The sequence below is a fragment of the Pristiophorus japonicus genome, chromosome 2 (genome assembly GCF_044704955.1).
Source record: "Pristiophorus japonicus isolate sPriJap1 chromosome 2, sPriJap1.hap1, whole genome shotgun sequence".
In the NCBI taxonomy this organism is placed as follows: Eukaryota; Metazoa; Chordata; class Chondrichthyes; family Pristiophoridae; genus Pristiophorus; species Pristiophorus japonicus.
Window position 1 is genome coordinate 340,521,856 of NC_091978.1, and position 144,179 is coordinate 340,666,034.

Consider the following 144,179-nt stretch of genomic DNA (forward strand, 5'->3'; position numbering starts at 1 on the left):
CAATAACTGAACATATGGTTCCTGAGGCACCAGGAGAATTCTATTGGGTTAAAAGAACCTATATGTAATCTATAATTGTTGTGATTGGCTTGTGTCCAGCCGTGATGGGCTGTGTAACTGTAGTAAACTGTTTGTAACTGTTGTGAAACATATAAAAGTGCATGTAACCCTTTGTTCTGTGGAAAGAAGCCTGGATACAGTCCTGAGACTTCCTCCCCGCTAAGCGTTAATAAAGGCCGCATCGGCATTGGAACCGACTCTGAGTGTTGAGTGATTCTTCTGAGAAAACACTAACGCTAACAGTGGCGTAGTCGGCAGGATTTCCCGGAGTCGCTGAACGCCCTTGGAAAAACCCGGGTAAGTATAAAAAACAATTTTTAAGTATAAAGGGTGCGGAAGGTGTAAGCTGGTTGATCGACACGAGGAGACGGTCTAATATCTCAAACACCTAGCCTGAGCCTGAATTAAGAGGACTTTTGTCCCACGTGACGGCCAGGATCCAAGTAGGCATAGGGAACACACTTAGACCGTGGGATCGTGATACCGAGAGACATCTTCCGGACCCAGTAGTGTAATTTGAAATACCCCGGGGTAGAACCAAGCGGTGTACAGCGGCTAATGGAATCCAAACCTGTGAACAGGGTCGGACCAACGGGCAAGAGCGGTGGTAGGTAGTCGTTAAGGTTAACGTAAGCACTGCGGGAATTGCTTAAACACATTTTAAGAATTGTATAAGTCTGTGTAACAGCAGAACTTGTGACCTGATAGTAGCTAGGAGACGATCTATTACAAGTTACGCTAGGTAGAAAGCGGACCTCTGAGAGTAGATTCCTAACGGTACTAGTCCTACCCAGGAATGGCCATGAAAGCAAGTAACCTCGAGTGGGGACCAGAAGGGTCCATTACCCGCCATCTGGCGGAAAAAAACAAAACAAAAGAAGCTAATCGAAAAAAAAAATGATTAGCTCAGTGTGGAATCCTCAGGAACTATCAGCAAAGCAAAGGGAATGGTGGGAGAAGGAACGGAAAGTCAAAAAGAAAAAAAAGGCTGTGGTCTTGATACTGCGAGCCCATGTAAATTAACATAGGAAACTAAGATATAAAAAAAAAACTGACGGTGATTGTCTTCAGTGAAGTATGGAAGAGGAATAGAGCCGGCCAAACAAAACGATTAATAGGAAAGAAGAGACTTTTGTGAACGTCTGTTTTAAATGAGAAGTGCCTGTGTGATTTTGTGACTGTGGAATGCATTTTTATGTTGTCATGTTTCTGAAAGCCTGGTTGGAAGAGGAATGCAAGTGTCTGTTTATTTTAGCTAACGCTTTGTAGTGCTGTCCTGTATGTGGGAAGTTTTAAGACATTTTAAGTTAGAAACGCAGGTGTGGATTTATTCGGATGATTCGGATGATAAGTTACGGAGCTAGGAAATGTACAAAGGATAGGTTTGTTGAGCAAAAGATAAAAAATACATGGTCCCGGTGGTTAAAAAAAAAGAATTTACTTGTCGAAAGAAAACATGCAATGATTGATTGGGTTGAAAGACATAAATTTAGTCTCAGAATAAGTTAAAGAATGCTTTTAATAAAAAAGAGCTTCTAGCAAAAAAAAAAGTTCTAAATAAAGATTGAAATTACAAAGTTCGAATTGGGATACTGAGATATTCAGAGAAGGCACAGAAAATACTGAGGTGGATTCAAAAAAAAAATTATTAAATTTAATCTGATCAGGTCAAACTTCTGGGCGAGTGGCGAGCTATCTGCGAAGGTGTAAAAGGGACTTTTGGAAAATGTTAAAAACAGCAAGCTTTAGTAACGATTTTGAAACTGGAGCATTTTGAGATAATGAAAGGCAGCCCTCAAACTCTCAAAGCTGGACTCCATTCCAATTATGGAGAAAAAGAAAAAGATAAAGACGCCACTTTGAAAGTAAACAAATGATTTTAAATTAACAACTTTATGGAGTTACGAACCCTCCGTGTAAAATACAAAACCTAATTTGAAGAAAGAAAAAAAAAAGATGTAACGGACTAAATGGAAAAAGACATAACTTACTAAATACCAGTTGATGTTTGCTGTGAAAAAGATATTGGTTTAATTAGAAGGAAAAAAAAAATTGGAATAGGTAAAAAACACTCTACATGGATTCGAATTTTAAATTATGAGAAAGTTTCAATGCAGTTTGAAAAGATTTCCAAAATGGACAGTGTTTATCAAGAAAAGTCCCGAACAGTCTAAACAAGCAGGAGGGTTTTGAAGATAACGAGGAGAAAGAGAGAAATTTAAAAAAAAAACAGAATTGAATTTCAGTAAACAAAATTGCTATTGTATGTGTGGTCTCGTTTTAAAACAATTAAAAAAAAAATTATTTGGTAAGTACTTGAATTAGAAGTTAAGAAAACATTGGAGTTTACTCTAATGATTTATGCTGTTCAACGGATTCCTAATTTCGAAGCCAGTTTTGAAGGCACAAAGACTTTTTTTTTCCAGATGATTACGTGAAGTCACGTAATGACATCAGGTCTTCTTACAAACCTGGAAAGGAGTTAACCCTTTCCATTGACAGCCGTTTTATACTGAACATTATTAATTTGGATTTCTTAATAGAAAAAAAAGACTCACCTAACAGAAGAAACAAAAATAAAAACAGAACTAGCTTATGTAATAATACTTGCCTGATACAATAAAGAAATAGATACTCAATAAAAGAAATTGAAGAGTTAAAAGCTAAGATAAACAGGCTGGAAGAGATAACGGGACGAGACGGATAGTGCAGTGCGCAGCCATAGCACCATCACCTATGGCAATAGAGCCAATGTACCCCACGGTGGGTAGGTGTAGTCCACAAACCCAACCTAATGGTAAAGCAGACAACGATGTTCGGAGGAATAGCTTTGACCTTGGTCATAATAGGAGTTTGGGTAATATTTAAGTGGGTAAAGACATGGGCGCACGCCCCACAGATTCAACTCGAAATGGTTCGATTGTAACCTTGTGCTTCTGATTTTGCAGGGTGACCAGGACACTCGTAGAGCAAAAAAACTTAACCCCTGGTGACGACCAGGCCGTCTGTTTAAAATTACAGATAATACTTACCGGAATGGGAATACGAACGGCGCTACTCGTAATATGGATAGCCCTGCAACATGCACGTACCCTGGGCAACACCGACGGACAGCAGAGCACGCTGGAAATAAACAACTCCATGAACTATGGTGTCTTGTTTAATTTAACGGATGGAATGTGCATCCCAGCAGCCAAGGACTGGAGCAAGGACAGGACTTATTTTAACGCATGGGTACAAGTGAATCCTAATAAGAATCCTAATAAGAATAAGAGTATGTGTACAGTGCTCCACGGGTATAAGGAGCAGCTGCATTAAACGGAGGGATGTCAAAGGGCCCGATGAATATACTTTCGGCATAATTTGCGCGCCTCCGGGACAATCCCAGCAATCAGTCATCCGCAAGAAAGGAATGGGGCTGTGTGGGTACTACGAGGAGGCGGGGGCGGCTGCAATATCATCGTATGTATGTTTCTCACTCCCTCCAACACCGCGCCCCATAAGAACCACTACATTGCCCGAGGAACTGCCTTGTCCCATAACTACTAAGGGACCAGAGAATGGGATTGTAATGTACAACGAAGGGGAATTATTGTATGATAATGTTAAACATGAAATTGTGCCTGTTCTGATCAATATTTCAGGCATCCAGATGCCGGAATACTGTACTGAACAGTTAAGGAAAATGTACAATGTATTAAGTAAAGTTGTAATGCAGCAGGCTGCCAAATGCAATGGGTGCCAGTCGGTTCCGGGGACAGGGGTTAGCCCCCAGGATGAAGAGGGAAATAGTTAACGATGTTGCTACCGTTTTCAATACAAGGACCTCCGTAGTGAACTCGATAGACATACAAGGGTTAAATGAGAGGGTGGAACAGCTTAGAGGGGTGATGAAGGGGATATTGGAGAGGGTGGAGCAAAACCAGGAAGACCAAGCCAACCTAGGAAAGGAGGGTGCCGAAATCCAGTTGGATGGCATCTCAGTCCTGGAAGCTCACGCCAAAACCATCAATCACCTCATTGATAGAGAAAAAGAAGATACATGAAAGCAAAGACAGGGGCAACTCTGTCACGCTTATGGTCTGTGGATGGTGGGACAGATCCGCCACAATCTCGACCAGATCCAACGCGGGGAAGTACCCAATTGGATAGACAGTTCACATTTAGCTCAGTTGGCTAACCAGAGGGGGACACTGGATAATTGTACTCTGAAGGGACTGACCCGAGTATACCCAGCAATTCCAGATTGCCAGATGGGTAGGACTACCGGGATAGGGATAGTCCTGATGATCCCTATAGCCACGCCGGACTCAGGGCTGTTCCCCCTATACCAACTAGAGAATATCGGAGTAATACGGGAAAATGTCTCCATACGCTACTACCTGACCACCACCTCTGCCGTTCGTCGAAACAACATACTTACCGGGATTTCCCTAGCAGATTGCAAGCAAAAGGGGGAAATCACAGTATGCCCTCACCTGGTGGGCCGAGGGGAGCTAGACGAGTGCGGGTTTAACCGAACCGACGGGTGTGTACTAGAAATAGTGCCCGCACACATGCACTTCGCGAGGGCAAGCTACGGAGGGAAGGGAAGGTACTGCGTCTCTACCACAGAGCGTTCATACCAGTATAATGACTTGCAGTGCCCTATTCCACAGCCAAAATTTTGCTTTACACCACTACGACCTGTCGCGATCGAGCAAGCGCATATCACACAGGTTAGGCGCCGGAAGTCCGAAGTTATTGAGGTAACCAATCAGCTCCATGAGCATTTACAGGATTATGACGAGCCAGATCAGGTCCCTATCCCACATCTAACCGAAGTATTACGAGAGTTGAGGCTCAGAGTGGGTCAATCCGTAAAGCTCTATCACCAACTGCAAACTAAAATCAAAGTACTGGAAGAAGATATCGATGTAGACTTACAAAGTCAGAGTTGGTGGAGAAAGGTCTGGGACTGGGGAATAAATGTGAACATCCATCCTTGGATTCGAATAATTTCACACATACTGGTCGGGATACAATTGATCTTAGCGATAACATGGGGCATAACGGCCTGCCAGGCATGCAGGCACCACGCACAACCAAGAGGGACAAATCACCGTTCCCCGGATACTAAACAATCCTGTTTGATAAGGGGACAGGAGGATTTAGCCTTTGTCAATTTGATTTAAGCAACCGGGACTCCTGAAATCGCGTGACTGGCCAGCACGTTGAGGCAGGGAGTACCGGGCCGTGCACAAAAATCTAATAAAGGTAGAACGGTCGGTTAAAAGGGGACTAGGACTAGTCCCTTTACCGAAAGGGGGAGTTGTTGTAGGAGGTAGGCACCTTTAGAATATACCAGAACACTAGGCATTAGGCACCTGCTAGATATATCTAACCGCATATAAGTTTAAAGTGGCCACACATAAAATGGCTGCCCAGGCATGATGGGAAATCAGGTAGTCAAGCTGTGAACTGTTGAATGTTCAATGACCGGGCAATAACCCTGTGAGGCCCACTATAGGAATGCCATGGATGCAGGATAAGAATAATGAGGAGAGAACCCATCTCCTGTAAACAAGGTCATAAACCAATTAATTCCCCAGGAAGAAAGAGATAAGAAGGGAACCCATCTCCTGTAAACAAGGTTATAAACCAATTATTTCTCCAAGAAGAAAGAAATAGGGAGAGAACCTATCTCCTGTAGTAAAGTCATCAATCAGCCCGAGCTGACAATAACTGAACATATGGTTCCTGAGGCACCAGGGGAATTCTATTGGGTTAAAAGAACCTATATGTAATCTATAATTGTTGTGATTGGCTTGTGTCCAGCCGTGATGGGCTGTGTAACTGTAGTAAACTGTTTGTAACTATTGTGAAACATATAAAAGTGCATGTAACCCTTTGTTCTGTGGAGAGAAGCCTGGATACAGTCCTGAGATTTCCTCCCCGCTAAGCGTTAATAAAGGCCGCATCGGCATTGGAACCGACTCTGAGTGTTGAGTGATTCTTCTGAGAAAACACTAATGCTAACAGACTGGAAAAGCTATGCCAATGGCTTAGAATGTTTCCAGTGAGTAGCTAAGTCTTGAAGATTCAATCCTTGAACTGTGTTAAATCAAATGATCTCAGTTGCAACAACAATAGGACAGCAATTCACTTTAGTAGTCCGGTTTAGGGAGGAGAAATTAAACCATGGTTTTGCTTTCCTAAACACTACTGAATAGCCTGCTGACACTTATAGTCAAAGTGTACACACAAATGGTAGCTGCTCATGCGAGGGATTAGAAAACAATTGGCACCAGCAGAACCAAAGCACGATCGATTAATGATTGCAAGAGAAGAGAAGAGATTATTGGTGAGGAAAAAAGTAGTCCAGGAACTTTACACAATTAAAATCATCTCCAACTCTTCATTTTGTTTTTATTTGCTTTTATTTGGCTAGAATGAGAGATCAAGTTAGAAACATCATTTATCTAAAAGCAGAATTATCTTTCTATGAGGTATAGATATATTTTAAACTGTTATTCATCACAGGGTAGACTTAAATTCAAAATTAATTTCCCTCAGCCTTTTGAAATGACCTTTAAAGACAAATGAGACATTTATAAGAATTAAGATCATAATTTTCTCCCTTGCATACCTAAACTAACTTCATCCGAATCCTTTGGGTACCTAGAATATTTCATGTTATTGAAGTATGTTTCTTATTTTAAAATAAATCATTCCTTTCCACAAAATGTCAAACTCTCTTTTCCTGAAGGGATAATTCACAATCCTTGCATTCCACCAACCGATGTACTTTTCATATTGACTATCAGAAAAGCCTTGGGTTGTGAAATGTACGGCCAAATGGCTGACTTCTGTGCTGTAAGATTCTGATTCTATAAACAAGAATGGGCATAGGTGATGCTAACTCCTGTCCTCCCAATCTGAAGGTTCGCACCAAAACACAAACTTAAATAGACCGAGGCAAAAAACATTTAAGCACCAACTTATTTTGATGAACTGACGAAGCTGGAGCAAAGAGCATGGGCAATGGGTAGGATAAACATTCTTCTTCCTTTACCGCTATTTTACAACTGTGGTCAAGTTCAAAGAGTTCAGATAGAATGGGTCCTTTTCAGAATGGCAGGCAGTGATTAATGAGGTGCCGCAGGGTTCAGTGCTGGGACCCCAGCTATTTACAATATATATTAATGATTTAGACAAAGGAATTGAATGTAATATCTCCCAGTTTGCAGATGACACTAAGCTGGGTGGCAGTGCAAGCTGTGAGGAGAATGCTAGGAGGCTGCAGGGGGACTTGGACAGGTTAGGTGAATGAACAAATGCATGGCAGATGCAGTATAATGTGGATAAGTGTGGCAAAAAACAGGAAGGCAGATTATTATCTGAATGGTGACAGATTACTAAAAGGGGAGATACATCGAGACCTGGGTGTCATGGTACATCAATCATTGATGATAGGCATGCAGGTACAGCAGGCAGTAAAGAAAGCAAATGGCATGCTGGCCTTCATAGCGAGGGAATTTGAGTATAGGAGCAGGGAGGTCTTACTGCAGTTGTACAGGGCCTTGGTGAGACCACACCTTGAGTATTGTGAGCAGTTTTGGTCTCCTAATCTGAGGAAGGACATTCTTGCTATTGAGGGAGTGCAGCGAAGGTTCACCAGACTGATTCCCAGGATGGCAGGACTGATATATGAAGAAAGATTGGATCGACTAGGTTTATATTTACTGGAATTTAGAAGAATTAGAGGGGATCTCATAGAAGCATATAAAATTCTAACGGGATCGGACAGGTTAGATGCAGGAAGAATGTTCCTGATGTTGGGGAAGTCCAGAACCAGGGGACACAGTCTAAGGGTAAGGGGTAAGCCATTTAGAACCGAGATGAGGAGAAACTTCTTCACTCAGAAAATTGTGAACCTGTGGAATTCTCTACCACAGAAAGTTGTTGAGGCCAGTTTGTTAGATATATTCAAAAGGGAGTTAGATCAAGGGATCAAGGTGTATGGAGAGAAAGCAGGAATGGGGTACTGAAGTTGCATGATCAGCCATGATCATATTGAATGGTGGTGCAAGTTTGAAGGGCCAAATGTTCTACTCCTGCACCTAATTTCTATGTTTCTATGTCTATGATGGCTGTAGAACCCAACAGGAAGAATGGTCACCACAAATAGTAAGATCTAACTTTTCCACAAGGGTGGACATATAAGGCAGCATTAATTGAGCCTTCTGATGACTCAAAAAGAGCTTACACGGTGGATGGCTGAGCTGCACACACCAGAAACAGCTTCATTTTGATGCTCAGTCTAAGCACAGTCTAACATGTCAGTCAGGCTGATGTTTGCAATGCTAAAATGGACTGTGGGACTCCCAGGTTAGGCAGGGGAAAACAGGAGGATTTTCACTTCTAATCACTATCCAATCAACCCTGCTGTAAGTATGCATGTGCGGTCACTAGGGGAGGTAGGATTGGGCTGGGGCATGATATCCTCTGTGATGGAACAGCCTGTTGCTTCTTTAATGAGGGATTGGAGGGTGAAGAGTACACCAACAAGGAATGGTTGCCATAAGGAGAGGAGGGGACAAAATTGGTTAAAAAGAAACAGTGCAAATATTAATATTGCAAAAAGTTTAAGAGTCAGGCGAAAAACTGAGAAATAAATTATACAGTATTAACCTCATAACACACCAGGCTCAAGGCAAGCTCTCTATAGATTAGATTAGGAGACAACATTTATACAATATTAATGAACTGAACGTCCACAGACAACATGGGCACAAATTATACAGAAACACATTAGTTTTAGTAAACAGTTAAATTTTAGCTTCAAGCTGCCCTCATCTGAAAAAAGAATAGAGCAGCTGCATGTACAAATAATTGCCTAAGGGACTGGTATTTCTCTTTGTGTGACCATCATAAATAAAAAAAAAACAGGATGCTCAAGCTTAAAGTATGATCTTCATATTTCCACAGAGAAAAGCGGATGTTCATAAACGTTAAAATAAAATACTGATCTAGCTGGGCTAAAATTAGATAAAACTGCCTATGCTTCTGGCTTAAAATGTAGCCAAAGGGTCCTTTTTGAAATGCCACAAATATATATTGACAATGACTGCCAAACAAATCCAACATGAAGAAAGGAATTCTTAGTTGACCAAAATGGATGGTGTTTCAATTCTGAAACAGTAAGAATGAAGACATGGACAGGAATTTTCCAACGTGGTAGCGGGCGTGATCGGTGGTGGGTCAGGTGGGAAAGTAGTTATTTTTGACAGCGGGTCAGGAAGCCGCTGTCATCCGACTCCCACACACTTTTCCTCCCCCAGGCACATCTGTCATCACAAACCCAACCCAACAAGCAGAGGCAGGCAACCCAATTTAAACAATTATTAGCTTGTTGTCAGATCCTTAAGAGTGTTTTTAACGTTACCTTTTAAATTTAACTGGATGCTCACAAGGACCATGCTGCTCAGGAAGCATATCTGCAGCCTATGGCAGGAGTTGACTGGCCATTGCTCCAGCTGATTGATTGACAGGATGAAATGTAGTATAAAAGCTCCCACCTGACAAGAGGCAGAAGCTGTTTCTCGCTGCATTGTCAGCTCGGATTGAGCTGCCTGCAGGCTGCAAGTCTTTCAAGCAAAGTCTCCATCCAGTGTCACCTCATTGTAAGAATATCTCTCACCATTGGCAGAATGCTTTTGTCATCTGTACTTCACCTGCCATCTGTTCCATCAACATGGGTGCCACTTATACTGTCTTACCTTCATCTTCAGAATCTGACCATGATCAGCCCCAACACCAGCAGCACCAACAGCAACACTAACCTTCTCCATAGCCATCTAATGTTGCACAGGACAGAGGCCATCAGCATCCGAGCACATTACTGTCCGGGAGGTCATGGATGGCTTCATCAAGGTTAGATTTTGTTAACTTGGCGCTGTAAACCCATATGGTTGTCACATAATGCGCCAGGTTTGCCCCACCCCACACCAACATCATATAGGATACCTACAATGACCAAGCCATTCCTTTCACACTCATCACCATTGTGGAGGGTACCGTTATGTCTCACCATTCACTGCAATCACTAAGCCACTTCAAATGGTGCACACAAATCTCTCCATGACCTGAAAGTGTTCAAAATAACAATTTGTGTATTTGACACCACGATAACAGAAACTTTACATAAACATTGGATAAAACATCCAAGTGGCTACCCTTGTATGTTTTGTTTTTAGTTGGTATGATTGCTTTAGGATGAGGGTGAGTGTGAGGGATGGTTAGTGAGATGGGGATGTGAAAATGCAGATAGAGAGAGAAGGATGGGTGCAGATACAAGTTATGGTGGTGTGAGTAGGGATGTGCAGGTGTAGGGTAGGGAAGGCAGAGTGATGAGGATGTGATGAGATGCACAATAGGATGAAGTTGAGACTGGTTTTGTACTATCGTTTCTTGATCTAATTAGATAAAGGTTATGGGGAGCGGGCAGGGAAGTGGAGCTGAGTCCAGGATCAGGTCAACCTTGATCTTATTAAATGGTGGAGCAGGCTCGAGGGGCCAGGTGGCCCACTCCTACTCCTATTTTTTATGTTTCTTATGTTTGTGGCACTGTACCCAAGTCCTCATGAACACATGCCTGCTTGTGACCTCCGGTGCAATCTGCAACCAGGCTGTCTTGGTCTTCTGAGGAGGCCTCTTCCACCCATCGGAAGGGAAAGGACCTCGCTGCATGCTCTGACTCCCTCCATAAGCCTCCAGCTGCCTAGACCATAACTTCAGGAATGCGCTCCCTAAACCTCTTCACCTTTCTACCTCTATCTCCTTTAAGTCTCTCCTTAAAAACATTACATTTTTGACCAAGCTTTTGGTCACCTGTCCTAATATCTCTTTATGTGGCTCAGTGTCAAATTTGGTCTGATAACACTCCTGTGAAGTGCCTTGGGTTGTTTTACTACATTAAAGGCGATTTATAAATATAAGTTGTTGTTGTTGCTCAGAACCTTATAGGTTGAAATCATTAGCTGCAGCCCACTGTACCAGATTTAGATCAGATAACGAAAAACATTGGTGCAAATGTAGCAGTCCTCAGCTTCTTTTGCAAAATTTTCCAATGACTTTGGTTAAAAACCACTGAAAGGGTCTGTTAGAAACAAACTTTTTGACCTTCACAGGTAATAGGTTATTTGTACTTGACAGCCTTCAGGATAATTTCTTTATGACAGCCCTTTAATAGCCAAATATTAAGGCTGCTAGTTCAATTCAGAAGACCAGCCTCTGAGCAACACAGTTGATGGAGAGGTATCATGTTGATCAACAGGTGGGTACCACCAACATATTGGATTTGGAGTTCTGAACACTTGAATAAACTTCCACTACAGCAGATTGCATTTTTTTTAAATTACATTTCTTTTGAAGTCATCATTTTTGCCTGGACTTGGCCTACATTGGGAGTTCCCACAAAGCATTGTGGAACCTCTGCCCGTTTCTAACAAGGCCAGTGACATGGAGCCTGGAGCAAGTGCGCAAAGAATAAAGAGGCAAACTGGTTTCTTCAATGGTGGATGTAGGGGAGCACCTCAGGTCTCCAGACCTGGGTTGTGGCCTGGACCCATGAAGATTTGTTGAAGGTAAAAAAGTTTATTTTGGCCCCCTTACAGTGGAGAATGGAGACGTTTGGTTTCAAGGGCAAGTGGGGTGGAGTGCCAAGATAATTTATGGTACCGCTTGCGCAAGGAATTTCTGGGACATCTATTTTGTAATCGAAGCAAAAGAGGTTTATCAATTCTTCACATCACTCAGCACCCTAGTGACACCCTGTACGACACTACATGATAAAGTGCTAAGGGATGAATTAACATTCACGATAGTTGAAGCACAGATCTCAAATCCATCTTCAAAATTTAGTACAGGTTTATCAATACATTAAAGCTCTGCCAATACTGTACTGCCTCAAGGACACAGCATGTTGGCTAATCCTTTTCATTGAATGGCAGGAGCAAGGGCGCACAGTCAGTGGGGTGAAAATTGTGGTCCGAGGCTTCCTTCCTGTGAACGCTTCTGACCCGGAAAAAATGTACCAAAATACATGGTGGACCTGGAGGAACGTAGGATTCCGGTCAGAGTCCTAGATTCGCTGCGCAGCGCACAGGAGATGTCTTTCACGTACATACGTATATGCTGGAGTCGCGTTGACCTGGTCCACCAATCACTATGCAGTATCCTCATTGATAAAAATGGTAGCTCTGTTTGTACAGACTCCCATTACTATCAACGAGAAAAACCCCTAAAAGACCGAAACACATAATAAATAAATAAACACCTCACATATGTAAAATTAATTTAAATTAAATGTTATAGAAAAAATATATATTTTGGGGATTTTTTAAATGTGTTTTAATAGGGATAAAAAATAAGCTTACCTTAATGGACAGGCTTTTAATATAAAAATGAGTGTTTAAATTTAATTTTTATATGTTTTAAAAGTATTGCACTGGTAAAAGTAAGCTATGCGCCCAGGCATAAAAGTTTGAAGGACATTCGCTGGGCATGAGTTGGGCAAATAGCCCAATCTCTCCCACGTGAATGTCCTTCTCCGGGGATGTGTAGGATCTGTACGGAGATATCTTAACAGATCGGAAAAGCCTATTTTCGGCACATGCACATCGTGCCCCGTAAACCGGCTTTTGTGAGGCCTCGCCGAGTCTGTGCGCACTTCGGACGCACCCGGCAAGGCCACAATTTTTGGTCTGACCAATATTTTTCTTAGCATCCCATGTATTAGCACCAACATACCTCCAACCCTGCCGAAGGCTGTCCAGTCTTCTCCTCTCTCTCTCTCTCTCTTCTTTGCTGAACTGTAGGGAAGGTTTTTCAGGACAGGCCACATATGCTGGCCTACTCAGAACTGGAGTAACTCTCAGCTGGCCAAACTTCCCTAAATGGCCAGAAGTGGCGTAGGTGGCTGGTTACGCCCCCTTTGGCTGAAAAAAAACCTGACTTAAAAAATTCGTAACTCACTGAGTTACACTGGTGCAAATTGATTGGGGAAACAGGGGACTTTTAAGTTGGCCAGAAAAAGCAACCTGCTCAAAAAAAGGCGCAAATACTGGGGAAAATTGAGCCCATTATGTGCTCACTGGTGGTTAATATGCTTGATAGATTTACAATATGAATGAAGCTATGGGTTAAAATTCGAGAGAATTTTTAAAATACTTACCTGGAGGAGGGCTATAGTGAGTTATAAAGGGATCTGGTCCAGGTGGACTGAATCAAAAATTGGTGCACAAAACAGTCATTGAACAATGGGAGGCCTTCAAAGAGGAGAAAGTTCGGGGACAGAGTAGACACATTCCCACAAGGGCATCCAAAGACAGAGCTCCCTGGATAACTAAAGAAAGAGATTAAAATGTGACAGAAAAAGGAGCCTTATAAGAAATGTAACGTTCAAAACACAGTAAAAAACCTAGCTGAATATAGAAAGCACAGAGGAGAGCGAAAAAAGGGAATAAGAGGGGCAAAGTGAGAGTATGAGAATAGTTTTGCAGCTAATATAAAAGGGAACCCAGGCCGGAATCTTTACCCGAGTGTCAGTTGTGTGCGTGCTGACTGGGTAGTGGGTCTCCATCATAAACTTTTGAAAAGCACGTTCTCCACTGTGCGTTTAACTCAACCACATCAATTGAAACAGTCAGCAGGTTTCCTGGCCCAATTAAATGGAGCGGGTATGCTGACATCACCAATGATTTGTTTTCAGCACAGATATTTAAAGCAGCCTTTCATACATCCCAGTTGAAGATTGTTGTAGGAGGGATAAAGGTGTTTGGGAGAGCTGCAAATTGCTGCATATCACTAATATTTGTGTGGGTCATAGAGTCACACAGGCAGAAGGCTGGGCCAAGATTGGCTGAGGCCTCGCTGCGGTTGACCACACAGACTATCCAAGAGGACATGGCTGGAGATCGCTGAGGAGGTCAGCAGTAGGGATGTGGTGAGGAGAACATGGATCCAGTGCCGCAAGAGATTCAATGATCTCAGGAGGTCAGGAAAGGTGAGTACAGTGCCGCATTTGACTACATCCTGATGTGCCTGTCACCCACCCCATCACTCTGCCTTTCCAAGCCTACTCCTGCACATCACTCCTCATACCAACATACCTTCCAGGTCCACCCATCCCTCTCTGTCTATGCACCTACTCACATCCCCATCTGAATAACCGCCCTCACACTCACCCTCATCCTAATGCAATCATAGGAGGTAACACCACAGAAGGAGGCCATTTGGCAATGTCACGCCACTCCCTCATAGTCACCCCACTACAGATGTAGACCACCCATTCCTTACATTCATTTCATTACTCTCACTCAAAGTTCTCTTCTTTCCCTCCTTGCAGGAGAAGAGAGCCTAGGACAACAGGGAGAGGCAGCAAACTGGAGGTGGCCCTCCAATATTCACCAATTTGACCACAGCAGAGGAGGAGGTGTTTGAAATCTCTGGAGTTGCAGAGCTGCTGGCAGTGGGAGACAGAGGGAAAGGGACCTCCCAGCAACCTGGTGACAGAATTACATCTCATACAACCACATGGCATACAACAGTCACTCCTGGTGACTTCCTGTTAGCAGCCAGTGAAATGTCATCATGTGCATTATGATAACATTAGACATTCTTATCAAAACACTTCTAATTAATCTCTTTACTCTCCCACCCCGTCCATCAACTGCCCCCCACCCCCCCCCACCCTGCCACTGTCCAGCTGGAGGAGGAACATGACTCCTCAGAGGAAGCTCCAGCCTCTGAGAGTGCACTGTCAGCAGACCCAAGTCCACCCAGCACCAGCGCAAATACGCACACCTCAGTGGGTCCTGCGCGAGATAGAGTGGTGTTGTCACCTGTTGTCTCACAGATCACAAGTGAGCAAGAGCAGATAGTGGAGACAGAGAGAGCAGTGGAGAGTGCTCGCTGGAGGGTGCTGGACACTCCAAGCTCTGCTGAACCGCATGCAGATGCTGAACTTCAGTGGCCATCAAGAAAGAGGTGATCTCGGAGGAGCAGCAACAAATGCGCGAGATCCTGGTAGCTTTTCCAGCCGCGGTGTGTGTGATTGTAGAGAGAATGGAGGAGTCCATCTCCAGCATGGGCATCACCATCTTGCAGGCGTTGGCGATGATGTGCTGTTCCATGGAAAGGATGGCCATCTGCATGGAGCAGCAAATGCACAAGTCCAACAAGAACAAGCTTGCTGTGAGCAACAGATCGCAGACACTCATTGACCTCATCTTGAGGAGGGATACTAATGTAGACTTTGGCGTTCATCGCACCACTGATGTGCAGCAAAATGCTCTCCAGCTCCTTGCTAGCAGGAAAGTGCGGGTGGCCCACGAGTGAGATGAAGTTGAGAGGGCACATTGAGCAGAGCCCTCACCTCCATGTGCTCCCACTTCTCTCTCATTGCCTCCCCCTCAGTCAGAGCCCCATATGCTGCTTCGGGTCCCGATGGCAGAGTCTGCCCCTGTAGAGTTGCAGGAGGAGCAGACTTTGGCGGAGCCTGAGGCAAAGAGGTTGAGGGTGGCGGTGACTTTGACAACCACTGGTTAGGTGTGTCCACCAGTTCATCTGTGCAACAGGTCTTGTTCCAGCAAGCTACAAACGTCTGCAATGACCTGGCGCGAGGGCCTGAGACTCCTGAAGTACTGCTGTTCAGTCATGTCCAGGAAAATCACCCTCTGTCTGTATACCCTGTGTTGTGGGTATCGTCTCCAGCGAGGTGCACCCCTGTGCTGACCTCCTCTCTCCTTAGAAGCATCAGGTTGTTGAACAGAAGGCTGTTGCCGTGGTTACTGTTGCTGCTGGTGTTGTTGGTGCTGGTGCTCATCTTGGTCTGATTCTGAGGTCCCAGGTGAGACAGCAGAAGCAGCACCCATGCTGATCTGATAGATGCCAGGTAATGTGGAGATCAGAGACACAATCCCCCAATATAGTGAGAGTGACGAACAATGCCACGAGAGTGGCTTCCGAGTTTGCAGAAATCACCTGCAAACTCCTGGAAGCTAAACCTCTGCACAAAATAGTGTCAGCAAGAGGCTTTCCCTCAGACAAGCAAGCGGGTGTAAGGTGTGAGTATGTGCTTTTTCCAGCTCTTACATAATGAACTCACACCATGGCCACTAAGCTTCCACAGGCAAGGATGCAGAGGTGTGAGAATCCCGTGAGAAACAAGTTCAAACCCAAACCTGAGATTAAAAAGGCAGTTAAGAGCCTGCAGACAGACAGTTAAGTATCTCAATGAGATCGCGCGCCTCTCCCGAGCAGGTCCGTGGCACACCTCGAAATGCGCCCAATTTAAATGTGGAAGTCGGCGGGATGATGGTGGGATCCCAACACGCAGTCAGTTTCCGCACTTTTAACTGCCGATCTGCCCCCCAACCCCACCCACTCTGCAGTGGGAAAATTTGGGGGCAAAAGTCTTTTTTATAAAAATATAAATAGTAAAAGATTAGTCAAAGGAAGGGTGAGGCCAATTAGGGGCCAGAAAGATCTTGTGGAGACAGAAAACATGGCTGAGCTATTAAATGAGTACTTTTCATCTGTCTTTACAAGAGAAGAGGATGCTGCCAATGTCGTAGTACATGAGGAGGCAGTAGCGATATGTGACTGGCTTTGAATGGGCTAATCAGTGGTCCTTAAAGAGGCTGCTCCAAAAATGGGCACGGAAACATTTTGATATGTCCTTACGATACAGTATAAATGCACACAAGGCCCATACTTGAGAGAAGGTCACTCTGTGACCAGTTATCTTTATTACCAAGACCCCAAGTGATGAAGATGGGTGGAGCTTCCCCTTTTATACCTGAAAGTCCAGGTTAGGAGTGTCTCCCACAAGTTCACCCCCTTGTGGTCAATGTTTTCAAGGTGTACAACTTTGGTCAGCTTATACATGGGTTACAATGATAGTTGAATACATGACATCACCTCCCCCCCAAAATCTTATTGGGATCACAGGTTAAGTCTCTCTGGTGGTTTACGATTCGCTTGTAGAGCACCTGAGTTGGGGCTCTGGTTGTTGGGCACTGGCCTGAGTGTCTGCTGTTTGCGGTGCCTCAGGCCTGTCCGGACTGCCCACAGTGACTGGGCTCTCCTCCACTTGATTCCGGTGTTCGGTCACCTGTGGTGGAGTAAACTCTACGTCGTGTTCTTCCTCTGCTTCTTCTATGGGGTTGCTGAACCTACTTTTAGTTTGATACGTGTTTGCGGCAGATTTGTCCATTGGTAAGTTGATCTACCAAAACCCTATTCTCCTCTTTGGCAAGCACAGTGCCTGCAAGCCATTTGGGGCCTGCAGCATAATTAAGGACAAAAATAGGGTCATTGACATCAATACATCGCGCCCTCGCATTCCTGTCATGGTAGTCACATTGTGACTGACGCCTGCTCTCAACAATTTCTTTCATAGTCGGGTGTATAAGGGATAACCTGGTTTTGAGTGTCCTTTTCATTAGCAGCTCTGCGGGTGGAACCCCTGTGAGAGAGTGTGGTCAGGATCTATTGGCCAACAGGAGGCGTGGTACCCCCTTGGATACTGAGCATCCCCTGTTTGATTATCTGCACTGCTCGTTCCGCCTGACCGTTTGACGGCGGCTTGAACGGTGCCGTTCTGACATGGTTGATTCCATTGCCTTCCATGAAGCACGGGCCATTGTCGCTGAACAAGATATCCGGTAGACCATGGGCGGCGAACATTGCCCGTAGACTTTCTACCGTGGCAGAGGATGTGCTTGAATTTAAAATGGCACAATCAATCCATTTGGAGTAGGCGTCTACTACAACCAAAAACATTTTTCCCACGAAAGGACCTGCGTAGTCCACATGGATGCGTGACCACGGCTTGGCGGGCCAGGACCAGGGGCTAAGGGGGGGCTTCCCTGGGTGCGTTGCTCAGCTGAGCACACGTGTTGCACCTGCGAACACAAAGTTCCAGGTTTGCAGCTATCCCTGACCACCAAACGTGTGACCTGGCAATTGCCTTCATCATGACAATGTCCGGGTGCTCATTGTGAAGTTCTCTGATGAACACCTCTCTGCCCATCTGGGGCATGACTACTCGGTTTCTCCACAGTAGGGAATCGGCCTGAATTGAGAGTTCATCCTTGCGCCTATGAAACAGCTTAAATTCCTCAGGGCATGCCCCGTACGTAGCTGCCCAGTCCCCATTCAGGACACATTTCTTAACTAAAGACAGTAGCGGGTCTTTATTTGTCCAGACTTTAATCTGATGGGCTGTCACAGGTGAGACTTCACTTTCGAAAGCTTCAACAGCCATGACCATCTCAGCATCATGTTCAGTTGCCCCCTCCGTGGTGGCTAGTGGGAGCCTGCTGAGTACATCGGCGCAGTTTTCAGTGCCCGGTCTGTGCCGAATTGTGTAGTCATAGGCAGCTAACTTAAGTGTCCACCCCTGTATGCGGGCCGCTACATTCGCATTTATGGCCGTGTTGTCAGCCAAAAGGGACATTAGGGGTTTGTGATCTGTCTACAGCTCAATTTTCCTGCCAAACAGGTACTGGTGCATTTTTTTTACTGCATATACACAGGCTAGCGCTTCCTTTTCTACCATCCCGTAGCCAACTTTCTGCCTGCGACAGACTTCTGGAGATGTAAGCTACTGGCTGTACCTGACCATTGGCATTCACATGCTGCAACACACACCCGACCCCATAGGACGATGCATCGCACGTTAACACAAGTTTGTTGGAGCATAACAAATTGCGTGCTCTATCAAAAGCCCTTTCCTGGCTGTCCCCTCAGACCCAATCGCGACCTTTGCGTAGGAGCACATGTAGCGGCTCTAACAGCGTGCTCAATTTGGAAGAAAGTTACCAAAATAGTTCAGGAGCCCCAGGAACGAATGCAGCTCCTTCGTGTTACGGGGTCTGGATGCTCTCTGGATCGCTTCCGTTTTGGACGCAGTAGGGCTGATCCCGTCTGCTGCTGGCCTCCTCCCCAGGAATTCTACCTCTGGAGCTAAGAAGACGCATTTCGCCTTTTTCAGTCGCGGCCCTACCCGGTACAGTCTGCATAGCTCCTCCTCCAGGTTGTGAGGTGTTCTTCAGTATGGCGACCCATGATGAGGGTGTCGTCTTGAAAAACCACTGTCCTTGGAATTGACTTGAGGAGGCTTTCCATATTTCGCTGAAAGATCGTGGCAGCCGAACGAATCCTGAACAGACATCTGTTATACTCAAACAACTCCTTCTGTGTCGTGATGGTGGTCAGCTTCTTCGACTCACTCGCCAGCTCCTGGGTCATGTAAGCTGAGGTCAGATCCAATTTTGAAAAAGGTTTGCCACCGGACAGCGTCGCAAAGAGGTCCTCCGCTCTCTGTAGCGGGTACTGGTCTTGGAGTGACACCCGATTGATGGTAGCCTTGTAATCGCCACATTTCCTGACCGACTCATCCGCCTTGAGCACTGGCATGATCGGGCTCGCCTAGTCACTGAATTCAACTGGTGAGATGATGCCTTCCCTCAGCAGGCAGTTAAATTCGCATTCTATCTTTTCCCGCATCATGTACGGCACCGCTCTGGCCTTGTGGTTTACTGGCCTGGCGTCCGGGTTTATGTGGATCACTACCTTGACCCCATTGAAAGTGCCGAAATAATGAGTCAAATTGGTCCAGGACCTGTGAGCATGATACTTGCTCCACAGAAGAAATTGCATTGCCATCGCCCAAGTTCCAGTTCATGACAGCAAGCCAACTCCTCCCGAGTAGTGCGGGACCGTCCCCCGGGACAATACAGAGTGGCAACCTGTCCTCCGAATCTTTGTGGGTCATGACGACCGTGGCGCTGCCTAGCACCGGAATGATCTCCTTTGTATATGTCGGTAGCTGTGCGTCAATCGGCAATAATTTTGGCCTCCTGGCCTTGGACACCCACAACCTTTCAAACTGTTTGATACTCATCAGGGATTGGCTGGCCCCTGTGTCTAGTTCCATTAATACTGGGATGCCATTGAGGAGCACTTTCATCATTATCGGTGGCGTCCTGGTCTATGAACTGTATATCTGCTCCACATGAACTCGCTGAACTTCAGCTTCCAGCAATTTCCCCCAGTATTCATTTGACCTCGTAGGGCTTACATCGGGCCCATGCTCCTTGTACATCAACCTGGCTGCAGGCTTCCTGCACATACGCGCCAATTGACTGCTGACTTTACAGTTTCTGCAGGTATATTGCTGATACCTGCAAGCTCTGGCTGGGTGTTTGCCTCCACACCTCCAGCATGAGCTGGAGGCCCCATTGTTGGAAACAAAAGGTCCATTACCAGTCGATCGTCTCTGACTGTCTCTGTGACAGTCCTTAAGCGCACCATTAACAGGTGTTGATGGCTCCATTACTGGCCGCATTGTCCATTGCGATCGCATGAATCACCGTTCAGCTAGCCATTGTCTCTGTTAAATTCCCCCTTTGGGTTCGACTACATGCTGGGGCATGTCCGATTGCCCTTGTCCGCCTAGAGAACTGTGTGCCATGTTAACAATGTTGACTCCCTGGTCGTTTGCCGCATTTGAGCCAAGATTTTTGTCATACATCATTCTGGTCTCTTCCTCCCCTGAGATAAATGTCTGGACTATCAGAGCCGCCGCTTCCAAGGTCAAGTCTTTGGTCTCAATCAGTTTCCTGAAAACCCCACATGCCCGATGCCCTCAATTAAAAAGTCTTGCAGCATCTCCGCTCTGCATGCATCTGGGAACTTACATAGGCTCGCCAGTCTGCCACGAAGTCTGGAACGCTTTGCCCTTCTCGGCCGGTGCGTGTAAAACCGGTGTCTCGCCATGTGCATGCTGCTCACCAGTTTAAGGTGTTCCCCGATCAACTTACTGAGCTCTTCGAATGTCTTGTCCGCCGGCTTCTCTGGCGCTAGAAGGTCCTTCATCAGGGAGTATATTCTGGATCCACAAACCGTCAGATGAGCCCTGCGTTTGTCGGCCGAATCCTGTCCCAACCATTCCTTAATGACAAAACTTTGCTGTAGTCTCTCAATAAAGTCGTCCCAATCATCACTAACACAGTACCTCTCTTCTGCGCTGCTAGTGGCCATGCTCGCGTGGTTTAAATCCCAGTTTCTCGTCGCCAATGATATGTCCTTACTATACAGTATAAATGCACACGAGGCCCATACTTGACAGAAGGTCACTCTGTGCTCAGTTACCTTTATTACCAAGACCTCAAGTGATGAAGGTGGGTGGAGCTTCCACTTTTATACCTGAAAGTCCAGGTTAGGAGTGTCTCCCACAAGTTCACCCACCCCCTTGTGGTCAATGTTCTCAAGGTGTACAACTTAGGTCAGCTTATACATGGGTTACGATGATAGTTGAATACATGACCCTTTTAATCTTTATTTTGGTGGTTCCAGGAGGAGCAGGAACATCCCTAGGGGGCTACAGGCTGATTCGATTCCCCCAGGATCATTTCTCTCCACCTGCAGACTCCAACTACCAACCGGCTCAGCTTGGGGGTTGGCCACATTGCCACCTTCCTCGAACAGGTCACTGGAAGTATGTTAATGAGGCCCGCACCTCATAATGGTTGGAGCCTCACGCAGGCACCAATGAGCAGGTGGCACAGCCACTCCACTGACTATGCCTGTTTGAGGCAGAGGTCGAAGATTGCCCCTATTATTTATCAGTAAAAATCAACCAGAAGATCCAGGTCCCAATATTACTTAAATCACGAATCCTAATAGTTAGACCCTCCTGCACTAATCCTACTGGGCATCTCATTAGTATTGGGCTGGTGGATGAAAGCACCAGTACAGCCACATTGCTGATGCCCATCTGTGCCATGCCTACAGAAAGCCACCCATTGGTCCGCCCTTGGGAGGGCTGTCCAGGTCTCTCCTCCCTGAGCTCTGCTATATTTTCTTCAGGTCCCTGAGTAGGATGCCTCAGTGGGTAGCACACTCGCTTCTGAGTCAGAAGGTTGTAGGTTCAAGTCCCACTCCAGGAACTTGAGCACATAATTCTAGGCTGACACTCCAGTGCAGTGCTGAGGGAGTGCTGCACTGTCGGAGGTGCCGTCTTCCAGTTGAGACATTAAACCAAGGCCCCGTCTGCCCTCTCAGGTGGATATAAAAGATCCCTGGCACTATTTCAAAGAAGAGCAGGGGAGTTATCCCCAGTGTTCTGGCCAATATTGATCCCTCAATCAACATAACAGGAACAGATTATCTGCTCATTATTACATTGCTGTTTGTGGGAGTTGCTGTGCCCAAGTTGGCTGCCATGTTTCCCACAGTGACTACATCCAAAAGTACTTAATTGTCTGTAAAGCGCTTTGAGACGTCCGGTGGTCATGAAAGGCACTATATAAATACAAATCTTTGTTTCTTTACATCTTCACTGGTCCACGCTGCTTGTCTGGCCTGGATCCCATTCTTGCAACCCACAAACACTCTTGTGGAGGTGAATGTGTCTCCAATCCTTGGCATACCAGCCAGCATGCAAACGCAAGGGCCCAAATGAGGATATGGAACTCCTGTATTAGGGAGACCCGACCCTACCATCGCCTTCAGCCATCTTTTTTCTTTATGGAGGTGGCACCTCCAGCGACCCTTAAATTGAAGTCAGGAAACTCCGGGAAACCACAGAGAACCAGCAAAGGAATTACAGGGCCACAATAAACAAGTTCCTATGTCGGGAAAGAACTCTGGTCGTAAAATACATGGCTGTTTTCAACACACGTACATCTGACTGTCTTTGGTGCAGTAGTTTTGAAGCAGAAGATATTGAAAAATAGAATGAACATTTGTTATTGCTGTCAAGCCCCTTGCTAAAGGGCTCTGTCACTGCCCAAGAAATTAATGTCTAGGGAGAGGAATGCTTGAATTGACAGGCCTCCATCGGTCTGGGGTGGAGAGAGCAGAAAGAAGATCTCCTATCACGTAGAAATTATTTTTCACAATAACTAGTTTAGAGGAATAACTTATATAAGAAGTACTGTTCCCTGCAGTGATGTTATCCTTTAACTGAATTGAGCTAGATGTCAGCTAAGAAATTTTGCACTGGCAAAAGGTGATGGAAAAGAAACAAACAGTAAGATATATTGATTTTTTTCCTGAATCGTTTATCTCAACTTATTGGTGCATATAAAATAACCAGCTACAGTGGCACTCAGCTAGCATTAATCACACGTTCAGAATCCAAATCTATCTGATCTATTAGAAAGAGAATTACTTGTTTGTTTAGATTGCAGCATAAATTATGATTTTTACCACCGCTACTTAAAGACAACGCAATATACTGTCTGGTGTATTTTATTGGAGGACAATAATAGATGTAAATAAGCTTTGGCATCTCAAAGTCTTTTTTCAAAAGGGATGTTATCCATATATCACCTGAAAGAGTCCTTGAAACTCTGAAAGCTTCTGTTATTTACATCTACTGAGTTAGATGTGCTAAATATATCATGCTATATAATGTGCTTCTCGTCACTTGCTCCTAGTAACATGGAAATTCTCACACTTTGGGCTGGATCTTAAGGAGGAATGTGGGTTGGTGGTGGGGTGTGGGCTCCGAGGTGGTTGGTGATCGGTCTGAAGATCGGGGGCAGGGGCTGGGGGGCGGGGGGGGGCGGAGGATCAGGGCAAAATGATTGGGGTGGGTGAAGAGAGAAGGTCATGGCCGGCCTCACCTTCATCGGTGGACTTGTGTGGGGGGCGGGGGGGAAGGCCTGGGGGGGAAGGGGAGGCCTGGTGGGGTAATCGGAGGCCACATGGGGGGATCTCCGATCATGGGGAGTGGCTTAGATAGGGACCCTGCATTCAAGAGGTAGGTAAAAAGACACTTACCTCCTGGATGCAGAGTCCTTGCCTTGCTGTAACTGCCGGCTTTTACAAAGTGTGTAAAACCCAACCAGATAATTAAAATCAAAATGGAGGTTATAAAAGAGGCTTCCAGCCTCATTATAATATTTAAATTGATGTTCTGCCTCCTGATAGCGGGTTGGCTGTCCGGCCTCATCCTGCTTCCCATCCTGCCTCCATTAAAACTGGAAGTGGGGGTGGTTGGAGGTGGGATCAGGTTGGGAATCCGTATTTTAAAAATATAACTACTCCCACGCTCCAAACCGATCATTTTTTTTAGGATAAAATTCCCCCAATTAATTTCAAAATCAGCTCTCTGGAATTCGAAACATAAAATGCTCTACTCCATGGAATTCCACACCTCTTCTCCTGAGCTTCAAAGTTTTTAAAACATTTGTTCATGGGATGTGGGCATCGCTGGCAAGGCCAGCATTTATTGCCCATCCCTAATTGCCCTTGAGAAGATGGTGGTGAGCCGCCTTCTTGAACCGCTGCAGTCCTTGTGGTGAAGGTACTCCCACAGAGCTGTTAGGGAGGGAGTTGCAGGATTTTGATCCAGCGATGATGAAGGAACGGCGATACACTTCCAAGTCAGGATGGCGTATGACTTGGAGGGGAATGTGGAGGTGATGGTGTTCTCATGTGCCTGCTACCCTTGTCCTTCGAGTTGGGAGAGGTCGCGGGTTTGTGAGGTGCTGCCGAAGGAGCCATACCGAGTTGTTGCAGTGCATTTTATAGATGGTATAAACTGCAGCCATGGTATGGCAGTGATGGAGGGAGTGAATGTTTAAGGTGGTGGATGGGGTGCCAATCAAGTGGGCTGCTTTGTCCTGGAATGTGTTGAACTTCTTGAGTGTTGTTGGAACTGTACTCATCCAGGCAAGTGGAAGCAAGGTGCTGGGGTATAGTTTGACGGGTCCTGATGCCTTGCTTAATCACTAACTTTTCATGTAAGACATGTGAGAATGTCTTTGAGCTTTTCAACATGGAGGGTCTCAGAGCCAAGACAGTCCCTGTTCTTATATACATAGGCCAGACTTGTCTGTACCTGGGCAGGTCGGGTGCAGGCGGTCAACGTGGCGGCTTGCGACCCCACTCTTCATTACATCCTGCTCCTGAGGCCGACTTTCTATTAATGCCGCCTATTAAGGCAGCCCTGTGTGCTACCCGGCCCTATTAAATGGTGCGGGTCTGTTGACACTATCGATGATGCATTTTCAGCTGGGATATTTAAAGGAGCCATGGCCATATTGCAGTTGAAGGTTCACCTAGGATAGTGCAGACACTGCACTGCACCATTGGAGTGTTGCAAGGAGTGGCAAACATGACTGCACAGAGACAGAGGGCTGCACCCAGGTTCTCAGATGACTCCCTCCATATGCTTGTGGAGGGAGTGAGAGTCCTCTTCCTTTCCGATGTGCGGAAGAGACTCACCAACATACCAACGGAGCATAGCTCCAAATAGCAGAGGAGGTAAACATCAGGGATGATTTGAGGAGGAACTGGGTGCAGTGCCGCAAATGTTTCCAAGATCTCATTAGATCAGGAAAGGTGAGTGCAAAACCACTCTCAACTTCATCCTGCTGTGCCTCTCATCACATCCCCAACCCTACTCCTGTACATCATTACTCACACCTACATACCTTGTACTTCAACCCATCCCTCTCGCTCTATCTACATTATCACATCCCTATCTGATTAATCATCCCTCACACTCACCCTCATCCTAATGCAATCATACCAACTAACAAGACACAAGGAGGCCACTTGCATTGGCACCCCATTCCATCATAGTCATCCTCTAAAGATGTAACCCATCCTTTCATTAGACTCATTCCATCACTCTCACTCAATCTTATCTTCTTTCCTTCCTTGCAGGAAAAGAGACCCCACAATAAGAGGGAGAGAGAGAACCGGAGTTGGCCCTTCATCATTGGCCAGCTTAACAGCAGGTTAAGGAGGTTAAGGTTAATAGGAGGTTGCATTGGAAGTGTCTGGAGTCGCAGTGCAGATGGAGGTGGGATAAGGAGCGAGATCGACATCCCAGCAACCTGGTGACAGAATTACATCTCATAAAGCCAAATGGGATACAGCAGTCACTCATATGGGGGCTAATGTCAGCAGCCAGTGAAATGTTCAGCATGTGCATAACGATTTGTGTACCCATTCTTGATATGAAATATCGAACTCATCTCTTTACTCTCCCACAGGTGATCAAGAGCAACCCCACAACCAATGTCCAGGAGGAAGAGCAAGATGACTCCTCAGAGGAGACTCCAGCCTCTGAGGGCGCATTGTCACCACCCATAGGTGCACCCAGCACCAGTGCAGATACACACACCTCGGTGGGTGCAGCACGAGATAGATTAGTTTTATCACTTGATCCATCACAAGTCACAAGTAAGCAGGAGCATATGGTGGAGACAGGGGCAGCAGTGAAGACTCCTCACCAGAGACAGCAGGACGTTCCCAGCTCTGCTCAGCCACAAGCAGACGCTGAGCCTCGCGGGCCATCCAGAAAGAGGCTGATCCTGGAGGTGCAGCAAGAAGTGCAAGGGGCTCTGACAGGTTTTGTGACCACGATGTTTGCAAATGTGCAGAGAATGGAGGAGTCCATCTCCAAAATGAGCAGGTAATGGCAACTGTAGGCTCTTCCATTCAAAGGATAGCCACCTGCATGGGGCAGCTAATGCGCCACTCACAAGAGCACATGCTTCCGGAGAATAGATGGTAGACACTCATAGACCTCCTCTCTGGGAGGGATGTCAATGTCGACGGGGGTCATCATGCCCCACAGCTGGGCAGCAAGATGTTCTCCATCTCCTGGCTAACAGGGAAGTGCGGGTGGCCCATGAGAGGGATGATGGTGAGGGGGGACATGAAATTGGTATTCACACTTATCCCCCATTGCCACCCCTCAGTCAGAGCACCAGGTGGCTCCTCGCTTCGCAATTGCCGTGTCTGCACCATCGCAGGAGCAGCAGACTTTGGCGGGGCGCTCACTGGCCCCAAAACCCAGAGGACATCGGCCAAGAGTGTCTATGCAGTTGCAGCAGGGAAGTGAGCAGCCTGCCTATACCTCTGCTGAAGCCACAGGGGTAGCACCTCGTAGAAGCATGTATCAGAGAAAGATGATGCACAAGTAGATGCACAAGGGTAGCGACTTGAGTGTTTTAATAAATGTCTCTAAAGTTTTTGTTACTGCAACGTCACGCATAAAACTATTTATTTTCACCACTTTCCTATCATGGACAAATTTGTGTACAACTTTGAAAGTGGCTTAGTGAGTTGGAATGAATGGTGAGACATAATGTTACCTCCAGCAATGGTGGTCAGTGTGAAAGGAATGGCTTGGTCATTGTAGGAATGCTTTATGGTGTTGCTGTGCGATGGTGCAAATCTGGCGCTGCATGTGGCAGCCATAAGGGTGTAATGTGTAAAGGAGTTCCGAGTAGAGCTCTACTCGGAACTCCTACATGGCAAGCGAGCCCCAGGTGGGCAGAGGAAACATTTCAAGGGCACCCTCAAAGTATTCTTGATAAAGTGCAACATCCCCACCAGCACCTGGGAATCCCTGGCCCAAGACCACCCTAAGTGCAGGAAGAGCATCCGGGTGGGCGCTGAGCACCTGGAGGCTCATCGCTGAGAGCATGCAGAAATCAGGCACAGACAGCAGAAAGAGCGTGCGGCAAACCAGACTCCCCACCCACCCTTTCTGTTTGTCCCACCTGCGACAGAGACTGTAATTCCCGTATTGGACTGCACAGTCACCTGAGAACTCACTTTTAGAGTGGAAGCAAGTCTTCCTCGATTTCGAGGGACTGCCTATGACGATGAATATGTGAAGTTAAGCAAATCTGGCCAAGATTAACCCATCCCTGGCCTCCCGGGCAGCAATGTGCTCGGGTGCTGGTAGAATCTGGGCCGCAGGTTCCTCCAGCTCCTGCTCCTCCTCGTCTTCCAGCTGATGCTCCTCAACCTCCGAAGAGGCTGTGCACTCATTGCCTGCTCCTCCTGCAGCACTAATTCTCGTTGTTGTACTATTTTTTGCAGAGTGCAGCAGACCACGATGATTCTGGAGACCCTGCCTGGTGCATACTGAAGGTCTCCTCCAGATCGGTCAAGGCATCTGAAGCCTGTTTTGAGCATGTCTATTGTCTGCTCCAAGACACATCTGGTGGAAATGTGGCTTTCATTATATCTCTCCTCGGCCTCAGTACTTGGCCTCCTCAAAGATGTCATGAGCCAAACCTTCAGTGGATAGCCCTTATCTCCAAGTATCCAACTGGAATGTCTATTTGGAGGAGCGAAGAGCTAAGGGGGAGGGTAGACTGGCGAAGGACAAAAAAGTTATGGCAGCTGCCAGGGAATTTGGCACACACATCCATGATGATCTTATTATGGTTAGAGACCAGCTGCACATTGAGGGAATGGAAGCCCTTGCGGTTGACAAAGATTCCTGTGTGATTACAGGGTGCCCTGATGGCCACATGTTTGCAGTTGATGACGCCCTGCACCCGTGGGAAGCCAGCCAGAGTGGCAAAGGCCAGCGCCCGATCAGTATCACTGGCTTCATCAGTGGCAGTGTTGATATAATTGGCTGACTTGTCAAACATGGCATCGGTGACCTGTGTGATGAATCTGTAGGCGGCAGACCACGAGATGCCGCAAATGTCTGCTGCTAATCTCTGGAAGGAGCCTGAGGTGAAGATGTTGTGGGTACTGGTGACTTTGACAGCCACTGGTAAGGCAGGTCCACCTGCTCCTCTGGGCTGCAGGTCTTGCTCCAGCAGTCTGCAAATGTCTGTGACAACCTGGTGCGATAGCCTGAACCGCATTTGGCACTGCTGCTCTGTCATGTTGAGGAGGCTCAACCTCTGCTTGTGTACACTGTGCTGGGGATATTGTCTCTGGCGCGATGCAGTCCTGTGCTGATGCCCTCTGTCCTGTGCAGCAACTGGTGGTTGACGAGAAGGTTGGTGGTGTTGTTGGTGCTGCTGGTGTGCCGTGTGTTGCTGGTGTTGGGGCTGATTGTGTTCGGATTCTGAGGACCAGCGTGAGACATAAATTTGGCACCCATTCTGATGTACTAGAAGGCTGGTCAAGTAAAGATGACAGAAGCAATCTGTCAATAGTGTGATTGGTTCTACCCATGGGGTGACAGTGGGTCCTGACTTTGCTGGAAACACTTGCAATTTCTAGAAAGCTAACTCTGTGCTGACAATGCGCTCAGCAACTGCATCTGCTTTAGCAAAGTGACCAGCTATAAGGTGGCAGTTTTTATTGTACTTTTAATGCTGTGCACTAATAAGCTGGATCAATGACCACTCAACTTCTGCCCCAGGTTCACAGTTGTGATTCCTGAGCTGCGTGACTCACGCGCTCATCCAGGGAAATTTGAAAGGTAGGGTTAAAAAAAGGTTTCAGGGTCTGACAAGTACCTCATAATGATTTCACTTACCTTGGCCACCTCTGCTGTTCGGGTCGTTGCTGCACTGGCAAAGCCGCTCAAGGGAAAGGCGCATGGGGGCGCGATGATGGTGGTTCCTGACCCGCCTCCAATCACGCCCGCATGGACCCCAGAAAATTCCAGCCATACTTTCTAGCTGGAATTATTTGATGGCGAGCAGGAGCTCTCGCTGAATTTATGCCTCTGTCCCCAGCGCAGCGGCACTCCCTGATACTACTTGTAATATCCCACTGCTGATCTGAGATCAATTAATCACTCCACCATTAGAGGCCATGCCTTCAGCTGCTTAGGTCCAAAGCTCGAGGATTTCCTCCCTAAACCTCTCTGCCTCTCTACATTTCCTCCTTTAAGATGCTCCTTAAAACCCATCTCTTTGACGATCTGTCATAATACCTCTTTATGTGGCTCGGGACATTTTACTATGTTAAAGACACTATATAAATGCAAATTGTTGATATTAACTTAACACAAATCAAAAATTGAACTTGGGACCGTTAAATCTGTATAATTTAATACAACATGGGCCATTGTTTTTCACTAATAGACCAGCTTTCACTATTAATATTCTTCATCTTATTCACCTAATCATTTTGGAATAATTTATTTCTCAGTACTAAAGGTTCGATTATCTTCCTAACACAGATGAGGCTGCACACAGGGAGGTTAAAGTAACAGTGACCTCAGTCTTTAATAAGATACTCCAGAGTGAGGAACAGGCCTTAGGGGCCGGCTTATATACAATGCTCCCAAAGGATGCTGGGATCCCTTGGGATTTCAGGGGATGAGCTCCCTTGTGGCGGAACATGGGAGTGAATGCTTTACAGATACACAACATCACTCCCCCCCGCCCAAAGTCAAAGTGAAAACTATTTACAAGGTGAGGTGGTCGGGAGCCTTTCTTTCCCTGGTGGACCGTCCTCGGTACAAACGTCTGTTCTGGTGTGTTGGCTGTGCCCTCGCTGGGCTGGCGTGTTGTTGGCCCTGCTGGGCTGCTAGGTGAGCCTGGCCTTGCTGAGCTGTTGGGCGTGATGGGTTCGATTTCCTGGTCCGGCGTGGTGTCGTTGATCCTTTGGGTGTATATTGTGGACTCGAAAAAGGTTGTGTCTGCTGTGGGTTTTTCAGGGCAGTCTGTGAACCGCAGCCTCGTTTGGTTCAGGTGCTTTCTGCAAATTTGTCCATTGTCTAGTTTGACTACAAACACCCTATTCCCTTCTTTAGCTATCACCATGCCCACGATCCGCTTGGGACCATGTCCATAGTTTAGCACATACACAGGGTCATTCAGATCAATTTCCCGTGACACAGTGGCGCGACCATCATTTACATTTTGTTGCTATCACCTGCTCTCTACCTGATCATGCAGGTTGGGGTGAACCAGCGAGAGTCTGGTTTTAAGTGTCCTTTTCATGAGTAGCACAGCCGGGCGCACCCCTGTGAGCAAGTGGGGTCTCGTGCGGTAGCTGAGCAGTACTCGGGACAGGCGGGTTTGGAGTGAGCCTTCTGTGACTCGTTTCAGGCTCTGTTTGATGGTTTGTACTGCCCACTCTGCTTGCCCATTGGAGACTGGTTTAAATGGGTCTGAGGTGACATGTTTGATCCCATTGCGTGTCATGAATTCTTTAAATTCAGCACTGGTGAAACATTGCCCGTTGTCACTGACCAGTGTGTCAGGCAGGCCGTGGGTGGCAAACATGGCCCTCAGGCTTTCAATGGTGGTAGTGGCGGTGCTTGCCAACATTATTTCACATTCAATCCATTTTGAAAAATCATCCACCACCACCAGGAAAATTTTACCGAGAAACGGGCTCGCATAATCAACATGGATCCTCGAACATGGTCTGGAGGGCCAGGGCCACAAACTTAGTGGTGCCTCTCTGGGCGTGTTGCTTAACTGAGCACATACGCTGCATTGCCGTACACAGGACTCTAAGTCAGAGTCGATACCGGGCCACCAGATGTGCGATCTGGCTATCGCTTTCATCTTTACTATACCCGGGTGTGTGCTGTGGAGATCCGAGATGAACGTCTCCCTGCCCTTTTTTGGTAGCACTACGCGCAGTTACCCCACAACAGGCAGTCTGCCTGAATGGACAGCTCGTCCTTTCGCCCCTGGAATGGCTTGATTGGCTCTTGCATTTCAACGGGGATGCTGGCCCAGCTCCCGTGCAGTACACAGTTTTTTACTAGGGACAGCAGAGGATCTTGACTGGTCCAAGTCCTAATCTGGCGGGCCGTGACAGGTGATTTATCATTTTCAAATGCTTCCATGACCATCAACAAGTCTGCGGGCTGCGCCACCATCAACAAGTTTGCAGGCTGCGCCATTTCCACCCCCGTAGTGGGCATTGGTAGCCGACTGAGAGCATCCGCACAGTTCTCGGTGCCTGGCCTGTGGCAGATGGTATAGTTATATGCTGATAGTGCGAGTGTCCACCTTTGTCTGCGAGCTGAGGCATTAGTATTTATGCCCTTGTTTTCAGCAAACAGGGATGTGAGGGGCTTGTGATCGGTTTCCAGCTCAAATTTGAAGCCAAACAGGTACTGATGCATTTTCTTTACCCTGAATGCACACGCTAATGCCTCTTTCTCAATCATGCTGTAGACCCTTTTGACCTTAGACAAGCTCCTGGAAGCATAGGCGACAGGTTGCAACTTCCCCACAACTTAGCTTGTTGTAATACACACCCGACTCCGTACGACGACGCGTCACATGCTAGCACAAGTCTTTTACACGGGTTATACAATACAAGCTTTTTGGAGCATAAAATGTTTCTGGCTTTCTCAAAAGCAATTACTTGTTTTTTCCCCATACCCAGTTCTCACCTTTGCGTAATAACACATGTAGGAGCTCTAAAAGGGTGGTTAACCCCGGTAGAAGTTACCAAAATAGTTGAGGAGTCCCAGGAACCACAGCAGCTCCATGACGTTCTGTGGCCTGGGCGCATTCCTGGTAGCCTCTGTCTTGACGTCTGTGGGCTGAATGCTCTCCGCCGTGATCTTTCTCCCCAAAAACTCCACTTCTGTTGCCATGAAGACACATTTCGAACACTTCAGCCGCAGCCCTACACGATCCAATCGCTGGAGGACCTCCTCCAGGTTTTGTAGGTGCTCGATGGAGTCCCGACCCGTGACCGACTTGAGTAGGCTATCCATGTTTCTCTGGAAGATCGCTGCAGCCGACTGAATTCCAAACGGGCATCTGATGTAGATGAACAGTCCCTTGTGTGTGTTGATGCAGGTGAGGCCCTTCGAAGACTCCACCAGCTCCTGCGTTACATAGGCCAAAGTCAGGTCGAGCTTGCGGAACGTCTTGCCTTCTGCCAGTGTCGCAAATACGTCGTCTGCCTTAGGTAGCGGGTATTGGTCCTGTAGTGAGAAACGATTAATAGTTACTTTATAATCGCCTCAAATCCTGACCGTGCCATCACTTTTGAGGACTGGAACAATCGGGCTGGCCCACTCACTGAATTCCACAGGGGAGATGATGCCCTCGCGTTGCAGCCTATTCAGCTCAATTTCCACTCTCTCCCTCATCATGTGAGGTACTGCTCGCACCTTGTGGTGAATGGGTCGTGCCTCTGGGACCAAGTGAATCCGCACCTCCACCCCGGAAAAGTTTCTAATGCCTGGCTCAAAAAGGGAAGGAAATTTGTTAAGAACCTGGGTACATGACGCCTCATCGACATGTGATAGCGCTCGGATGTCATCCCAGTTCCAGCGGATTTTGCCCAGCCAGCTCCTTCCAAGCAGTGTGGGGTCATCTCGCGGGACAATCCAGAGTGGCAGTTCGTGCACCGTGCCCTCGTAGGTGATCTTGACCATGGTGCTGCCCAGGACCATGATAAGCTCTTTGGTGTACGTTCTCAGTTTCGTGTGGATGAGGCTCAAGGCTGGTCTGAATGCCTTGTTACACCACAGCCTCTCAAACATCTTTTTACTCATGATGGATTGGCTAGCGCCAGTGTTCAGTTCCATAGCTACGGGTAAGCCATTCAATTTTACGTTTAGCATTATAGGTGGACATTTTGTCGAAAATGTGTGCACCCCGTATACTTCAGCATCTGCCTCCTCTCTCTGAGGCTCGAAATTGCTTTGATCCACCATGAACCGATCTTCCTCTGCCAAGTGGTGGTTAACAGGTTTTGCAGAGCTTGCAGCTCATTTGCAAGCTCGTTGGAGGTGCCCCATTGTTCCACAGCTCTTGCAAACATACCCTTTGAAGCGGGCATGACTAGGCTGAATGGAAGCCTTCACAACGCCAACAAGGTGTGAATTACCTTGCATTCATTCTTTGTTGGGGACTCTGAGTCATCTGGGTCACCTGAGGCCTGCTGGCAGTTGCAGACTCGTGGGTTCTGCCCTGTTCATTTCTGCTCGCAAACACAGTTCCAGTTAATTTATGAACATTGCTAGCACTTGTGTGCTGAGAGATTTGTTTGGTGTTATCACTGGTAGACATAAATGCCTGTGCTATCGCAATGGCCTTACTGAGGGTCGGTGTCTCTGCAGTCAAAAGTTTTCGTAGGATGGCCTCGTGGCCAATGCCCAGTACAAAAAAGTCTCTGAGCATTTGCTCCAAGTAGCCATCAAACTCACATTGTCTTGCAAGTCGCCTTAGCTCGGCGACGTAGCTCGCCACTTCCTGACCTTCAGATCGCTGGCATGTGTAAAACCGATACCTCGCCATCAGCACGCTCTCCCTTGGGTTAAGATGCTCCTGAACCAGTGTACACAGCTCCTCATATGACTTATCTGTGATTTCACTGGAGCCAGAAGATTCTTCATGAGGCTGTAGGTCGGTGCCCCGCAGACTGTGAGGAGGACCGCTTTCCTTTTTGCAGCGCTTCCTTCTCCGTCCAGCTCGTTGGCTACAAAGTACTGGTCTAGCTGTTCGACATAGGCTTCCCATTCCTCACCCTCCAAAAATTTCTCCACGATGCCCACAGTTTGCTGCATCTATGCATTGGTTTCGTATTCTCGTCGCCAGTTATTGTGTTCCTAACACAGATGAGGCTGCACACAGGGAAGTTAACGTAACAGGGACCTCAGTCTTTAATAAGACACTCCAAAGTGAGGAACAGGCCTTAGGGGACAGCTTATATAGAGTGCTCCCAAGGGATGCTGGGATCCCTTGGGACTTCAGGGGATGAGCTCCCTGGTGGCGGAACATGGCAGTGCATGCTTTACAGATACACAACAGGTTCATTGTTGAGGTCTGACTTTTATGGGCAAGATTTCCACTGATACATAGTCAATGGATGAAAAAACTATTCCAGCTTTTAGTTTTACCCAGTAAGTCCCTGCAAAACACTTGTTTGCTGTAATAAATGGTTTAAAAATAAATCACATTAACACCAGGGACTTTATCCCACATTTCACATCAAACCTTTTCACTGAACCTTTGTCCAGAGGCATAAGAGTAGCTGTCAAAATGAAAAGATTGCAGGGGCTTTTGAACATATCCAGCTGTGTTTGTTCTTCAGAGTAAAAATCTCAAAATATGAAATATTTTTGAATGAAAAATGAGTGAGACTTGACGGGTTTGATTTTTTGGTGGGGATTGTGGGGTTTTCTGACTCGTCAATATGGAGTAAGTGTTGGGTGAGGTGGGGGACTCTGAACAGGAGTCTGCAGCCCCACTATGACCCTGTGGGATAACCTCTGTTACTTTAGGCCAGGCATCAGTTACTTCTATTCCCTTATTTTTCCTGAGACCCTTCCTTCGTGGTGAATTTAAGGAAAATTGAGAACATTCAAGTCAAGTTTCTGCAATCAAGAGCAATCACTTTTCTGTCTTCTTTACATTGTTCTTTCATTATTGGAATCGTACAGTCCTTATTTTCCCTGTGAATATGATCTGAACAACAACAGGACGAAGAGATGTTAGAGTTAAACACCATCAGGAGCACGAGGTTAACGGACAGCGAAACTAAAAGTATCATAATCCATATAGATGTTGCAGGATTCAAGACACCCATGGAAATCGACACTGGTGCATCCGTGTGTGTAGTACCAGAGTTGCTATACCTTGACAAATTGCGGGATTTCCCATTGGAGAAAGCCAAGATAGAGCTGCAAGGCTACTCGAGAGAGAACATTCCGGTGGTAGGTCATATCCCGGTACCGGCGAAATACAAGGATCAAGTTCAGAGCTTGCCTCTAATAGTAGTGGCAGGAGATAAGCCTGCCTTACTAGGAAGAAATTGGTTGGGATCACTGAAGCTGGATTGGAGTGAGATTTTTCGTGTTGAAACGAGATTTGCGTCAAAGGATGATGTCATCAAGAATTATCCGAAGTTGTTCTGCGAAACGGGCAGTCCAATCCAAGGCTTCAAGGTGAGTGTCAGGATACAGAAGGATGCTAGATCGGTTTACTGCAAGCCATGTTCCGTACCATATGCACGCAAGGAGAAAGTTGAGAAAGAACTCAAAAGACTAGAGACTGAGAACATTATTTGTAAGATAGGTCAATGTAATTGGGCTACTCCCATTATTGTTGTACCTAAGTCTGATGGTAAGGTAAGATTTGGTGGTGATTATAAAGTAACCATTAACCAGGTTCAAGAGGGTAATGTCCCCAATATATTGCCAAATTTACAAGATTTGTTCACAACACTGTCAGGGGGTCAGATTTTTTCAAAGCTGGATCTTACGATGCCTGAACTAGATGAAGAGTCCAAGTCATGCTTGACTATAAATACCATCTCGACCTATATCAATTTAATAGGCTACCAGTTGGAGTGTCTTCCACCCCTGCCATATTCCAGGGGTAATGAACCAGATTTTGCAAGGTATTGAAGGGATACTATGTTGTTTAGATGACATACTAATTTCAGCATCAAATCGGCAAATGCATAATAACATATTGAATGAAGTCCTTGAACGGCTAGAGAAACACAGAGTATGAATGTCTGCTCATAAATGTGAGTTATTTCAAAACTCAGTGGAGTACTTAGGGTACAGAGTAGACAAAGATGGTTTACATCCAACCAAGGAACAATTGGATGCAATTAGAAATGCACCCACTCCCAAGAATATCACTGAACTTTGATCATTTTTGGGTCTTTTGAAATATTATGTGAATTTCCAACTAAATTTGGCTACAGTATTACATCCACTGAATGACCTATTGAAAAAACAGGTCCACTGGAAGTAGTCAAAATAATGCGATACAACATTCAAGGAGTGTAAAAGCAACTTGGTAGAGAGCACCGTTAGTTCAGTATGACGTATCTCAGGAGATCAAGCTAGCATGTGATGTGTATGGAGTTGGGGCAGTAATCTCTCATGTATTACGTAGTGGAGAGGAGAGACCAATTGCTTTTGCTTCACGCACGCGCAGTGCCAGTGAGCAAAATTATGCGCATATCGAAAGGGAAGCTTTGGCATTAATTTTTGGGGTCAAGAAGTTCCACAATTACTTGTATGGTCGTAAGTTTACTCTCGTTATGGACTGTAAGCCCCTGACAGAAATCCTCCATCCAAAGTCTCCAGTTCCAACATTAGCTGCAGCCCGAATGCAGAGATGGGCTTTGATTTTGTCAGCATATATATATATATATATATGATATTGAATACAGATGATCAGCTGATCACAGTAATGCTGATGCTATGTCTAGATTGCCTTCCCCATCACGTTACACCCGATAGGGAAGAAGTGTTCTATTTTTCATACATTGATGAACTGCCAGTCACAGCTGAAGAGATTGGTAGAGCAACCAAACGTTACCCAGTTATGTCAAAGGCATATGATTATATTGCAAACAGATGGCCAAACCAGGTAACAGACAAAGATTTCATCCATTCTTCATTCATAGGAATGAATTATCAGTCAATAAAGATTGTATCAAGTGGGGTATATCAAATAAATTCAGGTCCAAATTTCTAGGAGACCTCCATGACCACCTGTGAAAGTGCTTTACTGAGAGTTTTGCATGCAATTACTTATGGTGGCAAGGTCTTGATAAAGATATAGAGTACATCATGGGTCAGTGTACGACATGTCAATCGGTAAGCAAGCAACCACCATCAGTACCATTACAGCCATGGAAATGGCTACATATTGATTTTGCTGAGCTAGAAGCAAAACAATTGTTCATTGTGATTGATAGCCATTCGAAGTGTCTCGAGGTGTTTCCAATGTGGAAAATAACAACAAGTAAAACATTAAACATTTTGCGAAGATTATTTTCTTAATTTGGCCTCCCAGAAGAAATTGTTTCGGATAATGGACCACAATTTCATTCAGAAGAATTTGCACAGTTCACGAGCAAAAATGGTGTGAAACATACCAAGGTTCCACCGTACCATCCTGCTTCGAAAGGTGCAGCAGAGCGCAGTGTACAAATTGTAAAAGATGCTTTCATCAAACAAATGTTGGATCCAAATCTAAAGAAATGACAGTTGTCATTGGACCGCAAATTGGCTAATTTCTAATAACGTATATCATAATACTCCTCACACAACTACTGGTAGAACACCAGCAGAGTTGTTTCTCAAATGACAGCCACGAACCAGATTCTCGTTGTTAAAACCAAATTTGGCACAATCCGTAGAAAAGACACAATTAAGACAGAAAGAGAATCATGATAGAGGTAGAGTAAAAGAGAGAAGCGTGAAATTAAATCAGAAGGTGAGAGTAAAGAACCATCCCCATAAATGATTAAAGTGGTTACCAGGAAGAGTGGTGAAGATATGTGGTCCTCGCACATATTTAGTCAAGATATTTGATAATGGACAAGGTTAGGTTTGTTCACATTGATCATATTTTACCCCCTGGAAGTAGTTGAGAGTGGGAATCATTCAATTATTTCTGACTCATCAGACAGTTTTGATATACCAGTAGCATATCCTACATCCAATGTACTGGAAACAAATCCAAGAGAAAGTCAGAATTTAAGTCTGGGTCCGAGTCAGGAAAACAAACAGTCTGAAGTTAGAGAGAGTTTAAATGGAAATCAAGGGCATCCCTTGGAGGAAAATTTCCCTCAGGATCAGCCTCGAATGACCATAATTTCAACACCATGTTCAAACAAGTGGTTAAGCTTGATTTGTAAATATGGCAAAATAAGTCCATATCCTTTGCTTTGTATAACCATGCAAGTTATGTATGATGATTGTTTGTTATAATAACTTCTTCATTAAGGAGGGAGATGTATAATGTCTGTAACTCCACACTGTGGACGCCTGTGTTACTGCAGCTAGTGCTGTTTAATAAAGAGCAGGTCACCTGAACAGCAGGTCTGAAGATTCCGGAATCTGCAGCTATCTTACAGGTTGTGTACTGTGTGCTCTCTGAAGAGATTACGAAGAGCAATCACTTTTCCGTCTTATTACATTGTTCTTTCATTATTGTAATCATACAGTCCTTATTTTCCCTGTGAATATGATCCAACATCACTTTTTTATGTTTTCCATGTCACCATGAAAGGTAAAGATACTAAAAGAGTATCTTTATTCCCCTTGCATCACCACTGGTTGGAGTTAACACTGTGTGGCAATAATATTATTTGACAGTGCACAAACATAGTCTTTGAAATTCCACTTCGTACATTTTCATGAAATTCCCCTCTCCACTAGTTTAGTTTGAGCGTGAACCCATTTACGTAAAATGGGTCAGTGCTTTCACTAAAACTCAGAGAGAAGAATTGCACGCCAAACATATTAAGCATTCAGGCACCACTAAGCCGTCACATCATTTCAAAGCCATAGTTTGGTATTGCATTCCATCATCAGTAGTGATGATTGGTTTGCACACTGCTGTGGAGGGAATGAGGATCTGCACATCATTGCAAACAGCTGAAACAGCAGTTGGCTGTTTCGACAATGCTGTAAGAGCTGTAGCTCAGCGATGTGATAACTCTGCATGGAGATTGTGCACCATTATCATATATTGCCAACTGGAAGAAAAAAAGATGTGTGAGGAAATTTCAAATGTAACAAATTACAGCAATTTATGTAATCATGAGAAATTACCCCTTTAACTGCTGGAACATTTCATACATAAAATTACTGACGTTAGTCAGAATGGTCATAGTGATATTAGAAACTTGCAACAAATATATTACAGAACAGAACTATTAGGGATGTATGAAGTTTTTCTATGCTCACACAGCTATTCTGAGAATGAAACTAAATTCTGGCTGGAATGAAAACAGAAAATGTTAACAATGTACAGCAGACCAAGCAGCATTCAAAAGAGCAAGGTAAATTAACGTAACAATTCACAGCTAAAATATTAACCTATCCCTCTCTTAAAGAAGCTGATTGACCTGCTGTGTACCTCCACCATTTCCTGCTCTTGTTTCAGTATCCAGCTTTCTCACTTTTTCTTTAAAAATTCTGGCTAAATGTTATTTCCGAGTGTTAATTGCTGATTTAATTTTTCTAATATAACCTCTGTCAGTTGCATTCACTTCATTTTACAAAAATGCTGCATAGTTAGGGCATTCTTTTGTTGACAAAGGAAATCATTTAATGTCATCTAATTACAGATTTGAGCCAGTAAAAGTCAATCCTTGAACATCTTTGCAAACCTTGAACATTAAAATAAATTACCTTCACTAACCTCAAGCAAATTTCACTGTTCAGGACAGAAATACAAGTTGCCCATGTATTCACCTAGCAATGCATGGGAAATGATGGTCTTTAACTCAGAGTATTGCACATGATGCAGGATGCAGCATTAGTGGGAACTATGGGGACAAATTTTCGGGGGACAGTGTTGCACATCGCTCATTGGGCCCGTGGCTTGGCAGCACAGCAACAGGTCGATGTTTGTGCTACACCCGAGCCTCCTCCCAGCCTGCTTCACCTCACCCTGTCGGCAGATCCCATTCCTTCCTCCCACCGCCATGCGCCTACCAAGCTTCTCCTCAAATGCATCTCTCTAAGGAGTAACATCTGACAACTTCAGACCGGTGGGAGAGCAAGGCCCAGAAAAGGGCAGCAGTCGGGAGAGCAGGTTCAGGTTCAAAAGGCAAAAAAAGTAGAAAGAAATCGAGTCTGATGTCACAGCCAAGCGGGTAAGTGATTGGCTAGTTGATTGGTGAACAGTATTTCTTTTTTCTTTATCTTTTTCTTTTCTTATCAGTAAGAAATCTTTGGCATTCTTACCAATTAGATTAATTTAAGGGTTAAGTCATGGCAGGAGAGCCCATACCCATGTCATGCTCCTCCTGTGCTATGTGGGAAATCAGGGAAACTTCCAGTGTCATTGACAACTACATGTGCTGGAAGTGTATCCAGCTGCAGCTCTTGTCAGACTGCATAGCGGCACTGGAGCTACACGTGGATTCACTCTGGAGCATCCGCGATGCTGAGGATGTCATGAATAGCACATTTAGTGAATTGGTCACACCGCAGGAAAAGGTTACACAGCCAGATAGGGAATGGGTGACCATCAGGAAGAGCAGTGGAAGGAAGGTAGTGCAGGTTTCCCCTGTGGTCATTTCTCTCCAAAACAGATACACCACTTTGGATGCTGTTGGGGGAGATGACTCCTCAGGGGAAGGCAGCAGCAGTCAAGTCCAATACACCAGGAGTGGCTCTGCTGCATAGGAGGGCAGGAAAAAGAGTGGGAGAGCTATAGTGATAGGGGATTCTATTGTAAGGGGAATAGATAGGTGTTCCTGCAGCAACAAACGAGACTCCAGGATGGTATGTTGCCTCACTGGTGCAAGGGTCAAGGATGTCTCGGAGCGGCTGCAGCGCATTCTGGAGGGGGAGAATGAACAACCAGCTGTTGTGGTACATATAGGTACCAACAATATAGGTAAAAAACAGGATGAGGTCCTAAGAGCTGAATTTAGGGAGCTAGGAGTTAAATTAAAAAGTAGATCCTCAAAGGTAGTAATCTCAGGATTGCTACCACTGCCACGTGCTAGTCAGAGTAGGAATTACAAGAGAGCTCAGATGAATATATGACTTGAGGAATGGTGCAAGGGGGAATGAATCAAATTCCTGGGACATTAGAACCGGTTCTGGGGGAGGTGGGACCAGTACAAACCGGATGGTCTGCACCTGGGCAGGACCGGAATTGATGTCCCAGGCGCAGTGTTTGCTAATGGTGTTAGGGAGGATTTAAACTAAAATGGCAGGGAGATGGGAATCCATGCAGGGAGGCAGAAGGAAGTAAAAAGGGGGCAGAAGCAAAAGGTAGGAAGGAGAAAAACAAGTGTGAACGACATTGAAATCAACGGCAGCAATCAAAAAGGGCCACATTACAACATGATTCTAAAAGGACAAAGAGTGTTAAAAAAACAAGCCTGAAGGCTCTGAGTCTCAATGCAACGAGCCTTCGTAATAAGGTGGATGAATTGACTGCGCAGATAGCTGTTAAAGGATATGATGTAATTGGGATTACGGAGACATGGCTCCAGTGTAACCAAGGCTGGGAACTCAAAATCTAGGGGTATTCAATATTCAGGAAGGACAGACAGGAAGGAAAAGGAGGTGGGGTAGCGTTACTGGTTAAAGAGGAGATTAACGCAATAGTAAGGAAGGACATTAGCGTGGATGATGTGGAATCTATGGCCCCAAGTTTCCACATGATTTGCTCTTGATTTTTAGGAGCAACTGGTGTAGAATGGAGTATCTTAGAAATCGGAATTCTCGTCATTTAGTTTGCTCCAGTTCTAGTCAGTTAGAACAGTTTCACTTTGGAACAGAATTTTCTTTTCAAAAGGGGGCGTGTCCGGCCACTTACACCTGATTTCAAAGTTTCGTGAGTGAAAACTTACTCCAAACTAACTTAGAATGGAGTAAGTGAAGATTTTTGTACGCTCGAAAAAACCTTGTCGACACTTTAGAAAATCAGGCGTAGGTTACAAATCAGGCGCAGGGAATGGGGGGAGGGGGGGTGTTTAAAGGGAAGTTTACAAACATTAAACACTTCAGTTTTACAAATAAAGAGCCATCATCAATAATAAATGATAAATACATCAATAAATCAACCAATAAATCAATCAAAAAAAATTAATAAGAAATAATTTTTTAAAAAATCAATAAATAAAACATTTTCTACTTACCGACTGCAGCACCGGGAGCCCTCCAACAGCGTGCTGGGATGCCCCCCTCAGTGCGTCTCTGTCAGTGTGTCTATCTCTCTGTCTGTCTGTGTGTCTCTCATTCTCTGTCTGTCAGTGTCTGTGTTTCTGACAGCGAGGGGAGGGGGAGGAGTGGGGTAGAGGGAGAGAGGGGGGAGCAGAGGGAGGGAAGGGGGAGAAGGGGGAGGGATGGGGAGAAGGGGGAGGGGGGAGAAGGGGGACGGAAGGGGGAGGGATGGGGGAGAAGGGGGAGGGATGGGGGAGAATGGGGAGGGGGGCAGAAGGGGGGAGGGGGAGAAGGGGGGAGGGGGGAGAAGGGGATAAAGGGGAGAAGGGGATAAAGGGGAGAAGGGGGAGAAAGGAGATGGGGTGGAAAGGAGATGGAGGGGAAAGGAGATGGGGGGGGAAGGAGATGGGGGGAAAGGAGATGGGGGGGGAGAAGGAGATTGGGGGGGAGAAGGAGATTGGGGGGGAAAGGAGATTGGGAGGGAGAAGGAGATTGGGGGGGGGAGAAGGAGATTGGGGGGAAGGAGATTGGGGGGGGAAGGAAGGAGATTGGGGGGGAAGGAAGGAGATTGGGGGGGAAGGAGATTGGGGGGGGGGGAAGGAAGGAGATTGGGGGGGAAGGAAGGAGATTTGGGGGGGGGAGGAGATTGGGGGGGGTGGGGGGGAAGGAGAAGGGGGCGGGAGGCTGAACGGGCCGGGCCCGAGACTTCGGGCAGGGCCCGTCCCCAGCACCAGATTTACAGGTAGGTGGCGTTCAGTCGGGTCGGTGGGGTGGTGGGAGGGAGGTCGGTTCAGTTCGGTTCGGGTCGGGGGGAGGGAGGGAGGGAGGGAGAGGGAGGTCAGGTCGGGGGGAGGGTGGTCAGGTCGGATCCAGTCCGGAGGCAGGGGGGGGAGCGGGTGCCGGGTCCAGTCCGGGGGCGGCGGGAAGGGGAGGGAAGAGTGGGTGTCGGGTCCGGTCCGGGGGCGGGAGCGGGTGTCAGGTCCGGTCCAGGGGCGGGGGCGGGGGCGGGGAGCGGGAAGTGGGAGTCGAGTCGGGTCGGGAGGAAGCAGGAGCTGGCCATGGGAGGAGCCTTATTCATGCAGCCCCAGTGAGGCCATTCGGCCAGGGCCAGGGGCTTCGTGCTTCGGGCCCCACCCACACAGTTTCGGGCGCCTGGAGCTACTGCACTTGCGTGCCCACTGTAGCGCACATGTGCAGAGGTCCCGGCACTGTTTTCAGAGCAGGGACCTGTCTCCGCCCCCTACAGCTCCTGCTGCACTGCACCGAGGGCCAGAGGACCTGCAGGGAGGTGGAGAATACGGAGGGTTTTTTTAAGCGCACTTTGTGGCGCGAAAAACGGGTGTCCAGGTCGGGACTGCGCCGTTCTAGGCGCGGCTCGGAACTTGGGCCCTATATGGGTAGAGCTGTGAAACACCAAAGGGCAGAAAACGTTTGTGGGAGTTGTGCACAGACCACCAAACAGTAGTAGGGAAGTTTGAGATGGCATCAAACAGGAAATTAGGGATGCGTACAATAAGGGTACAGCAATTATCATGGGTGACTTTAATCTACATATAGATTGGCCTCACCAAACTGGTAGCAGTGCTGTGGAGCAGGATTTCCGGGAGTGTATAAGGGATGGTTTTCTAGACCAATATGTCGAGGAACCAACTGCATTTATGGTCTTGTTGTCGGCCAAAAGGGATGTTAGGGGTTTGTGATCTGTCTCCAGCTCAAATTTCCTGCCAAACAGGTACTGGTGCATTTTCTTTACCGCATATACATATGCGAGCGCCTCCTTTTCTACCATCCCGTAACCCCTTTCTGCCTGGGACAGACTCCTGGAGGCATAAGTACCGGCTGTAACTTACCCTTGGCATTGACATGCTGCAACACACACCCGACACCATAGGACGACGCATCGCACGTTAACACAAGTTTCTTACATGGGTCATATAGCGTTAACAGATTGTTGGAACATAACAAATTGCGTGCTCTATTAAAAGCCCTTCCCTGGATGTCCCCCCAGACCCATTCGTGACCTTTGTGTAGGAGCACGTGTAGTGGCTCTAGCAGCATGCTCAATTTGGGAAGAAAGTTCCCAAAATAGTTCAGGAGCCCCAGGAACGAACGCAGCTCCGTCGTGTTACGGGGTCTGGGTGCTCTCTGGATTGTTTCCATCTTGGATGCAATAGGGCTGATCCCGTCTGCTGCTACCCTCATTCCCAGGAATTCTACCTCTGGAGCTAGGAAGACGCACTTCACCTTTTTCAGTCGCAGACCTACCCGGTCCAGTCTGCGTAGCACCTCCTCCAGGTTATGGAGCTGTTCTTCAGTATCGTAACCCGTAATGAGGATGTCGTCCTGAAAAACCACCGTCCCTGGAATCGACTTGAGGAGGCTTTCCATATTTCGTTGGAAGATCGCGGCGGCCGAGCGAATCCCGAACGGACATCTGTTGTACTCAAACAACTCCTTCTATGTCGTGATGGTGGTCAGCTTCTTCGAATCACTCGCCAGCTCCTGGGTCATGTAAGCTGAGGTCAGGTCCAATTTTGAAAAAAGTTTGCCACCGGATAGCGTCGCAAAGAGGTCCTCCGCTCTCGGTAGCGGGTACTGGTCTTGGAGTGACACCCGATTGATGGTGGCCTTGTAATCGCCACATATCCTGACCGACCCATCCGCCTTGAGCACCGGCACAATCGGGCTCGCCCAGTCACTGAATTCGACTGGCGAGATGATGCCTTCCCTCAACAGGCGGTCCAATTTGCCTTCTATCTTTTCCCGCATCACGTACGGCACCGCTCTGGCCTTGTGGTATACTGGTCTGGCATCCGGGTTTATGTGAATCACTACCTTGGCCCCCATGAAAGTGCCAATTCCGGGTTGAAATAATGAGTCAAATTTGTCCAGGACCTGTGAGCATGATACTTGCTCCACAGAGGAAATTGCATTGACATCGCCCCATTTCCAGTTCATGACAGCAAGCCAACTCCTCCCCAGTAGTGCGGGACCGTCCCCTGGGACAATCCAGAGTGGCAACCTGTTCTCTGAATTTTTGTGGGTCATGACTACCGTGGCGCTGCCTAGCACCGGAATGATCTGCTTTGTGTCAGTCCGTAGCTGTGCGTCAATCGGCGATAGTTTTGGCCTCCTGGCCTTGGATGCCCACAACTTTTCGAACTGTTTGATACCCATCAGGGACTGGCTGGCACCCGTGTCTAACTCCATTGATACTGGGATGCCATTGAGGAGCACTTTCATCATTATCGGTGGCGTCTTGGTGTATGAACTGTATACGTGCTCCACATGAACTCGCTGAACTTCAGCTTCCAGCGATTTCCCCAGTATCCATTTCTGCAATTTCTGCAGGTATTTTGCTCATCTCTGCAAACTCCGGCTGAATGTATGCCTCCACGCCTCCAGCATGAGTTGCGGTTTGAAACAAAAGGTCCCTTGCCAGTCGATCGTCCCTGACTGCCCCTGTTATTGTCCTTGAGTGCACCATTAACAGGTGTTGATGGCCCCATTACTGGCCGCATTGTCCCTTGCAATGGTGTGAATCGATGTTCAGCTTGCCATTGTCTCTGTCGAACTCCCCCTCTGGGTTCGACTACATGTTGGGGCATGCCTGACTGCCCTTGTCTGCCTGGAGAACTGTGTGCTGCTTTAACAATGTTGAATCTCTGTCCCAACCATTCCTTAACACAGTACCTCTCGTCTGTTCTGCTAGTGGCCATGCTCGCGTGGTTTAAATCCCAGTTTCTTGTCGCCATTGATACGTCCTTACTACACAGTATAAATGCACACGAGGCTCATGCTTGAGAGAAGGTCAGTCTGTGACCTGTCCTTTATTCCTTAGCACTCAAGTGATGAAGGTGGGTGGAGCTTCCCCTTTTATACCTGAAGGTCCAGGTTAGGAGTGTCTCCCACCTAGTGGTCAGTGTTCTCATGGTGTACAACTTAGGTCAATTTATATATGGGTTACAATGCTGGTTGAATACATGACACCATGCACTTTGACTTTGCACACCAATCTCTTGTGTGGGACCTTGTCAAAAACCTTTTGAAAGTCCAAATACACCACATCCATTGGTTCTCCCTTGACCATCTACTAGTTACATCGTCAAAAACTAGGGCCGATCCTGTCACTGCTTTCCGAATGCGCTGCTATTTCATCTTTAAGAATTGATTCCAACATTTTCCCCACCACCGATGTCAGGCTAACTGGTCTATAATTCCCTGTTTTCTCTCTCCCTCCTTTTTTAAAAAGTGGTGTTACATTAGCTACCATCCAGTCCATAGGAACTGATCCAGAGTCAATAGAATATTGGAAAATGATCACCAATGCATCCACTATTTCTATGGCCACTTCCTTAAGTACTCTGGGATGCAGCTTATCAGGCCCTTGGGATTTATCAGCCTTCAATCCCATCAATTTCCCAACACAATTTCTTGACTAATGAGGATTTCCTTCAGTTCCTCCTTTTCGCTAGATCCGCGAACCCCTAGTATTTCCGGAAAGTTATTTGTGTCTTCCTTAGTGAAGACAGATCCAAAGTATTTGTTCAATTGGTCTGTCATTTCTTTGTTCTCCATTATAAATTTGCCTGATTCTGGCTGCAAAGGACCGACGTTGGTCTTCACTAATCTTTTTCTCTTCACATATCTATTGAAGACTTTGCAGTCAGTTTTTAATGTTCCCTGCAAGCTTCTTCTCATATTCTATTTTCCCCCTCCTAATTAGACCCTTTGTCCTCCACTGCTGAATTCTAAATTTCTCCCATTCCTCAGGTTTGCTGCTTTTTCTGGCCAATTTATAAGCTTCTTCCTTGAATTAAACACTATCCCTAATTTCCCTTGTTAGCCATGGTTGAGCTACCTTCCCCGTTTATTTTTACTCCAGGCAGGGGTGTGCAATACTTTGCTTTTGTCTTCACTGAGGAAGACATGAATAAACTCCCGAAAATATGAGGAGAGCGAGGGTCTAGCGAGAAGGGGGAACTGAGGGAAATCCTTATTAGTCAGGAAATGGTGTCAGGGAAATTGAAGGGACTGAAGGCCGATAAATCGCCAGGGCCTGATAGTTTGCATCCCAAAGTACTTACGGAAGTGGCCCTAGAAATAGCAGATGCATTGGTGCATTTTCCAACATTCCATGGACTCTGGTTCACTTCCTATGGATTGTAGGGTAGCTAATGTAACCCCACTTTTTAAAAAAGGAGGGAGAGAGAAAACAAGGAATTGTAGACCGGTTAGACTGACATTGATGGTGGGGAAAATGCTGGAATCAATTCTTAAAGATGTAATAGCAGCGCATTTGGAAAGCAGTGACAGGATCGGTCCAAGTCAGCATGGATTTATGAAAGGAAAACCAAAGGGAAGATTGACAAATCTTCTAGAGTTTTTTGAGGATAGAAACATCGAAACATAGAAAATAGGTGCAGGAGCAGGCCATTCAGCCCTTCTAGCCTGCACCGCCATTCAATCAGTTCATGGCTGAACATGAAACTTCAGTACCCCCTTCCTGCTTTCACGCCATACCCCTTGATCCCCCGAGTAGTAAGGACTTCATCTAACTCCCTTTTGAATATATTTAGTGAATTGGCCTCAACTACTTTCTGTGGTAGAGAATTCCACAGGTTCACCACTCTCTGGGTGAAGAAGTTTCTCCTTATCTCGGTCCTAAATGGCTTACCCCTTATCCTTAGACTGTGACCCCTGGTTCTGGACTTCCCCAACATTGGGAACATTCTTCCTGCATCCAACCTGTCCAAACCCGTCAGAATTTTAAACATAACTAGTTGAGTAGATAAGGGAGAACCAGTGGATGTGGTGTATTTGGACTTTCAAAATGCTTTTGACAAGGTCCCACACAAGAGATTAGTGTGCAAAATTATTGTTACATGGTATTGGGGGTAATGTATTGACATGGATAGAGAACTGGTTGGCACACAGGAAGCAAAGAGTGGGAATAAACGGGTTCTTTTCAGAATGGCAGGCAGTGACTAGTGGGGTGCCAAGGGTTCAGTGCTGGGACCCCAGCTATTTACAATGTACATTAATTTAGACGAAGGAATTGAATGTAATATCTCTTTGTTTGCAGATGACACTAAGCTAGGCTGCAAGGAGGATGCTAAGAGGCTGCAGGGTGACTTGGACGTGTTAGGTGAATGGGCAAATGCATGGCAGATGCAGTGTAATGTGGATAAATGTGAGGTTATCCACTTTGGGGGCAAAAACACGAAGGCAGATTATTATCTGAATGGTGACTGATTAGTAAAACGGGAGGTGCAACGCGACCTGGGTGTCATGGTACATCAGTCATTGATGGTAGGCATGCAGATACAGCAGGCAGTAAAGAAAGCAAATGGCATGCTGGCCTTCATAGCAAGCGATTTGACTATAGGAGAAGGGAGCTCTTACTGCAGTGGCCTTGGTGAGACCACACCTTGAGTATTGTGTGCAGTTTTGGTCTCCTAATCTGAGGAAGGATGTGCTTGCTTTTGAGGGAGTGCAGCAAAGGTTCACCAGACTGATTCCTGGGATGGCAGGCCTGACATATGAGGAAAGACTGGATCAGCTAGGCTTATACTCATTGGAATTTAGAAGAATGAGAGGGGATCTCATAGAAGCATATAAACTTCTGATGGGACTGGACAGGTTTGATGCAGGAAGAATGTTCCCGATGTTGGGGAAGTCCAGAACCAGGGTTCACAGTGTAAAGATAAGGGGTGAGCCATATAGGACCGAGATGAGGAGACATTTTTTCACCCAGAGAGTTGTGAACCTGTGGAATTCTCTGCCACAGAAAGTTGTTGAGTCCAGTTCGTTGGACATAATCAAAAGGGAGTTAGATGTGGCCCTTACGGCTGAAGGGGGTATGGAGAGAAGGCTGGGGTCGGGTACTGAGTTTGCACGATCAGCCATGACCATATTAAGTGGCGATGCTTGCTCGAAGAGCCAAATGGCCTGCTCCTGCGCCTATTTTCTATGTTTCTCTGTTTCTAACCTCAACAAATTTCACTGTTCAGGAGAGAAATACAAGTTCCCCATGTATTTATCTAGCAATGCATGAGAGCTAATGGCCTTTAACTCAGAGTATTGCACATGATGCAGGATGCAGCATTAGTGGGAACTATGGGGACAGTTTTCGGGGGTCAGTGGGCGTGATCGGTGGCGGGTTGGGTGGGAATTTGTTTTTCTGATAGCGAGTTGGAACCCAGTTAACAACCCGTCGCCACTTGCCTTTCCCATGTGTTGGGTCTGTCAGCGGTGAGCAGACGTGACACACAGCGGCAGGGGAGGCAATTGTAGTCATTATGACCTTGTTAATGGCCCATTAAGAAGTATTTTGAGCTCACCTTCACAGTTTACCAGTTTGATCACAGGATCTACGCTGCTCGGGGATCATATCAGGTAAGGAGTTCAGGAGTTGTGCAACCATAAAATCATTTCTTTACTTGACAGATGCAAATGAGCTATAAAAGGTCCCATCTCACAGCTGTTCACTTTCCAAGCTCAGAAGCTGTTGCTAACTGTATTTGTAAGACAAATTGAACTTTATGCAGCTAGCAAATGTTTGGAGTAAACTCTCTATCCACCACTGACAGATCACTTCTGTCCTCTAAAATTCACCTGCCGTCTATTCCAGCAGCATTGGTGCCCTTGAAACTATCTCACCTTAGTCCTCAGAATCCCACCACGATCAGCCCCAACACCAGATGCACCAGCAGCACCAACAACAACACCAACCTTCTCCGCAATCAATTGATGCGGCACAGGAAACAGGGCATCAGCACCTGACCCCGGGAAGCCAGTGATGGCCTCACCATGGCTAGAATTACTTCACTTGGCACTGTACACCCTGGCTGCCACATGATGCTCCAAGTTGCCACCGCCTACACCAACACCATAAAGCATCCCTACAATACCCAAGCTATTCCTTTCACACTCATCAGCATTGCCGGGGGTACCGTTATGTCTCACCATTCACTGCAACTCACTAAGCCACCTCTAAAGGTGCACACAAATCTGTCCAAGAACACAAAGTGTTGAAAATAAAGATTTCAATGTTTGATAGCACATTAACAGAAACTTAACATGAACATTGGCTAAACACGCAAGTACCTATCATTTTGTGTTGTTCGTTAGTAAGATTAGACTAGGATGCGGTTTAGTCTTAGGGGTGGCTAGTGAGATAGGGAAGTGATAATGTCGATAGAGAGGGATGGTTGCAGGTGCAAGGTAAGTTGGTGTGAGTAAGGTGAGTAAGGTAAGTTGATGTGAGTTGGGATAGGAAAGGCCAAATGATGGGGATGTGATGAGTGGCACAGAAGGATAAGTTTGTAGTAATGTTTTGTGGTCTACTGAGATCATTGAAAGGTTTGCGCCACTGCAGCCAGGTCTTCCTGACGACATCCCTGCTTGTGTCCTCTTGTGCAATGTGCAACCAGGGTGTGTTGGTCTTCTGGGGAGGCCTCTTCCTCCCTCTATGATTGTGACTCCCTCTATAAGCACATGTAGAGAGTCATGGGAGTGCCTGGGTGCAGCCATGCACCTTTGTGCAGTGCTTGTCAGTGTTTGCAGCACCTCAATGCTGCAGAACACTGACAGCACAACTGTCAAACTCAATTTGCGCATGGTCCCGTTAAGGAAACCGGCTGATGACGCATCATCAAATGACATCATCAGACCTGCTTCCTTCAATCGGCTGGCAAACGTGCTGGGTGGGCTTAACAAGTCCAATTAACGTAGCATCATTCTACACAGCGGGCTGGAGCCAGCAGCAAGATCGGGACCCGCCACTGATCCTGGCTGTACTAGACTCACCGAGGTAGGAGAAATTGCAGCCCAAATTTCCCACCAGGTCCCCACAAAGTCTCAAATTTTAAATTCTCAAGGAAGGTGTCATGTTATATAAATGGAAATTACTGTTATTGAAAGCAAGCTACGAGAAAACTTATTGCTTGTGTTGTTGCACAAGAGTATATAATCCATCCTCCCCACACTCAGTCAGCCTTAAACATTTAGCACATTTTATAGTAAATGGAGACAGCTTTAGTGCCACCAGAAATGAGTCTAGGACTTCATCCAGTGTATTTCTCCCTGGAGCTATTCATTTGACTACTTTAATTAATGGCTGGTTAGATTAAGATATGCTTCCTGGTGGCAGCGCAATTAACTACAGGCATCCAGTAGTCCATTCCCCAGAGAATAAGGATCCAACTGTTTTCTCCCCATGCCCCACTTTTCTCACTTGACGTCAGTAACTCACGCTTGAATACATTTTCTTGGCTGTCAGCATCTCTGTATCACCTCAGCTAAGCAACCATTCTTCATATGTGGGACTGGACCATGATGGGTAGAAATTTTCACAGATGTAAAATGGATGCAATGAGGCCGAGTTTCGGGGACCAACATATTGCACCCCAAGGATATCTGAAAAAAGACCAACTCTAAAGTGAGTTGGGCCATTTTTTAGATGCCCTTACTGGTCATCTAAAATAGGTCCCTTAAATATGCAACTGGGGGTCCTAATGCATATTTTAGATCCCCCTTACTGAAAATGGACAACAATGATCAGGGCAAGCCTTGGCCCTGCCTTGCTCAGGATTCTTCTTCATCCAAAGCAGCAGCTGTCAAATAAATGTAAGTATATTTAAACTATTTTTTTTAAATGCTGTGGAGCCAGGAGGAGCAGAAGTATTCCCCGAACTCCACAGTCATTCGGATTGTTCTCCCTCTCTTGTCAGCTGTGACTCAGTGGGTAGCACTCTTGCCTCTGAGCCAGTGGGTTCAAGTCCCACTCCAGAGACTTGAGCACAAAAATCCAGGCTGACACTCCAGTGCAATGCTGAGGGAGCGCTGCATTGTCAGAGGTGCTGTCTTTCAGATGAGACGTTAAATCGAGGCCCTGTCTGCCCTCTCATCTGGACATAAACGATCCCAGCGCACAACTTTGAAGAAGAGCAGAGGGGTTATCCCTGGTGTCCTGGCCAATATTTATCCCTCAATCAACCTAACAAAAACACAAATTATCTGGTCATGATCACATTGCTGTTTGTGGGAGCTTGCTTGTGCACAAATTGGCTGTCGCATTTCCTACAACAGTTACTGCACTCCAAAAGTACTTCATTGGCTGTAAAGTGCTTTGAGATGACTGGCGGTCATGAGGGGTGCTATATAAATGAAAAGCTTTCTTTCTTCCTTCTGTTGTTGTTTCTGTGCTGTGTTGTTGTTGTATCTGTGCTGTGTTGTATCTGTGCTGTGTTGTTGTTGTATCTGTGCTGTGTTGTAGCTGTGCTGTGTTGTAGCTGTGCTGAGTTGTTGTTGTATCTGTGTGGTGTTGTTATTGTATCTGTGCTATGTTGTTGTTGTATCTGTGTGTTCTTGTATCTGTGCTGTGTTGTATCTGTGCTGAGTTGTTGTATCTGTGTGGTAGTGTTGTTATATCTGTGCTGAGTTGTTGTCATGTCTGTGTGTTGTATCCGTCCTTTGTTGTATCTGTGCAGAGTTGTTGTATCTGTGTGTTGTAATTGTGCTGTGTTGTTGTTGTATCTGTGTGGTGCTGTTGTTGTATCTGTGCTGAGTTATTGTTGTATCTGTGTGGTGCTGTTGTTGTATCTGTGCTGAGTTATTCTTGTATCTGTGTGGTGTTGTATCTGTGCTGAGTTGTTGTTGTATCTGTGCTGTGTTGTTATATCTGTGTTGTGTTGTTGTATCTGTGCTGAGTTGTTGTATCTGTGCGGTGTTGCTGTTATATCTGTGCTGTGTTATTATATCTGTGCTGTGTTGTTGTATCTGTGCTGTGTTGTTGTATCTGTGCTGCGTTGTTATATCTGTGCTGTTGTTGTATCTGTGCTGTGTTGTTATATCTGTGCTGTGTTGTTTTTTCTGTGCTTTATGCTGTTGTATCTATTCTGCGTGTAATAATTGCTGTATCTGTAGTTCAGCTTAAATGTATACATCGATAACTAGCATTTTATGTGCACTGCGTGTCTCCACTTCAGGTGCCACAATTCAAAGTGTTCAAATGTGATTTTGACAAATGGCAGTAATTTCCTTTGATTTTTTTTTACCTTGATATCCGGTCTCTTCATGAGCCTGGGATTAGGATTTACAAATAGCTGCTAAACAACAAAAAGTTCCCTCAACAATTACCTCCAAGTTAAGCTCAGGGTATAACTGCTACCCACAGGAAGTACCTAAGCAATGAGTTTGAAGGATCAGGCCAGATAAAACCCAGTTGCACTTTAACAGTTCAATCTTAGAACCATGCTCCAGACCCCAGACTATCTTTGAGCAATGTCAAAGGGGGTTAGCTGGTACCTTAAACATCACAAACATTGCTAATAACTATTCATTGCTTGCAGGCTAAAATTCACACATCTTTGTCATACTTTGCATAAAAATATAGAACATGCTTCAAAAAAGTGAATCTTCAAACATCCTTGTTTAGAGCAGATTTACCTGTTATTAAAATGTTGGATTTGTAAAGTGTAAGAATTTAGATACATATGTATGGGCTAGCGGTGTATAATAAATCTCAAATGTCAAAAATAAATTTTGAACAAGACATTGCCCTCGTTTTAATGTTAAACAGTTGTAATTTATAAAGCAAACATATACATGTGGTTGAATGCAGTCAGACGGTGATTACTTTATTCTGGTAGATTCAAAATAGTCTCTACATATTACTGATTTATGTAAATCAATTGAAGAGCTGTGTGTACATGTTTCTAACTTTCCGATGACATTTGTACATGTAAAAGCAAACTCCAGATTGTTTGGAACTGAAATACATACTGCAGTAGCACGCTATCTCGTCAGCCCTCTGGTACTTCGTGAACTATTCTATCAGCTTATAATGAAAACTTGGCCATGTGTAAACTTGAGCTGAATTTCTACAGGGAGAATGTTTGTACATCTCATGGGAAAGATGTTTGATTTCTTGCAGCTCTGGTATCTGTTTCCCATTATTTAAAATTTTCATTAACTCCTGCATCGAAAGTATTTTTTTTCCCCTGTGAGTAGGGGGCGGATGGTGGGGACAATGGGTGAGGTGGTCATTTCTGATTCGTGAAGGAACCATTTTACGACATTTTTTTGTAAACCTTTTGTACTCTACTGCTGTCATTAAACCCACAATCACAGCATTCGTACAACTTTTGGGTCTCTATCATAAATATTCTATGAGCAGTAACATGTCAGTGCTGTATCTTGCAAAAATGACATGATATCTTTCATTGGAACTGCTTAATAGATCTCAATAGCACATGCTTCTGTGGAAAGCAATTGTTCCTTAAAGTTCCAATACTTTGCTTGGTATTCTCTCTAAAACAAGCAGTTGAAAGCATATTTTTTTTGATGGTGAATTTTGTGCTCATCGTTGTGAGGAATGTTAGTATTGGGTAATGGAATGCTCCACCTCAGGCACCTCTATCAACTCTACTCTTCCCAAATATTGGGGTAGAATTTACACAAGCATTCCCATATCTCTTGTCATAACTTTGGTGGAAACCCTGAAGAAATAGCATAAATGGCTGTTTAAGCAGTTTTTCGAGAGCTTTAGCCAAAGTAACGACAGGAGATCCAAAGAACGCCTTGGACATTCATGGCACGTGTGCCTCAGCCTGAGAAAAGCATTCTCTAATACACCAGTATGACATTTTCCCGCTTCCCACAACAGCCATTTTATGGCATCCGTAGATAAGATGGCTAATTTAGTGCCAAATTAAGAGCATTTTGGGCCTGGGCCCACAGTGGCTTGAAACGACCACAGCCTGTAGATGGAGGAAACTTTCATTAATGTGGATCAGATTCAAACACAGATCCCAAAGCTTACAGGCCAGGGTTTAACCCATTGCATCACCTAGTACAGCCCGCATCGTCCCTCCATTCTGCCTTATTTAAACTGTAATTGTCAGACCTTTATCATCAGCATTTCACAATGACAATCAGAATTTGCCAGGCATTTCCTGCATGGCATCATTTAATGACAAAAGTTAGTGTGAGATTTATAGGCCCCAAGTTTCCACATGATTTGCTCCTGATTTTTAGGAGCAACTGGTGTAGAACGGAGTATCTTAGAAATCGGAATTCTCCACATTTAGTTTGCTCCAGTTCTAGTCAGGTAGAACAGTTTCACTTTGGAACAGAATTTTTTTTTCAAAAGGGGGCGTGTCCGGCCACTTACGCCTGATTTCAAAGTTTCGTCAGTGAAAACTTACTCCAAACTAACTTAGAATGGAGTAAGTGAAGATTTTTGTACGCTGGAAAAAACCTTGTCTACATTTTAGAAAATCAGGCGCAGGTTACAAATTAGCCGTAGGGAACAAGGTGGGGGAAGGGAAGTCATTAAATTCTACAATCAATCCTTAGTTATACTTATACAAATATTATACAAATAAATCCAACCTGAATAAAAATTTATAAGCAAAAAAAAGATTAAATAAACCATGTTCCTACCTGTGTGAAAGTTCTTCAGGCAGGCCTTTCATGTTGGAGACAGGCAGCGGTGTGGCGTCAGTGTCTCGACGGCAGCGGCAGCAAGCTTCAAGCTGAGCTGCAGTGCTTGAGGCAGGCCTTCATTCTCTTTATGGCTGACCGCGAAGAAGCAGCACCGGACGGACCCGAGGCCATTCGGCCATGAGATATCAGCGGCGTCAGTGGCTGGCCGGCAGCTGAAGAATCAGCGGACCGATGTGAGGCCATTCGGCCATGAGATAGCAGCGGCGTCAGTGGCTGGCCGGTAGCCGAAGAATCAATGCAGGACACACGCAGCTCATTAAGGTTCTTGAGGCCATTCGGCCACGCTTTAGGGGCGGCGTCAGTGGCTGGCCGGCAGCTGAAGATACAGCAGCAGCCTTCGAGCTGTGAGGGGGACTGAGGCCATTTGGACAGGGAGAGGCAGCCACATCGACAGTTTTATATTTAAATTTGCAGAATGGGTGCTGCATTGTCAACACCACGTATTATTGCAAAGTTGAATTGGCACTCTTATTTCTCCAAACACAGTCCTTAATTTGCATGCACCAATGCAGCACCGGTTCTGCAAGTTTAGCAGTGAAAAGCTGAACTCACTGATTTCAGCAGGTGATTTATTCAGCAGTGCTGCTAAAAGCACTCCCTCACGCACAGAAATATAAAAAAAATTAAATTACAAGCCTTTGCAGTGGTCCAAGAAACAAATCTTCACTTTTTCTGCAGTATTTTTAAAAATGGCCGAGTGCCAAAGTCTGTGTGAGACTGCGCGCACGCTCCAACGCGCACGCGCAGGTTGCCGGCACCACGAAGGCTAATTTAAATTGTACCCGCCCCCTGCTGCTGCTTAGAAAATCGGTGCGAGTGTTAGGCTCCGCCCCCTGCTGCGAAGAGCGCGCCACGCCAAGCAGACATCGAGCTCCAAGGAGCTCGAGAATATTGGATTTTTTTTTATGCGCAGTTTTCGGCGCAAAAAACAGGCGCCCAGCTCGGAGGTGCGCCGTTTTCGCCGCGCCACGAAACTTGGGGCCTTTGTTCCTGCACTGTCACGCAGTTGTCCCTGATTGCTATTGGGAATTTCTCTGTGTGTGCGTGCTCATGATCAAATGGCTCCTCTGCGTTTGACCAAATATGAAGCATCCAACATCTGGACAGCAGGAGATTCCCTCCCAAAGCTCAGCCCAACTGCAAGTCCATCTTTTATTTGTTTTTCCTGAGAAATTTTAGTGAAGCTACAATTTCTTCAAGCTCACCTGCCAGTTAAGAAGGAATGGTGCATTAATATTATGCTTTTCAGGATCTCAGGAAACCCCAAAGTGGTTTTTAGTCAATGAAGTACTACTAGGCCCAATTTTCCCCAACCCCTTTTCTCGGCGCACTTATCTTAAATGCGTCAACTTTGCACGCTGGAAACGGCGCCGAAAAAAAGGGGCCCCATCCTGCCCTCTCTGCCGACTCCTCCGTGTCCCAGCGTGGCGTAGATAGTGAAGTGGGGGGAGGAGCAACAGGCCAGCGCAGAAAGCACTGTTGGCAGCTGCGCGCATGCGCAGTGAAGTCTGCGCGCATGCTTCTGCCCTCCCAGTGTACCCTGCGGGCTGTGAGCAGGACCCAATGCTCGCAGTCCCTATCCCTGGCTGAAGGGATACCCTGATCTCGCCGCATCCTATCCCCAGCCGAGTGGCCTCCCACACCGGCCAGCCGGCCTGCTGAGTTCCCGAGGTAGGACTTCAATTTTATTTTTTATTTATTGATGGGTATGCTTGAGAGTTTTGATTGCGGTGGGGGGGGGGGGGTGGGGAGGGTAGGAGGAGAGTTTTTTTTTGTGGGGGAAGGGGGGTAATTAAAAAGTGTTTTGGGGGGGGCGACTTTAAAAAAAAACATGATTCTGACATAAAGGTAGGACTTCTATTTTTTATTTGTTATTGATTGATTGCTTTTTACTTTTTGTGGTTTGTTTCGTGCTTTGTAAGTCTTGGTGCATGTCCTCAGCTTCCTTTTATTTTTCATTTGTTATTGAATGCTTATTTTTGTGCTTTGTTTAGTGCTTTGTAAATTTTGGTGCGTTAAATGTACTAACCTGCGCCGATTTCTTAATTGCCTGCAAGGTTTTTCAAAGCTGGCCACGTACGCTGACTTAAGTGGATTTGGAGTAAATTTTAGCTGGCCAAAGTGGCATAAATGGCCAAAACTGGCATAAGTGTCCCCTTTTGAAAAAAAAACTGAACTAAAAAAATCGTCCTTCCTCTGGAGCTAATTTTGGGGGGGGAAAATGGCATTTTTTAACTTACGCCAGGAAAAACAACTTACTCCAAAAAAATTGATGCAAGTCATGGCCAAAATTGGGCCCACTGAAAGGACATTCATGGTTATAATGTAAGCAAATGCAGCAGTCAATTTGTGTATATGTAGGTGTCACAAACAACAATTAAATAAATCACCAGATACTCTGTTTGAATGGTGCTGGTTGAGGGATACATTTGGACAAGACACCAAGAGAGCTGCTCTGCTCGTCTACTAGAACATGTTCAGAGTTATGTTGACCATAGTGATGGACATTATGCCCAGTGCCTTGAAATTCCATGGGGTAACTTTGGTGGAAGATCAGCGGAACCCCTAGGGAAAAGGTAGAAGCTTCTAAATATGATGTTTTCTGTTTCTTTAGGGATTCCTCTGGTCTCTCACTGAAGTTACAGCAGGAGATCATGAGAAACCCCATAGAATTTCCAGGCCAAGCTGTCTATTGTGCGATATTGTGTTCATGAGCAAATTACAAGTAAAATAATTTAACAAGAATGAAACTAAAGGGCTTACATCAGAATGGTTTCTGGCAGATTATATAATTAGTACACACAATAGCACATTGTTTCACATGTCATGTATTTTCCCAGCCTGTCTAAAAATTCTCACATATGACATGTATTCAAAGATGATGGTATGTATCATTTGGAAAAAGATTATTGCAGTCATTCAACTGAAAATTTATGTTATAACAAACTATAGTGAACCAATTTAGTGATAAGCATTCGGGAAATTTCAGATTTGGATTAATTTAGGAAGGTGCCAAATATGTGTCCTATGTGTGTAGATGTGAAGGATACCTGTTCTTACCCACACTCCTCATTTATGAAGACAAGCATCAGTAAAATAATCCATCACTGAGATATCTAGATCATGCACACCTCAGTGATTTATGTTATACCGATCCATGTTGGGCAAATTTTATGAGGACTCTTACCAGTTAGTAGAGAAAGGAGATTGTCACCTCATCAGTCCAGGCTAGATTCAAATCCAATACCCAAAAGGCAAAAAAAAGACAGTATGCTAACCAATTGTACTATCCAACTTGCAACAATAGAGGTGTACCTGTGCTAAGTACCTTTTGGTACCTTTGGACAATTCTGCCAAGGAACACATGGGTAAAGTAGAAGTTTCACAGTCCCCTATTAACCTGGCATAAGAAGATACGTCTCAAATCAAATATAAAAAAATACTAATATTGCAACGCAGAATTTCAACCCAATGTTTGCAATAGAGCTTGTGAGCGCAAACCAATTTCCAATGTCACGGATAAACAAAAATTAATGGATAGAAAATCATGTGTTGCAAGCCAAGATGCATTCTCTTGAGCATTCACCCCCAATGGTGATGCCAGTTTGAAAAATTGACCCCTATAATACACATATCTGTGAATGTCATGACCTAGAGATTTGTGTGCCTGGCCTGAGGCACACCCAATATTGGACACTTGCTGGGCATCCCTCAGCATCTCGTCGGCAAAGAGGCGCAGGCCTATATTTTTACCTACACCAATATGGTGGGCAGTGCAATTAGGCCACTAATGAGCGTATGCTTCCTGCTCGCTACATCAGAAGCACAGGCACCCCTTAAGCACCCAAAAACAGGTGCGGTGCCATCAAATTTTCAGGCCTACTTGTTCAAATAAACCTGAAATAGTGTACTCACAAACATCCCTAAATATAGCAACACTTATCAATCAGCTGCTTTATGAAGTCGTCAGGGATTTGCAATCAATTCCGTTAAAAAAAAAACTAGTATGCCATGACCTTTTCTGAACAGTGTGTAAAGGAACCATTTCTCTCCTCTCCCTCCCTCCCCTACCCACCAGCAGATTCCCCTGATAACAGGTTCTTGAAAGGTTAACGATGAATGTGTAGCAGGGCATTTAAAAACATTTTTTTTCCATATTACAATACAATGCCCATCTGCCCATTTGGAAAACAGTAAAAACAGCATCAGCAGACAAATGTCAGCGATGCAAAATACCCTAGAGTGACTTACATATACTATGGGGATGCTGTTTTTCTTGGAAACAGCTAACGTAATGTTGGAGAGAATTCTCTCTTAAAAATCATCCTGTGTGACAGATTTAGCAATTCTAGATCAATAGATAGCTGTTTTTTTCAACTGAAAGTATGATATTTCCGTTTTTCAGACATTTGTTGAGAAAAGTATGACAGTAAAACCCTACCGATTACAAAATGGCCAAATCGATTAATTAATAAATATGTGGCGCTAGAAAAGGTTTGTTTCCAGTTGAAAGGCAAAAAGAATAAATTTGAAGAGGTATAAGTATGCACAGTGGAAAAGCAAAATTGCATATACAGTAATGATTGAAAAACCAGTTAGCCACCATTCATTTAAAACTTATACAGAAAACCGAGCATGTTGTTTTACGAAACATTGATTAAGGTTAGAATTATTGGATTCCCTGAATGGTTAACTTGCAATTATTACTTTCAGGTAGACCTTTTTCTTCCATCCATTCATGTGCATGCGGCATTTAGCCCTGTGAATTCATTCAAGATATACACATCCAGAAAAACTATTTTTGCATTATGGTATATGTAGCATGTGCTGGATACTTCTGTACACATTAACCAGGCCATGAGAGTGGTGCCTAATAAGGCAAATCGAATATTTCGCGATCAACCTGCAAGTCCTCACTAGCTGGATGCTGAAAACAATGGCATTAAAAATAGGCAAATAGATAATAACCAAGTAAAATTGTCACTCAGCAGAAAGTAAGCTTTTAAATTGAAGGGCTATTGCAAGGGAGAGAAATAAAAAAGCACCAAAAATAGGTACTCTAAAAATTGCCCAAGTGATAAGGCTGCTTTCTTGGGAATACCAAGGAAAATGTCTGGGATTATTGTCTAGAAAGTTGATGTTAACAAATCAACAGGAAATTGCAGAAGAATCTGGCCTGCAATAATGTTATGGAATAAGGCAAGTGGAATGTCAGGGACTGACACAATCCATCTATACAAATTATACAGTATGTTGTGCACCTTTGTGGAGTTTGCAGCCTCCAGAGCAGAGATGGCAAAGACAGAGAAAGAATAACTGAGAGAGAGAGAGAACGAGAAAGAGAGACTCAACAAAGATCTTCTTTCAGCTTATATACATGATTATAATGAAAAAAAACATTGCCTATCTGTGACAGCCAGCAAGTTGAAATGAGGTGAATGTAATCTGTGCAAAGGATATGCCTTTGTCTTCTGCACTGCCTTGTCTTCCTGCTCGTTTAACCGTTATCATTTTTATCATTCTTGTTCGGCTCTGTCTTTTACTGGTGCATACAATCGTGATAATTAATGAGCTCACATTTTAGACATGGGCATCAGCAGGTATAAAGTGCCCCATAAAGTGCTCTTTGACTTACTTGAAAATCGCATTTGGTTAATTGTCCAGTTTGACATTTTGCTTATTTCTGTAATCTCCTCCAGCCCCACAACCCCCCGAGATGTCTGCGCTCCTCTATTTCTGCCCTCTTGAGCATCCCTGATTATAATCGCTGAACCATTGGTGGCCGTGCCTTCTGCTGCCTCGGACCTAAGCTCTGGAATTCCCTGCTTAAACCTTTCTGCCTTTCTACCTCTCCTTCCTCCTTTAAGATGCTCTTTAAAACCTACATCTTTGACCAAGCTTTTGGTCATCTGCCTTAATTTCTCCTTATGTGACTCGGTGTCAAATTTGTTGTCATAATACTCCTGTGAAGCACCTTGGGACGTTTTACAACGTTAAAGGCGCTATATAATACAAATTATTGTTGTTTTAAAGAAACACAACCTGATACAAACTATTAATTGCCTTTTCCTGAACATAAAGTTACAACCATGTTAAAAATAATAATCATCCTATATTCTTCATATAGGATTAAAATGTTCTTCTTTGTGCCTGCCTCCTGATGGGAAGGACCAAGTTTCCTGTTTTACAGAAGGTGAGGGATCTAGATCTGACACTGCAACAAAGACCAACTACCTCCAGCCTCCCCCCCATGCTTAGTAGTTTTTTTTTAATGCCACTTAGCTATTCTATAACAAGGACAATTTTCAAAGTTCTATTTGCTAAAAAGCAGAGTCATTTTTAAAGTCTCTTCAAGATCGGGATTTCTTCTCTCATTTCGAGTTTTGTTTCTTTTCTTTGAGAAACATATAAGTCAATGCAGGCAAATTAAGGAGACTTGACATTTACTCAGACATATGACTAAAGGGTGACCAATCAAATTGTCATGTTTGCATGAAGCAGCATGGGATCGAGATAGCATAAATGACTGAATAGCTCAACAGGTGGAGGATGACAGCATGGAGGATGACAGCAAAGATGTTCTCTTTGTATGAACCTTTTTGCCTCTGAGGCCCGTATTATAAAAATTCCTCGCACACCCTCTAACACAAAAGTATTTTTTCTGTATAAAATTCTCTCAGTGCTGCTTCTACTCACTGTGTTTCTGCTGATGTTGCTCTCACAGCACTGCAGAAAACATTGGTCCCTACGCCCATCTCACTCCCACCTTCCCTCCATATGAACCCCAATCACTTGACCCCCAGTCTCCCTCTTTCCCCTGCAACCCCCGATGCCCTCACCAACTATTCCCAGCACGTCAGCCAGCCTTTATCCCCCCATCTCTAATATTTTTATAGCTAATTAAAAAAAGTGTACAATGAAAGTGAAAAAACACAATTTTTTAAAGCCCATATGATTTTTCTCCCAAATTGCCCGTAGCAGTGTCCAGATTAATGTTTTATTCTTGGTGACTCCAGGACAATCCTGGAAGGTTGAAATCCTAGCTGGAGGCCAACATTGGGTTTGAACAGTCAAGTCTGCATGTGATGCCCGCCATGATAGAGCAAGAGTGCTAACACTCAAGGTATCGGCTGGCAGGTGAGAATGAATGTGGTTAGGCACCAAAGGGCAGCCAGCACCCTTCTAGAGTGTGAGTCAGCTTTGAAGACAGCAAGAGAGAAATGGGGAAAAAATTAGACAGTCAGAATAATTGAATATGTTTGCAAACTGTTTCAGTTTTGCTGGTAATAAGTGTCAATCCAAATAATTTCCTAAATTTAACATATTTCGCTCTTCTTCCTACACAACGACAGTGACTCACTGTTTGACCCCAGCAGCTCCTTTCCTCCTTGCAGCTGCAACACAGTTCCTTGCCCCTTCTTCGTTTGATTCACAATCACTACTGCGGGAAAAACAAAAATAGGAGAAAAACATTTCTGAATGGGTTACAAATGCCGCTGGCGATGTGTGGGGGTGAGAGGATTCATGGAGTGAGGGGTGAAAGTAGAAGAGCAACTGCCCCAACTAGCCCGGGGGAAATGGAACAACCACCCACGCAGCGTGGCGTTAGAACAATTGTTGGTGGGGGGGAGGGGGGGGGGCAAGGGGGAAAATATACTGCGGGACCTGGCGCGAGGAGAGCAGAGGACGAAGCCTAGGGATCCATGCTTAGTGGCCGCCGCCTCTCTCCCTTCTCAATGAGCGGGGCCCTGGCCTCAGTTGTAGCTGCCTCCTTCCTCACATGAGGAAGAGGGAAATGGAGGCTGGAGTAAGGGTCGGAGCTTCCAGTTTGTTTGGCTCCATCCCACCTTTACGCAACACTTTATTTTGATCTGATTTTTTTTTAAATCCCAGAATTTATTTATGGCAAACCTCTTGAAACCTTCCCACAGATCTGTAGGGGGCCATGGATCAGTTGAGAACCCTTGGTATAGACTATCTGAAACTGATTCAGGGGCAGAAGGTAAACAAAGAAGTGAAAATAAATCAAAGTGTGATGTCACAGCCAAGCAGGTAAGTGATTGGCTGGTGGATTGGTGAATATTTTTTCTTTTTCTTTTTCTTTTCTTATCAGTAGGAAACCTTTGGAAGGGTTGCCAAATTAAGTTAATCTAAGGTTTAAGTCATGGCAGGAGAGCCCAGACCCGTGTCATGCTCCTCCTGTGCTATGTGGGAAATCAGGGCCGCTTCCAGTGTCCCTGACTACTAGGTATGCAACAAGTGTGTCCAGCTGCAGCTCCTGACAGACTTCATTGCTGCACTGGAGTTGCGCATGGATTCACTCTGGAGCATCCGTGATGCTGAGGATGTCGTGAATAGCATATTTAGTGAGTTGGTCACACCGCAGGTAAAGGTTACACAGGCAGATAGGGAATGGGTGACCAGCAGGAAGAGCAGGGGAAGGAAGGTAGTGCAGAGGTCCTCTGCGGTCATCTCCCTCCAAAACAGATATATAGTTTTGGATACTGTTGGGGGAGATGGCTCATCAGGGGAAGGCAGTAGCAGACAAGTTCATGGCACCATGGGTGGCTCTGATGCACAGGAGGGCAGCAAAAAGAGTGGGAGAGCTATAGTGATAGGGGATTCTATAGTAAGGGGAATAGAGAGGCGTTTCTGCGGCCACAAACGAGACTCCAGGATGGTATGTTGCCTCCCTGGTGCAAGGGTCGAGGATGTCTCGGAGCTGCTGCAGGGCATTCTGGAGGGGGAGGGTGAACAGCCAGCTGATGTGGTGCATATAGGTACCAACAATATAGGTAAAAAACAGGATGAGGTCCTACAGGCTGAATTTAGGGAGCTAGTAGTTAAATTAAAAAGTAGGACCTCAAAGGTAGTAATCTCAGGATTGCTACCAGTACCACATGCTAGACAGAGTAGGAATAGTAGGTTAGTTCAGAAGAATACGTGGCTTGAGGAATGGTGCAAGAGGGAGGGATTCAAATTCCTGGGGCATTGGAACTGGTTCTGATGGAGGTGGGACTAGTACAAACCGGACGGTCTGCACCTGGACAGGACCGGAACTGATGTCCTAGGTGGAGTGTTTGCTAGTGCTTTAGGGAAGGATTAAAATTAATATGCAGGAGGATGGGAATCTATACAGGGAGGCAGAGGGAAATAAAAAAGGGGCAGAAGCAAAAGGTAGGAAGGAGAAAAACAAGTGTGAAGGATATTGAAATCAAGGGCAGCAATCAAAAAGGGCCACATTCCAACATGGTTCTAAAAGGACAAAGAGTGTGAAAAAAACAAGCCTGAAGGCTCTGAGTCTCAATGTGACAAGCATTCGTAATAAGGTGGATGAATTAACTGCGCAGATAGTTGTTAATGGATATGATGTAATTGGGATTACGGAGACATGGATCCAGGGTAACCAAGGTTGGGAACTCAACATCCAGCGGTATTCAATATTCAGGAAGGATAGACAGGAAGTAAAAGGAGGTGGCGTAGCATTATTGGTTAAAGAGGAGATTAATGCAATAGTAAGGAAGGACATTAGCTTGGATGATGTGGAATCTATCTTGGTAGAGCTGTGATACACCAAAGGACAGAAGACGTTAGTGGGAGTTGTGTACAGACCACCAAAGGAAGGTTGGGGATGGCATCAAACAGGAAATTAGGGACATGTGCAATGAGGGTACAGCAGTTATCATGGGTGACTTTAATGTACATATAGATTGGGCTAACCAAACTGGTAGCAGTACTGTGGAGGAAGATTTCCTGGCATGTATAAGTGATGGTTTTCTAGACCAATATGTTGAGGAACCAACTAAAGAGTCGGCGTCTTGTACAATGAGAGAGGATTAATGAGCAATCTGGTCGTGCGAGGCCCCTTGGGGAAGAGTGGCCATAATATGGTAGAATTCTTCATTAAGATGGAGAGTGACACAGTTAAGTTAGAGACTAGGGTCTTGAACGTAAAGAAAGGTAACTTCGATGATATGAGACGTGAATTGGCTAGGGTAGACTGGCGAATGATACTTAAAGGGCTGACGGTGGATATGCAATGGAAACATTTAAAGATCAAGTGGATGAACTTCAACAATTGTATATCCCTGTCTGGCGTAAAAATAAAATGAGGAAGGTGGCTCAACCAAAGTGCAGCGGCAGGTCAGAGTGCAAAGGCAAGAGTTGGGTAAGTGGGAAAACTTTAAGGGTTAATCCCTTTTAAATCATTTCAAGGTTGGTGTAAATTACTAGTGACAATCTCGAGTAGCTTCTAAAGGTTAAATAAGATTACGTTTAATTAAAACTGCAATATTAAACAGATAGGATTCTTGTAGGTTTAAGCAGAGACAAACAAGCAAGCTAGCTTAGTTAATTGGGCAGCGAGTAAAAACTGGTTCCCTAAATAGGCCAGTGGTGAGTCAGCCAGGAACAGTATAAAAAGAGGGGGCTTGGTGCAGTCTTGCTCGGAGTGCAGTGGCAGGTCAGAGTGCAAAGGTAAGAGTTTGGTAAGTGGGAGAGGGAGGTGTTGCCTTGTCTTGTTTTCCCCACCAGTGCTGACTCCCTGATCTGGGAGGAAAAGAAAACTAAATGTGATGTCACAGCAAGAGGTTTGGGGATGTCAGACTGGCCTATAAAGGCCAGCTGGTGAAGCTGAAGCAGGGAGAGAAGGCAAACAAGTAGAAAGAAATCAAAAGGTGATGTCACAGCCAAGGTGGTAAGTGATTGGCTGGTGATTGGTGAGCAGTTTTTTCTTTTTCTTTTCTTTATCAGTAAGTAACCTTGAGCATTATTGCTGCCAAATTAAGTTAATCCAGTGATTAAGTCATGGCAGGAGAGCTCAGACATGTGTTATGCTCCTCCTGTACTATGTGGGAAGTCAGGGATGCTTCCGGAGTCTTCTTCTGAGCTATCCTGTGATTCCTACTCTGACGAGCATGTGGCACTGGTAGCAATCCTGAGATTACTACTTTTGAGTTCCTACTTTTTAATTTAGCTCCGAGCTCCCTAAATTTGTCTTGTAGGACCTCATTCCATTTTTTACCTATATTGTTGGTACCTCGATGCACCATGACAACTGGCTGTTCTCACCCTCCCTTTTCAGAATGCCCTGCACCTTCTCGGAGACATCCTTCACCCTTGCACCAGGGAGGCTTCCGGAGTCCCTGACGACTATATATGCGGGAAGTGTATCTGGCTGCAGCTCCTGACAGACTGCATTATGGCACTGGTGCTGCGGATGGATTCACTCTGGAGCATCCATGATGCTGAGAATGACGTGAATACCACCTTTTGTGAGTTGGTCTTACTGCAGGTAAAGGTTACACAGCCAGATAGGGGATGGGTGACCAACAGGAAGAACAGTGGAAGGAAGGTAGTGCAGGGGTCCCCTGTGGCGATTCCCCTGCACTGCTTTGGGTACTGTTGAGGGGGATGACTCATCGCGGGGGGGCGGGGGGCAGCAGCAGCCACGTCCATGGCACCGTGGGTGGCTCTGCTGCACAGGAGGGCAGGAAAAAGGGTGGGAGAGCTATAGAGATCGGGGATTCTATTGTAAGGGGAATAGATAGATGTGTCTGCAGCCACAATCGAGACTCCAGGATGGTATGTTGCCTCCCTGGTGCAAGGGTGAAGGATGTCTCGGAGCGGGTGCAGGGCATTCTGAAAAGGGAGGGTGAGAACAGCCAGTTGTCATGGTGCATAGAGGTACCAACGATATAGGTAAAAAATGGAATGAGGTCCTACAAGATGAATTTAGGAGGCTAGGAGCTAAATTAAAAAGTAGGAACTCAAAAGTAGTAATCTCAGGATTGCTACCAGTGCCACGTGCTAGTCAAAGTAGGAATCGCAGGTAGCTCAGAAGAATACATGGCTTGAGGAGCAGTGCAGAAGGGAGGAATTCAAATTCCTGGGACATTGGAACCGGTTCTGGTGGAGGTGGGACCAGTACAAACCGGACGGTCTGCACCTGGGCAGGACTGAAACCAATGTCCTAGGGGTAGTGTTTGCGAGTGCTGTTGGGGAGGGGTTAAACTAATATGGCAGGGGGATGGTAACCTATGCAGGGAGATAGAGGGAAGTAGAATGGGTGCAGAAGCAAAAGATAGAAAGAAGAAAAGTAAAAGTGGAGGGCAGAGAAACCAAAGGCAAAAACCAAAAAGGGCCACATTACAGCAAAATCCTAAAGGGGCAAAGAGTGTTAAAAAGACAAGCATGAAGGCTCTGTGCCTTAATGCGAGGAGTATTCAGAATAAGGTGGACTAATTAACTGCGCAGATTGCAGTTAATGGATATGATGTAATTGGCATCACGGAGACATGGCTCCAGTGTGACCAAGGCTGGGAACACAACATCCAGGGGTATTCAACATTTAGGAAGGATAGACAGAAACAAAAAGGAGGTGGGGTGGCGTTGGTGGTTAAAGAGGAAATTAATGCTAGAGTAAGGAAGGACACTAGCTTGGATGATGTGAAATCTGTATGGGTGGAGCTACGGAATACCAAAGGGCAGAAAACACTAGTGGGAGTTGTGTACAGACCACCAAACAGTAGTAATGAGGATGGGGACAGAATCAAACAAGACATTAGGGATGCATGCAATAAAGGTACAGCAGTTATCATGGGCGACTTTAATCTACATATTGATTGGGCGAACCAAACTGGTAGCAATACGGTGGAGGAGGATTTCCTGGAGTGTATTAGGGATGGTTTCCTAGACCAATATGTCGAGGAACCAACTAGAGGGCTGGCCATCCGAGACTGGGTGATGTGTAATGAGAAAGGACTAATTAACAATCTTGTTGTGCGAGGCTCCTTGGGGAAGAGTGACCATAATATGGTAGAATTCTTTATTAAGATGGAGAGTGACAAAGTTAATTCAGAGACTAGTGTCATGAACTTGGGGAAAGGTAACTTCGATGGTGTGAGACGTGACTTGGCTAGAATAGACTGGCGAGTGATACCAAAAGGGGTGACGGTGGATAGGCAATGGCAAACATTTAAAGATCACATGGATGAACTTCAACAATTGTACATCCCTGTCTGGAGTAAAAATAAAACGGGGAAGGTGGCTCAACCGTGGCTAACAAGGGAAATTAAGGATAGCGTTAAATCTAAGGAAGAGGCATATAAATTGGCCAGAAAAAGCAGCAAGCCTGAGGACTGGGAGAATTTTGTAATACAAAGGGTTTAATTAGGAGGGGTAAAATAGAATATGAGAGGAAGCTTGCTTGGAACATAAAATAGATATGAGAAGAGAAAAAGATTAGTGAAAACAAACGTAGGTCCCTTGCAGTCAGATTCAGGTAAATTTATAATGGGGAAAAAGAAATGGCGGACCAGTTAAACAAATACTTTGGTTCTGTTTTCATGAAGGAAGATACAAATAACCTTCTGGAAATACTAGGGGACTGAGGGTCTAGTGAGAAGGAGGAACTGAAGGATATCCTTATAAAGCGGGAAATTCTGTTAGGGAAATTGATTGGATTGAAGTCCAATAAATCCCCGGGGCCTGATAGTCTGCATCCCAGAGTACTTAAGGAAGTGGCCCTAGAAATAGTGGATGTATTGGTGATCATTTTCCAACAGTCTGTCGACTGTGGATCAGTTCCTATGGACTGGAGGGTAGCTAATCTAACACTACTGTTTAAAAAAGGAGGGAGAGAGAAAATGGGTAATTATATACTGGTTAGCCTGACATCAGTAGTGGGGAAAATGTTGGAATCAATTCTTAAAGATGAAATAGCAGCGCATTTGGAAAGCAGTGACAGGATCGGTCTAAGAAAGCATGGATTTATGAAAGGGAAATCATGCTTGACAAATCTTCTGGAATTTTTTGAGGATGTAACTAGTAGAATGGACATGGGAGAACCAGTGGATGTGGTGAATTTGGACTTTCAAAAGGCTTTTGACAAGGTCCCACACAAGAGATTGGTGTGCAAAATTAAAGCACATGGTCTTGGGGATAATGTACTGACATGGATAGAGAACTGGTTGGCAGACAGAAAGCAGAGCGTCAGGATAAACGGATCCTTTTCAGATTGAAAGGCAGTGACTAGTGGAGTACCACAAGGCTCAGTGCTGGGACCCCAGCTATTAACAATATACATTAATGATTTAGATGAAGGAATTGAGTGCAATATATCCAAGTTTGCTGATGACACTAAGCTGGGTGGTGTTGTAAACTGTGAGGATGACGCTACAAGGCTGCAGGTTGACTTGGACAGATTAAGTGAGTGGGCAAATGCATGGCAGATGCAGTACAATATGGATAAATATGAGGTTATCCACTTTGGTGGCAAAAACAGGAAGGCAGAATATTATCTGAATGGCGGCAGATTAGGAAAGGGGGAGGTGCAACGAGACCTGGGTGTCATGGTTCATCAGTCATTGAAAGTTGGCATGCAGGTACAGCAGGTGGTGAAGAAGACAAATGATATGTTGGCCTTCATAGCTAGGGGATTTGTGTATAGGAGCAGGGAGGTCTTACTGCAGTTGTACAGGATCTTGGTGAGGCCTCACCTGGAATATTGTGTTAAGTTTTTGGTCTCCTAATCTGAGGAAGGACGTTCTTGATATTGAGGGAGTGCAGTGAAGGTTCTCCAGACTGATTCCAGGGACGGCGGGACTGACATATGAAAAGAGAATGGATCAACTGGGCCTTTATACACGGAAGTTTAGAAGGATGAAAAGGGATCTCATCGAAACTTACAAGATTCTGACGGGACTGGACAGGTTAGATGCAGGAAGAATGTTCCCGATGATGGGGAAGTCCAGAACCAGGGGACACAGTCTTAGGATAAGGGGCAGGCCATTTAGGACTGAGATGAGGAGAAACTTCTTCAGTCAGAGAGTTGTTAATCTGTGGAATTCCCTACCGCAGAGAGTTGTTAATGCCAGTTCATTGGATATATTCAAGAGGGAGTTAGATATGGCCCTTGTGGCTAAAGGGTTCAAGGGGTATGGAGGGAAAGTAGGTAAAGTAGGAAAGTAGGGTACTGAGGTAATGATCAGGCATGATCTTATTGAATGGTGGTGCAGGCTCGAAGGGCCGAATGGCCTACTCCTGCACCTATTTTCTATGGTTCTATGTTTCTATGTTTCAATCGTGGCTAACAAGGGAAATTAGGGACAGTGTTAAATCCAAGGAAGAGCATATAAATTGGCCAGAAAAAGCAGCAAACCTGAGGACTGGGAGAAATTTTTAATCCAGCAGATGAGGACTAAGGGTTGAATTGGGAGGGGGAAAATAGAGTACAAGCGTAAGCTTGCAGGGAACATAAAAACTGATTGCAAAAGCTTCTATAGATATGTGAAGAGAAAAAGATTAGTGATGGCTAATGTAGGTCCCTTGCAGTCAGAATCAGGTGAATTCATAATGGGGAACAAGGAAATGGCAGACCAATTGAACAAGTACTTTGCTTCTGTCTTCAGTAAGGAAGACACGAATAACCTCCCGACAATAATAGGGGACTGAGGGTCTAGCGAAAAGGAGGAATTGAAGGAAATCCTTATTAGTCAGGAAATTGTGTGAGGAAAATTGATGGGATTGAAGGTCGATAAATCCCCAGGGCCTGATAGTCTGCATCCCAGAGTACTTAAGGAAGTGGCCCTAGAAATAGTGGATGCATTGGTAGTCATTTTCCAACATTCTATAGACTCTGGATCAGTTTATATGGATTGGAGGATGGCTGTTCAGAATGGCAGGCAGTGATTAGTGCAGTGCCGCAGGGCTCAGTGCTGGGACCCCAGCTATTTACAATATACATTAATGATTTAGATGAATGAATAATATCTCCAAGATTGCAGATGACACTAAACTGGGTGGCGGTGTGAGCTGTGAGGAGGACGCTAAGAGGCTGCAGAGTGACTTGGGCAGGTTAGGTGAGTGGGGAAATGCATGGCAGATGTAGTATAATGTGGATAAATGTGAGGTTATCCACTTTGGGGGCAAAAACATGAAGGCAGAATATTATCTGAATGGCGGCAGATTCGGAAAAGGAGAGGTGCAATGAGACCTGAGTGTCTTGGTACATCAGTCATTGAAAGTTGGCATGCAGGTACAGCAGGCGGCGAAGAAGGCAAATGCTTTGTTGACCTTCATAGCTAGGGGTTTTGAGTATAGGAGCAGGGAGGTCTTAACTGCAGCTGTACAGGGCCTTAGTGAGGCCTCACCTGGAATATTGTATTCAGTTTTGGTCTCCTAATCTGAGGAAGAACATTCTTGCTATTGAAGGAGTGCAGCGAAGGTTCACCAGACCGAATCCCAGGATGGCTGGTCTGACATATGAGGAGAGACTGGATCGACTGGGTCTTTATTCACTGGAGTTTAGAAGGATGAGAGGGGATCTCATAGAAATATATAAAATTCTGAGGGGACTGGACAGGTTAGATGCAGGAAGAATGTTCCCGATGTTGGGGAAGTCCAGAACCAGGGGACACAGTCTAAGGATATTGAGGACTGAGATGAGGAGAAACTTCTTTACTCAGAGAGTTTTTAACCTGTGGAATTCCCTACCGCAGAGAGTTGTTGATGCCAGTTCGTTGGATATATTCGAGGGAGTTAGATGTGGCCCTTATAGCTAAAGGGATCAAAGGGTATGGAGAGAAAGCAGGAAAGGGGTACTGGGGTGAATGATCAGCCATGATCTTATTGAATGGTGGTGCAGGCTCGAAGGGCCGAATGGCCTACTCCTGCACCTATTTTCTATGTTTCTATGTTTCTATGTTTCTATGTTTAATGTCACCCCAATTTTTAAAAAATGAGGGAGAAAACAGGTAATTATAGACGGGTCAGCCTGACATCGGCACTGGGGTAAATGTTGGAATCAATTATTTAAGATGTAATAGCAGCGCATTTGAAAACTAGTGACAGGAACGGTCCAAGTCAGCATGGATTTATGAAAGGGAAATCATGCTTCACAAAACTTCTAGAATTTTTTGAGGATGTCACTAGTAGAGTGGACATGGGAGAACCAGTGGACGTGGTGTATTTGGACTTTCAAAAGGCTTTTGACAAGATCCAACACAAGAGATTAGTGTGCAAAATTAAGGCACATGGTATTGGGGGTAATGTATTGATGTGGATAGAGAACTGGTTGGCAGACTGGAAGCAATGAGTAGGAATAAACGGGTCCTTTTCAGAATGGCAGGCAGTGACTAGTCGGGTACCGTAAGGTTTGTGCTGGGACCCCAGCTATTTACAATATACATTCATGATTTAGACAAAGGAATTGAATGTAATATCTCCAAGTTTACAGATGACATTAAGCTGGATGGCAGTGTGAGCTCTGAGGAGGATGCTAAGAGGCTGCAGGGTGAATTGGACAGGTTAGGTGAGTGGGCAACTGCACGGCAGCTGCAGTATAATGTAGATAAATGTGAGGGTATCCACTTTGGTGGCAAAAACAGGAAGGCAGAATATTATCTGTATGGTGCAGATTAGGAAAAGGGGATGTGCAACGAGACCTGGGTGACATGGTACATCAGTCATTGAACGTTGCCATACAGGTACAGCAGGTGGTGAAGAAGGCCAATAGCATGTTGGCCTTCATAGCGAGAGGATTTGAGTATAGGAGCAGGGAGTCCACACCTTGAATATTGTGTACAGTTTTGGTCTCCTAATCTGAGGAAGGGCATTCTTGCTATTGAGGGAGTGCAGCGAAGGTTCACCAGATTGATTCTCGGGATGACAGGACTGACATATAAAGAAAGACTGGATCGACTCGGCTCATATTCACTGGAATTTAGAAGAATGAGAGGGGATCTCATAGAAACATATAAAATTCTGATGGGATTGGACAGGTTAGATGCAGGAAGAATGGTCCCGATGTTCGGTAAGTCCAGAACCAGTGGTCACATTCTATGGATAAGGGGTAAGCCAGTTAGGACCATGATGAGGAGAAACTTTTTCACTCAGAGAATTATGAACCTGTGGAATTCTCTACCACAGAAAGTTGTTGAGGCCAGTTCGTTAGATATATTCAAAAGGGAGTTAGATGTGACCCTTACGGCTAAAGGAATCAAGGGGTATGGAGAGAAAGCAGAAATGGTGTACCGAAGTTGCATAATCAGCAATGATCATATTGAATGGTGGTGCAGGCTCGAAGGGCCGAATGGCTGACTCCTGCACCTATTTTCTATGTTTCTATGTTACACGCTGGTGATTGCTGAACATCAAAGGATATAATTACACTTAACTTCAATCAACTTAAACTTTAACTGTCACCAAGGTGATGCCCATCATTGATGTATGACCTGCACACCCAGCAGTGTGTCAGCCTTGTAAATAACCCCAATGTTCTTTCAGGCAAAGCACTCATTGAAGAGCACCTGACGTAAGGCTCTTGCAGCTATCATGCCACCATGGGCCCTTTCATGCAGTCTACAAGTGGGGCGGCGGGGACATGTCTTCAGCGTCAGCCTGATTGCCTGGGCCGATGTCAGCATCCGCCTCCTCGTCCTCCTCTTCTCTCTGGTGAGGCGGACTGTCAGACTTATCAGGCAATTCTTGTCCCCTTCTGATAGCCAAGTTGTGCAGCATGGAGCATACCACCATGAATTGAGTTACCTGCTCAGGATGGTATTAGAGCTGGCCTCCTGAGTGGTCCAGACATCTAAAGCGCTGCTTAAGCACTCCAATGGTTTTCTCCATGATATTGCGAGTGGCTCTGTGGCTCTCGTTGTATCGCCTGTCGGCTTCGGTGTGGGTGTCACGCAGGGGGTTCATTCGCCAGGTGACGAGGCCATAATCCTTTGTCACCAAGCATCCAGCATTGACCTTATGGCTGATTGTTAAACAAGTCAGATACAGTGCTCCCATGCAGGATGTATCATGGATGCTGCCCGGAAATTTAGCATTCACTGCCATTGTAATTTGCTGGTGGTCGACAATGAGTTGGACATTCAGGGAGTGGATTCCTTTGCGGTTCCTGAAAATCTCTGCATCCTGAAAAGGTGCTCGCATCGTGATGAGCGTACATTCTATTGCTTCCTGCATCTTGGGATAGTTTGCAATTCTGGAGAATCCTAGAGCCTCCCTGGCCAGAGGGAAGCTGATCAAGTCCCTCCTGCGTGCGTACAGGGCTTCAGTGCCCTGTCTAATGCAGCAATGTGTGGCATGCTGAGACAGTCCGCAAATGTCGCCAGTTGAGGCCTGAAAAGAACCCGACGCATAGAATGACAGTGCCGCGGTGACTTTGACCTCGACGGACAGTGCAGTACTGATGGTGCTGCCAGGCTGCAGATCTGCACTTATGAGCAGGCATACCTCAGTGATAACCTCTTTGTGGAAGCGCAGTATGCGAAGGCAGATGGTGTCGGGCAAGTCGAGGTAAGACCGCTTGTCCCTGTACTTGCAGAGACTGTAATGTCTGGTTCTCATCAGTTTGGCATGTCTTACATTGGGCACATAATGTTGTGGAGCGTTCCTTCAGCTATTTTGAGTCTGTTGCATATAATTGGTCATCAAGAGAGGGTGAGAAAGGACAGGCTCCATTGCAATAGCTCTCTGTTTTCCACCGATTGGTCACAAACAATGAATATCCCAACGAAGACACCTATTAATTTCCAATCGGTCACAGTATGGTCAAGATGTTTGTACAGATGTTCACATCAACTCCAAAGACCTCCAGAGTACATCTGACCTCCCCCGAGGTTGAAGCACAGCAGCCTTTTAAAGGATGCAACATGTGAAGTAGAACATGGCGTCCATAATGCTGTGATTAGTTCCGGTTAGTTCCATTTTTTTCTGGGTACTTTTTTGGGCAAGCGATATTGTGGGCAATGTGTGCCAGTTGGTGAAAGTGACGCTGGCCGATCTTATATCCGTTAATTTCGGCAAATATGATCTTTACGACAAAAAGAAGTTGGCAGGCGGTATTATTGAATCTCAGCGTTAATGCCGTGTGGAAAGTAACGCTGGGCGATATTATGGGCATTGATTTTGCCCATTCTGATGATTCTGCCCCAAAAAAGTGGGCAGGCGGTATTATTATTTTCCTGGCAATATGTACACGGGGAAAGTAACGCTCAGCGATAAGTTTCCGAAAAATGCCCATCAACTACCATTTTGTGGCTAAATGGGCAATATATGGGCATTATACGTCATCTCAGCAGTAAAATGGACGTTAAGTGGGCATTAAGCATGCAAAAAACGAGGAAACTCTAGCCCTAAGACAGATATATGTACACCAGTAGATTTTCACATGTACATCTCCAATAAACCACCATAAATCTTAAGGTTTTGCCCAGCAACAAATTATAGTTGCCAAATGACCATTCTAACTTAACTTTTAACCCTTCCTACCTCTCTTAAAGAAACATACTATAGAATACGTAGACAAAGAATTGCCCTTCTTCCCAGAAACAATACCTTGTATTTAATTCTGTTTTAATAATGTTTAATTCTAGCAAGATTTCTTTCAATCATGAGTTTCATGGGCAACTAACTATCCTTTTATTCTCACAGTAAGGACCATAATTCAATATATTCTATGATAGGCACATGAGAGACTTTATTAATTGGGCTACATCATAATCTGCAGTTTTTAATTTGGCAATTGTTTCTTTCACCCTACATCTCCTGAGCAGCTGGATTTTCAAAGGATCCCAGATGTTCTCCATCAAATCCAATGCTTTTGCCTTGAGATGTGTTATGCCTTTGGTGAAAGACTTTCCTGACCTTCACTTAATTTTTAAAGCTTCCTGTTTGTCTCCCACATCCCAAATATGGTATCTTGTGGTCTGCTGATCTTCCCCTCTCATCCTCGTATACCCTTAGGATTGGCCTCTGATTTTGGGCATGAAGAATTTACGACCTGCAGTTTCTGAAAACATCAGAACTCCTGCTTACATTCATTCCTTTGGGGTACAAGTTCATTTCAGCAGGAAGATCGAAAATTTCAAATACTCCTACTGATCAGGGCTTTCACGGAAATTTGTTACATCCTGTCCGGATATGCTTTTCTCGGGGGCATATAACACCAGCTGTCCATTTCTGCATCTGAGGCCAAGTATCCAATTAGGTTAAACGCTATCAGATCTAGGATGATATCCACACTTGCGGATGTAGGCTCCGATATTTCAGAATTTAGTTCACATTCAGCCAAGGGTGCTTTGTGACTGTCAGCTTGGCTGATTGAAATTTCTATAACTCCGATAGGTGCCAAACAATCTGGCTCCTGTATGTTAAAACGGTTCAATACTTCTTATTGTGGAGATACTGTCAGGTTAGTACCTGGATAGCATTCTAAAACTGTGAAAGTAACAATCAAAATATTCACTCACCAATGCATTTTAAGGAAATTGATTTTCCTGTGAACTTATGAAGGAGTAAACTTAAATGGAATTCTACTGAGTTGTTTCAGAATCCTATGTATTATAATTGTACAATTGTACAATTGACAGATTCTCTATCAATCACTTCATCTTGGCTTGTTTTATGTTTTAGGATTACTGGTTTGAGGCAGCCAAAAGGCAGATTTGTATGCCCAATATTGAGATGTGGAGCTCTACTCCATGAAGGGGGAAATTGGATTCTGAGGATCACTAATAGGTACGTTTTGAAAGGTTTGGAATGATTTTCTTTTTAAGTATATGAAGGAACTGACTATGCTACCCCAATGTAACTAGAAAATAGTTTAATATTTTTTTAAGAAATTTTCAGTCATTTAAAATCAGGTTACGCACAGGTGGATTGACACTGATTTAAAATGCTTCATTTTTGTGATAAACCCATTTTCAGAACTGGCTGCAGAGATAGTGGATGCATTGGTTGTAATCTACCAAAATGCCCTGGATTCTAGGACGGTCCCAATGGATTGGAAAACCGCAAATATAATAAAAAAGGAAGCAAACAAAATGCAGGAAACTATAAACCAGTTAGCCTAACATCTGTCGTTGGGAAAATGCTGAAGTCCATTATTAAGGAAGCAGTAGCGGGACATTTGGAAAAGCATGATTCAATCAAGAAGAGTCAGCATGGTTTTAAGAAAGGGAAATCGTGTTTGACAAATTTGCTGGGGTTCTTTGAGGATATCACATGCAGGGTGGATAAGGGGGACCCAGGGATGTGGTGTATTTGGATTTCCAGAAGGCATTTGATCAGGTGCCACATAGGAGGTTACTGCACAAGATAAAAGCTTACGGGTTGGGGGTAATTTATTAGCATGGATAGAGGATTGGCTAACTAACAGAAAACAGAAATGGGTCATTTTTCAGTTGGCAAACAATGACTAGTGGGGTGCCACAGGGATCGGTGCTGGGTCCTCAACTATTTACAATCTATATTAATGACTTGGATGAAGGTACCGAGTGCAATGTAGCCAAGTTTTCTGACGATACAAAGATGGGTGGGAATGCAAATTGTGAGAAGGACACAAATAATCTGCAAAGGGATATAAACATGCCAGGTGAGTGGGCAAAAATTGGGCAGATGGAGTATAATGTGGGAAAATGTGAGGTTATCCACTTTGGCAGAAAAAATAGAAAAGCAAATTATAATTTAAATGGAGAAAAATTACAAAGTGCTGCAGTACAGAGGGACCTGGGGATCTTTGTGCATGAAACACAAAAAGTTAGTTTGCAAGTTACGGCAAGTAATCAGGAAGGCAAATGGAATGTTGGCCTTTATGGAAGGGGAATAGAGTATAAAATCAGAGAAGTCCTGCTACAGCTGTACATGGTATTAGTAAGGCCACACCTGGAGTACTACGTACAGTTTTGGTCTCTGTATTTAAGGAAGGATATACTTGCATTGAAGGCTGTTCAGAGAAGGTTCACTAGTTGTTTCCTGAGATGAGGGGGTTGACTTATGAAGATAGGTTGAATAGGTTGGGCCTATATATATTGGAGTTCAGAAGAATGAGAGGTAATCTTATCAAAACATATAAGATAATGAGGGGGCTCGACAAGATGGATGCAGAGAGGATATTTCCACTCATAGGGGAAACTAAAACTAGGGGACATAGTTTCAGAATAAGGTACTGCCCATTTCAAAATGAGATGAGGAGAAATTACTTCTCTCAGAGGGTTGTAAATCTATGGAATTCTCCACTCTAGAGAGCTGTGGAGGTTGGGTCATTAAATATATTTAAGGCAGAGATAGACTGATTTTTGAGCTATAAGTGATTATAAGGTTATGGGGAGCAGATAGGGAAGTGGAGCTGAGTCCATGATCAGATCAGCCATGATCTTATTGAATGGTGGAGCAGGCTCGAGGGGCCAAATGGCCTACTCCTGTTCCTATTTATTATGTTCTTTTGTTATGTTATTGGCAGGAGATAAGCCTGCCTTAATAGGTAGAAATTTGTTGTGATCACTGAGGCTGGATTGGAATGAGATTTTTCGTGTTGTAACGAGATTTACATCGAAGGATGACATCATCAAGCAGTACCTGATGGTGTTCCGCAAAACAGGCAGTCCGATCCAAGACTTCAAGGCGAGTGTCAGTGCAGAAGGACGCTATACCAGTTTACTGCAAGCCACGTCCCGTACCATACGAACTAAAGGAGAAAGTTGAGCAAGAACTCAAAAGACTAGAGACGGAGGACATTATCTCTAAGGTAGAAGAAGTGATCTATTATTCATACATTGATGTACTGCCAGTCACAGCTGAAGAGATTGGTAGAGCAACCGAACATGACCTAGTTATGTCAAAGGAGTATGATTACATAGCAAATGGCTGGCCAAACCACATACCAGAGGAATATATTCATTTATACTTTGTTCGCAGGAATGAATTATCAGTGGATAAATATTGTATCATGTGAGGTGCAAGAATAGTTATTCCAAATAAGTTCAGGTCAAAATTGTTAGGAGATCTTCATGACCAGCACCTGGGAAAGTGGTTGACCAAGAGTTTTGCAAACAGTTACTTATGGTGGCCAGGTTTAGATAAAGATATAGAGTACATCATTTGTCAAGTGTACAACATGTCAATCGGTAAGCAAGAAACCACCATCAGTACCATTACAGCCATGGTTACATGTAGATTTTGCTGAGCTAGAAGGACAACATTTGTTCATTGTGATTGATAGCCATTCAAAGTAGGTAGAGGTGTTTCCGATACGGAACATAACAACAATTAAAACACTAGACAATTTGTGAAGATTGTTTTCATATGGCCTCGCAGAAGAAATTGTGTCTGATAATGGGCTGCAAATTTGTTCAGAAGAATTTGCACAGTTCATGAGCAGAAGTGGTGTGAAACATATCAAGGTTCCACTGTACCACCCTGCTACAAATAGTGCAGCGGAGTACACAGTACAAATTGTAAAACATGCCATCATCAAGGAAATATTGGTTCCAAATCCAAAGAAATGGCAGTTGTCATTGGATCACAAACTAACAAATGTTCTAATTACTTAATACTTACTTAAGGAATTATTAATGTAATTACTTAATACTCCTCATACTGGTAGAACACCAGCAGAGTTGTTTCTCAAATGACAGCCACAAACCAGGTTGTCGTTATTAAAGCCAAACCTGCCCCAGTCAGTAGAAGAGAAACAATTAAGACAAAAAGCGAATCTTGATAGAGAGAGAGTAAGAGAAAGGTGTGTGAAATTGAATCGGAAGGTAAAAGTGAACAACCATCACCATAAATGGATAAAAGGGTCATCAGGATGAATAGTAAAGATATGTAGCCCTAGCACATATTAGTTCAAAATGTTTTATCATGGAAAGGTTAGGTTTGTTCATACTGATCATATTTTACCTACAGATGTGAAAGGAGTTGAAAGTTGCAATGATTCTATTATTTCTGATAGCCTTGTTGCAACTAAAGTACCAGTAGCAAATCCTACATCAAATGTATTAGAAAGAAGCCCAAAAGAAAGTCTGAGTCCAATTTAAATTTTGACTTTCTCTTGAAATTGTGCAAATTCTTCTGAACAAAATTGCGACCCGTTAGTCTGATATTGTCACGAGTTCAAATGTGGAAGAATACTCTCCTCAGGCTCAGCCTAGAATGAATCTAAGTTCGACACCTAATTTGGAAAGTTCTGTTCAAGAGCAAAGGTAAAGCATTTACATTGGAAGAGTAATTCATAACCAACTTAGCGATGTTCCTCTATCAAACAGGATTGGAGATCTTAGCCTTGGTGTTTGTAATATATTCTTTATGACATCATAAACAAATAGACTACACAAGATGGTTCTACAGGAAATTATCATGTGACCTTGTTATATGATCCTTTTATTCTATTTACATCTGCAGTTGCATTATCACTGTAGTCCACTAGGTGGAGCAGTATTCCACTAGGCGGAGCTCTATATTACACTTCTCCCTCCTTATTGAAGAAATAATCATAACAAAATAAACATTATATATAACTTGCTTGGTTATATACAACAAAAGATCTTGATTTATTTTTCCATATTTACAAATCAAACTTAACCAATCGTTTTCTGTGTCAAAGAGGATACATAGAAACATAGAAACATGATTTATATTAATAAACTTGCAGAATGGGCATGTAATTGTCAAATGAATTTCAACACAGATAATTGTAATGTATTACATTTTGGTAAGAAAAATAAGGAGGTCACATATTACTCAGAATAACATGAATCTAAATGGCGTAGAAGAGCTTAGGGATCTCGGAGTACAAATACACAAATCACTAAAAGTAGCGTCAGGTTAACATGGCAATAAAAAAAGCAAGCCAAGCACTAGGGTTTATAACTAGAGGGATATAATTGAAAGGTAGAGAAGTTATGCTAAACTTGTATCAAACCTTGGATAGAACACCCTTGAAGTATTGTGTGCAATTCTGGTCGCCATATTATAAAAAGGATATAGAGGCACTGGAAAGGGCTCAAAAAAGATTTACAAGGATGATACCAGAAATACAATATCATACCTATGTAAGAATAACGATAACATTGATTCTGTATATGTATAAATGTTTAAAATGAGATTATATGAAAAAACAGTTTTGAAAGAGACAAAATGGATGCTCACAGACTTCCAGCATGTTCTGTGTGTATATTGTCTTCTGGCTGGACAGAGCTTAAAGGTGTGTATTGGAAAGCCATTGACCGAGTCAAGGAATGCCACCAGCCCTCCAGACAGACACATGTGTGAGGAGAGCCAATAAGGAACTGCCCTGGAACCAAGATCCATTCCTGAGGCTTCAGGAGAAACAATGGCGTTGAGAGGTATAAAAACTCAAGCCACAGTTTGCTCTATTTCTTTTCTTAAGCACACGGCAAAGACAGGACCTCTCTCTATGAACAAAGGAGCAGGCTGTGTGCTCTGCCAGAGGGAAGTGACCTAGTGAACCTTCTCTGAACAGCCTCCAATGCAAGTATATCCTTCCTTAAATACAGAGACCAGAATTGTACGCAGTACTCCAGATGTGGCCTCACCAATACCCTGTACAGTTGTAGCAGGACTTCTCTGCTTTTATGCTCTATTCCCCTTGCAATAAAGGCCAACATTCCATTTGCCTTCCTGATTACTTGCTGTACTTGCATACTAACTTTTTGTGTTTCATGCACAAGAACCCCCAGGTCTCTCTGTACTGCAACACTTTGCAAGTTTTCTCCATTTAAATAATAATTTCCTTTTCTATTATTTCTGCCAGAGTGGATAACCTCACATTTTTCCATGTTATACTCCATCTGCTAAATGTTTGCCCACTCACCTAGCCTGTCTATATCCCTTTGCAGATTATTTGTGTCCTCTTCACAATTTGCTTTACCACCCATCTTGGTATCATCAGCAAACTTGGTTACATTACACTCGATATCTTCATCCAAGTCATTAATATAGATTGTAAATAGTTGAGGACCCAGCACCGATCCCTGCAGCACCCCACTAGTTACTGTTTGCCAACTGGAATATGACCCATTTATACCGACTCTCCGTTTTCTGTTCGTTAATCAATCCTCTATCCATGCTTATATATTACCCCCAACCCCGTGAGCTTTTATCTTGTGCAGTAACCTCTTATGCCTTCTGGAAATCCAAATACACCACATCCACTGGTTCCCCCCTTATCCACCCTGCTCATGATATCCTCAAAGAACTCTAGCAAACTTGTCAAACATGATTTTGCTTTCATAAAACATTTCAGAGAATGTTTCCACTTGTGGAGAAAGAGCATACCTAGAGTCTATCAATAAAATATAGTCACCAAGAAACATTTTTACACAGCGAGTGGTGAGAATGTGGAACCTGCAACCACAAATAGTGGTTGAAGTGAATAGTTTGGAGGCATTTTAGGGGGGGGCTAGATACGCATATGAGGGAGAAGAGACTCGAGGGTTATGCTGATAGAGTTAAATGAGCAAAGACGAGAGGAAGCTCGTGCGGAACAGAATCGCCGGCATGGACTGGTTGGGCCAAATGGCCTGTTTCTATGCTGTATATCCTATGTAATCCTATGTGCATTTGGGAGGAGGGTTCCCAGCTGGTGTGTGTGAGTCACATTAAAATGTGGGCAAAATGTTGGAATATCTTCTGCAGTGAGACCTTATTGTCTGCAGAAATGGCATTTTTTTTAAATTACTGTTTCTTTTGCATTCTGGCCTCTTGCTCATCCCTAACTTTAATTGTTCTAGCATTGGTGGCTGTGCCCAGGTCCTCAGCTCTGGAATTCCCTCCCTACAGCTCTCATCCTCACTACCTCCCTCTTCTCCTTTAGGATGCTCCTCAAAATCTACCACTTCATCTGTCCTAATATCTTCTTATGTGGCTAGATGTTAAATTTTATTTGATAACTCTCCTATGATGCTCCTTGAGATGTTTTACTACATTAAAGGGGCTATATAATTGCAAGTTGTTATTCATTTTTCTTCAGGCTATGCAAGGTAGCATCTGGGAGTGCTTGGACAGGAACTGGCTCTCCAGAAATGTCTTCAGCTTCTCAAAGAAACTCGAAATATGCTGGCTCACATACAGGCAGGTGCATTTTGTGCTGCCGAGCCTGGTCTCTGGGAAACAGAAGGAGGCCCACATAGGTTAGGACACAATGGAGCATGTCCCTGAGCAACTTACTATCCTCACCCACCCAGATCACCTAAAAACACAGCAGGAGAAAGACAAAAATACAATCAGCTTCAAAGCTGCCTCCAAACATCAGTTCTGAAATATAAGTTGTAGCAACAAACAGATGCTGTGAGACACCAGTAACATCCACGTTTGATACAGGCAATCAGATATTTGGGGCCCTGATTGCCTGTATCAAGCGTTATATTTACTGACAAAAATTAGCATAGAAATGGCCTCTTCCCCCAAACACTGCTGCCGAGTTACTAGCTGCTGGTGTTTCTGGTGTAATTGATTTATGGCACTGCACAAAGTGGACAGGAAATCTTGCCAAATCAGGAAATTGCTGCCCACTGTAATATATTTGCTTCATGGGTTCTTTGCTTAAGAATTCATAGCAACAAATTGCTGATAAGAACTAGTTGGTTTATTATATTACACATTACCAATTCATTCACCTGCCTCATCGTGGATCCCCTGAAACCAACTGGCTGGGGTTTAATTGAGTCTCGTGAACATCACATGACTGGCTAAGCCACTCCTACCTCAATAGCTCTACAACTTTTTTGTTGTAAAACAAAATAAACAGTTAGTTCAAGTACCCCCTGATTAAAGGAGGGGGACACTCCAAACAGTTTTCAAGTGCCCTTTTTTTTGTTCTTTTTTGTGGGGGTTTTTTGGGCACTAAATCCATAAATTATACAAGTGGCTGCTGTAAAAGTGATGGGGGACACTAAAACCCGGCAATAAAACAAATTAAATTTTAAACATATAAAATCAAATTAAAATTTGGTTGCCGGAGGTGATGATGCACTTTAGTCACTCCGGCGCCCACCTCTCGCAGCAGGCCGCGAGCGTACCGGTGGACACCGCATGCTCCATCTCTAGGGACACCCTGGCTTGGATGTAACCGCGGAAGAGAGGCAGGCAGACGGGCTGAATGACCCCCTCGACCGCCCGCTGCCTGGACCGGCTGATGGCACCCTTGGCCGTGCCCAGGAGCAGTCCTACGAGGAGGACATCGGACCTACCCGCTCCCCTCCGCACAGGGTGCCCAAAGATCAGGAGTGTGGGACTGAAGTGCAACCAGAAATTGAGGAGCAGCCCCTTTAAGTAATGGAATAGGGGCTGCAACCTCACATATTCTATAAAAACATGGAACACGGATTCCTCCAGACCGCAGAAATTGCAGGCGGCCTGGGAGCCCGTGAAGCGACTTAAAAATGTATTGCACGGGACTGCTCCGTGGACCACACACCAGACCAAGTCCCCAATAAATAGTGGGAGGACTCCTGCGTAGAGTGCACTCCATCGAGGACCCCCACCTCCTCCGGACGGCAAGATGGTGCGCTATGGCGTGTCCGGACGGCAGACGAGGATGGCAAGGTTGAGAGTGTGCAGGAGCAGCCCGTACAGAAAACTCCTCCGTGCAGAACTGAAAGGCACGGAGGGGATTTCCCCGAGGTGGTTCATGTTGTGAGGCGTTGGCTCCCGAGGGAGGTTCCGGGGTTTGGCGCCGATGAGGAATTCCATCCGGACGGGGGTCAGTTCGGACGGGATCGCCCCACGTGTCTGAGCCTCCTCGACACACCTAACGGAGTCAGGGCCCAGAGCTGTTTTTAGCGACTCAATGGTATTGGCCGCGCGGTGGACGTCAGCCCAGTTTGGACACTGTGCCAGCACGTCTGGCGCCATCCAGCCCGCTCCTCCGCCATCGAGCAGGTCTCTGACCCTGGTCACCTCGCCAGCCACAGCACTCTCGTCCGCCTGCCACTAAAACCGCGGTCGTGGAGGTGCGGATTCCTGAGCAGCGGATCCTGCAGGACAGCCGCCACTCCAGACGGTGGAGAACTGCGCTTGGTGGAGACTTTGTTCCAGACCCTGATATGTTCCTGGTTAAAGAGAGGCAGCCCCCGCATGGTGGTCCTGACGCCCCTCCAGACTCACAAACAGGAGCTGCTTGTTGTAGTTGAGGCTGTACTGCTGGCAGAAGAAATACGTCTCCAGCGCACGCCACCTAGGAGGGAGCTCGACGTAAAGGTATCTCTGCAGGGTCTGAAGACGGAAAGTCGCTAACTGGGTCAATAGCTCCACAAATCTTTTTGTTGCAAAACAAAAAACAATTAAATCAAGTGCCCCCTTATTAAAGGGGAAGACACTCCAAACAGTTTTCAAGTGCTCTTTTTTTGAATTTTTTGTGTTTTTTGTGGTTTTTTTGTGTTTTTTTGTGTTATTTTTTTAATGCACCGAGAGGCAAATTATACAAGTGCCCCCTGACTGGGGGGACAGTAAAACCCGGCAATAAAACAAATTAAACTTTAAATATAAAATCAAATTAAAATTTGGTTGCCGGGGGTGATGATGCACTCCAGTCCCTCCGGCGCCCACCTCTCGCGGAAGGCCGCGAGTGTACCGGTGGACACCGCGTGCTCCATCTCTAAGGACACCCTGGCGCGGATGTACGCACGGAAGAGAGGGAGGCAGTCAGGCTGAACAACCCCCTCGACCGCCCGCTGCCTGGACCGGCTGATGGCACCCTTGGACGTGCCCAGGAGGCCCTCGGACCTACCCGCTCCCTTCCGCACAGGGTGCCCAAAGATCAGGAGTGTGGGACTGAAGTGCAACCAGAATTTGAGGAGCAGACCCTTTAAATAATGGAACAGGAGCTACAACCTCGCACATTCAATAAAAATATGGAACACGAACTCTTCCAGACCGCAAAAATTGCAGGCGGCCTGGGAACCCGTGAAAAAACTTTAAAATTTGTTGCACGGGACTGCAACGTGCACCACCCTCCAGGCCAAATCCCCAATAAATAGTGGGAGGACTTCCGCGTAGAGAGCACTCCATCGGGGATCCCCGCCTCCTCCGGATGGCAAGATAGTGCGCCATGGCATGTCCGGACGGCAGTCGAGGATGGCAAGGTGGAGAGTGTGCAGGAGCAGCCCGTACAGGAAACTGAAAGGCACGGAGGGGATTTCCCCGAGGCGGCTCAAGTTGTGAGGCGCCCGCTCCCGAGGGAGGTTTTGGGGCTTGGTGCCGATGAGGAATTCCATCCGGATGGGGGTCAGTTCGGACAGGATCTCCCCACGCGCTTGAGCCTCCTCGACACACCTAACGGAGTCAGGGCCCAGAGCTGTTTTTAGCGACTCAATGCCATTGGCCGCGTGGCGGACGTCGGCCCAGTTAAGGCGCCGTGCCAGCACGTCTGACGCCATCCAGCCCGCTCCTCCGCCATCGAGCAGGTCCCTAACCCTGGTCACCTCGCCAGCCACAGCCCTCTCCTCTGCCTGCCATCTAAAACCGCGGTCGTGGAGGTATGGATTCCTGAGCAGCGGCTCCTGCAGGACAGCCGCCACTCCATATGGTGGAGAGCTGCGCTTAGTGGCAACTCTGTTCCAGACCCTGATGAGTTCCTGATAAAAGACAGGCAGCCCCGCATGGTGGTCCTGACGCCACTCCAGGCTCACAAACAGGAGCTGCAGGTCGTAATTGAGGCTGTACTGCCGGCGGAAGAAATACGTCGCCAGCGCACGCCACCTAGGAGGGGGTTCGATGTAAAGGTATTTCTGCAGGGTCTGAAGACGGAAAGTCGCTAGTTGGGTCAATAGCGCTACAAACCTTTGAGCATACTCACAAGTGCATACATTACACCCACAGAGGTCAAATTTAAGATCATCACCAAAAGAAAAGCCGGTCCCATCATGAAAATAGTTCAGTGTGCTCACTAGTGCCATCTGGTGATCGTGTGGTGCAATTTCTGCTGCTGACGTGCACGCTATATGAAAATCTGTGCCAGTGCCTGTGCCCTGGGTGGAGTTGGAAGTGCTAATGTCTCTATCAGCTAGGTTCAGAAGGACGTACGGTGCCTCTATGAACTGGTGAAGGAGGAGATGCAGGGGTGTTGGGTGGGAATAGTGACTGTTGAGGTATCTGAGTTTGGTTCATCTGTTGAAAACCCTAATGTTATATTGAGGTGACATTTTGGATTTTTTCCTCCCCTACCACCATTGTTTTTTCTTTCTTTTTACGATTATAACTCTTTAAACTGTTGTATAAAAGTGGTTAAAATTAAGCAACACCAGAATTGGAAGGAACTTTGGGAAGATCTATGTATAATTAAATATTTGCAGCCTACAGTTATGATTGGCATGGTAATGTGGTCATAGGGCATGAATCCCTGTGGTAGATTTTCATTTCCAATGCCTGGGCTATAATCTAGCGGCAGATCACCCTTGATTTCAATGGTCTGAGAATCGGACTAGACTATCCATCCTGACAGATTATTGTCCAGAGGGCAATGGTGAAAATCTAATCTCCTGTTTCTTACTCAGTAATTATTTTTTTAAAGAGAAAATTAATTAACCTTTTGTCCCAGTAATATATATTATCAGCTGCTACCGAGTGAAAGAAATGAAAAAAATAATTTATTCCCAAAATGGCAAATGATTTTCAATAATATAAGCAAAGTCCCTTTTTGCTTAGATGATGAAAAATGAAGTACCCAACACTCATTATAGATTTAATATACTGGAAAATACACCAATTGCAAAAATCTAAATTTGCTCAGGGAGGAAGGTATAGCATGCTTCCAGTCCTTAGAAAATTAATCTTGTGCTTCAACACTTATGTCCTGCTTTAGGCTTTCATGTACCAATGTTTTTCTTTCTCTTTAACATGAGTGAAGGAATGTTGGGTATCAATACAGCTTAAATTACAAGTCACTGCACTTTCAGTGTAATTACTTGTTTTCAGAGCAGTGCTGAGAGAGTGCTGCACTGTTGGAGGTGCCGTCTTTCGGATGAGATGTTAAACCGAGGCCCCGTCTGCCCTCTCAGGCGGACATAAAAGATCCTATGGCACTATTTTGAAGAAGAGCAGGGGAGATATCCCCGGTGTCCTAGCCAATATTTATCCCTCAATCAACATAACACAAACAGTTTTTCTGGTCATTATCACATTGCTGTTTGTGGGAGTTTGCTGTGTGGGCAAATTGGCTGTTGCATTTCCCATATTACAACAGTGACTCCACTCCTAAAGTACTTCATTGGCTGTAAAGCACTTTGAGACGCCCGATGATCGTGAAAGGTGCTATATAAATGCAAGTCTTTCTTTCTTTCTATACTTGTCAGAGGCTTATATTAAGGGTCATTTTTGAGTTGTCAGCTCTCTTGAAGCTTTTGGGCAGCTTTGCACATTTTCTAGGTTGACATGTCTTCAGTCAATGAAAAGGTATCTATCTCTCTGAATAACATTTAGGGCCTGAAAGTGAAGAACTTGCCACCCATTGCCGCCGACATTCCTCTGGTCGAACCGCCCAGTGCCACTTTTGACGTGGCCTGGAGCGGGCTGGAGCGGGCGGATGGAGAGAGCCGCCGGGATGCGCCCGCCAACGTCAGCGGACGACCGAGTCGCACAAATGACCCCCCCGCCCGCCGAGCTGCGATATTGATGCGGGCAGGAGTCAGTGACGGAACGGGGGTGGACCGTTGGTTGGAGGCTGGCCTATCCCTGACGATAGGTATAAAGATGGTGATAAAAAAGGTTAGTACACATTTTGTAACTTGTTTCCTTATAGGGACTTACCTGGATGGGGGTTCCCTGAAGGTCTTCAGATGGTTTTTGCATTTTTTTTTGATGCTTTTGCTCTTCAGCTCTTCGACCCTCTGTGGGCCCGACACCCTCCTCAGCGGCACCTTGGGCGGCAAGTGCTTTTGCCACCGAGAATGGGAGCTCCTGCCAGCTGCCGCCCAGATTGGAGGCGTAATTTGCTCATTTGCTGCCCGTCAACCTTTGAGGGAACTCTCCAATGAAAATCCCACCAAAAGTACTGTCCGGTACCTCGGCGGCCATCGGCAGTCCTTTGGGCGGCACTTGGTCGGGGGGAGGCCTTCATCAATTTCGGGCCCATGGAATTATTGGGCAATGAAAAATGTAATCAAAGCTTTCCACACTTAAGAAAGAAAGACTTGCATTTATATAGCAGCATTTCATCAACATTGACGGTCCCTCGAACGAGGATAACTTGCTTCCACGAGTTCACAGGTGTTTCGATGAAGGACCTGATGTTCCAGTCCTGAACTCCAATTGATGGGGTGGAAGATGCCTGTGCGTGAATTTTTTTAACGTACGGTGACCGTTGCACACCAGCCACCACACGAGCTTGACAGAGCTAGGTCTTTATCCAGTGGCAAAGACGACTGGAGACCAGCTCTGCTGCACCGTCCGAGCACGCACACATATCGCAGTGTGGGCTGGCCTGTGCTGCCACTGGGCTCTTGGCTCTTCTGGGCCCCATACCCTCATCTGTCGCACCTCTGCCACGATCTCTCGCCGCTCATCCGCCCCGACCTTCCCAATCCTCTGTACCTGGGCCCTGTAAATTCCTGAAACAGCTGAGTAACATCAGCTTACAACTACTGGATATCACAAAGTGTTTACAGCCAATGAAGTACTTTTTGAAGTGTCGTCATTGCTGTAATGTAGGACTTCCTTGCCCTCAAAGGATACCTCTGATACAAAGCAAACAAAGAATAGCACATTTTCATTTTACAATACAAACTTATGCTATTTTGATTTGGTGTTGTTTACTTCATAGCCGCTCTCCTCCTCCTCCCACACTCCCTCTATGCATAAGAAGAAGCAGACTTCATGAAGGACAACTCTACGAAGGGACCTAAAGCTAGACCACAAAGCAGTGCCCCTATAGCTGGATCTTCTCTTCCAGTGTTGATCATTCTCTTATCTAGGATGTCAATCATTAATGTTAGTGACATCTTTAGCCATGAAATTTAGGTAGGTGAAAGAGGGGGAATTGAAATAACAATGGGCCAGTCATCTCTTCTCTACTGGGAAAGGAATACAGTTGGGTCAATTGAAGGGCAAGATCTTTTCTTTCATGCTTCAATTGCACTGCTTGTCTCAGTTCTGCAGTAAAAGACATGTGGAGCCCATTATTAATATTTGATCAAACCTGCTGTTACTCAGAGTTAATTTTGTTGCTTTCTTGCAGACTTCCCCTGTAGCCACACAGCACAGACTCAGGCGGCTGAGTTGCTGCAGCCTTTCATTTCACAACAGACAGTCCATTTATGCCGAGAGGATGTTTCCACTCGTGGGGGAATCTAGAACGAGGGGGCAGAGTTTCAGAATAAGAGGTCACCCATTTAGAACTGGGATGAAGATAAATTTCTTCTCTCAGAGGGTCATAAATCTATGGAATTCTCTGCCCCAGAGAGCTGTGCAGGCTGGGTCATTGAATATATTTAAGGCAGAGATAGACAGGTTTTTGAACAATAAGAGAGTGAAGGGTTATGGGGAGCGGGAAGGGAAGTGGAGCTGAGCCCAATATCAGATCAGCTATGATCTTATTGAATGGCGGTGCAGGCTCGAGGGGCCAATAGCCTACTCCTGCTCCTATTTCTTATGTTCTTATGTTCTTCTAACCTTTTACACCTCAAGGCACGATCAGATTTAGAGAATTTCTCTAACAACTGTAAATGTAACTGTGCCTATGAAAGGCCAGACTTCAATTCAATTTTACTAGTTGAAATCCAGTGTCATTACTCTTGCACAACATTTTTCTAACAGTGCCCCTGAATTTCTGAGGGTTCTCATTATCCCTTTCTATTTCTTTGGTGGGCCATTGGAGACTGTGCCTTATGTTGCCTAGGCTTCAAGCTCTTAAACTCCCTGCCTAAACATCTCCGCCTCTCTCCCTCTCTTTCCTCTTTTAAGATACTCCTTAAAACATAACTCATTGACTAAGAAATTGGCGTAGGTGACCAAAAGCTACTTATGCGGCTCGGTGTCAAATTCTTATCGCATAATACTCCTGTGAAGCACCTTGGGACGTTTCACCACGTTAAGGCGCTATATAAATACAAGTTGTAGTTATTGTTGTTGCGATTGGTGGAACCTCTTGTAAAACAACATAAAGGTCAATGGACCAGAAATTGGTCGACATAGCACCGTACACTGCCCGCAGACCGCCGGCGTACCGCCCAAAGGGCGATTTTGGTCAGAAAACAGCTACATACCATTGACATACCGCTCAGCAGAATGTTCATCTGTCCACCGCCCGCAGACCGCCCAAAAAGTGTAATTTTCATTGCATACCGTCAACATACCACCAGAGCTGCATACCATCCTGGAAAAGGTGGTTTTACGCAATGGCCAGGAATGGGCGGAGTGCACGGAGCCGCCATTTTGGAAATCGGGAACTGTCAGCTAAAGCAACACCTCTGTATCTCTGAGGTGAAAAGTGATTTTAGAGTGTGACTTTGATTGGAAAAGGTATATTTACTATTACTGAGTAGATAGAAAGGCATTTTATGATAAAAAAATATTGTGGAGATTTAAAAAGAATGGGGCCTGTGTTATCTCAGCCTGTATTGATGACAACCTGCCGAATGGAGGAACCAGATGTAAGGAAGTTTATTGAGCAGAGTTATAAGGCTCATGGAAGAGGTCTTTGAATGATGATGAGGAAGAGGAAGGCTTACCCACAAAGATTCTTCAGGGAGAAGTGTTCATACTTCGACCTGACCGATCGACAGTGTGTCTGAAGGCTGCGTGTTATCTATGCAATAAAGGTACAAACGGAGTACTGTTTAACTGAACAAGGTACAACCTTGGCTCTCTTTATTACGGCCCAAAGCGCCTGAATCACAAAATGGCTGGCCTTTTATACCAGAGCAGCATCATGTGCGTGCTGCTCAGTGGCCTCCAACAATGACACCATCTGGTGGCTACAAACAGCATGTACATACATGACAATACCCTCCTCTGAAATCTTATCACACTCTTTCACAGGTTGAGACAGTCCGGTGCTTTATGCTCCCGGGTTGACCATTTCAGTTCGATTCCGGCCTTGGGTGAATATGCGGAGTCTGTTGTGGCTGGTGGCTGGCTGGCTGACATGTTGGGGGTGGTAGTGGCCATGTCAGGAATTGCAAGTCCACTTTTATTGAAAAAGTCCGTGATGGAAATTCCGGGTTCACTGATGACACTTGAATCCACTGAAGGCAGCTGGTAGGTTGGTTGGTCGTCGACGGTTTCTTCGTCTGACTGCTCTGGCCCGTCTGTGTGCCTCAGCTTTGTTTGATCCATGTGTTTCCTGCAAGTTTGCCCATTCTTGAGCTTAGTAACAAATACTCTGTTGCCCTCCTTGGCCATGACTGTATCAGCGATCCATTTGCGACCCTGACCATAATTCAACACATATACAGGATCATTAACAGAAATCCCGCGTGACACAGTTGCGCGATCGTGGTACCCTTGTTGTCTCTGTCCTCTGTATTCAACATGATTACTTAAATCTGGGTGTACAAGAGATAACTTGGTCTTAAGACCTATTTTCATCATGAGTTCAGCAGGTGTGACCCCTGTGAGTGTGTGGGGTCTTGTCCTGTAACTCAGCAGTATGAAAGGCAAGCGGGTCTGCAGTGACCCTTGGGTTACTCTCCTCATGCTTTGCTTGATAATTTGTACTGCACGTTCTACTTGCCTGTTGGATGCAGGCTTGAATGGTGCTGACCTTACATATTTTATGCCGTTAAGTTTTACAAACTCCTGAGTCTCCTGACTGGTGAAGCACGACCCATTGTCACTCACCACTATGTCAGGCAGGTCATGTGTCATGAACATGACATTGAGATTCTCTATGGTTGCCGTGGACCTACTGGATGACATGATTGTGCATTCTATCCACTTCGAATAAGCATCTATCACCACTAAAAACATCTTGCTCAGGAAGGGACCTGCAAAATCTACATGGATCCTGGACCAAGGTTTGGATGGCCATGACCACAGACTCGGCATCGATTCTGCTGGTGCTTTGCTGAGCTGTATGTCGGTGTTACACTGATGCACGCATGCTCAAAATCAATTCCTGGCCACCATACGTGGGACCTGGCGATGGCCTTCATCATCACGATACCAGGATGTGTGCTGTGTAACTCATGCACAAAATTCTCTCTCCCTTTCTTCGGCATTACAACTCGATTGCCCCACAATATGCAATCTGCTTGAATAGACAGTTTGTCCTTGCGACGAATGTACAGTTTGGCCTTCTCGCACATTTGCTTAGGTATAGCAGACCAATCCCCTTTGAGGATGCATTCCTTTACTACCGATAATATCGGGTCCTGGCTGGTCCAGGTCTTTACTTGTTGAGCCGTGAACCTTCATTCTCAAAAGCATCCATGATTAACATTAAATCTGCCGTTTGTGGCGTTTCCACCTCCGGTGTGGGCAACGGCAACTGGCTCAAAGCATCGGCACAATTTTCTGTGCCAAGTCTGTGACGAATGACATAATCATGGGCAGATAATGTCAGCACCCACCTTTGGCTGTGGGATAAAGCGTTTGATATTGATACCTTTGCTCTCGGAAAACAACGAAATGAGCGACTTGTGATTGGTCTCTAGACTGAACAGGTATTGATGCATGTACAGCATGTACATACATGACACTGCGCTTCCAAAAAGAGGTCATCACTGAGATTTTCCAGTTCATCAAGGCAGACCTGCGGCCTGGTAACACCAATATTACTGCACTCTCTGTCGAGATGAAGGTGACTGTGGCACTTTCCTTTTATGTATGTGGGTCTGGTATTGGTATGTCTGAGATCTATTCCAGCAAATGCAGATGAGAGAGAAATTAAATGCAGTGGTTTGGAGGGAATGGGTGGCTCGGACAGAAAGTGAGTGGGAGTTGTGGGGCTTTGCGATGATGGCTGGGAAAAGGAAGATCCTGGGAGTAAAGGCCAGGAGAGGCTGAAACCAAAGCATTTTGCCAGAGATTGTTTAATGTTTATTATTTTACCTTACACGCTCAGTCTTGTGCTGCTTTCTCCCCAGAGCCCCCTTACTGTCAATCAGACCTGATGGGCCTATAATAAAGAGTTGTTGTATCGAGAAAGGGGCTGACAATGGTTAAGAAGTAGATATGCACATGCATAGCCTCATGGGTAAAGCAAGCTTTTCAATCATTTTTTGGGGGCAATTTCATAACAGTATCATGTGCTCCATAATTGGATCATAAAATGTTAATGATTTTTAATGGTTAAATAAAGAAAGAAAGAACTTGCATTTATATATCGTTAAATGCTCATTGGCTGGTTGGGAAGTATGAATAGAACGTTATTATAGTAGCATTGTTACAATAGAAATTACAAACAAAATCCACTGAGGAAATCGCCTTGTCTGAAATAATCTCTTTACAAAATGTGCACATTCACTACTTTGTTACTAGGTCAGAAATAATGGGGATTGCTAATCCACTTTTCAAACAAAGGGAAAAATATAAGTGGCCAATTCTACTCTTCCAATGCGTGAACAATGCTCACAGGAATTGCATCATGGGAAATTTCTGGCCGATCCATGATAACAACAAGAGACAGGCTGGCACCGAAGCCAGGAATGGTTGTCTGGTGCCGACCTTGGAAATAGGAAAGAGCAATGCAGCTGGGGTAACAATGTGAGGTGGGCCGATCAGGATGGATTTGCAAGGTCAGTAATTAAAAATGGGAAGACCAGGGTGGGATGCCTAAGAGTGGGAAAGCCCAGGCCTGACAGCTGGCAGAGGAAGCACTGCAGAATCAGCAGAACATAGCAAGGTTAGCAATATCCAGGAGTGGGGCCAGGTGCTGAGGAAGCATTGTGGAGCACCTGGTTGCCAATGACCAAGCAGATAACCGGGAATGGATGAACAGCAGACATACAGAATTGACTTAATTATATTGATTAGGTTGTGACTGCATTTACAATAAAGTGGTTCACGCATTTAGAAGTTCAGGGCAAACCTAAATTTACTGCAAAATAATGTTGCTTCTCAGCTGAAGTAGTGAAGATTTAATTTAAAGGGAACTGGCACTTATGAGCAACTGGAAGTACATACAAGTCTGTTAATCTGTAATATTTTCACTTGTGAAGATTTGATTTGTGTGAAGCTAATTTACTCAAATACGCCCACCTGTTTGCTTCTGTTTAAAATTTGCCAATTTCTGCCTGATGCTTATAATTTCATTCAGTACAATCTGTCAGGTTGTTCTTGGCGTTTTGCAATAGCTTATTCATTGAAGTTTGCCAATCTGTTTATTTTGTTTATCAAAATGTGCTCATTTGATAAGGTCTCATCTTTTGTATGGCGAGATCAGCTGCCACTGTTCAATTTGTTATTCATTATTAATATGTTACTTTGTTTCTATTTGTACAGTTAAAAAGAAACAAAGATAAAAGCTACAAGGCACGGGAATGGAAAAGATTATTTAAAGTGGAAAAATAATAATTTCATTCAGATTTCTCCCACATTGTGTGCTGATTTGAGCGAGCAGATTGGTTTCCGAATCACAGGCAAAAAACAAAAGTATCTTTGACATGATTTCTACGGAATTTCCAAATCATATGAGTTATGAAGCAATTAAGGTTGTAAAGGGAGCTAAAATACATCTTTTTGATCATTTTAGATATTGAGTATAAATGGAAAAGCCTATTTGTCGCAGTTAATTTAGGACGATGTGTAGATCAGAGAATCAAGACAGCGGGGCCGAAATTTAGGGCAGTCAGAAAGCTGGTGGTGTTAAGGTCTTTTTTCCCTGATTAGCGCCGCAAAGTTTGCCGCGGTCATTGGATCCAAATTCAGATGTTTGACTGCAAAAAAGTGTTCCAGTCTTATTAGCCCTTCAAACCTGAAAGTTTGCAGTCTTAATTGGGGTGTTACTCCCACAGGAAATTGACCCTTAAGGTGATGTGGCATCTGCAATTGTAGCACAGGTGCAAGGGAATGAGCGTATCGGTGCTGCTTTGGAGAGGATGGCCGCGGTTCTGCAAGAGACGATGGAGCGTCTCAGGCCGACCTGAGCTCCCTCAGATTGGTGGTGGTATTGTGCCGCCCCTGGTGAGTTATACGGGCTCCTCCGACCAGGATACAGATGATGCGCTCCCTCCGACTCGCAGCATTCCTGGCCCCAGACCTTGCCCGAGCCAAGTCAGACTGAACCCTCCCAGGAGGGTGTTGACCAGTCTCCAGCCAGCCCTTCCAGACCCAAAGCTGCTCGAGGTGACATTTGCAGCTTCCACACAGGGAACACAGCAGCCTTCCCAGACCCATGAGGCAGCCACAGGGGAGATACTGAGGCAAAGTTGCAGGTTAGGCATGCGTATAATCATAGGCAGTCCCTCGAAGTCGACTTTGAACTCCCTCTAAAAGTGAGTTCTCAGGTGACTGAACAATTCAATGCGGGACCTACAGTCTCTGTCACAGGTGGGGCAGGCAGTGGTTGAAGGAAAGGGTGGGTGGGGACCCTGGTTTGCCGCATGCTCCTTCTGCTGTCTGCGCTTGGTGACGAGACTCGAGGTGCTCAGCACCCTCCCAGATGCACTTCCTCCACTTTGGGCGGTCTTGGGCCAGGGATTGCCAAGTGCCGGATGTTGCACTTTATCAAGGAGGCTTTGAGGGTGTCCGTGAAGCGTTTCCTGTGCCCACCTGGGGCTTGCTTGCCATGTCGAGGCTCCAAAAAGAGCACTTGCTTTGGGACTCTCGTGTCAGGCATGCGGACGAAGTGACATGCCCAGTGGAGCTGATCGAGTGTGGTCAGTGCTTCGATGCTGGGGATGTTGGCCTGAGCGAGAACACTGATGTTGGTGCGTCTGTCCTCCCAATGGATTTGCAAGATCTTGCGGAGGCAGCGTTGGTCGTACTTCTCCAGTGTTTTGAGGTGTTTACTGGAAATAGTCCATGTCTCTGAGCCATAAAGGAGGATGGGTACTGCCCTGTAGACCATAAGCTTGGTGCCAGTTTGAGGTACTCGTCTTCAAAAACTCTCTTCCTCAGGCGACCGAAGGCTGTGCTGGCACACTGAAGGCAGTGTTGGACGTTATCATCAATGAGTGCCCTTGTTGACAGTAGGCTCCTGAGGAATGGAAAATAGTCCACATTGTCCAAGGCCTCACTGTGGATTTTGATAACCGGGGAGCAGTGCTGTGTGGCGGTGTCAGGTTGGTGGAGGACCTTTGTCTTACTGATGTTTAATGTAAGGCCCATGCTTTCGTATGCCTCGGTGAAGGCGTTGACGATGGCTTTGAGTTTGGCCTCCGAGTGTGCGCAGACGCAAGCGTCGTCTGCATACTGTAGTTCGATGACAGAGGATGGAATGACCTAGGATCTAGCCTGGATGCAGCGGAGGTGGAACAGATTCCCATTTGTAATGGCTCGGAATGCTGAGCTGGGCCGACGTTTCCAGTCTGAGCCCGTGGATTGAGATTTCAGTTTTCTTTCTGTGAATCCCGGGATCTCTATTTCTCTCTCTCTCTCTCTCTCGTTTTTTTCGCCTTTTCTTTTTCTCTATTCCTATTTCTCTATTTCTCTCTCTCCCAATCAAATTTTCTCATTCTGTTTCTCATTACCTTTCCTCACTTCTGTCTCTTTCTCCTTTCTCTTTTGCTTCCTTCCCTCTCTCTCTCACTCTGTCTCTTTTTCCCTTTCACTCTCCCGCTCCCTCTCTCTCTCTCACCCTCTCTCTCGTTCACCCTTTCTCTTTCCCTCATCCTCGCTCCCACTCTCTCTCTCCCCTTGAGCATGGATTCTGTGCTGAACATCCTCAGGTTTGGATCTACCTTGTTGTCCCTCTCCGCTCCCACGGCCCCGAGATTCTGCCACTCTGCGCCAGCCCTAAAAGCTGGTGGGGCCACCATCAACTAAAGGGCTAGCTTTTTCATGCTGAAAATGGGTCCGGGGCGGAGCGACAGTGGTGCGCACTTTTAGCGCATCACTACTGCCGCAAGCCCCACACTGCAACGAGAGTCGTCGATGACCCACACCGCTGCAAGGCCTCCCGGGCCGATTCTATGTCGGGGCAGCCAGTTGAGCCTAAAGCGGCGGCCATTCGATTTTGACGAATGACCGCCGCAAACGGGCAGTAACGGTCCTTCCTGGGACTGTGAATTTCGGGGTGAGCATTTACTGACAGTGGAGTTGATAACTTTCTCAAAATTGTCAAGATGACTGAAAAGGCATACACTGTATTGTGTTTTTTTTAATCATGTTACCTGCATTTAACAACATGTACGAAAACAAAAGTAAGAAAATTAGCTCTTCCTCTCTAACTGGCTTGGATAGTGAACTTGTAACACTGCAGAAACTTCGTGTCTACCCTATATGGCTGATGCACCTGTGATCAAAGGTTTGCAGTCTTAGAGAACTGCAGGACAGATACCAAAAAAATATAGCTATCACACACCATCTCAATGTTATTTCTGTCCAAAACATGTAGGCGGTAGATGGGAGGACAACTTGTTTGTTGTCCTCATACTAATAATTCACTCTGTCCTGCTTGTGTGGAAAGCTTTGTGTCAAGCAATTTTAACTTTGTGTGATCGTGTAAAATAAAAATCGGGAGTGATGTAAATTTGGCTGCCAATTTGCCATTACCTATTTTACACTGAATCAAAATTACCCTCTTGGACAAACTAGTATTCTTGGAGTATTAGTTTGTCTACCAGGGCATTACAATTAGCGAGATATATCGATTACCTGTTAACATTGGTTGGTGGGTCACCATATCTTATGCAATACCTCATGTGCCTTAGGTGATGCTGTGATAACTTTTCCATGGTAAGTGTCACATAACGATATCAGCTAAAAAGACAGATCCACCTGTAATCTGCTGAATGAATAAAGCATTGCAATAGACACAATGGCCATTGGGCACCTCTGCTCCAATTTCAGTGCTTCATCCCCAAGGATCATCTTCAGTCATTTTACGTGATTTGTAAATAGTCATTTCAATGTAAGCATTTACAATATACCTATTTCAACATATAAAGCAAGTGTTTATCAGGTCAATGATTCATGATCTGGGTTAAAGGTCACTCGCACCCCACAGGGTGGTCACGCCCTGCAGCCTAACAGTGATTTTCCCCTTAAATCCCAGAAGCCCTACACTGGTCAACTGTGTGAAATAATCTGTCAATAGCTCACCCCCGCTGATGTCCTGTGCTGGCACGCAAACAGAAGTAGGAACTCTGCTGGAAACCTTCCTCTCCCACACTCCATGAAGAGCAACCATCATTCAGGCTTAACAAATGCAAATTCTGCTGTCCCCATTGATATGTCCTTACTATGCAGTATAAATGCACACAAGGCCCATACTTGAGAGGAGGTCACCTTTATTACCAAGACCTCAATTGATGCAGGTGGGTGGAGCTTGCCCTTTTATACCTGAAAGTCCAGGTTAGGAGTGTCTCCCACAAGTTCACCCCCTTGTGGTCAATGTTCTCAAGGTGTACAACTTAGGTCAGCTTATACATGGGTTACCATTATAGTTGAATGCATGACATCACCTCCCCCCAAAGTCTTATTGGGATCACAGGTTAAGTCTCTCTGGTGGTTTACGCTCCCTTGTAGAGCGCCTGAGTTGGAGCTCTGGTTGTTGGGCGCTGGCCTGAGTGTCTGCTGTTTGCGGTGGCTCAGGCCTGTCAGGACTGCCCACAGTGACTGGGCTCTCCTCCACTTTGTTCCAGTGTTCGGTCACCTGTGGTGGAGTAAACTCTACGTCGTGTTCTTCCTCTGCTTCTTCTATGGGGTTGCTGAACCTCCTTTTAGTTTGATCCACGTGTTTGCGGCAGATTTGTCCATTGGTAAGTTTAACTACCAAAACCCCATGCCCCTCTTTGGCAATCACAGTGCCTGCAAGCCATTTGGGACCTGCAGCGAAATTAACAACAAAAACAGGGTCATTGACATCACTACATTGCGCCCACGCATTCCTGTCATTGTAGTCACATTGTGACTGACGCCTGCTCTCAAAAATTTCTTTCATAGTGGGGTGTATAAGGGATAACCTGGTTTTGAGCATCCTTTTCATTAGCAGCTCTGTGGGTGGAATCCCTGTGAGCGAGTGCCCAACAGGAGGCGTGATCAGCAGCTTTGTAGGGAACTGCCTTGGATTCTAAGCATTCCCTGTTTGATTATCTGCACTGCTCATTCCGCCTGGCAATTTGAGGCCGGCTTGAATGGTGCCTTTCTGGCATGGTTGATTCCATTGCCTGCCATGAAGTCCTGGAATTCAGTGCTTGTGAAGCATGGGCCATTGTCGCTGACCAAGACATCCGGTAGACCATGGGCGGCGAATATTGCCCGTGGCAGAGGATATGCTTGAATTTAAAATGGCACACTCAATCCATTTGGAGTAGGCGTCTACTACAACCAAAAACATTTTTCCCATGAAAGAACCTGCGTAGTCAACATGGATGCGTGACCATGGCTTGGCGGGCCAGGATCAGGGGCTAAGTGGGGCTTACCTGGGTGCGTTGCCCAACTGTGCACATGTGTTGCACCTGCGAACACAAAGTTCCAGATCTTCATCTATCCCTGGCCACCAAACGTGTGACCTGGCAATTACCTTCATCATGACAATGACCGGGTGCTCATTGTGAAGTTCTCTGATGAACACCTCTCTGCCCATCTGGGGCATGACTACTCAGTTTCCCCACAGTAGGCAATAGGCCTGAATCGAGAGTTCATCCTTGCGCCTATGAAATGGTTTAAATTCCTCAGGGCATGCCCCGTACGTGGCTGCCCAGTCCCCATTCAGGACACATTTCTTAACTAATGACAGTAGCGGGTCTTTATTTGTCCAGACTTTAATCTGACGGGCTGTCACAGGTGAGCCTTCGCTTTCAAAAGCTTCAACAGCCATGACCATCTCAGCATCATGCTTAGTTGCCCCCTCCGTGGTGGCTAGTGGGAGCCTGCTGAGTGTATCGGCACAGTTTTCAGTGCCCGGTCTGTGCCAAATTGTGTAGTCATAGGTGGCTAACATGTGGGCCGATGCAGTCGCATTTATGGCCTTGTTGTCAGCCAAAAGGGACGTTGGGGGTTTGTGATCTGTCTCCAGCTCAAATTTCCTACCAAACCGATACTGGTGCATTTATTTACTGCATATACACATGATAGCGCTTCCTTTTCTACCATCCCGTAGCCCCTTTCTGCCTGGGGCAGACTGCTGGCTGTAACTGACCATTGGCATTCACATGCTGCAACACACACTCGACCCCATAGGACGACGCATCGCACGTTAAAACAAGTTTCTTACACGAGTCATATAACGTTAACAGTTTGTTGGAGCATAACAAATTGCGTACTCTATCAAAAGCCCTTTCCTGGCTGTCCCCCCAAACCCAATCACGACGTTTGCATAGGAGCACGTGTAGCGGCTCTAACAGCGTGCTCCATTTGGGAAGAAATTTACCAAAATAGTTCAGTAGCTCCAGGAATGAACGCAGCTCCGTCGTGTTACGGGGTCTAGGTGCTCTCTGGAGCGCTTCCGTTTTGGACGCAGTACGTCTGATCCCGTCTGCTGCTACCCTCCTCCCCAGGAATTCTACCTCTGGAGCTAAGAAGACGCACTTCGCCTTTTTCAGTCGTAGCCCTACCCGTCTGCCTAGCTCCTCCTCGAAACATAGACATAGAAACAAAGAAAATAGGCCATCTGACCCTTCCAGCATTCAATAAGATCATGGCTAATCATTCCTTCAGTACCCCGCTCCTGCTTTCTCTCCATACCCTTTGATCCCTTGAGCCGCAAGGGCCATATCTAACTCCCTCTTGAATATATCCAATGAACTGACATCAACAACTCTCTGCGGTAGGGAATTCCATAGGTTAACAACTCTCTGAGTGAAGAAGTTCCTCCTCATCTCAGTCCTAAATGGCTTACCCCTTATCCTAAGACTATGACCCCTGGTTCTGGACTTCCCCAGCATTGGGAACATTCTTCCTGCATCTAACTTGTTTAGTGCCGTCAGAATTTTATATGTTTCTATTCGATCCCCTCTCATCCTTCTAAACTCCAGTGAATACAGGCCCAATCGATCCAATCTCTCCTCATATGTCAGTCTTGCCATCCCAGGAATCAGTCTGGTGAACCTTCGCTGCACTCCCTCAATAGCAAGAACGTCCTTCCTCAGATTAGGAGACCAAAACTGAACACAATATTCCAGTTGGGGCCTCACCAAGGCCCTGTACAACTGCATTAAGACTTTCCTGCTCCTATACTCAAATCCCCTTGCTATGAAGGCCAACATACCATTCGCCTTCTTCACCACCTGCTGTACCTGCATGCCAACCTTCAATGACTGATGAATCATAACACACAGGTCTCGCTGCACCTCCCCTTTTCCTAATCTGCTGCCATTCAGATAATATTCTGCCTTCGTGTTTTTGCCCCCAAAGTGGATAACTTCACATTTATCCACAATATACTGCATCTGCCATGTATTTGCCCACTGACCTAACCTGCCCAAATCATCCTGCAGCCTCTTAGCATCCTCCTCACAGCTCACACCGCCACCCAGTTTAGTGTCATCTGCAAACTCCTCCAGGTTGTGAAGGTGTTCTTCAGTATCGTGACCCGTGATGAGGATGTCGTCTTGAAAAACCACCGTCCTTGGAATCGACTTGAGGAGGCTTTCCATATTTCACTGAAAGATTGCGGCGGCTGAACGAATCCCGAACGGACATCTGTTATACTCAAACAACCCCTTGTGTGTCGTGATGGTGGTCAACTTCTTTGACTCACTCGCCAGCTCCTGGGTCATGTAAGCTGAGGTCAGGTTCAATTTTGAAAAAAGTTTGCCACCAGATAGCGTCACAAAGAGGTCCTCCGCTCTCGGTAGCGGGTACTGGTCTTGGAGTGACACTCGATTGATGGTGGCTTTGTAATCGCCACATACCCTGACCGACCCATCCGCCTTGAGCACCGGTATGATCGGGCTCGCCCAGTCATTGAATTCGACTGGCAAGATGATGCCTTCCCTCAGCAGGCGGTCCAATTTGCATTCTATCTTTTCCCGTATCACGTACGGCCTTGTGATGTACTGGCCTGGCGTCCGGGTTTATGTGAATCACTACCTTGGCACTCATGAAAGTGCCAATACATGTTGAAATAATGAGTCAAATTTGTCCAGGATCTGTGAGCATGATACTCACTCCACAGAAGAAATTGCATTGACATCGCCCCATTTCCAGTTCATGACAGCAAGCCAACTCCTCCCCAGTAGTGCGGGACCGTCCCCTGGGACAATCCAGAGTGGCAACCTGTTCTCCGAATCTTTGTGGGTCATGAATACCGTGGCACTGCCTAGCACCAGAATGATCTCCTTTGTATATGTCCGTAGCTGTGCGTCAATCGGCAATAATTTTGGCCTCCTGGCCTTGGACACCCACAACCTTTCGAACTGTTTGATACTCATCAGGGGCTGGCTGGCCCCCGTGTCTAGCTCCATTGATACTGGGATGCCATTGAGGAGCACTTTCATCATTATTGGTGGCGTCCTGGTATATGAACTATATATGTGCTCCACATGAACTCGCTGAACTTCAGCTTCCAGCAATTTCCCCCAGTGTTCATTTGACCTCGTAGGGATTCCATCGGGCCCGTTCTCCTTGTACATTAATCTGGCTGCAGGCTTCCTGCAAATACGCGCCAACTGGCCGCTAATGTTGCAGTTCCTGCAGGTATGTTACTGATACCTGCATGCTCTGGCTGGGTGTTTGCCTCCACACCTCCAGCATGAGCTGGAGGCCCCATTGTTGGAAATAAAAGGTCCATTACCAGTCGATCATCTCTGACTGTCTCTGTAACTGTTCTTAAGCACACCATTAACAGGTATTGATGGCCCCATTACTGGCCGCATTGTCCATTGCGATGGCATGAATCACCGTTCAGCTAGCCATTGTCTCTGTTGAATTCCCCCTTTGGGTTCGACTACATGCTGGGGCATGTCCGATTGCTCTTGTCTGCCTAGATAACTGTGTGCTGCATTAACAATGTTGACTCCCTGGTCGTTTGCCGCATTTGAGCCAAGATTTTTTTCATACGGTTTTCTGGTCTCTTCATCCCCTGAGATAAATGTCTGGGCTATCAGTGCCACCGCTTCCAAGGTCAAGTCTTTGGTCGCAATCAGTTTCCTGAAAACCCCAGCGCACCCGATGCCCTCAATAAAAATGTCTCACAGCATCTCCGCTCTGCATGCATCTGGGAACTTACATAGGCTCGCCAGTCGGCGGAGGTCTGCCACGAAGTCTGGAACGCTTTGCCCTTCTCGCCGCCGGTGCGTGTAAAACCGGTGTCTCGCCATGTGCATGCTGCTCGCCGGTTTAAGGTGTTCCCCGATCAACTTACTGAGCTCTTCGAACGTCTTGTCCGTCGGCTTCTCTGGCGCTAGAAGGTCCTTCATCAGGGAGTATGGTCTGGATCCACAAACCGTCAGGAGATGAGCCCTGCATTTGTTGGCCGAATCCTGTCACAACCATTCCTTAGTGACAAAACTTTGCTGTAGTCTCTCAATAAAGTCGTCCTAATCATCAACACAGTACCTCTCTTCTGTGCTGCTAGTGGCCATGCTCGCGTGGTTTAAATCCCAGTTTCTCGTCGTCAATGATATGTCCTTACTATGCAGTATAAATGCACACGAGGCCCATACTTGAGAGAAGGTCACTCTGTGACCAGTTACCTTTATTACCAAAACCTCAAGTGATGAAGGTGGGTGGAGCTTCCCCTTTTATACCTGAAAGTCCAGGTTAGGAGTGTCTCCCACAAGTTCACCCCCTGTGGTCAATATTCTCAAGGTATACAACTTAGGTCAGCTTATACATGGGTTACAATGATAGTTGAATACATGACACCCATGATATTGGTTACTGGAACACAAATGGAAACATGAACAGGCCCCCATCCCCAATTGTTACTACCAACCAAAGACAGTGTGGGAATGCCTCCTTCATTGTTCTCCTGTAGGAGACAGCCCTATATTCGTGTTGCTGGGGAGTATGAAGCATTAGAACATGACCCATTGGCAATGGCCACAACAATAGAGTTGTCAATGGCGCTTAGAAGAGATCAATCGGAGCAGTCAAAATTGGTGTTGGAGGCAGCTTCTTCACACAACTTTCCTCTTCACCTCTCTCCTCTCCCTCCTTTCAACTGACTACTTACTCCTGCCCATTTTCCTCTCCCCCAGCCTGGGTCCAATAATCCCCTGACCTCTAACCCTCACAGTGATTACACTTCAAGCTACTTCATTGGGACATGAGGTCATGAAAGGCACTATATAAATACAAGCTTTTCCTTTCCTTGACCTTGCATTGGTGGACCAAGAATAAAAGTTCTCAATTGGGATAAAGCCAATTTTACTGAGCTGAAATGGGATTTGGCCAAAATGGACTGGAAAGGGCTACTTGATGGTAAATCAGTGTCAGAGCAGTGGGAGACATTCAAGGTGGAGATCCTGAGGATACAGAGCAAGTATGTTCCCTTAAAAAAAAAATGGTGGGGCTAACAAATCTCGAACCCCCTGGATGTCAAGGGACATAAAGGATAAGATAAGGAAAAAAGGGAAGCTTATGACAGAAACCGAGAACTCAATACTGCAGAAACTCTAGAGGAGTATAAAAAGTGCAGGGGTGCAAGTAAAAATATATCAGGAAAGCAAAGAGAGGACATGAAAGAATGTTGGCAAGTAAAATCAGGTAAAACCCAAAGATGTTTTATAAATACATTAAGAGCAAGAGGATAACTAGAGAAAGAGTGAGGCTTCGGAAATCTATGTGTGGAGACAGTAGACATGGGTATGATTCTTAATGAATATTTTGCATCTGTTTTCACAAAAGAGATGGGCGACTTTGCAATGAGGGAGCAGAAGTGTGAAATATTAGACAAGATAAACATAGTGAGAGAGGAAATATTAAGGGGCTTAGCAGCTTTGAAAGTGGATAAATCCGGAGGCCAGGATGAAATGTATCTCAGGCTATGAAGTGAAACAAAAGAGGAAATAGCAGAGGCTCTGACCATCATTTTCATATCCTCTCTGGCTACAGGTGTGGTGCAAGAGGACTGGAGGACTGCTAATGTTGTACTTTTGTTTAAAAAGGGAGAAAGGGATAAACCGAGTAATTACAGGCCAGTCAGCCTAACCACAGTGGTGGGAAAATTATTGGAAAAAATCCTGAGGGGATAGGATAAATCTTCATTTGCAAAGACATGGATTAATCAAGGACAGTCAGCATGGATTTGTTAAGGGAAGGTCGTGTCTGATTAACTTGATTGAATTTTTCGAGGCAGTAACCACGAGGGTCATTGAGGGCAGTGTATATGATGTTGTGTATATGGATTTTAGCAAAGCTTTTAAGGACATAAGTGTTATGTATATAAACCTGTAATTACCATGTCTAACCACCAGAGGGCTTATCCCCTGGAGTCCCAAGGGATCCCACAATCCCTTGGGAGCACCTGTATATAAGGAGGCCTCACAGGCTCGAGAGGCACTCTGAGATCTGTAATAAAGGACTACGGTCATACTTACTTTGAGCTTGCAGTATCTAGTCTGACTCCTTATCCAAGAAATAACAATAAGAACATGAGAAATAGGAGCAGGAGAAGGCCATACAGCCCCTCAAGCCTGCTCTGCCATTTAATACGATCATGGCTGATCCGATCATGGACTAAGGTCTACTTCCCTGCCCGCTCTCCATAACCCCTTATTCCCTTATCATTTAAGAAACTGCCTATTTCTGTCTTAAATTTATTCAATGTCCCAGCTTCCACAGCTCTCTGAGGCAGCAAATTCCACAGATCCACAACAAATTTCTCCTCATCTCAGTTTTAAATGGGCGGCCCCTTATTCTAAGATTATGCCCTCTAGTTCTAATCTCCCCTATCAGCGGAAACATCCTCTCTTCATCCACCTTGTCAAGTCCCCTCATAATCTTATATGTTTCGATAAGATCACCTCTCATTATTCTGAATTCCAATGGGTAGAGGCCCAACCTACTCAACCTTTCCTCATAAGTCAACCCTCTCATCTCTGGAATCAACCTAGTGAACCTTCTCTGAACTGCCTCCAAAGCAAGTATATCCTTTCATAAATATGGAAACGAAAACTGCACGCAGTAATCCAGGTGTGGCCTCATCAATACCCTGTGCAACTGTAGCAACTTCCCTGCTTTTATACTCCATCCCCTTTGCAATAAAGGCCAAGATTCAATTGGCCCTCCTGATCACTTGCTGTACATGCATACTAACCTTTTGTGTTTCATGCACAAGTACCTCCAGGTCCCGCTGTACTGCAGCACTTTGCAATATTTCTCCATTTAAATAATAACTTGTTCTTGATTTTTTCTGCCAAAGTGCATGACCTCACATTTTCCAACATTATACTCCATCTGCCAAATGTTTGCCCACTCACTTAGCCTGTCTATGTCCTTTTGAAGATTTTGTGTGTCCTCGCACATTGCTTTTCCTCCCATCTTTGTATCGTCGGCAAACTTGGCTATGTTACACTCAGACCCTTCCTCCAAAGCATTAATATATATTGTAAATAGTTAGGGTCCCAGCACTGATCCCTGCGGCACCCCACTGGTTACTGATTGCCAACCCGAGAATGAACCATTTATCCTGACTCTCTGTTTTCTGTTTGTTAGCCAATCCTCTATCCATGCTACTATATTACCCCCATTCCCATGATCTTTTATCTTGTGCAGTAACCTTTTATGTGGCACCTTGTCAAATGTCTTCTGGAAGTCCAAATACACTACATCCACTGGTTCCCCTTTATCTACCCTGTTCGTTACATCCTCAAAGAATTCAGCAAATTTATCAAACATTACTTTCCCTTCATAAATCCATGCTGACTCTGCCTGACCGAATTTTGCTTTCCAAATGTCCTGCTACTGCTTCTTTAATAATGGACTTCAACATCTTCCCAACCACAGATGTTAGGCTAACTGGTTTATAGTTTCCTGCTTTTTGTCTACCTCCTTTTTTAAATAAGGGTGTTACATTTACATTTCCCAATCTGCTGGAACCTCCCCAAAATCCAGGGAATTTTGGTAAATTACAACCAATGCATCCACAATCCTTACTTCTCTTAAGACCCTAGGATGCAAGCCATCATGTCCAGGGGACTTTTCTGTCTTTCGTCCAATTATCTTACTGAGTACCACCTCCTTAGTGATTGTGATTGTGTTAATTTCCTCCCCCACCATAGCCCCTTGACTATCCACTGCTGGAATATTGTTAGTGTCCTCTACCGTAAAGACTGAGACAAAATATTTGTTCAGACTTTCTGTCATCTCCATGTTCCCCATTACTAATTCCCCAGTCTCGTCCTGCAAGGGACCAACATTTACTCTAGCCACTCTTTTCCTTTTTATATACCTATAGAAACTCTTGCTATCCGTTTTTATATTTCGTGCTAGTTTACTTTCATAGTCTATCTTCCCTTTCTTAATCATTTTTTTTGGTCATATAAGGTCCCACATGGCACACTGATAACGAAAGTAATAGCCCATGGGATCCAGGGCAAAGTGACGAGTTGTATCCAAAATTGGCTCAGAGGCAGGAAGCAAAGGGTAATGGTTCATGGGCGTTTTTTAACTGGAAGGCTGTATCCAATGGGGTTCCGCAGGGCTCAGTGCTGGGTCCCCTGCTTTTTGTGGCATATATCAATGACTGTGGGCCCGAATTTGATGATGGCTCCCGCCCGCCCATGTGCCACACAAAGGACTGCCGATGGCCGCTGAGGACCCTGACGGTTCTTTGGGCAGGGTTTTCATCACCCAGGTCCCTCGAAGATCGGCGGGCAACAAATCTGCGACGTACGCCGCCAATCTGTGCGGCAGCCGACGGGAGCTCTCTTTCTTGGTGGCAGAGGCTGCAGTCGGTCCCATGGAGGGTCGAAGAGCTGAAAATTAAAAGCATCAGAAAAAAAAAATCCATCGGAAGATCTTCAGGGGACATCATTGACATAAGTCGCTGTGAAAATGTTTTTTTTAATTTACTAACCTTTTTATCAGGATCTTCATATCTACTATCAGGGACAGACCAGCCTGTTCGCAGCGGACCACCCCCATTCTGGCGATGACTCCCGCCCACATGAATATGGTGTCTCGGCGGGCGGGAGTCCACTTACTCCACTCGGCTGTCCGCTGACCTCAGTGGGCGGTTCCCGGCAGTTCTCCCCTCCCGCCCGCTCCAGCCCAAATGAAAAGTTGCACTGGGTGGAACCCAAAGAGGAATATCGGCGGCAGTGGGTGGTGAGTCCATCAAATTCGGGCCCTTGGACTAAAATGTTGGGGGTATGATTATGAAGTTTGCAGATGACACTAAAATAGGCTGTGTGGTTGATAATGAAGATGGATGTACTGCTCAGGTGGGCAGAACAGTTGCAAATGGAATTCAATATGGATAAGTGTGAGGTAATGCATCTGGGGAGGTCTAACAAGGCAAAGGTACGACACTGAAAAGTGTCGAGGAACAAAGGGACCTTGGAGTGCAGGTCCACAGATCCCTGAAGGTAGCAGACCAGGTAGTTAAGAAGGCATATGGAATACTTGCCTTTATTAGTCGAGGCATGGAATATGCTTGAACTGTATAAAACATTGGTTAGATCGCAGCTGGAGCACCGCATGCAGTTCTGGTCACCACATTACAGGAAAAATGTGATTGCACTGGAAAGGGTGCAGAGGAGATTTACAAGAATGTTGCCTGGACTGGAGAATTTTGGCTATGAGGAAAGATTGGAGATGCTGGGTCTGTTTTCTTTGGAACAGAGGAGGCTGAGGGGAGACCTGATTGCGGTATATAAAATTATGAGGGGCTTGAATACAGTGGATAGGAAGGACCTGTTTTCCTTCGAAGAGGGGTCAGCAAACAAGGGGCATAGATTTAATGTAATTGCAGGGAAATTTAGAGGAGATATGAGGGGTAATTTCTTCACCCAGAGGGTGGTGGGAGTCTGGAACTCACTACCTGAAAGGGTGGTAGAGGCAGGAAACCTCATCACATTTAAAAGATACTTGGATGCGCACTTAAAATGCCGTAATCTACAGGGCAACAGACCAAGAGCTGGAAAGTGGGATTAAGCTGGATAGCTCTTGGTTGGCCAACGCAGACACGATGGGCCGAAATGGCCTCCTTCCGTGCTGTAAATTTCTATAATTCTGTTGTACATTGCACTTGGTTTTGACTTCCAATGTTCATTGCCACAAGAAATCAACTAATAAGATAGAAATAATGCAACAGATTGGTTAAGAACTGGATATTATTAAATTGGACTAGGGGCATGGCACTTTCTACAATAATTACTCTAACGACTAAGACTAAAACTCCGATCAGTACCTATGTCCCAAAAACTGTAAGAGATTGAAAAATAAGGGCAGCATTGTTTGTTTCTTGTTTTTTTCCCCGACCTCTTTCTCGAGTATTTTGATTCATTGAGCAGGTAAGGCACAGAATCTGCTGCATTTGCTCTGTTGATTACATCACAGGGTCAGGCAAATTTAAACTTTCTTTTTATCATTCCAATTTTCGCAGTTGACTTCCAGAGTTGAAAAAAAATTGTTGAAAAGCAAAATGTAACACAGCAAACAAAATGATTGGACCATTATAATTAAAACCAACCCTCCACTTCAGTTACTTTTTACTCAGGGTCTCAAATGTGGCTGACTGCGAGATATTTAACTGCCGCAGTTGTAAATAACCAGAAGCAGTATTCACACATATTATTTTGGTGAATTTACTTTTGCTGTCATTCTCTAAGAGGTTACAGAAATCCAAGGTGAAATACCTTCTATAGATAAGGCAGCTTTTTTTCAAATTTCGACATGATGCAGATCTGCATGCATCAGACAGGTTTGGACATCTTCCTTGTAACTATTCAGGATAAGAAATGTTGCCATCAGTAGCAGGTGGCAACTTAATTCCACTGGTGCTTCAAATCGTCTAACAATGCCAAGGCCGTGCAAATTTTTTCTTGATCTAATTTCGATAAGTAGAACAGAAAAAGTGTCACTTTGAGGTAAGAGTTTTCAGCTCCATTACCATGTGTTTGAAAGAGGCTTTTAAATATTTTGGGCCACATTTTCTTCTGTTTTCCAACGTTCATCAATGGTAGACATGAGTAAAGAGAAGTGTAATATTAGGGAAAAGGGGCTAATGGATCATGGGCTGGATTTTCGTCTCATTTGTGCCTCGGTGGGGTGCTAAATGCAATTTCTGGGTGGGAGGCTGGGCACCCAGGTTTAGCGCCCGGCCAGAAGATTTGGCTCTTGGTTTGCACCGGCGTAAAAACTCACTGCTCCGCCCTCCATTTTCTCCATGATTATGATGTCAGTCATTGAGCAAGGCTGCGCTAGCGCCCCGGATGGAACTTTCGGCCTTAACGCCTGATTTAACGACCACCCAGGAAACTCCTGTAAAACGCAGGTGGTCCCAGAGTGCAGCAGGTGCTACTGACGGGATACTTAAAAGGAGGTTGGAGGATGGAGGAGTTGTCAGTGACTGCTATGGTTGCACGCAGAATGCTGCTTGAGGCTACGAGTTGCAAATGACACTTTAATGTGCCATGACAATTTGATTACAAGGTCAGTGAGAGATTTCAGGGGCAATACTAATTCACCAGCATATCATGCTGGTTGCTATTGGCATGCGGCTTCAAGCTGGAAGAAGGGTTCTTGGCCATGTTGGGCCATGGATTCCAAGAGGTTGCAGATGTATGGAGAGGAGGCCTTAGCCCCCCCACGGGTTTACAGGGAACATCACTCGTACCTCCACATCTTGGAGGCGTAGTGCACTGGAAGACTGTGTGGCAGAAAAGAAGTGCTGACAGAGATATACCAGCTTCTACAGGCAGACCTGCAACCAACGCCAACAGAACTGTGCTGCCCGTTAAGGTGAAGGTCACTGTGATGATGGCCTTCTGGCTACTTCCAGGCAGCAGCAGGGGACATATGCAGCATCTCTCAGCAAGCTGCACATTGCAGCATTCACCTGGTTACAAGGCACTGTATGCGACAGAATGGACTTCATAAAGTTCCCAATGACAAGGGACAGCCAGAATGAAAGAGTTCTCGGGTTCAGACGATTTGCAGGCTTCCACAAGGTTCAAGGTGCCATTGACTGTGCACACGTCATCATGCAAGCACCATTACACAATGCAGAGGTGTTCAGAAACCAAAAGGGGTAGCACTTCCTAAACATTCAACGACCATACACAACGCATCCTCACAGTGAATGCCCGCTATCCAAGGAGCACACATGATGCTTTCATGCTGCGTGAGAGCAGTGACTCACAAATGTTTCAGCCACAAATCGCACGGGGTAGCCTGGAGGAAGAATTCATAGAATGCATTCAGGATTGTTTCTTAGAACAGTATGTTACAGAACCTACAAGGGAGCAAGCTATCTTAGATCTGGTCCTGTGTAATGAGACAGGAATAATAAACAATCTCCTAGTAAAAGATCCTCTCAGAATAAGTGATCACAGTATGGTTGAATTTGTAATACAGATTGAGGGTGAGGAAGTAGTGAATCAAACGAGCGTACTATGCTTAAACAAAGGGGACTAAAGTGGGATGAGGGAAGAGTTAGCTAAAGTAGACTGGGAACACAGACTAAACAGTGGCACAATTGAGGAACAGTGGAGGACTTTTAAGGAGCTCTTTCATAGTGCTCAACAAAAATATATTCCAGTGAAAAAGAAGGGCGGTAAGAGAAGGGATAACCAGCCGTGGATAACCAAGGAAATAAAGGAGAGTATCAAATTAAAAACCAATGCATATAAGGTGGCCAAGGTTAGTGGGAAACTAGAAGATTGGGAAAATTTTAAACGACAGCAAAGAATGACTAAGAAAGCAATAAAGAAAGGAAAGATAGATTATGAAAGTAAACTTGCGCAAAACATAAAAACAGATAGTAAAAGCTTTTACCGATATATAAAACGGAAGAGAGTGACTAAAGTAAATGTTGGTCCCTTAGAAGATGAGAAGGGGGATTTAATAATGGGAAATGTGGAAATGGCTGAGACCTTAAACAATTATTTTGCTTCGGTCTTCACAGTGGAAGACACAAAAACCATGCCAAAAATTGCTGGTCACAGGAATGTGGGAAGGGAGAACCTTGAGACAATCACTGTCACTAGGGAGGTAGTGCTGGACAGGCTAATGGGACTCAAGGTAGACAAGTCCCCTGGTCCTAATGAAATGCATCCCAGGGTATTAAAAGAGTGGCGGAAGTTATAGCAGATGCATTTCGTTATATTCTACCAAAATTCTCTGGACGCTGGGGAGATACCAGCAGATTGGAAAGCAGCTAATGTAATGCCTCTGTTTAAAAAAGGGGGCAGACAAAAGGCAGGTAACTATAGGCCGGTTAGTTTAACATCTGTAGTGGGGAAAATGCTTGAAACTATCATTAAGGAAGAAATAGCGGGACATCTAGACAGGAATAGTGCAATCAAGCAGACGCAACATGGATTCATGAAGGGGAAATCATGTTTAACTAATTTACTTTAATTCTTTGAGGATATAACGAGCATGGTGGATAGAGGTGTACCGATGGATGTGGTGTATTTAGATTCCCAAAAGGCATTCGATAAGGTGCCACACAAAAGGTTACTGCAGAAGATAAAGGTACGCGGAGTCAGAGGAAATGTATTAGCATGGATCGAGAATTGGATGGCTAACAGAAAGCAGAGAGTTGGGATAAATGGGTCCTTTTCGGGTTGGAAATCAGTGGTTAGTGGTGTGCCACGGGGATCGGTGCTGGGACCACAACTGTTTACAATATACATAGATGACCTGGAAGAGGGGACAGAGTGTAGTGTAACAAAATTTGCAGATGACACAAAGATTAGTGGAAAAGCGAGTTGTGTAGAGGACACAGAGAGGCTGCAAAGTGATTTAGATAGGTTAAGCGAATGGGCTAAGGTTTGGCAGATGGAATACAATGTCGGAAAATGTGAGGTCATCCACCTTGGAAAAAAAAACAGTAAAAGGGAATATTATTTGAATGGAGAGAAATTACAACATGCTGCGGTGCAGAGGGACCTGGGGGTCCTTGTGCATGAATCCTAAAAAGTTAGTTTGCAGGTGCAGCAGGCAATCAGGAAGGCGAATGGAATGTTGGCCTTCATTGCGAGAGGGATGGAGTACAAAAGCAGGGAGGTGCTGCTGCAACTGTACAGGGTATTGGTGAGGCTGCACCTGGAGTACTGCGTGCAGTTTTGGTCACCTTACTTAAGGAAGGATATACTAGCTTTGGAGGGGGTACAGAGACGATTCACTATGCTGATTCCGGAGATGAGGGGGTTACCTTATGATAATAGATTGAGTAGACTAGGCCTTTACTCGTTGGAGTTCAGAAGAATGAGGGGTGATCTTATAGAAATATTTAAAATAATGAAAGGGATAGACAAGATAGAGGCAAAGAAGTTGTTTCTACTGGTCAGGGAGACTAGAATTAGGTTGCACTGCCTCAAAATACTGGGGAGCCAATTTAAAACCGAGTTGAGAAGGAATCTTTTCTCCCAGAGGGTTGTGAATCTGTGGAATTCTCTGCCCAAGGAAGCAGTTGAGGCTAGCTCATTGAATGTATTCAAATCACAGATAGATAGATTTTTAACCAATAAGGGAATAAAGGGTTACGGGGAGCGGGCGGGTAAGTGGAGCTGAGTCCACGGCCAGATCAGCCATGATATTTTTGAATGGCGGAGCAGGCTCGAGGGGCTAGATGGCCTAATCCTGTTCCTAATTCTTATGTTCTTATGTTCTTAAGTTCTTATAAAGACAGGGCCAGAGTTGGTTCATCATGGACAAACGATATGGCCTGGCCACCTAGCTCGTGACCCTCCCTCCGGAACCCTGCCACAGAAGACGAGCAGCACTATAATGACAGCCATGCAGTCACCCGCAACATCATCGAACAGATAATTGGCGTGCTCAAGCAGCAATTCCAATGCTGCGTGCTGCACAACCTCGCCATCATGAGAGGCCAGGCATTGCCAGTGGGGATTGCAGGACCACCTCAGGAGGAGGACAAGGAACAGGAGCCTGGCAAGGAAGCAGTTAGACCACAATCACAGTGCAGGCTGCATGGCAATGTGACTGCAGCAAGAGCTTTGTGTCATCTGCTCATCAATGACTGGTTTGCTTGAATGGCGAAGGTGGGGTTGCACTGATGAGTTGCTACTGTATGCCACCATGCCACCTAATCTACACTTAATTCTACAATGAGAAATAACACACAAATGGCAAGTGAAACACATATTTTAATACAGACCAATGAATAACAATCTTCTCTCCCTACCAAAAACCCAAAACTAGACATCATCATCATCATTCTCTTGAAATTGAGGAAGACTTGCTTCCACTCTAAAAGTGAGTTCTTAGGTGACTGAACAGTCCAATATGGCAATTACAGTCTTTGTCACAGGTGGGACAGACAGTCTTTGAAGGAAAGGGTGGGTGGGGAGTCTGGTTGGCCGCACGCTCCTTCCGCTGCTTGTGTTTGCTTTCTGCATGCTCTTGGCGACGAGACTCGAGGTGCTCAGCGCCCTCCCGGATGCTCTTCCCCCACTTAGGGCGGTCTTTGGCCAGGGATTCCCAGGTGTCGGTGGGGATGTTGCACTTTATCAAGGAGGCTTTGAGGGTGTCCTTGAAACGTTTCCTCTGCCCACCTGGGGCTCTCTTGCCATGTAGGAGATCCGAGTAGAGTGCTTACTTTGGGAGTCCTGTGTCAGGCATGCGAACAATGTTCTCACTGTGACTAGACAATGGCTAAACTAACAGGCAACAAATACAAAACTGCTTCCTGCAGTGAACAAACTGTAAAATGAAAAAACTGCTTCCTGCAGTGAACAAACTGGCAGAAATCCCGGCCTCCCGAAAAAACGTTTTTCAGCGTGCAATGTGCTTGTGCTGAAAACCGGCTTTTCCGATCTGTCAAGCTGGAGCTTGACAGACCATCTGCAGATCGGGAGCGAGGACATTTGCTTGGGCAAAATTGCGAGATTTATGCATATCTTGCCCAGCAAATGTCCTCAAAAATCTTGCGCCTGATAAAAGCAGGCGCATAGCCTACTTTTACAGGCGCAAGTGCTTTAAAACACACAAAAACATAAAATAAAATTTAACAAACACATGTTATTGTTAAAAAGCCTGCCCACTCCGATAAGTTTATTTAAAACTATAATTAAAAAAACTTTTTAAAAATCGGATAAATATATTTTTTTTATAAGACATTAATAACGTTAAATTAAATGAATCTTAAATATTTTGTGTATATTTTCTAGTTTTTATTAGTGTTTTGGGTGTTTAGGGGGGTTCTCATTCATAATAATGGGAACTCCAACTTATGGAGTTCCCGTTATTATGAATGAGAAAATACCGTACCTTGATTGGCTGCCCAGAGCCATGTGACTCCGGCTCCAGCTTACGGACGTCCCAATGAGCACGCCCTACAATGCGTAGGAGTGAAGGCCTCAGGAACGGGATCTCGAGTGGGTGCAGCAGGCACAGGTAAGTGCGCATTTTGTTTCCTTTTTTCAGTCGTTTGCCTGCGAGAAGACTTTGTCCAGGATTTCTAGCCCATTATAAAGTGCTTCCTGCACCAACACTATTCAACATTTCAGATAACTTGCATCAACTTTGAATATGATATACAGAGCCAATAGCAATAACTTGTGCCAGGCCGTAATGGCTTTTATCTCCGCTCGGGAGCCGTTTCCTTCCAATTCCCTCCCACGCCTGCTGATCCTCCTCAATGAGGCCTCAGTGTGCACAGCAAGGCTGCTAGAGGGCTGCTGTGTTGCGTCTGAGGATGCCTTGGACAAGCTCTTGGCCTAGAAGGCCTGGCTGAGGACTGCTGTGCCTCATCATCGGTGGGAACAGTCTCTGGTGACTGGGGTGTCAACTGTGTATGGTGCATGGTTGGCAACTGAGTGGTGGGAGCCGGAATGCTGTCATCCTGAGGAAGGCCAGCAACTTCTATTTCCTGCGAACCACTCACCCTCCGACGGGGCTAGGCCTGACCATCCCGAGCGCAATTTTTCTCCACAACTAACGTCAACTCCGGTGACGTTAGTTCCCCATTGCACAGTGTGGAATGCAGAGAGTTTGGGAGCAGACATCGACTGCATCACTTGACCAAGCTGAGGCAGAACCTGTGTCTGCAGTGCACCCAAGTCTGCGACGTGGTCAAGAGCACGCGCCACACTCTCTGGAACACCACTGTCGCTGCTCGAGGCCACCAGCCTCTGTGTGTGGGCAATGATGGCCTCGCTGGACTCCCGAGTCACACTAACAATCTGTGGCGCTGCCTCCACAACAGTGGCAGTGAGCTTGTCAATGCTCTCTGACATCCGTCCCAATGCAGCAATAAGCTCACGGTGCATTCCTGCGGTTTCCCTGGACACGTCCATCAAGTCCAGTTCCACGTCTGCCTGTCGTTGAGCAGACTGACTTTTCCAACTCATCCTCCGGAGAACTGGCCTGCGAGATTTTCCTCTGGCAGCATGTTGCTGCCGGCGATTAGGGCCAGGAGCCTCCGACTCCTCAAGGCCCAGGAAATCAGCCTTGTCCCCAGATGTCGTTAGTCCAGACGTGGCTTCTGGTGGGCTGTCTGACTCCGGCAGAAGACTCTCTTCCCCTCCCTTATCATCTCCCCCATGGCCAGATATGGAGGGCTCCATGGAAGGCTGCGCTTGTGGCTGGTCATTTGCAAACAGAAAACAACAGTCATGTAGTTAGCGGCAGGGGAAGGGGCAAGTTGATAGGAGGAAGGTGGCATTGCACGTATTCATTTGAAGGTCCGCCACCACTTCATTGTATGTCTGAATGTAGACTCGTCATTTGCTCCATACAGTTACGTACCCTCTCTACTCAAAGGGGGCTCAGCATCGCCGCCAGCAACTGTCCAAGCTGGCACACCCATGAGGGCCAACACTCGTTCCTCCACAGTATTTAGTGGCAAGTGTTGGAGTGGCCCTCCGCCTGTTCGCAGCTGCTCTTTTCTATTATGGGAAACATAGAAACATAGAAAATAGGTGCAGGAGTAGGCCATTCAGCCGTTCGAGCCTGCACCACCATTCAATATGATCATGGCTGATCATGCAACTTCAGTATCCAACTCCTGCTTTCTCTCCAGACCCCTTGATCCCTTTAGCTGTGAGGGCCACATCTAACTCCCTTTTGAATATATCTAACGAACTGGCCCCAACACTTTCTGTGGTAGAGAATTCCACATGCCCACAACTCTCGGAGTGAAAAAGTTTCTCCTCATCTCGGACCTAAATGGCTTACTCCTTATCCTTAGACTGTGACCCCTGGTTCTGGACTTCCCCAACATCGGGAACATTCTTCCTGCATCTAACCTGTCCAATCCCATCAGATTTGTATATGTTTCTATGAGATCCCCTCTCATTTTTCTAAATGTCATTGAATACAAGCCTAGTTGATGCAGTCTTTCTTCATATGTCAGTCCTGTCGTCCCGGGAATCAGTCTGGTGAACCTTTGCTGCACTCCCTCAATAGCAAGAATGTCCTTCCTCAGATTAGGAGACCAAAACTGAACACAATATTCAAGGTGTGGCCTTACAAGACCCTGTACTGTAGTGTCTCTGCACCTTGTTACAAACTCACACGAGGCATGTATATATCAGACACGGTCACTCTGTGACCTTCACTTTATTCCCAGGACCAAAGAGTGCTAACCATGGGTGGGACCTCCCCTTTTATACCTGGAAATCCAGGTGAGGAGTGTCTCCCGCAAGCTCACCACCTGTGGTCAGGGTGTGCATTTCAAGGGTACAGGTACAGTGTGCATGAGTTACAGTTACATAACTATTGTCATTGCAAGATGGTGAAAAACATGACATCCCCTCCCCTCTTGAGTCTTTTTAGTTTCAGAGGTTAAGTCTATCGGATGGTTGACGCTCTCTTGTGGAGCGCCGCAGTTGTGGCTCTGGTGGCTGAGCCTCAGCACGTGTCTCTGTCACTTGAGGTGATTCCGGCCTGTCCGGGCTGGCCGCAGGGACTGTGCATGCTGAGGGCCATCTTTGCTGCTCGTACGCTGGCAGTGGTGTGGGTGCTATCTCATCATGCTCTTCTTCCGGTTCTTCCGCGTCTATGCTGAACCTTGTCTTTACTTGGTCCAAGTGTTTGCGGCATATCTGCCCATTGTTTAGTCTGACCACCATGACCCTGTTTCCTTCTTTGCCAATTATGGTGCCCTCAAGCCATTTGGGTCCCAAAGCATGGTTAAGAACAAATACCGGGTCATCTATTTCTATACACCTCCCCCTTGAGCCTCGATCATGGAACTCGGTTTGGGACTGGTACTTGCCTCAACAATGTCTGCCAGGTGTGGGTGAATGAGGGACAGCCGCATCTTGAGCGTGCGTTTCATGAGGAGTTCCACTGGCGGGACTCCCATGAGCGAGTGTGGCCGGGACCTGTAGGCCAGCAGGAGGCATGATAGGCTGCACTGAAGGGAGGGTCTTTGGATGCGTGGCATGCCCTGCTTTATGACTTGGACCACCCGTTCCGCCTGGCCATTGGAAGCCGGCTTGAACGGCGCTGTCCGGACGTGCTTGATCCCATTGCCCGACATAAACTCCTGGAATGCATGGCTGATAAAACACAAGCTATTGTCGCTGACCAGGATGTTCGGCAAGCCATGGGTTGCGAAAACTGTACGCAAACTCTCCACTGTGATGGATGTTGTACACGAGTTCAATACGACGCACTCAATCCACTTCGATTATGCATCGACTACGATCAGGAACATTTTCCCCATGAACAGGCCCGCATAGTCCACGTGAATACGTGACCATGGCCTGGTGTGCCAAGGCCACGGGCTGAATGGAGCCTCCCTGGTGGCATTGCTCAACTGGGCAGACGTCGTGCACCAGCGAACCCAGTGTTCCAGGTCTAAGTCAATCCCCGGCCACCATACATGTGACCGGGCAATGGCCTTCATTAACACAATGCCAGGGTGCTCGCTGATGAACGCTTCCCTTCCTTTCTGGGGCATGACTACCCAGCTGCTCCATAACAGGCAGTCGGCTTGGATGGAGAGGTCATTCTTCCGTCTCTGAAACGGCCTGATTTCCTCGGGGCACGCCCTGTGTGCGGGCGCCCAATTCCCAGTCAGGACACAGTTCTTTAACATGGATAGGAGTGGGTCCCTGTTGGTCCAGAGTTTGATCTGTTGGGCTGTGATGGGAGAGCCCGCAGTGTCAAAAGCCTCAATGGCCATGACCATCTCGGCGCTCTGCTCCGACACCCCCTCGGTGGTGGCCAGGGGGAGCCTGCTGAGTGCGTCAGCACAATTTTCGGTGCCTGGCCGGTGCCGTATGGTGTAGTCATACGCAGCCAGCGTGAGGGCCCATTGCTGTATGCGAGCTGATGCATTAGCGTTGACAGCCTTGCTGTCGGACAACAGGGATGTTAACGGCTTGTGGTCCGTCTCTAGCTCGAACTGTCTGCCGAAAAGGTACTGTTGCATCTTTTTCACACTGTACACACACGCGAGTGCCTCCTTCTCGATCATGCCGTATCCACGCTCTGCCTGGGAGAGCGACCAGGAGGCGTAAGCCACCGATTGGAGTCGGCCATCATCGTTACCCAGCTGCGATACACACCCAACCCCATAGGATGACGCATCAGGGGTCATACAAAGTCAACAGTTTGTTGTAACACAGCACGTTCCTCGCCTTATTGAAAGCCTGTTCTTGACAATACCCACAAAACCATTCACAACCTTTACGGAGGAGCATGTATAAAGGCTCCAACAATGTGCTTAAGTTCGACAGAAAGTTCCCATAATAGTTCAAAAGTGCCAGGAATGATAGCAACTCCAACGTGTTGCCGGGCCTGGGCGCCCGGCGAATCGCCTCAGTTTTTGATTCAGTGGGCCGGATCCCGACTGCGGCAACTCTCCTGCCCAGGAACTTGACCTCTGGGGCCAAAAACACGCACTTGGCCTTTTACAGCCGCAAGCCTACCCGATCCAATCGGCGTAGTACCTCGTCCAGGATGCGGAGGTGTTCCTTGGTGTCTCGACCCGTTATAAGGATGTCGTCTTGGAATACGATCATTCCAGGGATGGACTTGAGCAAGCTTTCCATGTTTCGCTGAAAGATAGCCGCTGCCGAACGAATATCAAACGGGCACCTGTTGTAGACAAATAATCCTTTGTGCGTCGTGATGGTGGTCAGAAGCTTGGAATCTTCTGCCAGTTCCTGAGTCATGTAGGCCGAAGTGTGGTCCAGCTTCGTGAACAGCTTTCCATCTGCCAGCGTGGCAAAGAGGTCCTCCGCTCTCGGAAGTGGGTATTGGTCTTGCAGCGACACTCGGTTGATGGTGACTTTGTAGTCGCTACAAATTGTAACCGAGCCATCTGCTTTGAAGATGAGAACAATGGGACTTGCCCAGTCGCTGAATTCAATGGCCGAAATTATGCCCTCTCTGAGCAGCCTGTCCAGTTCACTTTCAATTTTCTCACGCATCACGTAGGGCACCGCTCTGGCTTTGTGGTGCACTGGTCTGGCATCCGGAGTGATGCGTATCACTACTTTAGTGCCCTTGAACGTAACGACACCGGGTTGAAAGAGTGACTCGAATTTTTGCAAGACCTGCGAGCATGAACTTCGCTCCACGGATGAAATGGCGTGCACATCCCCCCCATTTCCAATTCATCTCAGCTAGCCAACTCCTCCCAAAAAGTGCAGGCCATTTCCCGGAAAAAGCCAGAGTGGCAGCCGGTTCTGTGATCCATTATGCGTTACCACCAAGTTTGCACTGCCCTGCACTGGGATGATCTCTTTGCTGTACGTACGTAGCTGCATCTCAATGTGTTCCAGTTTGGGCCTGCTAGCTCTGTGTGGCCATAGTCTCTCAAACTGTTGGGCACTCATGAGAGACTGGCTAGTTCCTGTATCCAGCTCCATGTGCACCGGGATGCCATTCAGTAAGACTTTTATCATCATGGGTGACGTTTTAGTGTACGAGCTGCGGACGTCAGCCACATGAACTCTCTGAACTTCCGCATCCATGTTCCCCAGGCCTCATCCTGCATTGCAGACCCCTCGTCTGGTTCCACTGTCTCACAGACTAGCCTCGCTACTGCCTTTTTGCATATCCTGGCCAAGTGTCCACTGACATTACAAATCCTACAGGTGTAAAGCTGGAACCTGCAACTTTTGGCAGTGTATCTACTACCACACCTCCAGCATGAGCTGAGATTGCTGTTAACAAAAGGACTATTTCCAGGCATTCCTCCCTGATAGCCCGTTTGGCTGTTTCTAAGCACTCGGAATGGTCCCATCAGGGATGCATTGTTCCTCGTGATGGCGTGAATTGCTGATCCCCTTTCCATTGTCCCTGTTGCGGGCCCACCCTGGAGCTTGTTGCTGCCTGGGCGGTGTCGAATTGCCCTTGCCTGCCTGCCTGGGTGGTGTCGAATTGCCCTTGCCTGCCTGCGATTTTGTGTTCTGGGTTCTGTATCACTTTTACAACAATAACTCCCTGGTTCATCGCAACATTAAAACCAGAGCTGTGTGCGTAAATTAGCTTGGTTTCCTCTTCCCCTGCCATAAAGGTCTGAGCTATCAATGCCGCCCCTTCTAAAGTCAGGTCCTTGGTCTTTATAAGCATCCTGAAAATGCCGGCATGATTAATGCCCTCGATGAAAACGTCCCTTAACATCTCCCCCCTGCAGGCATCAGAGAACTTACAGAGACTGGCCAAACGCTGCAGTTCCGCCACGAAGTCCGAGACGTTTTGATCCTCCCGACGCCGGTGAGAGTAGAACAGGTGCTGGGCCATGTGTACGTTACTTGCTGGCTTGAGATGCTCACTGATCAGCTGGCTGAACTCTTCGAAAGACTTGTCCGCTGACTTTTGGGGTGCGAGCAGGTCTTTCATCAGTGCATACGTCTGTGGACCACAGCTGGTCAGTAGATGCGCCCTCCGCTTGTCAGCCGCTGTCTCTTCCAGGCAGTCCTTTGTGACAAAGCTCTGCTGGAGTCTTTCCACAAAGTCGTCCCAGTCCTCATCCACACAGTAGCGTTCCTCTGTGCCACTGGTGGCCATCCTCGTGGTTCGGTGATTCCCGTTTCTCGTCGCTAAATGTAGTGTCTCTGCACCTTGTTACAAACTCACTCGAGGCATGTATATATCAGACATGGTCACTCTGTGACCTTCACTTTATTCCCAGGACCAAGGAGTGCTGACCCTGTATGGGACCTCCCCTTTTATACCTAGAAACCCAGGTGAGGAGTGTCTCCCGCAAGCTCACCCCCTATGGTCAGGGTGTGCATTTCAAGGGTACAGGTACAGTGTGCATGAGTTACAGTTACATAACTATTGTCATTGCAAGATGGTGAAATACATGACATGTACAACTGTAGTAAGATCTCCCTGCTCCGATACTCGAATCCTCTCGCTATGAAGGCCAACATGTCATTTGAGTGCAAAGATAAAAATAGGAAGTGTTCAGAAAGGGTTTCTCTGCTGTTGTGGAACATATGCCTACTATTGTACAATCGGTGAAACTGTGTGAATGTTCTCGTAGCTTCTGTTCAATCTGTTTGGATGTTGCATGTGCTTCATGAGGAATAGTTAGGAAGCCAGAGGGATGTAACATGGGGTCTGTAGCTGATCTTTCTGAAAGGCCTAGCAGCAGTGGCACTGTACTGTGAGAAGGGATGTAAATGATAGAGTTTATGTGCATGGATCATTAGAGGCCAAAGGGTCCAGATGTAAGCCTTCATCGTTGTCATCCATTGTGAGAGCCACCCCACAAACTGTTGAGAGGGACCTTATGCATTGAAAACTTCACATAGTGTGTGAGATTCATGTTAGATATCATGAACGCACACATAAATGCAAATGGTACTCACCCTAATGAGTCTGGTCAGGTTGTTGAACTTTTTACAGCACTGTGTGACAGTTCTGGCCACAGTGTCTTAAGCAGACACCTCCTGCGCTATCGCCCTCCATAGTCGTTTGAAACCAGGTGAAAGTGGTCTGGATCCCCTTGCAGGATGGAGTGAGGACCACTTCCTCTCCACCGTGCTCACCAACACCTCCCTTGCCTCATATGTGAAGCGTTTGACATGCTGCTTTTCTTCCTGCTCCTCCATCTCTGCTGAAGTGGCTGAAGTGGGGTGGTTTAAATGCGCATGCGGCAGGAAGCTGCTGTGTCTTGCATTAATATTTGCGACTGGGAAACAAACAAAAAATCAACTATGCATGCGCAAAATGGCCGCCTGCTTTAATGACACAAGTTTCGTCTCAGGCGCACAAAGCCCATGCGCAATACCTGACTTAACGCCATCGTCCTCCAACTTACTTTTTCACTGAAACATGCAGTCGAAAGCTATTTTCAGGCGCTAACTTTAACGCTCCGCCATGATTAATGTTTGGTACTGCTCCAAAGATTCCTGTTCATCCAAAAATGGAATGATAAAGATGGGAGAGCTCTCCAGGCTCCACATTAAGATAAATTAGAAAGAAAAAAATGTATCAATCTGGTGACAGCCTCGAGGATCCTTTAAGGACCGCTGGTTAGATTGCCGAAGGAGCATGCGATCAATTTCTGATCAATTTCAGAGAGAAGTCCTTAAACAGTCATTAGGCACCTCATTATCATATACAAGGGGCCTAACACCTGTTTAAGGTAGGTGCTAGAAATGCCTGCGTGTGGCCTGAGCTAATATAGCATTGGATGTATTTCAGGTGCCCTTGGGAATGGAGACAGGGTCCTGTGACCTTTTTGCCTTTTTGCCCCCTTTTCTTGCCCGAAAAATTTGTCAAATTTCTTCCTGACCTGTTACCGGCTCCATTGAGTTACTGGCATGGCATTCTTTCTTTCAACATCAAATTGCCAAGCTAGTTATTTCCTTAACATATTTTAGGGCCATCTTTTCCAGCAAAAAGCTGCTAATCTTTCTCAATTACAGCAGTTACCGGTGCAACCAAAGTGCGGCCATTAAACTGCGCTTTTCTTAATCTCCGTTTAGTCATTCTATATAAACATTCCATGATCAAGATATGCAGTACCAAATTTTCTACATTCATATGAGTTAAGTGGTTGATTGCTGCATGAGAAGTGTTAATGAATCATTATTAGAGATATGTTACAGTTGGCTGGTATTTATAATTCTCTAAATTATGAATTACCATAGAAATGGGTATTTCTCCTGTTTATTTTTTGAGAAAAGAAAAGTAAAGTGTAATTATAAGTTTTGTTAGGCGATTGGCCCTATTCCAAAAAACTTACAGAGATTGCATCATGGGAAATTACAGGTGTACAGCCATTATTTTTTGCCCATTTATTTTCGTGAGCGGAAAATCACTCGTTGTGTGCCAGCAATTTCCCATGATGCATTTCCTGGGGTGCGCATCGTACACGCATTGGAAGAGTAGAATTGGCCACTGATATTTTTCCCTTTGTTTGTAAAGTGGCTTAGCAATCCACATTATTTCTGACCTATTAACAAAGAAGTGAATGTACACATTTTGTAAAGAGATTATTTCAGACAAGGTGATTTCATCAGCAGATTTTTTTGGTTATTTCTGTTGTAACAATGCTACACATAGAACCCCCCCTCCCACCCTCCCTTATCCAGAACTCCCTTATCCGGAACCACCCCTCATCCAAAACCATTCCTGGCCACCGGGTGGTACATGCGCAGATCTCTGACATGAACAAATTGAAGTCCTCCCTCGCTGCCGACTCCCACAATCTCTGGCCTCACCCCACGATTCACCCCCCCTCCTCCCCCCCGCCACCGCGGTTTCTCTGCCGCATTCCCAGCCCCAAGCCAGCCAGCCCCAATATCCCTCGGTACCTGTACCATCCAAGTTAACGTGACCACCCCTCGTCCAGAAAAATCCCTTATTCAGAACAGGCCAAGTCCCGAGGGTTACGGATAAGGGAGGTTCAATCTGTACTATAATAATATTCTATTCATACTTCCGAACCAGCCAATGAGCATTTAACAATATATAAAGGCAAGTTATTTCTTTCTTTAACCATTAAAATCATAAAAACTTCATGATCCAATTATGGAGCTCATAATTGTTCTGTTATGAAATTGCCAAAAATAAGATTGAAACTCTTGCTTTACCCATGAAGCCATGCTTGTGCATATCCACTTCTAAAGCATTGTCATCCCCTTTCTCAAAATGACAGCTCTTTATTGTAAGCCCACCAGGCCTGATTGACAGTAAGGCAATGGAGAGAAACCAGCATGAGACTGAGAGAGTAAGATAAAATAATAAACATTAAAAGATTCAGGATACTATAATAACACTTAAAAAAAAAATTATACAGCAAGAAGCAAGAGTACTATAACAGAGACTGAATGTAATGCAGCAAAATGTTCTTTCACGCTTTTTGATTATTTTGACCAAAATTATATTTGGAAAGAAGCAATATCCAGGACAGCAATAAATGGCGATGATTAGTTTATTTGAGCTTTGTATCAGTATTGCAGCATTGTTTATACATGCCTACATTTTTGTAAATTATTGATCAGGGGAAAATATAACCAAGTGGAAACGTCTTATTAATAACTGTTCATGTTCTTGTTGGAAAGTTTATATTGCTATCATTTACAAAACAATAAATGTGCAAGGAGTCAAATAATAATAAGAAGCTTCTGTCACTGAGATTAATTTGGCAAGCTGAAATACTTTAGAACACAAACCAATGGATGCTTTTCAATGCATGACGAACAATGTATTAGAACTTTTCTCTGCACAGATGACAGGAATATAGAGAAGAATGGATGCTACGGAGGGAGTCGCAAATCTATAATTCAATCAAGGGCTTCCAATAATGTCATAGACTGGAAGGGTACAGCTCGAATAATTTATGTTTATCAGTTGAACTCCTGAAACTGAATTGCAGCATTTTTCTTCCTCTGCATCACCTGTTTTATATAATGCTCACTAACTCTGATTTTGAATTGCATGATTAAGTCTGTAACTCTTGCTGTTGCAATGGTACTGCTGAGGAGATGATAGAAACACTAATGACAACTGGAAGCAGTGGTGCCATGATGTTCTACAAAAGGAGATGGTCATTGATTGTATTACCCATAAAGCAGATTAGCAACATCCTGTGTTGTACAAATAATAAGATTTTCCCCGGTGGTTTACTATGCAATTATGCAGTTGGCACATGTAATTCCAAAAGAAACAAATCTTAGCCAATCAGTGTGCTTTGAAGGATCAGCTGACAGATAAAGCATTTAGGCCATTGGTTTTATGGCTTAAATCAACCAATTATTGTACAGAAAGACACCTCCTTAAAATGAATAAATCAATCACTGTTTCTACACAGCCATAATAAATGATATTAATTATTTAAAACATTCCTTCCATCACCTCTCGCAGCATAAACTCCTCTCAAATGCCATAAACTACAAAAATAACTTCTTGCTATTTCTTTAAAGTGACTTGCAGATCAAATAGTTAGATCTATAAACAGAAAAGCACAATAAGATAATTGATGCAATGAAATGTCTCTTGCTGAAAATATTGTGTTTATATTTAAGTGCATGTAGGCTGTTCTAAACAGTTCCGGGAATGCTCCAACCCCCCAAAGCTCAGCCAAAGGATCCTTCCCACCACCTCTAGCAATCTATTAAAGATAACAGCTTTGACATAGGGTCTACAGCTGATGCATAAACTGAGCTGCTCTCTTCACAGGTGCAGACTGATGTGTTGAAAGCTTCCAGCATTGTCTGGTTTTTATTCTAAATTGCATACTGTACTATATAATAGTATTGGAGTTCAGAATGGTCCTTGGCATTAAACAACTTCTATGTTGATAAACATTTATTCAAACATACAGGAGCCTCCTAAAACCTATTAGCCTTCTGAATTCCAAAGTTTACTGAATATATTGCAGGCCAAGGAGTTTTTCATATATTGCTGAGTGCAAGAAATGCTCAATTACAATGATGACAACTATTTTAAGTTGAAACAATAATCAAATGCCCCCTTATTAAAGGGGCAGTAAAACTGACACATTAAACAAAGTAAACTTTGAACGTTAAACAGATCAAATTAAAATTTGGTTGCCGGGGATGATGAAGCATTTCAGTCCCTCCGGTGCCCACCTCTCGCGGAAGGCCGCAAGCGTAGCGGTGGACACCACGTGCTCCATCTCTAGGGACACCCTGGCTCGGATGTAACCACGGAAGACAGGCAGGCAGTTGGGCTGAATGACCCCCTCGACTGCCTGCTGCCTGGACCAGTTAATGACCACATTGGTCACGCCCAGGACAGGCCCACGAGGTGGCCCTCCGACCTGTCCGCTCTCCTCTCGACAGGGTGCCCAAAGATCAGGAGCGTGGGACTACAGCATAGAAATTGCTGTCTGTGATGTTATCATATAAATGCTTCACTAAATGAACACAACCAGCTGCATTACAATAGCGGAGATTGGAATCAGGTACAATAACATGAAACATTTGTACAATCGCATTGCCGACAGTAACTTCTATCCTCTAATTTATCCTCTAATCAAGCGCAGCGCAATTCTCCTCACTGTATGTGCATCCACAATATACGGCCTAATCAAGAATCTGCTAGCACCAGAGAAACCAACGGAGAAGACATATACAGAGTTGTGTACGCTCGTTCGGGAACACCTCAAGCCGAAGGAGAGCGTCTTAATGGCCAGGTATTGCTATTACACACCAATGCTCCGAGGGCCAGGATGTGGCAAGTTATGTCGCCGACCTGAAACGCCATGTGGGAACTTGTAAATTTGCTGGATTTTTGTGGGAAATGCAGTGGGACTTTTTTGTGCTTGGCATCGGCCACGAGGTCATTCTTCGCCAGCTGCTGTCCACCGAATCCCTAGACCTGAGCAAGGCCATCACGGTAGCCCAGGCATTCATATCCACGAGCGATAATACCAGACAGATATCTTCCAAGCATCGAAGCTCACCGGCAAGTACTGTGCATAAAATAACATCGCTAGCAGTCAGAACTGCATATGGCAGGGTCTACACGTCTGCAGCTGCAAGACCTAGGATGAATCAGAGTCCGCCATCGGGCATGAATGCAAACTCATTAGCAGCATGTTGGTGCTGTGGGGGTAATCTTCGAGCCTTTCAATGTCGATTCAAGCACTATGTGTGCAAAGGCTGCGAAACAATGGGGCACCTTCAGCGAATGTGCAGACGTGCTGCAACTCTCCATGTGGCAGAGTCGGCAGAGGATGATCGATCCAGCACGGATCACGCAAAACAAACAAGTGAGGCAACTCAATCCGAGGAAGAAATGTATGGGGTATACACCTTCACCACCAAGAGCCCTCCTCTTATGCTGAAAGTCAAATTGAACGGTATTCCGGTATCAATGGAGTTGGACACGGGGGCGAGTCAGTCAATTATGAGCCAGAAGGCTTTTAAGAAACTGTGGGGCAACAAGGCACAAAGGCCCAAACTGAGCCCGATTCAGAGAAAGCTGCGCACCTACACCAAAGAGCTCATACCAGTCATTGGCAGTGCGGCAGTTAAGGTATCGTACGATGGAGCTGTGCATGATTTATCACTGTGGATTATACCAGATGATGGCCCAACGCTATTCGGCAGAAGCTGGCTGGGAAAGATTCGATGGGACCGTGACGATATCAAAGCACTATCTTCAGTAGATGATGCCTTGTGCGCCCAAGTGCTGAGCAAGTTTCTGTCGCCATTTGAACCAGGTATCGGCAACTTTACAGGCGCCAAGGTGCAGATCCATTTATTCCCCGATGCAAGGCCCGTTCATCACAAGGCTTGAGCGGTTCCATATATGATGAGGGAGAAAGTCGAGATCGAACTGGACAGATTTCAACGAGAGGGAATCATATCGCCAGTCGAGTTCAACGAGCGGGCCAGTCCGATTGTTCCGGTGTTTAAAAGCGATGGCACGGTCAGAATCTGCGGAGACTACAAGGTAATGATCAACAAAGTCTTGTTATAGGACCAGTACCCACTACCCAAGGCGGATGACCTGTTCGCAATGTTAGCAGGGTAGAAGTCGTTCACCAAGTTGGACCTAACCTCCGCCTACATGACACAGGAGCTGGCTGAATCTTCGAAAAGAATGACGTGCATCAACACATACAAAGGACTGTCCTTTTGGGATTTGCTCGAATGCTGCCATCTTCCAGAGGAACATGGAGAGTCTGCTGAATTCAGTTCCGCGCACCGTTGTGTTTCAAGACGACATCCTGATCACCGGTCGTGACACCACCGAACACCTGCACAACCTGGAAGAGGTTCTAAGTCGACTAGACAGAGTGGGACTCAGGCTGAAATGCTCCAAGTGTGTTTTCCTGGCGCCAGAAGTCGAATTTTTGATGAGAAAGATTGCGGCAGACGGCATCAGACCCACGGACTTAAAGACCGAGACCATCAAGAATGCACCCAAACCACAGAATGTGACGGAGCTGCGTTCGTTCCTCGGACTCCTCAACTATTTTGGTAACATTCTACCCGGGTTAAGCATTTTGCTGGAACCATTGCACATGTTGCTACATAGGGGTGACGACTGGATTTCGGGTAAATCTCAAGAGACAGCCTTTGGGAAGGCCAGAAACCTACTTTGTACTGTGTAAACGATTAGTGCTAGCTTGTGATGCATCTTCGTATGGGGTCGGCTGTGTGTTACAGCAAAACAATGTATTGGGCAAACTTCAACCGGTTGCATACGCATCGAGAAGTCTGCCTAAGGCTGAAGGAGCCTACAGTATGGTCGAGAAAGAGGTGTTGGCATGTGTATATGGTGTTAAGAAAATGCACCAATACCTATTTGGACTTCGGTTTGAGCTTGAAACCGATCACAAACCACTCATTTCGCTGTTTTCAGAAAGCAAAGGTATAAACACCAATGCTTCGTCCCGCTCCAAAGATGGGCACTAACATTGTCCGCCTATGACTATGTTATCTGCTCAGACCAGGCACGGAGAACTGGGCTGATGCCCTCAGTTGGCTACCATTGCCCACTACCCGAGGTGGAAATGGCGCAGCCCGCAGACTTGCTTCTGGTCATGGATGCTTTTGAGAGTGAGGGATCACCCATCACTGCTCACCAGATCAGGATCTGGACCAGCCAGGATCCTGTGCTATCACTTGTAAAAAGTTGCGTCCTCAATGGGAGCTGGTCGGCCATTCTCGGGGAAATGCAAGATGAAATTAAGTCGTTTTACCGACGCAAAGATGAAATGTCCATCCAGTCGAATTGTCTCTTATGAGGTAATCGCGTGGTTTTGCCAAAAAAAGGCAGGGAAATGTTTATACGCGACCTACACAATACTCACCCAGGCATAGTCCTGATGAAGGCTATAGCTAGGTCGCATGTTTGGTGGCCCGGCACTGACTCAGACTTAGAGTCACGCATACATCAGTGCTCACAACTGAGCAATGCACCGAGGGAGGCTCCATTGATTCTGTGGTCATGGCCCTCCAAACCGTGGTCCAGGATCCACGTAGATTTTGCTGGCCCCTTTCTCGGAAAGATGTTTTTAGTTGCAGTGGACGCTTACTCTAAATGGATTGAATGCATAATCATGTCATCCAGCACATCCACTGCCACCATTGAAAGACTCCGGGCTATGTTCACCACCCATGGCTTGCCCGACGTCCTTATCAGTGACAATGGGTCGTGTTTCACCAGCTCGGAAATCAACGCGTTTATGACCCACAATGGCAACAAGCTTGTCAGGTCTGCCCCATTTAAGCCCGCATCCAACGGTCAAGCGGAACGGACAGTCCAAACAATCAAGCAGGGCTTGAAACGTGTGACGGAAGGTTCCTTGCAGACCCGCTTATCTTGGGTTCTGCTCAGCTATCGGACGTGACACCACTCGCTCACTGGGGTTCCCCCTGTAGAATTGTTAACGAAGAGAGCACGCAAAACCAGGCTCTCCCTAGTCCACCCGGATCTAAATGATCATGTGGAAACCCTGCGTCACCGGCAAAACATGTACCACGATCGAGCGGCTGTATCGCGTAACATTGATGTTAACGACCCTGTGTTTGTCCTGAATTATGGTCATGGTCCTTAATGGGTTGCTGGCACTGTCTTGGCCAAGGAGGGGAATAGAGTGTTTATAGTCAAACTATTGAATGGACAAACATGCAGAAAGCATTTGAATCAGACCAAACTGCGGTTCACCGACAACCAGGAACAACCTGAAGAGGATATCACCATCATCGATCCACCAACACACTCCCAACCAGCAATCAACCTTGCTGTCAATCAAGAGGATGAACCCACCATTCCCAACAGTCCTGTCAGACCAGCCGCGCCGCAGTGCAGCAATGGTCCAACCAACTCACCGATGTCAGAGTTTGAAATCAGATGATCAACCAGGGAACGTAAGGCCCCGGATCTTCTTAACTTGTAAATAATTTGTATCAAAGACTTTGGGGGGTGAGTGATGTTATGTATGTAAACATTGTAACTGTGTAAGACTTGCCACCAGAGGGCGCAACTGTTGGAAGCCCAAGAGTCACCTGCACACCTCGTGCAAGGGAGTATAAAAGGTTGTCTGCCATGCTGCTTGGGCACTCTGGAGTTGTATTAAAGAGACTAAGGTCAGATCAGTTTTAGCTCACAGTACTCAGTCTTGTTAAGTTCTTCCATACCGAACAGAAGGAAGTCCATTTTGGCCAGCATAGATTTGGCTTTGGAAGAACCAGAGAAGAAATCTCAGGGGAACTTTGCCTATCCTATTACCAATAAAACGGAGAGGTAAGAAAGGTTGAAACAGAGAGGGAGGGAGATATTGGAACTTAGCGGTCAGGCAGAGATTACCTGTATGATGATGAGTTATTTCTTGCATTCTGCCCCAAAGAGCCAACTCCACTTTAAGCATAAAACACTGAGCAGTTCTTTATCAACAAACCTTCCTGGGAATTGCTAAAACCCACTCACTGATTTGCAAAAATTTAGATTCAAAGGGGCCAGAATTGCCCCTTTGCACAGGACCAGTTAGCAGCCGGCATTAAGGTTGCGCTAAAGGGTTTTCGTCTGGGTGCTGTGCACAGGCCGCTCTCCCCGGTATTGACCCCGGGGGTCAGTGAGTGAAAAGGGGATTGTGGTGCACCCTGGTGATGACATCATCTGCATGCACGCTGACACCTTTACGCCATGTGGGGGGAATTGCCCCACGGGAGCGCGGTCTGCGCAGGGCTATGCCACTGACAGCTTCGCGGTGCGATGAGGCAGCCCAGCACCCCGTCTTGGGTGCCGGGCCACTGTGACACACTCTCTGGTGGCCCAATGAGCGCCACTGAAGGTGCAGCTCACATTGCAGTGGCCCTCCCCTTTAAGTGAAAAAGAAGAGCGGTAAGAGAAGGGATAACCAGCCATGGATAATCAAGGAAATAAAGGAGAGTATCAAATTAAAAACCAATGCATATAAGGTGGCCAAGGTTTGTGGGAAACTAGAAGATTGGGAAAATTTTAAACGACAGCAAAGAATGAATAGGAAAGCAATAAAGAAAGGAAAGATAGATTACGAAAGTAAACTTGCGCAAAACATAAAAACAGAAAGTAAAAGCTTTTACCGATATATAAAATGGAAAAGATGACTAAAGTCAATGTTGGTCCCTTAGAAGATGAGAAGGGGGATTTAATAATGGGAAAAGTGGAAATGGCTGAGACCTTAAACAATTATTTTACTTCGGTCTTCACAGTGGAAGACACAAAAACCATGGCAAAAATTGCTGGTGATGGGAATGTGGGAAGGGAGGACCTTAAGACAATCACTATCACTAGGGGGTAGTGCTGGACAGGCTAATGGATCTCAAGGTAGACAAGTCCCCTGGTCCTGATGAAATGCATCCCAGGATATTAAAAGAGATGGCAGAAGATATAGCAGATGAATTTGTTATATTCTACCAAAATTCTCTGGACTCTGGGGAGGTACCATCAGATTGGAAAGCAGCTAATGTAACGCCTCTGTTTAAAAAAGGGGGCAGACAAAAGACAGGTAACTGTAGGCTGGTTAGTTTAACATCTGTAGTGGGGAAAATGCTTGAAGCTATCATTAAGGAAGAAATAGCGGGACATCTAGATAGGAATAGTGCAATCAAGCAGACGCAACATGGATTCATGAAGGGGAAATCATGTTTAACTAATTTACTGGAATTCTTTGAGGATATAACGAGCATGGTGGATAGAGGTGTACCGATGGATGTGGTGTATTTAAATTTCCAAAAGGCATTCGATAAGATGCCAAACAAAAGGTTACTGCAGAAGATAAAGGTACGCGGAGTCAGAGGAAATGTATCAGCATGGATAGAGAATTGGCTGGCGAACAGAAAGCAGAGAGTCAGGATAAATGGGTCCTTTTCCGGTTGGAAATCAGTGGTTAGTGGTGTGCCACAGGGATCAGTGCTGGGACCACAACTGTTTACAATATACATAGATGACCTAGAGGAGGGGACAGAGTGTAGTGTAACAAAATTTGCAGATGACACAAAGATTAGTGGGAAAGCGGGTTGAGTAGAGGACACAGAGAGGCTGCAAAGAGATTTAGATAGGTTAAGCGAATGGGCTAAGGTTTGGCAGATGGAATACAATGTTGGAAAATGTGAGGTCATCCACCTTGGAAAAAAAAACAGTAAAAGGGAATATTATTTGAATGGAGAGAAATTACAACATGCTGCGGTGCAGAGGGACCTGGGGGTCCTTGTGCATGAATCCCAAAAAGTTAGTTTGCAGGTGCAGCAGGTAATCAGGAAGGCGATTCATTGCGAGAGGGATGGAGTACAAAAGCAGGGAGGTCCTGCTGCAACTGTACAGGGTATTGGTGAGGCCGTACCTGGAGTACTGCATGCAGTTTAGGTCACCTTACTTAAGGAAGGATATACCAGCTTTGGAGGGGGTATAGAGACGATTCACTTGGCTGATTCCGGAGATGAGGGGGTTACCTTATAAGAACATAAGAACATAAGAACATAAGAATTAGGAACAGGAGTAGGCCATCTAGCCCCTTGAGCCTGCTCCGCCACTCAACAAGATCATGGCTGATCTGGCCGTGGACTCAGCTCCACTTACCCGCCCGCTCCCCATAACCCTTAATTCCCTTATTGGTTAAAAATCTATCTATCTGTGATTTGAATACATTCATAGAGCTAGCCTCAACTGCTTCCTTGGGCACAGAATTCCAGAGGTTCACAACCCTCTGGGAGAAGAAATTCTGCAAACTAACTTTTTGGGATTCATGCACAAGGACCCCCAGGTCCCTCTGCACCGCAGCATGTTGTAATTTCTCCCCATTCAAATAATATTCCCTTTTACTGTTTTTTTTCCCAAGGTGGATTACCTCACATTTTCCGACATTGTATTCCATCTGCCAAACCTTAGCCCATTCGCTTAACTTATCTAAATCTCTTTGCAGCCTCTCTGTGTCCTCTACACAACCCGCTTTCCCACTAATCTTTGTGTCATCTGCAAATTTTGTTACACTACACTCTGTCCCCTCTTCCAGTTCATCTATGTATATTGTAAACAGTTGTGCTCCCAACACCGATCCCTGTGGCACACCACTAACCACCGATTTCCAACCCAAAAAGGACCCATTTATCCCGACTCTCTGCTTTCTGTTAGCCAGCCAATTCTCTATCCATGCTAATACATTCCTCTGACTCTGCGTACCTTTATCTTCTGCAGTAACCTTTTGTGTGGCACCTTATCGAATGCCTTTTGGAAACCTAAATACACCACATCCATTCGTACACCTCTATCCACCATGCTCATTATATTCTCAAAGAATTCCAGTAAATTAGTTAAACATGATTTCCCCTTCATGAATCCATGTTGCGTCTGCTTGATTGCACTATTCCTATCTTGATGTCCCGCTATTTCTTCCATAATGATAGCTTCAAGCATTTTCCCCACTACAGATGTTAAACTAACTAGCCTATAGTTACCTGCCTTTTGTCTGCCCCCTTTTTTAAACAGAGGTGTTACATTAGCTGCTTTCCAATCCGCTGGTACCTCCCCAGAGTCCAGAGAATTTTGGTCGATTATAACGAATGCATCTGCTATAACTTCTGCCATCCCTTTTAATACCCTGGAATGCATTTCATCAGGACCAGGGGACTTGTCTACCTTGAGTCCCATTAGCCTGTCCAGCACTACACCACTAGTGACAGTGATTATCTCAAGGTCCTCCCTTCCCACATTCCCGTCACCAGCAATTTTTGCCATGGATTTTGTGTCTTCCACTGTGAAGACCGAAGTAAAATAATTGTTTCAGGTCTCAGCCATTTCCACATTTCCCATTATTAAATCCCCCTTCTCATCTTCTAAGGGACCAACATTTACTTTAGTCACTCTTTTCCGTTTTATATATCGGTAAAAGCTTTTACTATCTGTTTTTATGTTTTGCGTAAGTTTACTTTCGTAATCTATCTTTCCTTTCTTTATTGCTTTTTTAGTCATTCTTTGCTGTCGTTTAAAATTTTCCCAATCTTCTCGTTTTCCCACTAACCTTGGCCTCCTTTTACGCAGTTGTTTTTAATTTGATACTCTCCTTTATTTCCTTGGTTATCCACGGCTGGTTATCCCTTCTCTTACCGCCCTTCTTTTTCACTGGAATATATTTTTGTTGAGCAATATGAAAGAGCTCCTTAAAAGTCCTCCACTGTTCCTCAATTGTGCCACCATATAGTCTGTCTTCCCAATCTATTTTTGCCAACTCTGCCCTCATCCCACTTTAGTCCTCTTTGTTTAAGCATAGTATGCTCATTCCTCACCCTCAATCTGTATTACAAATTCAACCATACTGTGATCACTCATTCCGAGAGGATCTTTTACTAGTAGATTGTTTATTATTCCTGTCTCATTCGACAGGACCAGATCTAAGATAGCTTGCTCCCTTGTAGGTTCTGTAACATACTGTTCTAAGAAACAATCCCGTATGCATTCTATGAATTCCTCCTCCAGGCTACCCCGTGCGATTTGATTTGACCAATCGATATGTAGTTTAAAATCCCCCATGATTACTGCCGTTCCTTTTTCACATGCCTCCATTATTCCTTTGATTATTGCCCGCCCCACCGTGAAGTTATTATTTGGGGGCCTATAAACTACGCCCACCAGTGACTTTTTTCCCCTTACTATCTCTAATCTCCACCCACAATGATTCAACATTTTGTTCGTTAGAGCCAATATCGTCTCTCACAACTGCCCTGATATCATCCTTTATTAACAGAGCTACCCCACCTCCTTTCCCTTCTTGTCTATCTTTCCAAATTGTCAGATACCCCTGTATGTTTAATTCCCAGTCTTGGCCACCCTGCAACCACATTTCTGTAATGGCCACCAAATCATACCCATTTGTAATGATTTGTGCCGTCAACTCATTTACTTTATTTCGAATGCTGTGCGCGTTTCGGTAGAGTGTTTTAATACTAGTTTCTAGACAGTGTTTTATAGTTTTGACCCCTCCTGCAGCCCCTTTATATTCATACATATTGTCCCTTCCTATCACCTTGTGGTTTACACTTACCCCAGTGCTACTCTGCTTTGTTGCCTCCTGCCTTTTGCATTCTTTCTTGCGGTCCTGTTCATCTGAGCTCTAACCCACTCTAATTAGCTCAGAGCCCTCTCCTGGGTTCCGAATACTCCTCGCATTGAGGCGCCGAGCTTTCATGCTTGCCTTTTTATTACACTTTGACCCTTTAGAATTTTGCTGTACAGTGGCCATTTTTGTTTTTTGCCTTGGATTTTTCTGCCCTCCACTTTTACTCATCTCCTTTCTGTCTTTTGCTTCTGTCTCCATTTTGTTTCCCTCTGTCTCCCTGCATTGGTTTCCATCCCCCTGCCATATTAGTTTAACTCTTCCCCAACAGCACTAGCAAACACTCCTCCTGGGACATTGGTTCCGGTCCTACCCAGGTGCAGACCATCCAGTTTGTACTGGTCCCACCTCCCCCAGAACCGGTTCCAATGCTCCAGGAATTTGAATCCCTCCCTGCTGCACCACTGCTCAAGCCACGTATTCATCTGAGCTATCCTGCGATTCCTACTCTGACTAGCATGTGGCAGTGGTAGCAATCCCGAGATTACTACTTTTGAGGTCCTACATTTTAATTTAGCTCCTAGCTCCTTAAATTCGTCTCGTAGGACCTCATCCCTTTTTTTACCTATATCGTTGGTACCAATGTGCACCATGACAACTGGCTGTTCACCCTCCCTTTTCAGAATGTCCTGCACCCACTCCAATACATCCTTTCCCCTTGCACCAGGGAGGCAACATACCATCCTGGAGTCCCAGTTGTGGCCGCAGAAATGCCTATCTATTCCCCTTACAATTGAATCCCCTATCACTATCGCTCTCCCACTCTTTTTCCTGCCCTCCTGTGCAACAGAGCCAGCCTTCGTGCCATGAACTTGGCTGCTGCTGCCCTCCCCTGATGAGTCAGCCCCCTCAACAGTACTCAAAGTGGTGTATCTGTTTTGCAGGGGGATGACCGCAGAGGACCCCTGCACTACCTTCCTTGCACTGTTCTTCCTGCTGGTCTTCCATACCCTATCTTGCTGTGGACCCTTTACCTGCGGTAAGACCAACTCGCTACACGTGCTACTCATGTCATTCTCAGCATCGTGGATGCTCCAGAGTAAATCCACCCTCAGATCCAATTACGCAATGCGGACCGTCAGGAGCTGGAGGCAGATACACTTCCCGCACACGTAGTTGTCAGGGACACTGGAAGTGTCCCTGAGTTCCCACATGGTACAGGAGCAGTATATCACGTGACCGAGCTCTCCTGCCATGACTTAACCCTTAGATACATTTAAATTGGCAACAGCAATGCTAAAGTTTACTTACTGTTATAGAAGAGAAAAAAGAAAACTACTCACCAATCACCAGCCAATCACTTACCCCCTTAGCTGTGACGTCACCTTTCTGTTTCTTTCTACTTCTTGTTTTGCCTTCTCCCTGGAGCCGCACAAGCTCCGCCTCTCCACGCACCTCTGACGCTGCTCCCGACTGCCACCGTGTTGGGTATTTTATAGGCCTCTCGCCGACCCCGGACTCACGCCTCTCCACGCATCTCCGACGCTGATCCCGACTGCCGCCGCGTTGGGCCTTTTATAGGCCTCTCACCGATAGATTGAGTAGACTGGGTCTTTATTCATTGGAGTTCAGAAGGATGAGGGGTGATCTTATAGAAACATTTAAAATAATGAAAGGCATAGACAATATCGAGGCAGAGAGGTTGTTTCCACTGGTCGGGGAGACTAGAACTAGAGGGCACAATCTCAAAATATGGGGGAGCCAATTTAAAACCGAGTTGAGAAGGAATTTCTTCTCCAAGAGGGTTGTGAATCTATGGGATTCTCTGCCCAGGGAAGCAGTTGAGGCTAGCTCATTGAATGTATTCAAATCACAGATAGATAGATTTTTAACAAATAAGGGAATTAAGGGTTATGGGGAGCGGGTGGGTTAGAGGAGCTGAGTCCATGGCCAGATCAGCCATGATCTTGTTGAGTGGCGGAGCAGGCTCGAGGAGCTAGATGGCCTACTCCTGTTCCTAATTCTTATGTTCTGACGCGGTGGCATCACCCGGCACGTCAGCGACGCGCTGACGTGAGTTGCGAAGTGCTGAGTGTCATGCGCCACAAGTGCTACATGAACGCCTGGGAATATTGCAAGGACCCACGGCTACCACCCCCACCATATTTTTCCAAAAGAGCGCAAATCCATGCCGGCTCTGGCGTTTCCCGCGCTGGCGCCAAATGAATCACTAATTGGAATTATGTACTGCAAATCCAGCGTGGCGCAATATCGGCCCCAAAGTAATTTATGTAAGTGAAGTGCTTTAAAGTAAGATATACCAGGGTGCATTGATTTGTCAATTCATAAATAATTTTGTTGAATAAATAATTGAATACAATAAGGAATTCAGGAGAACTTATTTTCCCAGAGAGTGGTTAGAATGTGAAACATTCTACCACATGGATTATTTGAGGCGAATAGCATAGTTCCTTTTCAAGGGACATTAGATAAGTACATGAGGGAAAAGGGAATAGAAGGATATGTTGATAGTGTGGGATGAATTAAGGTGGGAGGAAGTTTGTGTGGAGAATAAATGCCAGCATAGACCTGTTGGGCTGAATGGCCTGTTTCTGTAAAATTCTATATAATTCTATGATGGAATTTAGGGTGGATCACATCCGAATTCTGGGATCTCCAACTCACCCTCACAGTCACCGGAATTTAGCATGCAGTACTCGTGGAGCAGAAAAATGGCCAGCCCCTGACTTCCCCCCTTTCCACAGGCCAATTTCCACTCTCTCTCCAACCCAGAATTGCTGAGCCTAGAGGTGAAAATTTAAATGTAAATCAAGTTTGATTTGATGTGACTTTTGTCTTTCACTCAGTTATTGATAGATTCGATTTTTTTAGCAGTGAAAGCAAACATTTATACTTCAATGTCCTCAATCCACATGCAGATGACCGTGTCGATGGGAAATGCTGTATTAGCCACTATTCTATTGAGCCAACTATGGTTGGGGTTTTAATCTAATATCATCAAATATGAATTGAAGCTTAACAATTTGCTTTCTTTCCATCTTTAACTCAAGAAGAAAGATCTTGCAGCTTGTACAAGATCAAACAGATTTATGAAATTATATAAATCTGCCTCTGATATGATTAAAATCCTCAACCATATGCTCAGTGATCAAATGTGTCCTTCACACTTTCTCCTCCTCTTATCTAGGACCGAGCTTTACACAAATAATGGGACCCATATTTGTATTGTTGTGGAAAAATATTTCCGAGACTGTATAATATATAAAGAGAGGTTTATTAAATCGGAGACAAAGCTTTGGGAGAAGTGTTAAAGACCCCTGTCTTTGAACCATCTTCTCAAATTGGTATCTGCAGTGAAGTTCTTTTATCTTACAAATTACGTCACTTTACAACACATGCTTTAGCACTACAAAGCTGTTACTATTGAAGGCTAAGCTTTTGATATTAACCATCCTGCATTGTGACAGGGCAGTATAAACAAGTGCAGGTCTTTTGGCACCGGTATAAACAATCATACCCAGCACTTAACTCTTCAGTGTTCATTATCTCACTTTCCTATCTCCATAACTCAAGGCCAGCATACCTTGAAGTCTAACTGTTTTTTTATATAAACATAATGCATCAGTATTGTCCCTTACAAAATTCATTAAAGGGGAAAATAAAACAAATGTTTGGTCCCGTATACTAGTCCAGTACATGTCCAAAAATCCGCTCCAACAGTATTTTCATGAGAACCTCAAAGCACAAGTTGTGCTTTTTTGCCTGGTATAACATGGAGGCTTATGGTGCATAATACCAATAGCATCTCTGCAATTCCAGTCTTTTGCTCAAACTTACATCGAGTAGTCAATGATACAGAACAATGTGATTAGAGTTATTGATTATAAAAAAGATACTGGGCCTGACTTTGCGGCCCCTACGGGCACGTACGAGGTGGCACACGCTGGTAGAGGCCACGCAAGTTCCGGGTTTAGGTATGTGAAGCATAAGCGCCTAAACCTGGAACTTGTGATCAGTCAAGAATCTGCTTGACAGATCGCACGCATCGGAACTCCTGCCCAGCGAAAGTCATTCAAATTCTTACGACTGAAAAAAGTAGGCGTAAGGCCTGCTTTTATTAGCATAAGACCTTTAAAGAACAGAAGAATACATTAAAAAAATAATTTAAACATTTAAAATCCTGTATGTTTATTTTTAGACTGTTTAAAATATGTAAGTTCATTTTTCATAAAATTAAATTTTTGTTTTAAATAATTAAATTCAATTTATATTCATTTGACATATGCGATGTTTTTTTAAAAAGTTATTTTCACTGTTTATTGGGGTATTCCCATTCATACTTAAGGTGTTTCCGTATATGCGGACCACCATAAGTATGAATGGGGATCCCCCTACTCTGATTGGTTGGGCTGGCCCATGTAATCCCAGTAATGCATGCAAAAGCTTATGCTCCTGGGTTGTGTGTGCCTCTCTGAAGGCCTTTCCGCAGAGGCCCAGGACCGCAAGCCTCCGAACCCCTCTTGTAGAAGTTTTTGTAGTCGGAGGCATCAGCCCGCGGGAAGCATCTGACCATAATTTCCGGGCCATACTGTTTCTCAGGAATTCCTACAATAGCTGACTGGCTGATTTTAAATTATGTTAGAGCCTCAAAATAAGATTATTTGAACTGCTGTCTAATTTTGAGCAGCAACATTAATTCATGTTTTTTATAGCTTTACATATAACCGTTATAAGAAACTGAAAAATGTTTGAATATTCTGCCTGGAATTTTGCTCCACAGCGGTGCAATATTTTAATTTTGATTTCTTGTTTTGCACTTAGCAAGAAACCAGAGTTTGCTTCTTTTGTTGCGTGTTTGACGAATAATGTTTTTATATTGTTTGGTTTCTTAGTTTTGCATCTTTCTCCAATGTTTACCAAGTAAATATAGGTGACATTGCTTTCAAGGTAAGTTTTGGAAAAGTGTTGGAACTTTATTTCGGCAGTGGCGTGGCTTGAACTTTGTCCTCTCATATCTAGTAAGAATTCAATCCAACCCATAACAGTTAAGATGTAATACTTTCCCGCTCTGTCTCATAGATTCATAGAAAGAAGAAAGAAAGAAATTGGCCGTGAAACTCAGCACATTTGCGCTGGCTTTTAAGGACGTTTTGGGTTAAAAAATGGCGGCCACCTCGTTTCCGGCCACTTCTGGCAGGTCCTGCAGTGGCTGCTATTTTGGGCAGGTCAACAGCACTGCCATTGCCTGCACTCGCTGCAGAAATGGAAATGAGGCAGATCGCAATGTCAATCAGCATGCAATCGTGATTGGACACAAGACTTGCCATTTTGGACATCGCAGCTCCATTCAATGCCCTCTCCAAATCACAATCAGCTGAACATGCGTTCAGCAGCACCCACCACCAGTGCTGTTCAAATAGATCAACAACAACTTGCAGCTGACTTGCTTTTTGATTTGTACTGGTTCTGTATAAGTTTGTGCAACTGTTTGGAGCTTTCAAGAGTTGTTTAAAGTTGGTGCATGACAGGGAGTGTTGCAACAGGTGGAGAACGCCTTGCTAGTCATTTAAAGGGTTCTGCTCACATCGCTTGCTCCCAGTCATGGGGGCTCTACTTGCAGTTCCACTCGTGCTCAAGCATGACAGGGAGATGAAGCGGAGGCAGCGATGAAGAGGAAAAGATTCTCAGAGAGAGAGGAGAAGCAGTAGCAGGAGGGCTCTCAGCAGCAGGCCTTACTCACCTAGGGTCTTCTGAGAGCACTTCTCCTACCCACACTTAAGCTAGGAGCACTGTATTCAGAGGCTCCGCTTCACCAAAGAGGTGGTCGCAGAACTCTGCCACCTC